General features: G+C 37.9%; 2 protein-coding genes across 7 annotated transcripts; both read right to left on the bottom strand.

The window, feature by feature from the left end:
* Nucleotides 1-37,195: 37,195 nt before the first annotated feature.
* On the bottom strand, nucleotides 37,196-107,856 carry PTGER3 (prostaglandin E receptor 3; the record flags this gene model as incomplete). Its single annotated transcript, XM_084243325.1, has 3 exons — nucleotides 37,196-37,291; nucleotides 71,554-71,733; nucleotides 106,960-107,856. 3 exons carry the CDS (start codon nucleotides 107,854-107,856, stop codon nucleotides 37,196-37,198), a joined length of 1,173 nt encoding a protein of 390 aa, XP_084099451.1.
* A 9,813-nt stretch (nucleotides 107,857-117,669) lies between these two features.
* ZRANB2 (zinc finger RANBP2-type containing 2) lies at nucleotides 117,670-133,233 on the bottom strand (the record flags this gene model as incomplete). Of its 6 annotated transcripts, none has more annotated exons than XM_084242066.1 (10): nucleotides 117,670-117,976; nucleotides 119,648-119,806; nucleotides 121,621-121,707; nucleotides 123,199-123,368; nucleotides 124,132-124,266; nucleotides 124,513-124,589; nucleotides 129,647-129,729; nucleotides 130,631-130,739; nucleotides 130,826-130,908; nucleotides 133,178-133,233. In XM_084242066.1, 10 exons carry the CDS (start codon nucleotides 133,231-133,233, stop codon nucleotides 117,913-117,915), a joined length of 1,023 nt encoding a protein of 340 aa, XP_084098192.1. In that variant the 3' UTR covers nucleotides 117,670-117,912. The 6 variants fall into 6 exon arrangements, with proteins under 6 accessions (XP_084098192.1, XP_084098193.1, XP_084098194.1 ...); XM_084242067.1 differs by having other exon boundaries at nucleotides 130,826-130,878; XM_084242068.1 differs by having other exon boundaries at nucleotides 123,247-123,368; nucleotides 130,826-130,878.
* Between the last annotated feature and the right edge of the window lie 10,946 nt (nucleotides 133,234-144,179).

Raw genomic sequence — 144,179 nt, 5'->3', positions numbered from 1 at the left:
TTTCTCTACTGAAGTATAAAAGACAAATGCAACATCTGGTTATTGTCTGCTGAATGTGCATTTAATGGAAACACTATTTTATGCTGTCAAGTAGAGAAAAGAATAATTAGAAGTCAGAAAAGTTGCACAGGAAATTCCATTTATAACACCCAAGTCTTTTTACTGGGAAAAAAAAAATACAGAGGATTAGAGTAAACACCTAGTTATCACAACCAGAAAGTAATCATTAACTATCTCACCAAGAGTTTTGAGTTCCACTAGCCAAGATGATAAGGTGTATCTTCGCCATGATTATGGGGCCCCAGGACTTACTGACTCACAGTTACCTCCTTGTCCTCTGCAGACCTCGTTGATTGTGGTGATTCCTGGAAAGAGGCCTAATTAATACTGACATTTGTCTCTATTTCTCTGTTATGTGTAAGAACTGCTCAAGTTTTTCAAGAAAACATGAGTGGCACATGATATGAATGTTCAGGAAAACAGACTGAGAGTCTCTGGAGAAATATTGTAAGTTGGGGATCTATTGTCTACTTTAACCTAAGAGACTGATCCATGTCTTTCAGATTTCCATAGAATTTGTGTTTTGATGACAGTTTTTTCTCTCTCTCTTTTTTTAAAGATTTATTCATTTATTTATGCAAGCACTGGGTACAGTCAGAAGCACGGGAGGGTGAGAGAATTCACCAGAGCCAGAGTGAAGAGCAGAACAGGCAGACTGATGAAGTACACTGCTGAGGGGAGCAGCGGGTGGCAGGAGAGGTCTGCGTGCCATGTGGGATCCTCACCCAGTGGCCGGAGATCGAGCCCGTGCTGCAGAGGCTGTGGGCAGCTTCGCAACCCAGCTCAATCACTGTGCCACTGCGGAGGCCCCAGTTTTCTCTTTTTTAATTATTAATTAATTTTTAATGGAGGCAATATCTGGATAGCATCAGGTATTAACATTGTAGGGCACCCACCACCAGTCACCCACAGGTCACCACCTAGTCCATTGTGTTTCCTTTCCTCTTTGTTATTATCCCTACCCCTCACATCTATCTCCCTTTGGAGGCTTCAGTTCTGTAGTCAGCTTTCAAGAGTTAGTTTTTAAGCTTGTCTTTATCTGACTCTTAGTTTAGTTACTCTATATTCCACATATTAGTGACACCATCCAGTATTTTTCTTCTGATTTATTTCACTTAGCATTATTTATTCCAGCTCCTCAATGAGAGCTTTCTCAATGGGCTGGAGAAAATGGAGCAGGGGGGGAGTTCCACCCTTCGTGTGACTCAGCTTTTATGATCCCTCTATGATTAAGCAGGGCTTCAAAATACTTTTGACCAGGGTTTCACTTTCACATTCTTGTTAAAAGAAATCTCAATTTGACCAATGTGTTAATGATTAATTATGGTTTGCTTTGTTCCCCACCCCCACATTAAGCTTGCATGTTTACTTAAAGAATCAATAACCATAGTCCAGAGTATGAGTAATATGGGAATTTGAGATTGATAGCAATGCAAAACCATTGAGATAGTTTTAGTTAAGAAAACCTTTTTCAACAACCCCACTCAACAGGAGAAATCACATATATGAACAAACAATTTTACAGGAACAGAAAAAGAAATCTGCCTATTTCTTGCTAGAACTATGAATTTAGTTTCTTTGTAGATATAAAATAGAGGATTATTCCACCACTTCAGGTAGTTATTTTAAGAATTAAATGAGATAACTTGTGAGAGAATATATAATAGCACATACTAAAAACAAAGCAAATGTTGGTTTCTATTCTCTCTTGAGAAACCAGGATCCCAAATTTGGCATTAGTAGCTCATATTTTATTACTGACCATTAATTGTAGTTAGCTGTAGGAGGAAAGGAAGCACAAAAGGAGAAATCAAGAATCCTGACAACTTTTGTATGTTGTTGACTCTATACATATTTTATTCATGAATAACTCTTTAAATATACTGGTGATGGTTGCTGGTAATTTTTAGCTATACACACTGCTGTTATCATTGAAGTCCTTCATTTGCTTTGTTATCCATGTATTCATTCATTTAAATTATAAATAAACATGCTCATTTTGTTTTTCAAAAATGAGTGGAGAATTTACTAAGAATCTGTTATGTTGTGAAGAATAGTCAAAGCACAAACAGTTAAAGAAATAGAGAAATGTTACCCTTAAGGAGCTTATGATCTAGAGGTAGGGTTAAATGCAGATGTAGGGATAAATGCAGAGAAAGGAATATTTCTGAACATACAGAAGGGGCAGGGGCATGAGTTTGCGTCTATATAAGCACTCAGTAGGTTGCCCAAGCCCAGAGTCTCATTTCTTTGCTACCAGATCTGGGTCATCATTTGTTCCACCTGGTCTCTTGCTGACACTAAATACGTGTGTTAACCTGAGCAATCAGATTTGCCTCGTCTTGAAGTTTAAGTCATTTTCCAAATTTCTAGATTCTCCCTGTCAAGTAAATATTTGAAAAGGGAAAGCTATCCCTGGTGGAAGGTTCTGGGTCTCCAACAAATAGCAAAAAGGCCATTCTAATAAAAAAAAAGGACATTCATCAGTATAGACTCCAGCACACTTCATTTCCAAGTGTGGAAAATGAAGAGAAGCTATGAAGCTAGAAATCTCAGGACAAACTCTTACCCAGCATCCCTGTTGTGCATCTGGAATGCACACTTTCTCACTGAAATAATATTTTTCTACCTTGAACAAGAGCTGCTTTTTCCCAGGGGCATAGTTTGCTTTGGGATAACAGTCAAATGTCTGGAGTTAAAAGTACCTACTGACCCCCCAGGTATGTGAGAAATGCATGACTAATTGCATCCGGTGACTGGTCTCAAACAAGGCTGTAGTTAGTGCTTATTTCAAGACATGTGTATAAAGTCTGCTATATGTTTGGGCCAAGCATGCCACCACTGCCATGTCAATACCTTTGGTGTCCTACGTTAGCTTTGCTGAGAGTAGCAGCTACTATCAGTTGGTAACAATCTACCCTCTCCTTGTGTTGCTTCCCGATGGTGGAACCTTGAGAAAGCTTTGGAGAGGAAAGTTTTAACTTCCTATCTTTACCAGAGTGAAGACCTCAATATATATTTGTAGAACAGGTAAAATATTTAAAAACATAGATGATTCTCACATAGATTGTCTCATTTAATTCTCCGCAAACTCTTGCGGTGAAGCCAGGGAAAAATAGAACAGCACAATTATTTAAAAAAGAAAAAAAGGGCCTCTCTGGTGGTGCATGAGGTTAAAACGCAATCTATGAAGCTGTCTGCAGCCTCTACAGCACGAGTCTGATGTCCGGCCAGCCAGGGAAAAACCCACATGGCGCAGCAGACCTCTCCTGCCTTGCCCGCTGCTCCCCTCAGCAGTGTACTTTGGTGGATCTGCCTGTTCTGTTCCCCACTCTGTCTCTGGTGAATCCTCTCACACCCCATACCTCTGACCTGTACCCCAGGTACAGGTATTTATTTATGCATAAATAAATAAATCTTTAAAAAAAAAAGAAGAAAAAACCAAATTCCAAAGAAGGTGATAAATGCCATGTGACTTGTGTCTAGACCTTGAACAAGTTGATTAACCAGCTGACCTTCAATTTATACTTCTAAAATAGGGATAACATTTATGTCTATTATTGTTTAAAAGTTTTATTTATTTATGCATACAAGAGCTGGAGTATAGGCCAGGGGGGTTGGGGTGAGAGGATTCACCAGAGACAGAGTGGGGAACAGAACAGGCAGATTGACTGAAATACACTGCTGAGGGGAGCAGCAGGTGAGACAGGAGAGGTCTGTTGAGCCATGTGGGTTAGCTCCTTGACAAGGGATCGAACTCAGGCTGGGGTGGTGATAGTGGTAAGACTTAACAGCTAGGCTACCAGGGAAGCCCTATGCCCATTATTAAGTGAGGTAATCCCTGTAAAGTGCATTTCACTGTGCCTGACATGTGTTAATAAGCAATGGTTCTTTTAAATTTGTATATAGATTACGAAAGAAATGGAGTGATTTGTGAAAATTGCATGACTAACCAAAAACCCAAACTTTGGTCTGTCTGATTCCTAGTGGAATTATCTTTCTGTTCTAACATAACCTTATCCTAAAAATATTAATGAAGAGAACATAAGTTAGACACTGAAGAGAATTTCCCATTGCTTTGCTGTGGTGCTAGTACATTGAAGGTGAAGATAAGGGAAAAAAATAGTGAGACATTACTGATTAATTTTAAATTAAACTTGTATTTTTATATTCAGGATATAGAACATCATTGATTAAATACAGTAATACCGAGCACAAAACAGTAATACCTTTATATGATACTTTTTATAAATAAGAATTTATATAATAATTTCCCCCCAGAATATGCAGGATTTTGTTGTGATGTTTTCTTAATATTTCTAGCTATATAAGATGGCATTACTACCATTTTGCATTTGTTCATTCATTCAGTAAATACTTAATTTTTGCTTACTGCACTGGGCTAGGTACTAAAGATATAAAAACAAATGAGATTGCAACTCTGCTCTTGACTATAAAGTTTAGGTGAGGAGATGAACATGAAATAAACAATAATCACTCAACCTGATAAGTACTATCATAATGATAAATGCAGTGGAAACTTGTAACAACAAGAGTTTAAGAGACTTGCTTAGGGAAAATAGAAATGAAAAAGGAAGTTTGGCGCAAAGCCTGTGGGCTATGTTTTAATCTATAAATCCATGGTCTCTAAACTTTTTTCTATTCAGAAAAAAAAATGGTTTTTGTATTCATCCTTAATGTGCCTTTTATACATTTTAAAATAAAACACGTGTCTATGTAACTGCCAGTATATTAATTTGGGACACTTGCCTATTCTGTGACTCAAAAATTCCACTCCTGGGTATATTTCTGAAAGCTTTATAGGTGCAACAAGTGAATCGACAATACACTCTTTATGTTGTCCATAATAGCTAAGCTTTGAAGGACTCCAAATATCCTCCAGGAGAGTAAATAAATAGCTTTTGATATGATTGCATAATGGAATATTACTACTCAGTAAAAATAAAAAAAAAATGAAAACATCATGCAACACCATGGACAAATCTTTAAAACATAATACTATTTTAAAAACTCAAGTACAAAGACCAAATACTGTGATACTACTTTTTAAAAGTTCAAGTACAAACAGATGCTACATTACTTCTTAATAAATGCATATGTGTTAAACCTATGAAAAAGTAAGGAAATTGCAAAAAAAAAAAAAAAAAAAAAAAAACCCAAAATGTATCTTGGGCGAGGTAGGCGGTGGGATTAGGAGTAAGGAAAGGTGAAACAAAGGTGGCTGAGAGAGTCTGGTGAGGTTAAAAGACATGTTAGTGGTGAGTTCATAGATCTTCTTTTATTATTATACTTGACAGCTCCTATGCATGTCACATTCTTTAGTAAATATTAAATATTGCATTAAGTGGGGATAAATGTAAATAGAAATCTCAATATTTTCTTTTTGAGCCTCAGTATCTCCCTTGGGGCACCATAGAGAAAAGTAAGTTAGGCAATCAGAGTCACTGGTATTTATTTTAGTAGGGGAATGAAATGCTCATATGTCTGTTTTAAAGAGAATTTTATCAACATTAAAAAGGAGAGACAATTTGTGTCAGAGGTCTTGAGTTTCTGACCCAACATAGTGGCTTTGGGAACATATGATACAGAGTCAATTCGAGACCTGTTTAATAGACAGAACTACCTGGGATTGGTGATATAAGAGGAGGTGACAATCATTTAAGATGACTGTTAGTTTCCTAAATTGAACAACCAATGTCATTAGCCATGAGAGCAGCTAGTGACAGTAAGAGAAGCATAATGATGGAAAATTGCAATAGAGAGGACAGTGTTATATTAGCTGAGAGCTAAAAGCATCTACATAATATAAAAATGAAGTTGTCTGGCAGCAGTTAGTGTTAGGGGGAAAAGGATGTCCTAAAGCTAATTCCATACAGGCTTTGTGGACTCCACCCCCACCCCAGGCCAAAGCCAAAGACACTGGGAACTCCAAATCCCATCACGACCAAAGGGAAGGTGGATGGGACCTGAGGGTGGGGTTAAGCAGCCAGGTTGGTATAAAGCCAGACATGTGGGCTTTGGAGGGGTCCCCCATTTTGACTCTCCGCCAGCTCGCAGCGTCTGGCCAGCTTGGAGAGTGCTTTTTGGGTTTCCAGGTTGGCGGTTCGGGTAGGACTCATTAAAGACTTTATTTCCCTATTTTCTCCCTGAGTTGTACATTTCCTTATTTCCTTTTCCCATGAAAATAAACCTTTTATTAACCTTTTGTGTATGCCTGTAGTGGAGTATTAATAAGTCCCTTTTAAGCGCGCAGGTGAGGACCCACAGCCAGGCAACCCATTTTATTTTATATCGGGGTTGCCCTATAACAGTAGGAATACTTTAGGAAACTGTTGCCTCTGAAAAAAATGTCACCAACATACTGATAACCAACACCACAGAAATAGATCAGGTTATTCAAACAAACAAACAAACAAACAAACAAACAAACAAACACATGAACACCAACAAGTAATAATGTCAAATAAAAAGGTAATAGATCTACACTGGATTCCTACTAGCCATAACCACAAAAGAGGCTGAGAACTCTCAGGGGTCTAGATGAGAACCAGGAAAACATGGGAAAGTTAAGTGCTCAGGGATGCCAAGTGTCCCCAGATGAGTCCAGTGAAATAGAAAATGTAACTGAGGTACAGAGGAAACTGCATAACTCCAACATGTAAACCACGTGTTTTGGTTCCTTTGTGAGTACACTATCCAGTGAGCTCAAATTGAGTGCCAGGAATGCTCCAACTTGGAATGATAGGAAAGATATTATTGTTGTTCTCTTTATAAATATGGAGCAACTTCTGTCTACCAAGCACTATGTATGGTTCTGCTCTCATTGTTTTAAATACTAGTTTATCATTGCAAAAATTAATTATGAAATATTTTCTGTGTTGTAGGAATGCACTTATGATCATTACGTAGAGAGATAGACATATATGACAATATATACATATGGCACTAGCTTGCAGACTTAGATAATCATAACCAACTCTGCCTCAAGAAACATAGAGCACTAAAACGAAATAGCCCCCAAGAATTCAATATAAATCCAGTTTATGGGATAGAAATGACTTCCCTGGGGAAGTGACATTTAAGCTGAGACCAGCCTTTAAACATGGAAGTTTCATCATTTTCATGAGAGATTTAATATGAAAAAAAAAAAAGTGTTCTGCTATAAAAGAACCAACTTCATTATATAGAAATTCCTAATTATAGTCATACTGGCCGTACTAAAAATATCGAACTTGGATTACTAATGCAGCAGGGTGTGTTGTCAAAAGTGTGGAGGGATTTATGTAAGATATTTGCTGTTTACAGGGAGGAAGGAATTAGAAGCAGGAAAAATTTCATAGTTTTCATCATGCATTTCTGTATTATTTGGTTTGCTATCATTAAAATGCACTAATTTCATTATAATTAAAAAATAGTTACTCCAAGGAAAATTGTAGAAATGCATATTGCTAATCATTGGTCTGTTGTTTCATTGTAGTAATTCATAGATGCAACTTTTTAATTTATTATTTTTTTTAAGTTTTATTTATTTATGTGTACTAGAACTGGGGTACAGGCCAGAGGTATGGGGCATGAGAGGATTCACCAGAGACAGAGTGTGGAGCAGAACAGGTGGATTGACTGAAACTGCTGAGGGAAACAGAGGGCAAGGCAGGAGAGGTCTGCTGGGCCATGTGGGTTAGCTTCCTGGACAGGGATCAAACTCGTACTGCAGTGGCTGGGGATAGCTTCATAGTGCTGAGACTTAACCCCTTGTGCCACCAGGGAGGCCCCAATGATGCAACTTTTTTGACACACACAGTGGCAGCCTAAGAAATAGTGAATCCAATTTGAAGATTTTATTTAAGCAAAGTTGCTGCTAGTATCTTTGAACTAAGTAAGGCCCCGAACCACAGATTTTGCAGAGTTCTATAAACTTCAGGTGACCTATAAACCACAGCTTTGCAATTGTCCCTGTATTTAGTTCTTCACTTAGTTATAGAAAACATATGGCTCCTTTGGTGTTTTTAATAACTAGGCTCCTTTGGTGTTTTTAATAACTAATCCAAAGTTATGAAAAAACATAGCAATAAAGACTAATAGACACAGCTGTGCTTTGATTCATGGCATATGAAATTACGCTTTCAGACATTTTCTCCATTTATATTCCAACCATAAAAGCTGTAGTTCTTGTCTATCATCCTGTATGTTGTCACATCTTGATATAAGTTTACAAGCAGGCAATTTGATAGAAACTTGGTGAGGTTGAAAGAGTTCTTTTTCTAAAAACCTGCTTTGTTTTGTTGTTGTTGCAAGCAACATGCCAGTTACAGGTTTTGATAAAATAAGATTTCATCTTTGGTCTAGCTTTTGCAATTGACCTTACAATTAAAGTAACATTTTTGTAAAACATCAGATATGTAGATGAGAAAAATAGGAAAATAAAGCCATTAAAAGTAAAATGGATAATAACTGAAAAACCTAGTTAAATATTGACCAAATAATTAACTTTGACTTTCACCACCCTGGTTAATCAAAAACTTTGTGACATAGTGTACAAAATGACATGGCTTTCACCCTAATCCTGGGTTCTCTGAGCAATTGTAGATTTAGATCAGATGGTGAACAAGGAAGCAAATAGAAACACAACTCTTTACCAAATTCCCAGAAGCTCACAAGGAAAGACAGACTCTTCTCTTGGCTGTTTCTGAAGTTACTGGTAGGTTGGTGATGAAATAATCAATACTCTCAACATGCAGTTTTATTTTCAATGCATTACTTGATCTTCTAAAAGTCCAGCAGAGAGGAAAGGATAAAAAAAATACTTGCAATAAAACTTCTAGCAGTGGGGAAGTTTAGTGAATTAAATTAGTAAGAGAAACACAAATAGATGTTCTTATAAGTTTAAAATAGGCTTCCATTCATATAGATCTGTTTTTTGTCTCTTGATTTGTGTGACATTTATAGCCAAAGATGAAGCTAGAAGTTCTGAACTAAAATAAAGTGTTATGGTCCCCAGGTATTTCAAATACCAATAGATTTGAGTTTTATGGCTCCTGAAATTGAGGGCATGAAGTTGCAACATAGCCTGCTGGGAGTGGGAAAGGGGGGTGACTGTAGTTGGGGCATACATAAACTAGCCATAACTTATTGACCCAGGTTGACTCATGACAGGCTCGGCCACTGAGCTAACACTGCCATCTCAGTGATTCCCTGGACTTAACACAAAGTCTTTCAGGAGGTGGTCTTTACCTGTGTGTGACCTTCTTTCCAAGTTATAATTCACACTTTCATTCCCACTCTGAGATTTCACTTCCCTTATACCATATTTATACTATATCATATTCTAGACATTCACTTTCTTTTAAGTGTCTTAAGGAATTTTGCTTTCTTCCTTCTTCATTGTCTTTACCTTCTTCACAGGTGTCTCCTGTGCCCCCAATGGCCAGTCTGCTGAAATCATACTCTTCCTCAAGTCTTAGACTAAATGACTCCTCTGGGAAGACTGTCCAGATCCCCCTTCTATAGGTGCATACACATGACCAGACCCACACACCCATGATTGTAAACCAAAGGTAGAAGTAGGGACTCCATCAGCCATATATTAAATTATATTATTTTAATATCATATACAGCCTAGTATATTAATTATATTTTAATATAATAAATCTATATATTATAATTATTGTTTATGTCAGTTTCTTCCATAACAAAACCATGAGTTTGTGAAGGGCAGAACTATATCTTCTGTGTATTTCAGATATTTGCAAAAGTGGCTGATACAAAGAAATGGTTTGATAAGTGCTGATGGATGTATGAATGAACTTAATCTCACCCATCAGACCCTTACAATTTTCCTTGCCTCGGTGAAGCCTTACAGATTCATACTCGATAGGAATAAATTCTGCCTTCTCTGAGTTCTCGTAACACTCTGTTGATTCCTTGCTGGTGGTCTCTATCAGTAACTTCCCATGGTTTTAACTGCATCTTCTATCAGTTTCATTTTTATTTGCCCAAGTCTAGCACACAGCAGCTCTGGCATAAACTGGTGCCGGGGATGGGAAAGGAGAAGGATGCCTACTGGAGACACTGTGATCCTTTCATTTGTTCATCTGTTGTCAATAATCCGGTCCTTAAGCAAACACTGGGAATGAGAAAGGTTACAATGACTCAGTTTCAATAGTTAGACTCACTCTGCACTTTTTCCTCCAGTGCTTAGGTGTCCTTGGAAATAATGATTTTGGAAGGGATAATGGTATTTTTTAATTCAAAAGTTAGGTGCACATTAACTTTTTGATTCTCAGCCATATCCTTCAAAAATGGTAACACTGCAAGCAGTTGGAAATAGATGACGCAGTCATGGTAGCTGACTGAAAAACTGAAATATGCTTTAAGTACTGAAGTCAGCAACCACATGGAAGAACAGGGTTGGTCTGGTTACTGACAATAAATCTTCAGAGATCTCATTTTTCTCACTGTAATAATAATGGCTCAGTTTTCAAAAATGTCTGCTTGCTAGCCTTGTGCTAACTCTCATTTGAGTCTCTTGACAATCCTCTAGATCAAGTATCATTTCTCCCTTGCTGTAGAGGAGAAAACCAAGGCTCAGAAATCTTCATTCATTTTCCCAACATTATGGAGCCCCATATTGCCTTACCACAGGTTGTAATTCAATTCTGACTGAAAATCATGGTGCAAAAAAAAAAAAATCTTTATTGACATTTTTTCAGGATCTGATTGTATCTTGTAAGTGACTCATACTTATCTCTGTGACAAACAGAATTTAGTAATCCAGATCTTCAAAAGGACAGATAAAAATTAATAAAAGTTAATTCTCCATTCCTTGGAAAGGGAGACACATTAGATCACACACTCAACTATTCACAGACAAAATCATCTGAGTCAATTTTAGTTCAAGACTTCCACTTTCCAGAAAATTTGCCTACATCAATGTGAAGATATAAGTAAGTGTGATAGTTATATAAGATGATTTATCACTTGAATTATGAAAAGTATGCTTTCTAAAACATTGTCCAGATGTCCTCTCTGGACAAAAGCAGTCATAACAACACCACCAGTAAAACTTCCACAAGAAACAGTTGTTCAAACTTATTCACAAGTTATAATGTCAGTTGTCAAAATGATTACTTCCTCAAATTGACCTCCTCTAACCTAGCAGCTCTAAACTTTCTCTTCTTGGCTCTTTAGAATACATTTTGATCGCCAGATCTAAACAAAACCATCTTGTACAAATTATCATTGAAGTTCCATGTGGATTATATTTCAAACCAGAGATAAAGGAAAACTATGTCCAAGAGATACAATGAATATCTCTTTATCCTAAAGTCAAGTAAGAAAGGATCTTTGAGGAAAAGAGTCAAATCTTTGGGAGGAAGCATGTTAAAACATGTTAAAACAGAATGATTAAAAAGAGTTCTTGGGAGTTAATTTTAAAAAATTCTTGCTGAATAATATCAGATATGCTTTTTCACATATATTTTATAATATACAAGCAAATCTAAATATTTCTTCATTTTCTTCTCTAATTTCTATCTAGGTTGGGTAATTTAAACTAAGTGGGGCTATTTCTCATTTCTTTTTGTCTGCATTTTTCTATCTTTCTGCTCAGTTCTTATTATAAATAGAACAACAATAAAAATATCATTCTCATATTTAGCATTATTTTAGCTTAAATTAGTAATCAAATCTGGAATTTTGCTTTAAAAAGAGAATCTACTGGGTCTCCCTGGTGGCACAAGGGGTTGTCTCAGCACTATGAAGCTATTGGCAACCACTGCAGCACTGAGTTGGGTCTTCGGCCAGGGAGCTAACCCACATGGTGCAGCAGACCTCTCCTGCCTCCCCCACTGCTCCCCTCAGCAGTGTATTTCATTCACCCTGCCTGTTCTGCTCCCCACTCTGTCTCTGGTGAATCCTCTCATACCCCCACCCCAGCACAAATAAAATATGCATAAATAAATAAAATAAATCTTTTAAAAAAGGAGGGTCTACCTACCTTGATTTAACAGATTTTTTATAAGATTTATTTATTCACATAAGAACTGGGGTAGAGGCCAGAGGTGTGGGAGGGTGAGAGAATTCACCAGAGATGGAGCGGGGAGCAGAACAAGCAGACAACCAAAAATACTGCTGAGCGGAGCAGCGGGCAAGACAGCTGCAGCGCTATGTGAGTATCTGTGTGGAGGGCTGGGAATCAAATCTGCACTGCAGAGGCTGTGGACAGCTTCATAGTGCTGCACTCAACCCAAGGCACCACAGAAGAGACCCTGATTTAACAGATTTTTCACGATTGTAAATGACAATTCAGTATGGAAGTTCTATCAATAGCCCATTCCTTTGGTGTTGTTGGTTTGGTTTGCTTTATGGTTTGTTTTACTTTTATATAAACAGATATTTTATAAAGAATTGGAACTTTTTCAAAAACACTTTTTGGGAACATTGTACCTGGTAGGGATACCTATTTAAATATGACCTGCACCAACTTTTTAGGAGCTCAGAATATACATACACACACAGATACATTCAGTGATACTGATAAGTTCAGTGTTTCCTGGCACCAAAGAGATGGAGTGGGGAGTAGTGACAATGAAGGAATTCAAAGACGATGCTACAGATTCTGAAGAAACAGTAGAATTCGGTTAAAAGGAAGGGAGGTACACTAGGAAAGGAAATAACATGAAACCACAAAAATTCACGGTCTTTTCAGAGAGAAGTGAGAAATACGCCATGTTTGGAATTAGGATGTGAAAACATCGAGTTTTGGGAGAATAAGCCACTGTGTAGGGAGTTCTTAGAAGTATAAAAAAATAACAAAAATCTTAGAAATAATAGGTAGTAGTATAGCTTCAAATCATTGAGAAGACATCATAAAAAAAAATGTAAAAATTAAAGTCTGTTCCAGAAGATACCTGAGCAATAGATTTGTTCTTAAAGTGTGGTCCCCGGGTCAGTATTGTTCACATTTCCTGAGAACTTGTTAGAAAGGCAGAGTCTCTGGCCCTGTCCTAGGAACTCTGGGGTGAAACCAAACAGTCTGTGTTTTGACAAGCCCTCCAAGATATTGTTGTGCACTGATGTAGAGGAAGGAAGCATGCATTCCAGGTGCAAGAAACAGCATAGGCAAAGGTGTAGAGCTGTGGTGAAATAGTGGAGTCTAGAGAACAGACACAATAATGTTTCATTCATTGTGGTTTTATTAATTAACCAACTAATGAATTAATTCATAATAACAGGAATTTTATTCTGTAGTATAATCCCAGAATCAAGACATCTAAAGTCTGCATATGGGGCATATGAGTAGAAGAAAATCTGAGGGTAAAATCAAATTGAGGTTTTGACAGATTCTGACAGATTGAGATTTAAATTGCCATAGCCTGCAAAATGGAAGAGTCTTTGTGGGTTCTTCAGTTGAATAGTAACAGAAATAAAAGAGGATTTTAGAAAGTTGAAGTTGACAACAATGTAACGATAGGTTTTGCTGGTGGAAGCTGAGGTAGCATGGGGAAAAGTGACCAGGCCTAACAAAAAAGACTTTGAGCAAGCCATAGATGAGGGTTGAACTAGTTTAGCTGCAATGGAGAAAGAGACAGATAGATTTGAGGACATTAAAGAGCGAGAATTGGCCCCTGTGTGGACATAATGACAGGAAGGATGGAGTCATGCAAGATAATTCAGGGTTGGTGATCAGAGCACGGGCGCCCTGGGGAAGGAGCAGACTTCGGGAAGCAAGTTATGAGTGGAGTTAAGTTAATGTGATGTCTGCCAGCCATTGGATATAGAGTTAGGAGGTCTGAATAAGAGAGAAACTTGGAGGTCATTAGTATGTGGATGTGAACTGAAGTCACATAATCCACAGAGTATGCTGTGCAAAAGGAGAGCAGTTTAAATATCTGTAGAACATAAAAAAGAATTAGGTGAAAATGATCCTGCAAATGTGAATGGGCCAGACTGCCTTTTAAGTATCTTCCATCCAATTTTAAATTGGACACTCCCCAAAAAAATCCTATTTAGATCGTTCAGTGGCCATCCATATCCATTAAAAAAATCCATCATGCTTCATTGTTATTTTACATAGATAATTAAATATAAAACATGAAAACAAAGTACACTTTGACAGATAAAAGTTAATCATTGCGTATTGTCTTTATGCATTCTTTAAAGCAATTGGCTGGTTTTCCCTTCAAATATATTTTCCTTTTCTCTTATTTTAAGAACAGAAAGTGGTTACCAGATCCAAATTTCACTGATAATAATTCTATTTCATAAATGTAGAACTGAGAGTGAGAAAAGCTAATCTCAGTCTCTTTTCAGTGGTTGCAACTGAGGAGATAGAAACTCCAGTGATGGAACAGTCTGTGTGCTGAGAAACAGACACGAGACTGATGACTGAGACTCACCTGTGCAGAGAAAAGCAAACACTGACATGTGGCTACAAAGGTGAGACAGGGAGAGGAAAGGGGTAGGGGGATTCAGAGGGAGAAAGCAGAAAACAGAGAAGAGATTGCATTTGTAGTGCCAGCTTATTTTCATTTCCTCATTTCAGTTCCTCCTTAGTTCCTATTGTGCTCCCTGCTCTGTGGTCCATGAGATTCTTATAAATAACAAATTCTATTTTGGTTTAAACTAGTTTGAAATGGATTTCTGCTATTTGCAACAAAAGGAATTCTTGCTTGAATCATTTGGATAATACTGTTGACATCTGTAGGGTTTTTTTTTTTAATCACTAAGTTCATTCTTTGTTGATTCTGGTAATAACATTTGAATTATACTTTCTGAAGCCACTCATTTATTCTAGTCCCCGAAAGACATTTGAGCCAAACCCAGGCGGTGGGACTCCTTTCAAGAAAGGACATATGATCCAAACTGCGCTAATATCTCCATCAAAAATACCCACTAGAACTGAGATAGTGAATTATTATTTTTTCCTCAGTAATTAATTTACTAGTAAGAATGACTAACTGGCTGGTCATCCTGCCACCATGGAAAAAAAAAAAAAAAGAAGGAAACTAATTCAGAGGTTGAGGAAAAGACTGAATCACCCAGGTTCTTCATACTTCATTTGCGCACCACCATCCATCTGTTTTGAGAGCTATAGATGGTTCAGCTATTTCATCAATAAATGTTCCTTTAAAAATTCAGTTTGAGTTTTTTTTTTATTTACAGTAAGAAAATCCAGATAAGCATGTACTCATTTTCTATATATCTTTGAGTTGGTGAAAATGTATTGTCTATATCTAAACCAAATGCCTAGTATTGTATCTGAAATATAGCAGATGATCAAGGAATACCTGCTGGTACTAAATGAAGACAAACAAATGCTGCCTAGGAAGTCATTTTTGGATATGCCTTTTAAAAGCTTTACCTCTGCATTAGCATATTCTGCCAAACCATCAGTGGATTTTAATCAGAGGGACTAGATGGAAGTTATATTTTAGTCTCTGTTATTCTTTGCTATTATACTTTATCATTTGCATTTGTCCTCCAATGTCAAATCCTAAACAGTTTTCTTTCTCTATCTCAAATACCTCCTTTTAATTCAGAACATCCCATCTGAACCAGTATGATAGCTTCCTCTGGGCCTGCATGTCTCCAAGTTGTTTCTGTTCCAATCCATTTAATACAATGTAACAAGAGACATTTCTGTACTCAAGGTTGATGGCTGGGTGTTATACGAATTACAGATAATGTATATAAGAGAATCAACACTATGCATGATGTCAATTAATATTAAAATCATTACAACAATGAAGATAACACAAGAATATTAACAGATTTTTTTTTTTTTTAGTGAGAATTCTATATTTGGGGCCTCCCTGGTGGCGCAGGCAGTTGAGCGCAGCACTGTGAAGCTGTCCGCAGCCTCTGCAGTGCTGGTTCGATCCCCACAGGCCTCGGAGCAAACCCACATGGCACGGCAGAACTCTTCTGTCTCACCTGCTGCTCCCCTCAGCAGTGTATTTCATCAGTCTGCCTGTTCTGTTCCCCACTCTGTCTCTGGTGAATCCTCTCACCCTCCTGCACATCTGGCCTGTACCCCGGTTCTTGTACAAATAAAATAAATCTTAAAAAAAAAAAGGAATTCTATATTTGGCGCTTTATTTTATCCTATTTATTCTTTACATTAACTGTTTGATGTACTTTTTGTAGCTGAGGAATCCAAAGCTCAGAGAGCTTTAATAACATGATTAAAGTCACATAGCTAGTTGCTCAGATTCTATTCAAAGCAAGGCAGCCTAACTTCAAAGACTGCCTAATTTCCCTGCTGTTGCCTATTGCATCTTTCTATAATGCAATTTTCATTTTTTTCTGAGTTGAAAAACAGTGAAGCATGCCCCATCTATCTTTTTAGGTATATAATAATCTTTAAAGCTAAGTTGCCTCACCATTGTAAACTGGAGTTTTAATAGAAAACAGCATATAATCAATCTATAGACAAGCCCATTACAGAGAGAAAAGGCAAATTCTATATTGAAAAATAGAGCATGGCCCCTTCAAAACTGGTAACATGACACACAAAAGATGAGCCAAGAAAATGCATCCTCACATCATGCTGCAAGTCTTTCACTTAATGCTGTTTTTACAGCTTGCAATTTTGTGAAAAGCAACACATATGAGACTTTGCTCTCAGAAATGTGGGAGTGGACTTTACTACAAAATGCTGCTCTCAAATTCAGACTGTGTCTCTGCCCGCCAGGTATGTGTCTATGAATTTGTAATCCAGAGAAAGCGACTCTAATAAACTAAACAGGATATTTCCCAAGGACTCAGAGTCATGAGGCAGCAGATCTTATATAACCTAATCTGACTTGATTTGGCGTAACTAAAAATGATTTCTTACAAAAAAAATTTACATTTTCATATATTGGTGATTCTGAGCAGATCTATCTATGTATTGCTATTATTTGTTTCATGCCAAAATAAAAAAACAATTAGTAAAGCAGAGAGTACCCTTTCAGAGAAAAAAAGCTGTCGTTGTTTTTAAAAATACCTGATTTGGGAAAATGCATCAGGAAAACATGTAATAACTCTGAAAATCTCATTTCACTATGTGAATGAGAAGGGATTACTGCTGTGTACAAACTCAAAAGGATTCTTTGTTTTCTGACCTTAAGCTCTGTCCAGATTTCTGTGTTGTGTGGAGAGTGCTAAATATTATCGAATTAAGATGAAAAATGGATTCAGTACAGCAGGGGCCCCTTATCTGTGGTTTCACTCTGTGGTTTCAGTTACTTGTGGCTAGTTAGCCTTGGTCCAAAAGGATTACGTACAATAAGATACTTTGAGAGAGACCATATTCCATTGGCATATCTTTTATTACTGTACATGTTACAATTGTTCTATTTTATTATTGCTGTTAATTTCTTACTGTGCCTAATTCGTAAGTTAAACTTTATCATAAATATATATAGCTAGGTGTCAATGCTATCCTTAGTTTCAGGCACCCAAGGGGGACTTTGAACATACACCTATGGATAAGGGGTGGGGCTGCTGCAATGCAAAGTTAAAGATTTCAAGTATCCAGCTGACACCAAAAGGGGCTGCCCGGTATAAAGGAGATTCTAAAATGACTCAGACATATCACAATTGCTGTCAAGATAGTAGCCAATATAGGATGAGAGAAAAGCTAAAGGATTTTAAGATGGTGTCTATATCAGTTTCCCGCCCCCCCCCCAACAGTTGAATTTCCTGAGCCCTCTCATTTGCCCAAGCAAAGACCCCTATCTGACTGTACCCATCCATAACCCATCTCTCTATGAGTTACAAGGGGAGACGCTGAGTTCACACCACCTGGACCTCAGTCCCAGTTCAACCATGAGTTACCATTATAAATGTGTGCAAGGTACTCAGATTCCTTTATCTACCAAACACTTGCTTAGCAATGACCTAACCAGGCACTTGTTTGAAGCTCTTCATACTCTTAACCAAAAAAAGGTGATCATTATTATTACTCCCATTTTATGAAATGAGAAATTAACTCCCAGACTAAGTAATTTTTCCCAGTGAAAGGGTAATAGGGCCGAGAAGAGCAAGAGTCACCCCCAGCCAGGTTAGTTCTGGGGTCCATGCTCTTTCCCACTACCAAACTGGGCATGCTGTCCTGTGCAACCATCATTCCTTGGGACTTTGCTCAGGCTTCCTTGAGAAAACCCACACAAAACAACTGAGAGTAAAAAATGCATGTTCTCCGTCAGTCTGGGGGTCTGAATGAGTCTGTTGTTGTCAAGTTGAGGTGCCTGGTAGGTCCTGCCTGATCCCAGAGCTTTCCCAAACAGTCTGCAAGACTGGCATGGTCCCCTCACCTGGATTTCTGCTTTAGTTTTCCTGATTGGCATTTCTGTTTCCACTGGACTGTCGCACAGACCTGACCCTCCAGCTCACTTGGCTGGTGTCCTAACTATTTCTGCACCAGGAACCAGGTGTGCTTGGTCACAGGACTTATATTCCAGATCCAGCTACACTTCACTTTCACTGGTTGATTTGCTCCTGGGTGTCCTTGACAGGTCATATTATTCCTGTATCAGTTATAACTACGTGAGAAAGTTTTCAGTGACTTGAACTAGCCTGGTGAATGGGAAAAGGAATAAACCCAAGGGTCCAAGATTTGGGTTTAAATTTTAGCCTCAGCTATATTTTCATGAGACAATCATCTCTCTGCTTTGTGACTTGGTTTCCTCATCAATAAAAATGAGGATAAGAATTTTCACTCCCATGGGCATTGTTAGATTTGAACATGATTTTATATGTGGATATATGTAGCCCTGGGTGTAGCTGAAGTAAAGGCTTGATAAATTTCCTTTTTCTTGCTTCTAAAAGTGAAGGAGCACTCCATATATCTGAAAAACAACTCAAGTTAACCTTTGTACTGGATGATGCACCAACTCAGATTCTCACGCTGCTGTAGACTGGAATTGCTGAGCTTAAGGCCGCATTGCTGGGACTCATTCAAGGATGAGGGGAAAATCAATGCTTGCATCATTCTAGACTACTTGCAATGAAAATAAGTATCATGATGTCTTTTAGAAGTAGTTCCACCCTTGGCACTTCTATATGTTTTGTTTCATTTTTTGTCTATGTATAAATGTTGTAAAAGTTTATAGTTAGGAGACATGCTATGGTTTGTTTTGTTTTGATAGGATGCATGATTGTTTATGCTTGGAAATACTAAGAAACAAAATATAAAATAAAATTGCCCACAGTCAAAATGTAGTTTAGGTGTCAGAGAACATAATCATGGATTCATCAGGGCTGTAGACACAGTGAATGTAGTGAAATAAAAGGATTATCTTGTAATTTCTGAGAAAGACTGGATCAAGCTTCCCAGCTTGGGAGGTCCACTAACTGCATTATACATAACCCACAGGCCCTGAAAAACTGCACCAGAACTTTTGAGTTTTACATGTCATTAATCTGAGAATGGCCACAAGTTATTTTACAGTCATTTTTGTGATGTGCAAAGGAAGTTGAGATGTAATCTAATCAGTGAGGCTGGAGACTCATGTGCATTACTCATTTAACAATTAGGTTAGCACGTGTGTCTGATTATTCTTTTACGTACTTCATTCCTTGTAGGTGCTTTTTAATTATACAGAAACAGATAAGCATGCTTTACTGAAGCAGACCTTGCATGAACCAAGACAGAAAAGTGATCAGTGGCATTTAATGTGAATTGCAAATAATTTTCATCAGTCTACACTATTTATTTCATTAGGATTATGAGTTCTTGGTTCAAGAGCTGGAAAATGAAGGTAAATATTCTGATCTTGGTCAAATTGGGATCCATGGCATGGGATTTGTGAAGTCTTTTCAATATTTACTGCATTTTTCAGGATGATATTGTAACTACAGATATATTATATAATAATCACATAAATTTTTATTTTCTTATAATTTCAAAACATATGCATCAAGTTCAATTCTCAAGCCTTAGTTAAAAAAAAATCAGAAAGGAATCCTTGCACATGTCAAAGTAAAAGCATGTCCTCCAGAGACCTTTATCCTCAGTCACCATACCCCAAACATAGAGACTGGGAAAATCAGAGAAAGATAATGAAAATGCATCATGGGGGAGGTGCCAATTCAAGTCTGAAATCCATTTAAATATATTAGTTCTAATATATCTTAGAACCAAGAAGCATCCAACTCTTTGACCACTTAGCTATGATTCAGCCTTGTCTTTGAATTCTCCGAACCAGATAACAGTGAGGTCTAAATTCAAGGAACGACAGCCAAGGAGAGAACTGCATGGCTCCTAGCAATCCTATTCTTGCTGTGAATGGGTCTCTTTCCCAAAGATACCTCTTTTCCAAAAGACAGGTATCATAAAGGAAAAGGAAGGATAAATTAGATCATGCTTATCAAAGACTCTGGTTAGTATTAAAATACTTAGAGCTACATAGTGACATAGATCAAATATCCATTTGTGCCTTATCCACAGAATGCTTTAGTTTTCATGTGTGGGGTAAAAGGGTAGAAAGAAAAATTTTTAGTGAGGGTGAAGGAGTGACACATACATTCAGACACACATACGCAGTCTGCAGATAAATATACAAATGCGTTACAAAACACTTGAAATAGTTTTTCTCTAGAGTTAAAGTTCTACTTCCTTAAGATGTTGAGGATTTTATAATTGTCTATGTACAAAATTCAGTTCCACATTCCCACTATACTCTAAATTGCTTTCTGATGTTGAATGGTATGAAAAGGAAAGCAACACTAAATCCACCCCATACTTCTAATTATCCAAAGTAACGCCACTTAATGTCCAAAGTTTTACAACATTAATGAATACCCAACACTGAAAGGAAGGGAAATCTATCCAGACGAAAGGAATGGCAAGTTTGAAATTGGAGCCAGGAATTATAAAGTGGTTCAGAAGAGTACAGATCAAGGGGAAGAGAAATGATGAAGTGAAGCAAACACTAATAAATAGTCATGGCAGATTTATAAACCTTGGATAAGAGTTTTGCAAATAATGATATGCATCATTAATTGCATAATCTCTTAACTAAAGAGTGAAAATGTCAAGGACATTGGTACTAAGGTTTAGTTTGCAAAAGAATTGTGTGGATATTGATGTATTCCAATCTGGCTGCTCATGTTTCAGTCAACTTGTCAGCTTTTGAGAGTATTCACCAAATTGGGACGATCTGTATAATCCAGATTCTGCTAGTTACATAGGACTATTGAGAACCTGAAACGAGGTCAGAGCAGTGAGGATGCTTCAGGGCAGGGCAGTGGATAGTGAAGGAAAAATAATTATAGGCTTCTTGGTGATTAAATGCTATGAAATATGGACAGAGCTTCAAAATCTTTCTGTAAATCCAGAGCAATATTGAAGCAACAATATATTATTGAGCAAATGAGTATAATAAAGATTCCAGCAGAACGTCCAGCCCAGGTACAATGAATACTCCAACTCAGTCATAATCAACAAGTTTGCTTACTTTCAGCTCCTTCCCTTTCAAGATTTATGGCCAGGGCCTCAGCACTCTTATCTACAAGGTCGGGCAGCTGGCCACGCTGGTCTGTCTCTCCAAGGCCACCCCCGAATGCCTGCATTTTCCCCCTTTGCCTTGCCCCCCTTGTCTGGGGACTCGGCCACAAATGGTTGTGTCTGCTGAAAAACGATGTTATCAATGTAACAGGTATGGACACAGTTGTGTATAAAAGGAACTCTTGGTCTTTAAACAGGTGCTCAGACCTTACGGGGCTACCAAGGTCTGAGACATGCATGAGTAACAAAGCTTTTCCTGACCTCACCATTCCTGAAGTACTGCTTATTCTTCCTCTGCCTGGGCAAAAAGTAGAATTTATTTCTACAACAATATTAAGAACATAGCCATAATGTGTCAAAGTTCAGAGGCATATTGTAGCGCAATCTGGCAAGAGTTAAGGATCAGGGCAAGCTTGGAGGAAAGTCAGAAAAATTCAACTGAACCTGATTCATTGAAAGGATTATTTTACAAAACACAAGGTGTGGTCCTATGGGTTGACTTTCATTGGTGCTGAAGGAGAAATGGACTGGATTAAATGCCCAATTGCCTATGAAAGTATTAAATAACCAAGAGGGGGGAAAAAGCAGAAGACAGTTTGACAGTCTTTCACTTTGTACATCTAGAATGGTTGTCTGTCCGCTGTAACTATTCCCCACCCCAAAATGGACACCATTTATAAATGAATTTTTTTTTTTGTGGGACACTCACCGGCGAACGGGGAACGAACCAGCGCTGTAGAGGCAGCCTCGCAACCCAGCGCTCAACCACTGCGCCACCAGGGGACGCCCTATAAATGAATTTTAATCCAGAACTATGAGGATTATACATAATGGCCTATTTACCTGCAGACCTAGACTCTAAAATAATTCAAGGAACTGATTAGGAAGACTTGAGGCAGGCCCAGAGGTCTGATTCATTTACCTCACAGTGTTATATGTTCTTTATATAAATTGGGAGGGGAGTCTATCTTACATTGGGAAAAAGGAGCATGCAATATTAGCAATTCATCAATTTCAGGTGAAATCAGATTTAAAACACATTAGAATATCAAATACCAGATACGTATTTCACAGTGAGATTCTGTTCCAATGAGAGCTAAAAATGATATAAATTTCATAATTACGTCTCACCTTTTAGACATCATAGCTGAGAACAAATTCTAGAATTTCAAGCCGTTCCTTATGTTTAGTTTAGTTTGTTTCCTTTTGTAAATAAGGATATTAATCAACTTAGTTTCAATGTATCCATTAAAAATTAAATGTTAACAAGCTACTATGCTTAATTATGTTCACCTTTGCCTTAATTATATGCTTCTTACTCTGACTTTTAATCACTAGTTCATGCATTTTTATATTTTTATTTTCCACTCAATTTTTAAATGGCAAGAGAAATGACAATAATATATTTAAATAAGTTTGCAACCACTTCTTAAGACAATTTAGAGATACCGTAGAACTCATGGAGGGAAAATAGTAAAAACTAAATGTCACTTGATTACTGTAGAGTAAGGAAAAATGTCAGGCTTTTCTGCCCTCCCGCTGTCAGGATAGATGATGGATCCTTGCAGTCCTGAATGCATGCCTGATGGCGGGCACCTTGAGTAGGGTGTGGGCATAGGTAGATGGGATTCACCTGGGCTAAGACTGGGCTTTTAAGGGCGGTGTCACCGGGACGCGAGTAGAAGCCGAAAGAGAAGCCAAGCAGAAGCCGAGAAGCCAAGCAGAAGCCGAGAAGCAGCAGAAGCTCAGAGAGAAGCAGAGAAGGCAGGAGAGCCCAGATAGAGTGAAGAATTGCTGGGGGCTGGGAAGCCTGCCAGCCTCCCAGCCTCCCAGCACCCTTGCCTGCTGAGTACCAGGTAAATCCCAATAAAAGCCTGCAAAAAGCCACTGAGGACTCTGACTCCTTTACCCAGTCTGCATGGGATCAAAAAACCTGTTCAGTGGCCTGTCCTGACTCTACAATTATAAATCTCTAAACTTGGCATAGAAAAGTTCAGTGCAATATTCACAGAAACACCAATACATTAAAGGATACATGTAACAATAGTAGCATCCCCTCTCCCTCACTACATATTTTTGTCTTTAAAATTAGAATTCTAGCATGGTTGTAGGTAATGAGACATTCTAGAGTAACTTCAGCAGGAATAAATATGGGTTAGAAGAAGTGGAGATTGATTTGGGCCACACTGGTAAAGAAAGGGGAAGGAAGAACTTACTGAGCACCACCTGGTTACTTTAAGGTATACTTAATTATCTTACTCTTCACAGCTCCCCTTTTACTCTTCACACAACTATCTCTTTGGCATCCTCAAGGTGCTAAGCACTGTGCTTAGTAGAGACAAGAATAGATAAGATCAATCCAGTTTCTGCCCATGAGAAGGTCAGATCCTAGCACAGAAAACAAAGAATAGGCAAACAAAAACAAACCATAGGTTAGGATAATACCACAAGGACACCAATGAGTGGAGGTAGCAAATAATAAGAGGAACTAACTTCAGATAAGAAGACTTAGAAAGACTGGGATAGCATGTGCAAAGGCCCTGAGATGAGAAAGATCTGTGTCTACGGAGTAATGAATGGGTTGGGGAGCAAGAGTAGAAAAAGGGAAACAGAGCCTACCTGGTGGTGCAAGGGGTTAAGTGCCAGCACTATGAAGCAATCCAGCCACTGCAACAAGAGTTCAATCACCAGCCAGGGAGCAACCCACATGGTGCAGCAGACCTCTCCTGTCTCGCCCGCTGCTCCCCTCAGCAGTTATTTCAGTCAGTCTGTCCATTCTGTTCCCCACTCTGTCTCTGGTGAATCTTCTCACTGCCCCCACTCCTGCACCCCTGGTCTTGTACCCCAGTTCTTATATGCATAAATAAATGTACTTTTTTTTTTTAAAAAAAAATGAATTTGGAAAGTAATTAGGAGGCTATTTCTTCGTGGTGCTCTAGCTGAGAAATGAGTTTCCCCTGAATCAGAATAGGAGTATTAGAGATGAATAGAAGTGAGTAGTTTCAAGATGTATTTTGGAGGCAGGGATACATTTTGTGGTAGTACTTGTCATTTACTTATTAATATCACCACTTAACACATGAGAGATAGCTTAAAAGCTTAGGAGATTAATTAAAGCTCTTACAGGAAATATCTTAAGGGCGGGGTTATGAACCTTGCCTTCATAAAGCCCTTATACTGCATAATACTCCTAGCTTTATTAACTCAAAGTCAACATAGGTGTTATAGAAACATGAAAGTAGAAGCTTTTGCCAGTCTAATGACTTTGAATTAGAATAATCTTTCATAACGTGGACAGCTTATAGGTTTTCACAAATTCGTCACTTCATTTCATCTGAAAGGGGCGTCAAATTCTATAAGCATTCCCAAAATACATTTCTTCTGCACAAAACTTCAAAATATTCTTGTATTTCTTCCAGGACATGCTATGTTAACAACACACATACACAAAACTTTCCATTGACTAATGCAACAATTGCAGCAATTCTGAACCATGTGCTGTTCTTACCGTAAGTCTAAATTGAGTAATTGAGTGACCAACTTGTTATTTCAGCTTTGCTAAAAACATATCCTTATCTCTCATATTTAAAATGGCCTTGGTTGCTGATAATCTCCCACTTTGCCTAGTCAATCAACACATGGACAAGGCTTAATAAAGGCAAAGATGGAGACAAAACTGAGCTGGGAAGAAACTTGCTTTTTAAACTCAATACTTATTTAGTCTTGTATTCGTTTTTCTCTCTCTCTCTTTACTGTTGCGATGTTGGGATAGAGATCATTGCTGCTCAGCAGTACCTTCATTTCTCCTTTTTCACAGGAGATGGTAGGAATGTGCTTCCTCGCCCTCTCCCATTGGCATAGCACCTACTTGCCCAAGAAACGCTTAGGAGTTCCCCCCCTGCAAGGTCCAGCAGTGTGAGAAGCCTCCATTAGCCTTTGTCTCTGATAAAGATGATCCACCAGTAAGTCTTCCACCCAACTCTCAACAGAAGTTTCATGGGGGTAAAAGAACTTTGGTTGCTTTAAGGCACTGCATACTACCAGTACTGAAATTTTTGGTTTTGTTTTTGCTGCTGTTGAGTAACACACAGATTCTTTCACAGGCTTAACTTGAAGGAAACTAGTAATTTCTGAATTAGGGAGCTAAGGCAGACAGTATAGCTGGCAGAAGTGAGGAGGTTTAGATTCAGATGGATCTGGTTTTACCTCAGTCTTGCACCTGATTTGACTTCGGAGCCATCTTTCTCAGTTTGTAAGGGAAGAGAACAGCTGATGGTTTTATGTGCCCAGTGCTTATGTGTTTTCAAACCATGGTGTTCAATGAAAATAGCCATTTTTGTGAGGGATAATGGTGAATAGACAAGAAGATCTAGGTAGATATGGTCTGCAGGCAGGCTTGAGTCTGGAGAGACTGCAGAAGTGAAAAGCTGTTGCATGTCTCGTCTTCCCCTTTCTTTCCCTGCAAGCTTCTCCCTAGTCACAAGCATGCCTGTCCTCTCCTGAGGCTTTCCCTGCCTTCTCCCACTCCTCTTTCACAGACTGTTCCCAGAAAAGTATGCATGGCTCACTAAATCACTCATTAAAATAGCTGCGTTTTAACAGGCGTTACTTTGAGCTAACAGACTAAAGCTCCAATGTAGTATTTTAGGACATGGGTGGAAAAGGACGATAGGGCCCTTTCACACCTGAATCCAGGATGGCAAAGAGATTTTTTTTCCAACATGTTAGGACCTTTAAGCTCTGTCCATCTCCTGGAGAAAACTTTAATAAACTTCTTTATGAGGCTATCCAGAGGCTATTGGGAAAAAATACTGTGTTAGCTTGGCAGGATCTTCTGTGGGCTCAGGAGAAGGGACTGGCAGTACCAGTGCTATGTGTTTGCCTGACTTTTGAAAATTTATAGTGTCTTTATATACTTACCATCTTCACATCAAGCCTTAAGATCTCTGTTGTGGTTGATGGAACTGAAGCTTACAGCTTATAAATCATTCACCAAATTCACTAGATGGAATTAAATTAGTATATATCAAAAATAAGGGCCTCTAGCCTTCAAAGATGACCAAGATCTGAGGCATCCAGGAGGGGTGGGGAGGGGGAAGTTGTCAAAGCAGAGGAGAGAAAAGCACATGGGACTATGGTGATGAATTTTGGGTGTTTTGGTGGTGGGAGAACTACAGTGACCACACCTGAGGGGAGAAATCCTATACTGCCCAAAATTAACAACAGAGTAAGAAAAAAGTACTTAATTTAAAAATAAATTAATTTAAATTTAAAAAAAGAAGTGCTTCTGATTTCCAGTCTAATACCATTTGTCTATTCGTTATCATAGTTTTGTTCCCTGCCTCTGGAAAACCAAATTCAATACTGTCTCTTGACTTTAACAGCATATTACATTACAGAATTCAGACATTTCTTTTCATTCAAATATTTGCAAATGTGATATTGTTTGTATATTTATAAAATAAATAATAGAGAGAAAGCATATGACATACGAGGGTTCAAAAACTACAAATATGCTCTTTAAAATGAAATTAAAGTAAGGTGTTGTATGGAACCATGTGCTGACTAAGAATAATAACCAGAGTATCAGAGAAGTTTTATCTCTTTTCTGAGATGACGCTCTTGCTTCCTTCCTGAAGGAAAAGAGAAGGAATGGGGAAGGATGCTGAAATTTCACAATCCAACAATTAATAGAAACTGTAATTGTTTTTGTTTACCTAAATATAATTCCTAACAGCCTATCAATTCTCATTTTAAACATTCGGACCATCTTAAATGTACAACCCAAAAAACTTGCAGCCAGGCAGAGCTAGGTTTGAATACTACTTATACTATCCAAAGTTATAGACCTTGGGAAGGTAAGTTGATTATGCTCTAATTTATTTATTTTTTTAGATTTATTTATGCATACAAGAACAGGGATACAGGCCAAAGGTCTGGGGAGTGAGAGGATTCACCAGAGACAGAGTGAGGAACAGAACAGGCGGATCCATTGAAATACACTGCTGAGGGGAGCAGTGGGCAAGTCAGGAGAGGTCTGTTGTGACATGTAGGTTGCTTCCTGGCTTGCCAGGGATCGAACTCCTGCTGCAGAGGCTGCGGATTGCTTCATAGTGTGGTGCTTAACACCTTGGGCCACAAGGGAGGCCCATGCCCTAATTTAGAAACAAACCTCAAGTTCTCATTTCTAAAATGGAAGTAGCAATCCCACAGAATGGTGTTGAATAGTATATGAGATAGTGAATACAAAACACTATATGTTGTACATTTTTAAAATGTTGCTTCCTTTTTCCCTTTACTTCATATAAAATCTCATTGTTCTCTGATTTCTATTCCCCAGAATCATACAAATAAATGGATTTTATTCAGTTAATAAGCATTGGAAGGAAGGAAGAGAGGAAGGAAGGAAGAAGAGAGGGAAGGAGGGAAACAAAGCAATTTTAAAATCTGGTAGAGAAGACCTCCCCTGGAGGCACAGTGGTTGAGCGCTGGCCTGTGAAGCTGCCCGCAGCCTTTACAGTGCTGGTTCGATCCTGGCCGCTGGCAAGGGTCCCACATGGCGCGCAAACCTCTCCTGCCGTGCCCGCTGCTCCCCTCAGTAGTGTATTTCGTCGGTCTGCCTGTTCTGTTCCCCACTCTGGCCCTGGTGAATTCTCTCACCCTCCCACGCTTCTGACTATACCCAGTGCTTGTAATAAATAAATTTTTAAAAAATCATTAAAATCTGGTAGAGATATATCTCTGAGTGAGCTAAATTTATTCTATCTGTAAAGATTGGAAACACGTGAAGATATCCTACCTTTGTCTTCTTTCTAGAGAAGAGATATAGGAAAAGTAATTGCTTGCTGGAGCTCTTCCAATAACCACCAGAAATTGGTAATTTTTTCCCAAAACAGAACCTCCTACTGTGTTTGATTATGTCATTTATTCTTGGGTGAAACTGTTACAAATGCACATTTTAGGGTCATTAATCTCCTTTCTATGCACATTTATACAATTTTTTTTTTAGACAACTCACTGTATATCTAATCTAAGAGACAAAGGATTTCCCAGTACCCTGTTTAGGACTGATCTTAACCAAACTGTATACACCACGTGAAGCAGCTCCTTCTATACTCACCAGAGAGAATCTTTATAAGTTTGTGCCACTATATCCACCATCAGGAAGGTTTTAGTTCCTTATAGAGTCTCAGCATCTGAACTATGAAATTATCAATCACATGGTGAGTGTTGTTAAATGGACTATCAGCGCTGTCCCTATATTCCCTACAATTATTTGTATAGAGAGTGACACCCTAGGGAATTATGGGCATTTATAATTAGATATTACTGGGGAACCATTTCAAGAAAATGATTTGTTCAGCTGTGTGGCAGATTAGTAACTGCCTGGTGTTGGCAAAATCTCTCACCGTAACTGTGAATAGAAACAAATGTTGATACAAAAAGAACTTTAGAATTATGGTGAATGTTCCACTATTCTTTCCAAAAAACATTTGCATCACTTCCTAGAAACATAAGTACATAAGTAAACACTATTTTTCCTTTTAAGAGGTGTGGAGGGAGAACGTAAATATGGCAATAAAATTAAAAAAATAAAGCTAATGGGATTTTACTGGAACAACTTCCAGTCAGGGTCAGATGAACAACGTGTGCATTGGGAGTAGACACTGCACAGTGTTCTGTGTGACCGCGACTGACCTTTTATAGCCTCCAAACCCCACCATGATGTCAAAAGTTGACTTTGATATCGACAAATCAGGAGAGACAGTTGACCCTAAACCCAAGATGAGACTTTTTATTAGCAGACCAGATACAGCTGTTTGTGATGCTCATTGGAAGGTTTGTTTGCAAATAAAAATCCCCAAATCAGCAAGTCTGACTGGAGAAGGCAACAGCTAGACAATCATTATGCTTTTTGGTCAGTAATAACATCATGTGCTGGATTTGTTTTAATATGCCTTTGTTCAAATGACTTGGCAAATCTTTAATTATCTTCTTTTAAATGAGTAGCATCAGACTTCTCTTCAAATGTTAATCTCAAGGTGACTATCTTGCTCCAATTTAGAAACTACCAGGAAAGAAATATGATAATTTAAAGCAGTAAAATAAACCTGAGTTGATAACATAAGTGCAAAAATTCCGACACCCTCCCACTGTCCCCAACATAAATTGTGCGATTAGACTTTGTCTAATACGATCTCTTAAAATCAGACGCAAACAACACAACATAATCCCACCACTTGCTTTATGGTGTTTACAATTTATTTATTGTAAAAACTTCCAGATGTTTCAGTGTCAGAAATATAACCATTTTTGAATTGTCTTTCTTAATTGAAGCCAAGGTTAGAATGCTTCATTGAGATTTTATTCAATCCTTAAGCCTTTTAAATCCCAGAAGCAATTTCATATTAGGCCTTATAGTTTTGCAGTTTTGATGTGTCGTCCTCTATAAATCAACCAACCTGTTTGTTATGGGTTGAATTGTGTCCCATTCCCTCCAAGTAAATTCATGTGCTGAAGTCCTAACCCCTGGTACATCAAAATGTGATCTTGTTTGAAAATCGCATCATTGCAGAAGCAATTATATGAGATGAGGTCATACTGGAGTAAAGCAGATCTCTAACCCAATATGACTTATGTTCTTACAAAAAAAAAAAGGGGGGAAATCTGGACACAGAGATAAAAACATTTCCTGCCTTAGCTAGTAGAGATGATGGGCAAATAAACCAACAAATTACAACAAAGATGGATGTTTAATCAGAAAAGAAGTGTTCTTGAAAGAAGTGGTACTTGAACTGAAACACAGAAGATAAGTTAGGGTCAGTCACATAGGAAAGAGGAGAAGGGACTACCCACTATAGAAGGAAACATGAAGTGACAGTTTGGCATAGCTGGAAGCAAGATGGGTAGAGAAAAAGAGACCAAGCGTTCAGCAGAGACTAGATCATAGACAGTTCCAAGGACTAAGTTAATGATTTATTTTATCCTAAAGGCCATAGAAAAATATTAAAGATGTTAGGAAGGAAAATAACATAAACAGGTTTTCATTTTATTAGCATTTCACATCAGAAATAAAATTTAACAGTTCATTAACATTTAACATCATCTTGGCAGCAGAAGTGGAAGGTGATTAGAGGGCCTAGAACTAGAAGCAGGATTCCAGTTACCAGGGTAACTCAGGTGGGAAATGCTGGAGGCCTAGAATATTTTAAAATTAATTAATTTATTTTCTTACATTGTTGTTCATTTTTTTTTTAAATTGCTCTCTTTTTTTTTATAGAGGCATATTTTATTTATTTATTTGTTTGTTTGTTTGTTTGTTTTGTTTATACATGCACTGGGTACAGTCAGAAACGCGGGAGGGTGAGAGAATTCACCAGAGCCAGAGCAGGGAGCAGAGCAGGCAGAAGGACCGAAGTACACTGCTGAGGGGAGCAGCGGGCGGCAGGAGAGGTCTGCGCGCCATGTGGGACCCTCCTCCGGTGGACGGGGAGCAGCCGGGGATCGAACCGGTGCTGCAGAGGCTGTGGGCAGCTTCGCAACCCAGCGCTCAACCGCTGTGCCACCGGGGAGGCCCACATTGTTGTTCATTTTGGTATAGTGGGGCCTTCCCTGGTGGCGCAAGGGTTTAACATGCCGCACTATGAAGCTATCGGCAGCCATTGAAGCATGAATTCGATCTCCAGTGGGAGACCCACATGGTGACCCACATGGCCAGCAGACCTCTCCTGACTCACCCGCCGCTCCTCTCAGAAGTGTATTTCAGTAGATCTGCCTGTTCTGGTCCCGACCCTGTCTCTGGTGAACCCTCTCACCCCCACCCTCCCCGGACCTCTGGCCTCACCCCAGTTATTGTATGCATAAATAAATCTTTTTTAAAATTGTATAGTATTTAATTTCCCCCCTCAGATGTAGTCCACATGTCTCCCACCACCACAGCACTCGTGATCCACACCTTGTACTTGTTCCCTCCCTTGTTTTGACTCCTCTCTGTCTCCCTCTCCCGCTTATGTGGAGGCCTAGATTTAGTCCAGCCAGTGAAGATGGAGGGGTAGAATTGAGAAAAATATGCAGAACTGGTAGAATTTAAAGTTTGGCTAGATATATGGGAAAGAGATTAACTCATACTTTATTGTTATCTTTTATTTTCAAAGTCTTTAAAAGAATATATTACTACAGTTTCCCACTGCCTCTACATTCTTAGTATGATATTTACTTAACTTTGCTTGAATATCTGTTTCTAACTTTTTTAAAAAAAGATTTATTTAGTTATGCATACAAGAACTGGGGTGTAAGTCAGAGGTACGGGATGTGAGAGGATTCGCCAGACACAAAGTGGGAAGCAGAATAGGCAGATGTACTGAAATACACTGCTGAGAGGAGCAGTGGGTGAGACAGGAGAAGTCTGCTGTGCCATGTGTGTTGCTCCCTGGCAGGCTAGGGATCGCTGTAGTGGCTGACAGTAGCTTCATAGCGCTGTCTTTAACCCCTGCACCACCAGGGAGGCCCCTCTATTTCGAACTCTTTGCCAGCAGCACCAGCATCCCCCACCACATAACCACAATGATAAACAGTATTTATGGAGCCCATACTACTAAATTATAATTTGTAACAACGTCAGTTGTTATTTTTCCTTCCTTTCTATGTTATTCCTGTATTTTTATTAATAGTCTCTGTTTGGTTTTGTCCTGTTTTTTAATGGTGTTGTGGGTTTTTTTTTTTTAATAAGTAATTTCTTCTGTCTTTCCTGTGCCATAGTATTTCAGTGTTTATTATTTGCCTTTTTATGTTTTGTATGCATGCCTGCAGTTTTAGCTCCCATTATTTTCTTAAAGTAATGCTGCACAAATATTTCTTGTCCATTTCCAAGGCATTTAAGTGGATTTAACATTCAGTTATAAGTCAAACAAACTGATTAAAAGCAATAATTAGTAATCACTAACTTTTATTTTATTCTTTTAAAGATTCATTCATTCATTCATTCATTTATACATACATACATACATACATACAAGCACTGGGGACAGTCAGAAGCGCGGGAGGGTGAGAGAATTCACCAGAGACAGAGCGGGGAACCGAACAGGCAGACTGACAAAATACACTGCTGAGGGGAGCAGTGGGCGTGGCAGGAGAGGTCTGTTGCGCCATGTGGTACCCTCGCCGGTGGCTGGGAATAGAACCGGTGCTGCAAAGGCTGCGGGCAGCTTCGCAGCCCAGAGCTCAACCGCTGCGCCACCAGGGGAGGCCCATCACTAACTTTTATTAAGAAATCAACTATAGACTGTTTTTCATTTACAAAGCTCTTGTATATTTATCTTTGAAGAGAGAGCAAATACTATGCTCAAAGAAGTCATAAAATGAGAATATTTTTACTGTCCTCATTTGTTCAAATTATGTTGATCTATATCTTTAGCAATACCTTCATTTGCCTGTAGATGTAGAGTTAAAATTCAGCTTCTATGACAAGGTAAGAAATGACAATCACAGGGCCTCCCCGGTAGCGCAGCAGTTGAGCTCTGGGTTGCAAAGCTGCCCGCAGCCTCTGCATCACTGGTTCGATCCCCAGCCGCTGGGCAAGGGTCCCACATAGCGCGCAGACCTCTCCTGCCACCCGTTGCTCACCTCAGCAGTGTATGTCATGCAGTCTGCCTGTTCTGATCCCCTCTCTGGCTCTGGTGAATTCTCTCACCCTCCTGTGATTCTGACTGTACCCAGTGCTTGTATAAAAAAAATCTTAAAAAAAAAAAAAAAAGACAGCCGCAATGAGATATCTCACATCTGTAAGAATGCCTTATATCCCAAAGACAGGAAGCATTAAGTATTGGTGAAGATACAGAGAAAAAGGAGCTTTCATGTACTGTTGCTGGGAATGTAAGTGGGACGTAAATTGGTGGTCACTATAGAAACAGTATGGAGCTTCCTCAAAAATTTTACAATGAAACTAACATACAATATGATCTAGCAATTCTACTCTTGAGTATTTACCTGAAGAGTATGAAGATACTCATTTAAAAAGATATATACACCCCTATGTTCATTGCAGCATATTCACAATAGCCAGGTTATGAAAACAAAGTACCCATTAGTGGATGAACTGATAAAGAATACGCAGTATATATACATGATGGAATAGTACTCTGCTATCAAAAAGATGAAACCTTGCCATTTGCAACAACATGGATGGACTCTAAGGGGATTAAATTCATAAAATAAGTCAGAAAAAGAAAGACAAAGTCCATATGATTTCACTCATATATAGAAAATAAATAAACAAAGCAAGTAGAATAAAGAACAAAAACCCTTAGATTCTGACAACAGAGTGGTGGTTACCACAGGGGAAAGGAAGTGAGGACAATGGGGGGAGGGGTTCAAATGGATAGTGATGAATGGTAACTAAAACTTTGGTGGTGAGTGTGATGTGATATATTCATTAAATGAGGTGTGAACTCTACTGTTGAAACATATAGTATTATAAACCAGTATTACCACAATTTAAAAAAAGTCATACTCACTAAATGATCAGTTATTTTACATGCAGACTTTAATTTTTCTCATTTATTTTTTAATGGCAATCACCCACATTCAATGAATAATTAAAGTTGTTTTCTTCAAGAAGCCTAAAGAAGACTCTCCTAGATGCCTGAATTTAAAGACTGACCAAAGCGGTAAAAGATCAAAGTAGAAATGTGAATAGAGAATCAACTGTCAACTACATGCCACCCTTCCTCATGGTGCTGCATAATTAGTTGTTTTAGGCATTATCACATAGATTGCAGTGTGGTCACTTCATTGTTCCATCAAGTTTTTATTGAGGAATTTCTATGTGCTTATTAGCATTGTACTAAGCTCTATAGATACAAGAGATAAAGCAGTCATACTGCCCACAAGGAGCTAACAATAGAGTTTAGTAATTTTTTAAAAAAAGAATTACAAAGGCTCTTAAAATATATAGTATACAAATTATTCTTATATAAAAAAGCATTTCACATAATGAAAGCCAAGTAAAGGTTTAGAACATGAAGAAAACAGAAAAACATTTTTATCCATGGGATGAGACTAGAGATATTTTTGAATTAACAAAATATTCAGTAAAAGTCTGGATTCATGAAAAATATGAGCACAAATATTTTAAGACAAAAATTAAACAGTTAAGTATTCCTAGTAATTATAGTATATCAAATAAGGTGTACTTACAGATATCCTTATGCTACCTGAATAATTAAAGTTATCCTTACTACTGAGAATGCTGGGAAAAAAATTTGTTCTCTTAGATAGTTTAGGCGGTTACCTTGTAACCTGAATTTCACTATTTATTTGATTTTTTAAAGTCATTCCTATTGACAGTGAAAATGCAAATCAAGTCAACTCTGAATTTTCATTTATTTTGTGGACCAAAATCCACTAAAACTCTAAGGCACATGTACACATGTACATATAAAAGATAATTAATTTTTTCCTGCCCTTCTTAGGAGAACTTGACTATCTACAGCTTCGGCTAGAAGGCCAGTCTTCTAGTTCTACTTATGCCCTGCTCCCTTCTTTTACCCTGGCTCTAGGATGTCAGCAAGGTTGGGTGTGCTAATTCCCAGCACCAACCCCTCTTGGGAGCTGCGCTGCTGGGTTTTACTGAGTGGCAATCATTCTGAAAGCACTGGTTCTGCAATGGGATGGCTGTGGAATTAGGCAGGAGTTCATTTCTTCTGTCGAGATTCAGAAAAGGGCTTGACCGGAGGAAAAAACTCCTGGAAGATTGTATTCTGTTTTTCTCACTCTTTCCCACAATCGTCAACTGTGAAATCCTGCCCACCTTCTTAAACATATGCTCAAAATTCAGTCCAAGAAGTCACTGTAACACTCAGAGACGTGGATTATATAACAAACCTGGTCTCCATGGGCATTACTAATAAAAAAAAATTAAAAGAAAAAAGGGAAAAAATGAGGAAACAATCCAAATCAAAATATAAAGTTCTCCTCAGATGGGAAGAAATACACAATCAGGGAAGCAGGAATGGCAAAAAAAGAAAAAAAAACCAAAAAAGTCCAAGTCCGTTCTTTCATGATCTGTTAGAATAGAGAGAGATGTAGTAAGGATTGATAGGGAATCGTGTTTATTTTATGATGTGAAGAGTAAGTATCACAAAATTTACTTAATTTTTAAAAAAATCACATTAGAGTGTTCCTTCCAATAAAGATGTGCTAACTAAGTATCTCTCTTCTTCTCCACCTCATTTGCTTTCCCAGGGAGTCCGTGTTCACAGCAAAGCCCAATCTAGAAGATGTGCTCTATATGCACACATTTAGGAGAATTATGTAGGACTATAAGGGTGAGTGGAGTGGATATTTTATTGGTCTCTTGATTTTTAAACTATTGGCAAGAATCACCTAGCAAAGTGCTATACTTCAGGCATAGTTGCACATTAAGTCTCTAGTGAAAAACACTTCAGTCTTTCCCTGAGCTACAGAAGTGATTTTTTTTCAGCTACTTCAACCATGAGAGAAGGAATGGCCAAAGGTATTGAGTGGCTCTAATGTTCACATCCTTGATAAAAACCTACACTGAAAAGAGGGGTTAATGTACCCGGCATTAGCCAGGAACGACAGGAAAAGAGCTTACTGACTTTAGAAAGTTCAGCCTACCTGGAAAGTCAAGTGTTTTTTATCTTTGAAAAAAATTTACACATTTCTCATTTTTTAAAAAAAAGGTGGGCACAGTGTGGTAATAACATTTAAAAGAGGGGTTCCTGGGCCTCCCTGGTGACCAAGAGGTTGGGACACAACCTATGAAGCTGTCTGCAGCCACTGCAGCATGAGTTCGATCCCTTGGCTGGCCAGGGAGCTACCCACATGACACAGCAGACCTCCTGACTCTCCTGCTGCTCCCCTCAGCAGTATATTTCAGCCAGTCTGCCTGTTCTGTTCCCCACTCTGTCTCTGGTGAATCCTCTCGCTTCCCCAAGCCTCTGGCCTGTACCCCAGCTCTTGTATGCATAAATAAATAAATAAAAGAGGGGGTCTTATACTTCCAAAATACAAGCAACCACACAGACCAAAATTTCCTTAATTAAAAAAATTTTTTTTTAAATCACACAATGCAGTAACACCCAGGAAGCTATTTATTCAACTAATCCCACAGTCAATTACAGAAATAATGAAAGTAGGTGTTTGAGAGAGGTGTATCACATTTGGCATTATGTTCTGCTTTATAGAGTCTTCATTCATTGAAATACATGTTATATACAAAGATCTAATCAGAAAGACAGCAAGAATGTGCTAACCACATGGTGAACATGATGAATTTTGATGCCTAATTAAAATAAGAGTAGCTTAGCCTTGACAAGATCCTGGAAACTGTACTTACTATGAAAACTCAGTGACATGCAGGCACTTTCATGGCCTGAGAGTTGATCAGTCATAAAATCAGACTGAAGTTAGTCTCAAAGAACTCCTGGAGGAAATTTGAGTGAAGTCATAAAAACAAGAATAACTCCTCTGGTAAGAAAGCCTTAGTCAGATTTAAGTGCTTCTGTGGCATTTGAATTGCTAGAGCTATTCTGAGCTTGAACTCAAGAGGAACAGAGAGATGGGGGAGAACTATACTCTTATTTAGGCAGTTTCTAACTCTCACCTTTCCAAATGGTCACTCCACATCAAGGTTGAGGAGCACTGGTGTGGTAAGGAGGTGGAACTGGATGCATAGTTGTTTGTGTGCTGCCTGATCTGTGAACAGACAGAGGGTTTCAGTGGACAGGGTTATTGATTGCTACTCCTTTTGTCAGATGACACTGCTGGAACATTTTCAAAAAAAATGCAAAACCAAAGTCCATACATCAACTCACATTATCTATGATCAAGTAAATATTTTTTCAATGACTAGTTATTAATATTTTATTATTTTTTAATTTTTTTTTAATTGAGGTAACACTGATTTGCAGCACTATGCATGATTCAGAGGTATAGGATCACACTTCTTTAGATGTTTGGAGCACACTACACCCACAACCAAAACACCCATAATGTTCCAAAACAGTCCCTAGCGCCTCCTCTCACTTTTGCTCCTCACCTTCATGCTCCGCCAAGTAGCCTCAACTCGACAGTCAGATTTCTAGGGTTTGGTTATTTTTTTTTCTTTGTTTTGGTTCTCTGTATTTCACATATGAATGAAGTCAACAAAATTTGTTTTTCTCCTTCACACTTATTTCACTTAGCATAAAAATTTATTCCAGTTCCATTAATGTTGTTGCAAATGGCAAGATTTCACCTTATAGCTCAGCAGTATTTCCTTGTGTATGTAAACCATGTCTTATTAATCGACTATCTGTCGGTGGGCCCTTAGCTTTGTTCTATAACTTGGCTATTGTAAATAGTGCTGCAGTAAATATAGGAGTACATATATGCCTTCAAATAAGTTTTTTGAATGCTACCTGAAGAATGATAAAGATGTTCTAGATATTACCTTCCTGAGACTATATTAATCCTGCCTCCATGCTTTGCTCTCCACTCTTATTTCACCCTAAATATTACCTAAATGTCTAATATAACTTCACCCTAAATATTACCTAAATGTCTAATATAACTTCTAACTCCCTAGATTACTTATCACATCCCTTGTACAATGCTGAATAAAAACTACTTGACTGCAAATGATGGGTGTAGATAAATCTAATTTGCCCAATACCCAGCTTTCAGTGACTTCTTGGTGCTCTTAAGATAAAAGACCAGGTCCTCCCTGGTGGCACAAGGGGTTAAGTGTTAGCACAATGAAGCTATCCCCAAGTACTGCAGCAGGAGTTCAATTCCCGCCTGCCAGGGACGTGAACCACAAAGAGCACAGACCTCTCCTGACTCGCGTGCTGCTCCCCTCAGCAGTGTATTTCAGTCAATCTGCCTGTTCTGCTCCCCACTCTGTCTCTGGTAAATCCTCTCACCACCACCACTCCCCACACACACCTCTGGCCTGTACCCCAGTTCTTGTATGCATAAATAAATAAATCTTCAAAAAAAGAAATCTGCCAAGTAACAACAGGAACATGAAGGATTCCTGGAATCAAAGGAAGATTGAACAGGGATTTCATCTGCTGAGGTCACCCAGAATGTGCTTGAATTTTACAATAAAGGTAAAGAACTCCATAGAGCTAGAACTGGGGAGAGTTGAATACAGCCAGAGTCACTTATTGAATATCAATACCACCTGATTGTAAGTTCCATGGAAGCAGGGTTTATATCTCTCTTGTTTTCTTTCTATTCCTCATATCACAGTGCCTGGTGCACTGTGATAAACTTTGGATAAACTTTGAAATGGATAAACTTTGAAATATTTTCCGGATGAATATATGAATGATCTTTTCAACAAAACTCAATTCTTTCAAATCAGGGACTGTGTTGTAAATATTCTGTAACTCCAAAGGGCCCAGCAAAATATCTGGCACAGAGTGGCATTAGTTAGCTCTTGCTGGCTGATTTACATTGCACTCTCTACGTAGAAAGGAGATTTTTTTCCCTTTAACTTAGGTGATAAACAAGCACACCTGCTCTAATTCACATCCTGCTTGATCTTTTTTTTTTTTTTTTTTTTTTTTTTTTGCACTCCCAGCTCTGCTAGCGCTGTAAAGGTAAACCAAGTAAAAGGAAGGACAATTAATTGGTATCAATAATACAGGACACAAGAAACTAACTTTTTCTTGCACCACTTTTGCTGATCAGTCTCATTGATTAGTCTCTTTGGTTTGGCAATTCCCCCTGGAGTTTCATGGCTCTCAGAATCAGGATGCAGCTCTATTCCAGCAAACAGAACCTGAATTTCATCCTAAAAGATCCTGCCCTGCTGAGACTTACTGTCATGGAGAACATAAGTTGCCTAGAGGTCTGTTAGTACACATAGTTGTTGGGTTGATAACCGAAAGATTGTTGTTACTAAATAGATATACAGTATGTATGGCTTCGCTATTGTACTGTGGCCATCTTTAATGTTTCTAATTGATTTAAATAATATTATTTAAATAGATTAAAACAGCAGAATTATTTTCACTATTCAAAATTCCTCTGAAAATAAAAGAATAAAGGCAGCCTAGGAACTCACAACCTGTTTAAAGGAAAAATACTTATAAAAATGAATTTTTTCAAAACTCGGCAAGAATGAGTCATTACAGTTCAGAAAAGCAGGGAAACAAACTATTTTGGTAAAATGGTAAAATTCTTTACATTTTTAAATACCACCCAATGATTGTCCTGTATCATTGACACTATTGTCTCCAGTCCAGTCCCCACACTAATGCAATCCTCCTGTCCTTACAGCCCCAGGGAAAGGGGAGGGAGAAAGCAGGGAGGGGACTTTACAGATGAAAGCTCTTCAAATGCTAAGAGGAGGAGACAATGTAGGAAGAGAAAGGTTGATAACATGCTTCCTTCATCCTCTGCCCCCACTACCGCAGCCTCAGAAGTTGGTGGGTAATGCAAGAATAGAAACTTCAAATGTTAGGGGGAAAGGATGTCCTGAGCTAATTTCATACAGGCTTTGTGGACTCCACCCCCACTCCAGACCAAAGCCATCAAGACATTGGGAAAGACACAGTTAGACAAGCCGTTTTATATCGGGGCTGCCCTGTAACACAAACAGAAAGGAGGAATGGCTGCAAGCCTCCGAGCCATTGAGGACACAGCCCCAGTGGTGGCCTGGCTCATGTGTGGACACTTGGAAAAAGGGCATAATGGCAGAGAGAGGGGCATAATGATTCTGCAAGTGTCCCCCAACCTCCATGTGGTAAAAAGACCACCTGGAATCATGGAAGAGAGAAGAAAGCAGCCGTGGAGCAGTTATGTTTAGGGCCAGGACAATGTCCTGGCAGAGACAGAAGTTCCTGTGTGTAACAGGGTGGTCCCCAGGAAAAGGGGAGGTTCCAGGTTCCCTGCCCCACCCAAAAGGAGGGTAGAGTTGCACAGGGAGAGAAGAAGCTGCAGAGGAGACTGAGGAAGGAAGGAAGCAGGACGCAGAGCCAGAAGGAGCCCTGGAGGAGGCACATGGAGCCTAGAGACACGTGAAGAAACTGCGCTTGCCTTTTGGTCATGGACTGGGTGACACAGATGTGGGTGAGAGACCCGTGGGGAAGTGAAAATGGCAGCTTTTATCTTGATTTTGCTCTTTTCCTCCCAGACTAGTTGTCTGGTTGTTTCTGACCCTTTTCTGTGGGTCCCCACTGGAAGATGCTTTAGACTTGTGGCAGGCTTTGGGGCCTTGCTCTGGGCCAATCCTGCTTGGCTGGACTTTTACCTATGAGGGGACGGGTAACTTTGGTGCTTGATTCAGAAACTATATTCTTTGCCTTTCCTGTGTTGTTTCCTAATTGTATTAAAGTTCCTTTTCATTAAAGTCTCCTATGTTTTGTGTTGATGCAGCGGATGGCAGAACCTATTTAGAGCAGGCAGGTTTGCGGGGCCTGGGGTGCCCCTCTCCCTGCCCTGTAACAGATGGACAGCATAGGCAGTGCCTAGAGGAGGAAATAGCAGTGCCTTGAGGGTCTATTCTGCCAGCAAGACAAAAGTGGGACCAGATCAGCAAACTAAAACCACAGAGTTCCAAACATGCTAAGGAAACTATTCACAGGTTTCAAAAGCCCTGAATTATGGAAGATGTTGGCAGTTATCTGGCAAACAGGCCAATGTCAACTCTAGGGAGGGTGAGGAGGACCCAACAGGGAAGACCAGGACCTACAGACAGACAAGGGGCCTCTCCTAATCTGCTCCCATTATCATGCAGGGGGATTATATGGTTTCTTCTTCACAAAGATGCCCTCTCTGCTAAGGGAAGGGGAGCAGAGAAAAATAACAAAGAAGCACCATTTTCTTCCAAAAGAGTGAGGTGATGCTAAGAAAAAAACAGAAGGGCAACACCTTTCACTGTAAGTTTAAGGACACATCCCCTACTGCTCCACTTCTTGGCCCTGCCCCAGTCAGACGAGAGAACAGGATTTGTGAGGACGTTTTGTTCTGTATAGAAAATTTAAAAAGAGACATTTTCAAAATGCCTAAGTTGTAGACTGTACAATTTTCACCCTAGCCACTAGCAAAAAGAGGGACTTGAAGAGCCAAAAAAGGCTGATAATAAATTGGTGAGCCATTCATAAATCTGTGAATATGAACCTTTTGTTTTCCAGTTTAATGCATTATAAAGGAGAAAATCGAAAGAGTGCCCAAGATGATGAATAAAAGACCTCCTAATTCCAAATATCTAAGAAAAATTTAATAGTATATGTAAGTTCTCACATAACTTGTAATTGGAGAATCAATGGGTGGTCTCATTGCAATATTATGTCCAGTTTTTAAAATGCAAATCACAGAACATATAGCTGAGATAAAAGAAAATAATCAAGTGCAATCTTAGTATATATTCAATATTACCAAGTGAGAGTTGAAAAATATTATGTAAGATTAAAGTCTGTTTTAATGTGGTAATTGCACTGTGTAATGAATTTTGTGGTAAATCAGTCCTTATTCTCCAGGTGAGAACTGATTTGATTGATCTCCATGCACTTCTGCGTTCTGGAGGATTTCTTATTCCTGAAAATGCAAGTGAGGTTTTGAGGCAAAACACTTTTATAGGGAGGAAGTGACCTGGCTTGCTGTGGTCTCATCTATACATAGCAATAACCCACAGCCATCTAATACAATAAATTGAATCTGAGTCAGTGTAACAATGTCATGAGACTCATGATTGGATACTTGCAAACGCTATCAAAGGACTTCTATCTATCAGGCAAATAAATTCAATTGAGTACTGAAGGTCAATTCAATTAGTATTCATTGATTACATCACTTTTATGTATTAGACACTGTGCTGGGTATTAAAAGAAATTGACTCTTCATCAACAAAAATATTAATAGCTATTTATAATTAGCTATTTAATAGTTATGATAAATCTAAATTCCCAATGTATTCCCATTTCTCTAATGGCTGAGAGCAAAAAAGGGTGACCAAAGTCTCATGTCACAATTTGACCATTCGAAATATGACTTTTATATAAGAGTACTTTAAAGGTCATTGATTAAGTTAAATACAAAATGATGTTGCAAATTATTTATTATTCAGCTTCTCCTGTGCTTAGTTCAACAATAACTGCTCCTCAGCCAGAAACTTGATAGATTCTCTGACAAAATATAACCAAAAAGAGATTAAAAGTCACGCACATGTATCTGAAGAGCTGTGACGCCATACCTCTGAATCATACCCAGTGTTGTAAGGCAACGTTACCTCAATAAAACGTTTAAAAATAAAATAAATAAAAAGAAAGAGTCATACAATGCAGGTAGATAAAATAAGAAACCATTCTTTAGTTATGACAGAGACTGCCAGTTGTCCTAGTATCTACTTTCTCCTTCTTTATAAAAGAACCCTGATTATAAACTGAGAACCAGTTAAAACATTGCATTTTTGACTCCCAAATTTCTGTAGCCACAAGACTGAATTCCTACTGATTATATCAAAGGAGAAGTGATGGAACTTCTGATGAGTCTCCTTAAAGGCAGGAGGCACACTCTATTTACTCCTTCCTTCTTGCTGATCAGACAGTGTTCAAACAGCCAAATTGGCCCATAAGACAGACACTAAAAATGACAACTAGAAATAGATGATCATGAAGTGGCTAGACCAGACATGGACTGGCTACATGAGGAATTTATATAAGTAGGAGAATATCTTTCTATGATTTTTTTTGCCTTTGTTATTTTCAATATTTTTTGCAACAGACCAAAACCTAGCACACTGATAAAGCCATCAGATTAGCTTACATATATTCTAAGTTGCTGTCAAAGTTTCAGAGAAAACCAGAATTATGCTGAGAGAAGCCATACTAATAAAAGGAGACAAATAGTATTTTCGTCATGTCCAACCTAAAATGAATCAGTTCCCTAAAATGTGCCATTCTTAAGTCTTCGGCAGTTGACATGAGGAGACTGTTTGATGCTCCTAATAATAGGTCATGCCTTGAAGTTCAGTGATGACTTCAAATTGCATGCATACAATTTTCCCAGAATTTGTCATTTTTTTCCTATATTTTCAAGGGGAGATGTAGCACAACATACTACTGCATAATATAAATATGCTCCCTCCCTAGCTTGGGTTTACAACACAAATAAATAGTGGCATTGGAAAGAGCTCCGAAACTGAAATCATAAAAGTTGGGCTTAAACCCTCACTCACTCTAAACCTGAATAAGCTCATTTAAATTTCAAATCTCATTTCATTATCTATGACATGGAAATAATGATAACATTGGCTTCATTTTCCTCATAGGGAAGTTGAGATAATCAAATGAAATAAATATATGTCAAGCTGTTAACCGTATTAGAGTAGTTTGTTGGGTTTTTTTTAAAGATTTATTTATTTATTTATACCAGCACTGGGTACAGTCAGAAGCGCGGGAGGGTGAGAGAATTCACCAGAGCCAGAGCGGGGAGCAGAGCAGGCAGAAGGACCGAAGTACACTGCTGAGGGGAGCAGCGGGCGGCAGGAGAGGTCTGTGCGCCATGTGGGACCCTCCTCCGGTGGCCGGGGAGCAGCCGGGAATGGAATCAACGCTGCAGAGGCTGCAGGTAGCTTCCTTCACAGCCCAGCGCTCAACCGCTGCGCCACCAGGGAGGCCCTGTATTAGAGTAGTTTTGGTATTCACTTCTGTTTCATTGGGAATGCCATTTTGTTTTCAAACTTCTGGGATAATTTTCTCTAAAAAGGCTTTCTCCCTACATCAACCTCCCTTCTATAGCCATCTCACTTACGTTATTCGGTAGAATTTTGATCTTATGAAGTCTAAGTTTTTATAAACTATATGTATGCAAGTATTGAGGCTAAAAGAATATTAATGTGATCAGGTGTTGGGCTAACAACTATTTCTTTTGAAATCCTCACATAAGAATTTGAACAGAAACTAATTAAATAAATAAAATAAATACAATAAAAATAAATGTCTACAATAATTATAGAAGGGTTTTCAGTTAGAATATGTCACTTGCTGATTAAAATCTAAATGCTACAGGGCCTCCCCTGGTGGCACAGCGGTTGAGCTCTTGGTTGCAAAGCTGCCCACAGTCTCTGCAGTGCCAGTTCCATCCCCAGCTGTCGGAGAGGGTCCCACAGGGCACGCAGACCTCTCCTGCCGTGCCTGCTGCTCCCCTCAGCAGTGTATTTCGTCAGTCTGCCTGTTCTGTTCCCCGCTCTGGCTCTGGTGGATTCTCTCACCCTCCAGTGCTTCTGACTGTACCCAGTGCTTGTATAAATAAATAAATCTTTAAAAAAAATTACTTAAAAAAATAAAATCTGAATGCTACATATGGCAATTTCCTCTTAATCTGGAATTAAACATCAAATATTTTATATAGCAGAATTTCTTTTTATAGCATTAAGACAATTGTCAATGGACATAAAAATGACTCTGGACCTACCAAATGTTGAAGTACCTTCTCAACTATCAAAGAAATATCCATAGTCAATCAAACCAAGGTATTTAACTAACGAAATACACTATAACACAATCTTATTTAAGACAGGAAGGTTGGTAGCAATAATAATTAAAAAAAAAAACAGCTAGAGATTCTGAGAAATGTCTGCTTGGAAGAGGAAGACAAAGGTTATAATTCTATCTCACAGGTAATGAAAGTGAAATTCAATTTCTTGTGAACAGAAAGCTGGTCATTTGAATTTTATTACCAAGAAATGCTTTCTGGAGTAGTTTAATTTCATAGCCTTCTTTCCAATTTGCAAGTAGATAATCTGCCATCTGATAAGCGGGGACAGTCACCTTCAGCACTGGTCCACCTCTCTTTTTTTTTTTTTTTAAGATTTGTTCATTTATACAAACACTGGGCACAGTCAGAAGCACGGGAGGTTGAGAGAATTCACCAGAGCCAGAGTGGGGAACAGAACAGGCAGAGTGGCGAAATACACTGCTAAGGGGACCAGTGGGCGTGGCAGGAGAGGTCATTACGCCATGTGGGACCTTTGCTGGTGGCCGGGGATGGAACCAGCGCTGCAGAGGTTGTGGGCAGCTTCACAGCCCAGTGCACAACCGCTGCGCCACCAGGGAGGCCCAGGTCCACATCTCTTTAGCTATTTCTCAATCTTTCTTGTTCTCTAGTGCTTTCTCTATCTCTTACACACACAAACACACACAGTGGAAGGAGGAGAAGAGAGAGAGAGAGAGAGAGAGAGAGAGAGAGAGCACAGTTCCTGCAGACACTTGAAACTAACTGAAATAATTCACTCCATTTACTTTTTCAATATTATGGTCCTACCTTTGTTATGTATCAGCACCCAAAGCAGAACATATCACAGATAATACACTTGTTAAAAGGAAAATTCCTAGGAACATCAAAAAAGACCCCTGGGTCTTTGGTGGTGTGCGCATGAAATACTGGTGAATACACCCCTGTGACAGGGGACATGTGATAGCTAAAGAGGTAGAGGACTTCTAATGTATACTCAGTCTCTTAGAACTTCACTATGTATGGAAAGATGACTAGATTTTAAGCAGAAATCTACATTTTGGAACACTTAGTAAAAAACATCTGACACATGTTAGACTCTCCTTTTGCTGCATTGTGCTGCTATAACTAAAATGTGATTTGGAGCCTTAGTGGAAGATTTGTAGTGTCTGAAAACTCAGAGGAGGTACTTCCAGGTCTGACTTAGGGATGCTGCTCAAGTGTGCCTCAGTCTTTGGGATGTGTTAGTGCAGGCTTTGTTCCTCAAATGCAATTTTTTTAAAAGATTTATTTATTTATGCATACAAGAACTGGGGCACAGGTCAGAAGTGTGGAGGGTAAGAGGATTCATCAGAGTGGGGAGCAGAACAGGCTGATCGAATGAAACACACTGCTGAGGGGAGCAGCGGGCAAGGCAGAAGAGGTCTGCTGCGCCATGTAGATTTCTCCCTGGTGGGGGATGGAACTCGTGCTGCAGTGGCTGTTGATTGCTTGATAGAGCTGTCTTTAACCCCTGTGCCACAAGGGAGGCCCCCTCAAATGCAGTTTGTATCCCTGTGTAACCCAGTACAGTCTTAGACAGATGGCCGAAGCTGAGTAAAATATGAACTGAGTGAGTGAAGGAAAGACTAAGTAATAAGTAGAATTGATGGGGAAACAGTGGTTTAGTGACAGAAGGCAGAAAAGTGTTTCTAAATGTTAACCTATCAAAGCCTTAGAGTATGCTGATAGTTCTCAGTTGAGCTTCCTTTCAAAAGGAGGTGGTCATAACTTGTTTCTCTTGAAACAACAATGAGTTCTTGGAAGGGAAGTGCTTTTTCACTCTTTATCAGTCTTTGGCTACAAAGTTGTGTTGCTGAAAGGACAAGGAGCAAGTATGCAGGATACAAAGCTCAAGCTATTTATACCACAGCCAAGGAAGCTCTGTGCCCCACACCATCCTGTAAAACATTGCTGCCCTTCTCTTTGCTAGCCTGAAGGACACTACACCTCTCAGCCCACCCTCACTAAGGTCATTCCACGCACATGATGAATCAACATACTTCACACACTTTATAAGTTGTGTACAAAGTGTCATATTCACTGACACTAATAGTCCATTCAATATTCTAATGGTGGCTAAAGGGAACTTAACTGAGGAGGAAGAAGAGGCATTCTGAGTGACATGTATGCCATAAATTTGGATGACATCATCCCTAATTTCAGTTCCTAATTGTGGCTAACAACTATATGTTGAAACATGTACTACATATCTAGCCCCGTCGGAAGTTCTGTAACCCTTAAATTTTTTCAGGTAAAAATTCTTTTTTAGCCACATCACATTTTTATTTGTAATACATATATCATTAAAATCAATTTAAATGGGATTTCTATATCTGTATTCCATGTGTCTGCACTTCAAAATCTTCACTGACTTGGAGATTGGGGACCTGGGGAGAAGAGGAAATGGGAAAATCTGGGACACTAAGATTAACAAAAGATGTGGTCTCATTCAAGGAGTTGAGAGGGGAACTAGACACGTGTGACTGATTGTGTGAATGACTATAACATAAGTCAAGCAGTGAGGGGTAATCACACATGCATAAATAAGGTATTACCGATGCACAAAAGAGGGAGTTATTAATGCCAAAGCAGCATTAGGAAAGAATTCTTAGAGAGGTGTCACTTGAGCTGGATCTTAATGAATAAGTAGAATTTTCTCAATTAAGGAGAATAGTCAAGTGAAGAAAACAGAACAGAATTATGAAAGCACATAATGTGTTGGGGAAAAGGACTCCCTAAAGACTAGAAACAGTGCTGCTTAGATAAACCTGAAAAGTTGGTGGGGATCAGCTTCCTGAAAACAAAGTGGAAGCATTTGGGCTTTGTACAGTGAGTCCTGGGGAAACAGCAAAGATTTTGAGGACAGTGCAACCATCTTTACTCTCCAAACATGAAAACTCAGGCTTTGAAGGGATAAGAAATTCTCTCAAAGGCAAGTGTGGAGGTGGTAGTTGAATTGAAGTTTAACTCCGAAGTCCAAATGCTACAACTGGTCTTTTTTTTTTTTTCTTCTTTGTCTCCTTTTTTTTTTTTTTTGAGGTATCAGTGATAAATAATACTATTTTAGTTTCAGAGGTATAACATTAAGTGATTTGATATTTTTGCACATTATGAAATTATTCCCATAAGTCTAGTTAATACCACCACATGAAGCTCCTTTTTCTTGTGATGAGAGCATTTAAGATTCACTCTTATAGCAATTTTCAAGTATACACTAGAGTCACTAACTATAATCATCATACAGTACATTATATTCCTATTATTTTATAACTGGAAGTTTGTACCCACTTTAACTTAATCTTAAGGGGGGTTTTTGGCTATAAAATGAGAATAATAACAATACTTTTCTTACCCACCCTAGTGGTTTGATCAAATAAAACTAGAGATAATAAAATGCCTTGAAAATTATAAAAATCTTCATTTGTGTTGATTTTTAATATTAGTATTATTTCACTGTTATCACAATTAGCAATTAGTATCCCCCTGAAGATAGCAGAAAGGTCTTTTTACAAAGGGAGGTAGTGCACTTTGATGTTGATATTGGCTATAAATGACTGAGTTCTTACCTTGTTTTGTACATGTATTATTTTCTTTCACCATTGTGAGACAAGTATCATTATCTCCAATTTATAGGTGAGTCTAAGATATGTAAGTCAAGAACCAGGTTGCAATTCCATGTCTTTAAATCCCCAAACTCTTTCCATAAGGCTATCCTGCCTTCTTATTGATGATATTATTAATATCTAGTGGTACATTGAACTAGTGGAATTAATGGAAGAAATTTCAACACTTTCAACAAAGATGTCAGTGTCTGATTTTGTGCTTTAAAGGAGCTGTAACTACATACATTTCTCAGGATATAACTTTTAATCCTGTTATGGACCATATTGAATTATTAAATAGTATGATTCCTTCATGCTTGATTTATATGGACAACATGATCTTTGAAAAGAAATAATGTTTTCCTTTGAGAATAATTCCACTGATAATTAAAAAAAAACTCCTAGTTATGTAATGGTATTGGTTCCCTACAGTTATTTAAATTTTTAGAAGCTTCCCTAAACATCAACTGAATCATTATTTCTATATTTTAAAGCATAGTTCTCTTTTCTTTTCATCGTGCTTAAAAAAACTTTAGTTGAGAATGTACAAAAACTTGACGAATATCATTCATAAAATATGTTTTATGCTTAATAGAAAATGATTGGAGCAGATAACAAAGTTAAATTTGACCAATTTCATATTCTTGGCAACCTGTCACATTTAATGACAATCAGATACTCCAGCTAATAGTCATTGACGCTAATAGCCAGGAGATGTTCTGATTTTTCTATTGGAAAATAATTGCTGTAACTGCTTTTTAAATAATATTTTCCCAGCGGCGTGCTTGGCGCGCTTGAAAAGCAAGTGCAGACCAGGATCGTGGCTGCCCAAGTCCCCGCGCCTGCGACCTAGGCTTGGGAGACGACCTAGGCTTGCGGGGAGACGCGCGGAGGTCCCCACTGAGGTGAAGGTCCCTCCCTGAGTAAGCAGGAACCAGGCGCCCAGGCACGGGAGCGGTGCAAAAGGCGCCATTCCCGCGCCAATGAACTGGGCTACAGCCCGCGTCCTGGAACTGAGGGCTTTGGAACTGAGACCCGGGGCACGAAATTAGGGGCGTGGGTTCCCCACGACGGTGGGGCACAAGGCAGACACAGCACCCCAAAGCCGTTGAGGTGTACCCTACCATCCCCGCTCTGCTCCCTGTCCCACGGGGTGGAAAATCAGCTCCCCAAGGGCTCTAGGAGAGATCTCTGGCGCCACCTAGCGACTTGAAGCCAGCACAGGCTCCTGAAGGAGCTAGTGGCCAGCTGGGGAGTTAGCCCACACCCGGCCCCTTCCGAACAAGTAGTCTGAGCCCACAGGGAGAGCGAGCACCCACAGCCAGGGCAGACCAGGCACGCAGAAGAGTGTGCCTGACACCAGACGCGCAGGGAGTGTGTCCCACATCACCATTTTAGAACAGGGACATTTCTTCAGTAAAGACTACCTGCAGAAGGCTTCCTCAGGAGCCAGAGGTGAGCGGGGGAAGTTCGCCCACGCCAGACCCCCTCTGGCCTGCAGTCCAAGCCCAGAGGGGGAGCAGGAACCCACCGCCGGGGCAGACCAGGCGCACAGGGGAGTGTGTCCCCACATCGACATTTTAGGACAGGGACCTTTCTCCAATAAAGACTGCTTGAAACTGACAGATGACTCCTGGAGGAACCAGAGGGGAGAAGAGAAGCCCACCCAAGATGCCGGCCAGTCCCAACAACACAGTGTCCCAACGCATACAGCAAATTAGAAAACAGACAGTAGGGAGGAGGAGAACCACACGCAACCTAGCAACTCTCCAGAGAAAAAGCACACCACAAAAAGAAAACCAGCCCCCAGATTGCAACGACAGTAACTTGGAAGAACTTCTGAGCCTTCCAGAAAGAGAATTTAAAATTGCCGTGATTAAAAAACTGACAGAAGTCATAAAGGAAAACAATGATAAGGGAAAAATAATCAACGATCAGAAGAATGAAATTGAGTCCCTAAAGAGGGAAGTAAAAGAAATGCAGGAGATCAAAGAATTAGTGGAAGAACTAAAGAATTCTGGGAAAAGCAATGAAAGCAGAATTGATGAAATGGAAGAACGAATAAGTGCTCTTGAAGACACAGAAATAAAAAGAACCAAAACAGAAAAGGAAAGAGAAGTACGAAGGAAAAAGAATGAAGAAAGACTTCGGGAACTATCTGACTCCATGAGGAAAGGAAATATAAGAGTTATAGGAATACCAGAAGGAGAGGAGAGAGAAGTAGGAACAGAGAAAATATTCAAAGAGATAATTGAAGAGAACTTCCCAAATGTGAAGAAGGAGCTGAAAATTGATATACAAGAAGCAAGAAGAACACCAAACTTCCACGACGAAAGAAAAAATACAGCAAGACACATAATAGTAAAGCTCCCAAGAATCCAGGACAAGGAAAAAATAATGAAGCTGGCAAGAGGGAAGAAACAGATAACATTCAAAGGAAAGCCAATCAGGCTGACATCAGACTTCTCCGAAGAAACACTACGGGCAAGGAGAGAGTGGAGGGACATAGTCAACAGACTCCAAGAAAACAGATGCCAACCAAGAATACTCTATCCCGCAAAGCTCTCCTTCCTCTTTGAAGAAAGAATATGGACCTTCCCAGACAAACAGAAACTCCGGAATTTCATTGCAACTAAACCCCCACTCCAAAAAATACTACAAGGAGTCCTAAAGCCAGAACCTCAGAGGGACGAATAATAATGAAAGAAGGCCAAAAAAAAATGTTATTAAAAGAATAAATAAATAAAATCAAAGGAAAGACAAGCACAATGGCAAATACAGATGTTAACATATCAATATTAACTCTAAATGTAAATGGACTAAACTCTTCAATAAAAAGACACAGAGTTGCAGCCTGGATTAAGAAACAAAACCCAACCTTTTGCTGTCTCCAGGAAACACATTTAGCTACAAAAGAAAAAATAGGCTCAAAGTTAAAGGATGGAAAACAATCCTACAAGCAAATGGACCAAAAAAGAAAGCAGGAACAGCTATACTTATATCAGATAAAACAGATTTCAAACTCAAAAAGATAAAAAGAGACCCCAATGGTCACTACATTATGATCAAGGGGACAATACTTCAAGAAGAAATAACACTCATTAACATATACTCACCAAACGAAGGAGCACCAAAATACATCAGACAACTGTTGTCCTCTCTGAAAACAGACATCAGAGAAAACACATACATAGTGGGAGACTTCAACACACCACTATCAACAATGGATAGATCAACAAGACAAAAAATAAGTAAAGAAACCAAAGCTCTAAATAAGGACCTAGAGCAATTGGGCTTAACAGACTTCTATAGAACACTAAACCCCCAAAAAACACGGAGTACACATTTTTCTCAAGCGCACACGGATCATTCTCCAGGATCGATCACATACTGGGGCACAAGACAAACATCAACAGATACACCAAGATTGAAATCATATCAACCATCTTTTCTGACCATGAAGGCATCAAACTAGAAATAAACTATAAAAAGAAGGCAAGGAACTTTCCTACCTCATGGAGATTAAAAACCACACTACTGGAAGACCACTGGACTAATGAGGAGATCAAAGAGGAAATTAAAAAATTTTTTGAATTGAACGACAAGGAGGACACCAATATCCTAAATGTATGGGATGCAGCAAAAGCAGTAATAAGAGGAAAATATATAGCAATAGAAGCTCACATCAAGAAACAAGAAAGAACTCAAAGAAACAACCTAATCTCGAAGCTCAAAGATCTAGAAAAAGAACAACAAAAAAACCCCAAAACCAGTAGAAGAAAAGAAATAATAAAAACCAAAGCAGAAATAAATGAAATTGAAACTAAAAAAAAATCCAAAAGATCAATGAAACCAAGAGCTGGTTCTTTGAAAAAATCAATAAAATAGACAAACCCCTAGCCAGGCTCACAAAGGAAAAAAGGGAGAAAGCACAAATAAACAGGATCATCAATGAAAGAGGAGAAATAACAATGGACACAGCAGAAATCAAAAGAATAATCAGTAACTACTATGAACAGTTATATGGAAACAAGTTTAACAATCTAGAGGAGATGGACAAATTCCTACAACTCTACAATCACCCAAAGCTAGATAAAGAAGAAATAGAACACCTAAACAGACCAATTACAATTAGCGAAATTGAAATGGTAATCAAAAACCTCCCCAAAAACAAAAGCCCAGGACCTGATGGATTTACAAATGAATTCTACCAAACATTCAGAGACAAATTAGTGCCTATCCTTCACAAACTCTTCCAAAAAATTGAGAAGGAAGGGACAATACCAAACACGTTCTATGAAGCCAACATTACACTAATACCAAAACCGAACAAGGACAACACAAAAAAGGAAAACTACAGGCCAATCTCCCTAATGAACACTGATGCAAAAATCCTCAATAAAATTTTAGCCATCAGAATCCAACAATGTATCCATAAGATAATTCACCACGACCAAGTAGGATTCATTCCAGGGGCACAAGGATGGTTTAACATCCGAAAATCAATCAACGTTATCCAACACATCAACAAAAAGAAATATAAAAACCATATGATAATATGAATAGATGCTGAGAAAGCTTTCGACAAAGTGCACACCCATTCATGATAAAAGCCCTTGAAATTCTTGGGATACAAGGAACATACCTCAACATCATAAAGGCCAGCTATGACAAGCCAACAGCCAGTATCATTCTCAATGGTGAAAAGCTGAAAGCAATTCCATTAAGATCTGGAACAAGACAAGGATGTCCACTCTCACCACTGCTTTTCAATATAATACTGGAAGTCCTAGCCAGGGCAATAAGACAAGAGAAAGACATCCAAGGAATCCAAATAGGAAAAGAAGAAGTCAAACTATCACTATTTGCAGACGATATGATATTATACATAGAGAACCCCAAAAACTCCACAGAAAAGCTAATTCAACTCATCAATCAGTTCAGTAAAGTGGCAGGATACAAAATCAACATGCAAAAGTCAGTAGCCTTCCTATACACAAACAGTAAATCTGAAGAAGAAGAAATCAAAAAGACCATCCCTTTTGTTATTGAAACAAAAAAAATCAAATATTTGGGAATAAATCTAACAAAAGAGGTAAAGGACCTATACAAAGAAAACTATAAAACACTGTTAAAAGAAATAGAAGAAGACACAAAGAAATGGAGAGACATCCCCTGCTCGTGGATTGGAAGAATAAACATTATTAAAATGACCATCCTTCCAAAAGCAATATACAGATTCAATGCTATTCCAATCAAAATTTCAATGTCATTCTTCAAAGAAATAGAACAATTATTGATGAAATTCATATGGAATCACAAAAAACCCCGAATAGCCAAAGCTCTCCTGAAAAAAAAAAGAAGGGAATGGAGGCATTACACTCCCAGACTTCAAACTATACTACAAAGCCATAATCATCAAAACTGCATGGTATTGGAACAAGAACAGACATACAGACCAATGGAATCGAATAGAAAATCCAGAAATAAACCCACAGATTTATGGTCAACTAATCTTTGACAAAGGAGCAAAGACTATGCATTGGAGCAAAGAAAGTTTGTTCAATAAATGGTGCTGGGAAAACTGGGTCGCTACATGCAAAAGAATGAAGCTTGACCACTACCTCACCCCATACACAAAAATCAACTCAAAATGGATTAAAGAACTAGACATAAGACCTGAAACCATAAAATATATAGAAGGAAATATAGGCGAAATACTACGTGATCTGCACATCAAAGACATCTTTACAGACACATCACCCAAAGCAGTGATAGTGAAGGCAAAGATAAACAGCTGGGACTACATCAAATTAAAGAGCTTCTGCACAGCAAAAGAGACAATAACAAAAACAAAGAGAAACCCCACCAACTGGGAGAACATTTTTGCACCCAACACTAATGATAAAGGACTGATCACAAAAATCTGCAAAGAGCTGATGAGACTCAACAAAAACAAAGAAAATAATCCAGTCAAAAAATGGGCAGAAGAGCTAAAAAGAAACTTCTCTGAAGAGGAAATGCAAATGGCCAACAGGCATATGAAAAAATGTTCAACATCACTTGCCATCAGGGAAATGCAAATCAAAACTACCATGATTTACCATCTTACACCAGTGAGAATGGCACATATTAAAAAAACTAGCAACAACAAATGCTGGCGAGGGTGTGGAGAAAAAGGAACTCTTCTGCACTGTTGGTGGGAGTGCAAACTGGTCCAACCACTGTGGAAAGCTGTGTGGAGATTTCTGGACCTACTAAACATAGAGCTTCCATATGATCCAGCAATTCCACTCCTAGGTATTTACCCAAAGGACACAGAAACATCAATTCCAAAGAACACCTGCACCCCTATGTTTATAGCAGCACTGTTTACAATAGCTAAGCTTTGGAAACAACCCAAATGCCCAAAAATAGATGACTGGATCAAGAAGATGTGGTACATATATACCATGGAATATTACTCAGCATTCAAAAAAGATAAACACATGCAATTTGCAGCAACATGGATGGCGCTGGAAAGGATCATGCTCAGCGAAATAAGCCAAAAAGAAAAAGAAAAATACCGGATGGTCTCACTCATAGCAGGAATCTAGAAAACTTAAATAAGGGACCAGGAAAATGAATAACTATAAGAAAGTGAAAATCAAAATCAACAAAAAACTATGAACCAGAGACACTTTTAGGGGGGCGGGGGCAGGAGGGGAGGGATTGGGGTCAGAATGAGGGGGCTGCAATTGTATGGGGAATATAACAATAAAATTTATAAAAAAAATAAATAATATTTTCCCTGTTTTTATGAATAGAGCTTTCAAAAAATGTTGTAAATTGATAAAATGAATTTAAGACTTGATAGACTAGCTTGAGTTCCAACAATTCAGTTAATGTCACACAAGACAGAATTAAAGCCACATATGAGGGGTTTGAAGCAGAACACTGAGTTCAACTGCTGAATTCAGACAAATCTCTTTGTTTAACACCTTTTCCAATATTGTCATTCTATGCCTGATGAAAAAAATCATGGACACCTGAGTGAGAAAAAGGGCTGAAGAAGATATGTGTATTCTCTCCTCTACAGCAAACTGCTTAGTTGTTTCCTAGTTTTTACTTGAAGATTTGCAGCAATAGGAAAATTCATGACTCTCTACTTTCTAAGGTAGATCTTTTTGACCTTAGGCAACATTGATTTGGCTACTCTTTATTTTTTGTTTGTTTGTTTTTTGGCTACTCTTTAAATTAGGGCAAAATCTTTTATCTTTTTTAAAAAAAAGATTTATTTATTTATGCATACAAGAGGTGGAGTATAGGCCAGAGTTGGGGTAGAGGGTGGGGGGTGGGGGGTTGACAGAATTCACCACAGACAGAGTGGGGAGCAGAACAGACAGATCTACTGAAATACATTGCCAAGGAGAGCAGCAGGTGAGGTCTGCTATGTCATGAGGGTTACCTCCTGCACAACCAGGAGGCCCCAAAATCTTCATATCCTTAACTTCCTTCCATAAATTTTTGTCCAACATCTAGGACATATTAGATAAATCTCTATTTCATATCAACCCCTCACCCCCCACCCCCTGACTCTGGCCTACACTCCACCTCTTGTATGCATAAATAAATAAATCTTTTTAAAGAAAGGATAAAATATTTGAAAGAATCTTGTCATGCTTCTTTGATGCAGTCGGATTTGAAGAGAAACTTGCAAAGAGAAATATTTGAGAAACTATTAAAACACTTATACAGTTAACTTTGAGTGGTGGATTTTTCTTTGTGGTGTCCTACATTGCTTGAATTCTAAACATGAATATCTATTCTGATTATAATGAAAAGAACAGGTAAAGTTATTTACACTTTGGGAAATATATATATATAAGTCCTAAATAAAATAAACAAGAATTAATATTTTTTACTTTGAAGAATCAGAGAATCTTAAATCGGCAATGTATGAGTAATAAACCTCAGTTTTCTTAAAACCTAGACCCAGATAGGAGGGTCTCATTAAAGAAGGAGGGTCTCAACTAAGTCAGTCAATCATTCATGTAATTAGTGATAGAAATCTATCAAAGTCCAACAAAAATAGTCTGATTCTCATTTCTTTCTTGGCAATATAGTTGTCACCAGAGAAATAATGACTTCACTAAGAACCAAGATGTTTTTGCCATGAATTCAAGTACTAAGAGGGCAGATAACTTCTATCCTAATTTAAACTGATGTGTTTTTCCCAAATGCATCAGAATCCACCAAAAATTCTCTGGTAGTTCTATTTTACAGTTGGAGAAAAATAAGTGAACTTAGTGTACCCAGAAATAAATAAGGTTTGGATTAGATGTTGGTAAATCTATGAAAATTTTGCATGTGAAATGATAATTCTAATGATGAAAATTATGATAATAGTGGAATCTGGCATGTATGCTAAGTGGCTTACATATATTGTGTTTTCAAGTATTTACAACCACCTTAGAAACTAGAAATTATTACCCCAATAGTCTTTTACAAATTAGGAAACTGAGGCAGCAGACACATGTTACATACAGTGAAAAATATTGGCCAATTTAACCAGATCCTATTTATTGCTTTTTGGACAAGAACTGTCACCCTCAGATTAATTCACCTCTTTGCCTACATGCCTTATTTTTTTTTCCTGAATTCCACTTAAGGAAGTTGTTATAGGGACTTTTCAAAATACCTCTTCTGGTTTCTCAAAAAATTAAAAACAGAACAACCATATGATCCAACAATTCCTCTTCTTAAACACTGTATCATAAAAATATGTGTACCTCTAAGTTCATTTCAGCATTATTTACAATAACCAATACATAAAACAATGTAAGTGCCTATCAGTGCTTGAATGACAAAGAAAATATGGTATATACATATAAGGGACTATTACTCAACCATAAAAAGAATGTATTCCTGTTGTTTCAGACAATACAATGGACAATGAGAGAAGTATGCTAAGTGAAGTGTTAGATGAGAAAGACAAATAATGATCTCATTTGTATGTGGAATCTTGAAAAAAAAATTATTCCATGGTGGGCCTCCCTGGTGGCGCAGCGGTTGAGCGCTGGGTTGCGAAGCTGCCCGCGGCCTCTGCAGCGCCGGTTCGTTCCCCGGCTGCTCCCCGGCCACCAGAGGAGGGTCCCACATGGCGCGCAGACCTCTCCTGCCGCCCGCTGCTCCCCTCAGCAGTGTACTTTGGTCCTTCTGCCTGCTCTGCTCCCCGCTCTGCTCTGGTGAATTCTCTCACCCTCCCGAGCTTCTGACTGTACCCAGTGCATGTATAAACAAAACAAACAAATAAATAAATAAAATAAATAAATAAATAATGCAAAAAAAAAAAAATTATTCCATGGAAACAGAATAGACTGATGGTTATTAGAGGCAGGGGTTAGTAGGAGTAGAGGAAATGAGTAAAGGTGGTTCAAAGTTGTAAATAATGGTTATACGTAAGTTCTGAGGGAAAATATGCATATCATGATGACCATAGTTACCATCACTGCATTGTATATTTGAAATTTGCTAAAAGAGTAGCAAGAAAAATATGTGTAATTATGTATGGTGATGAGTATTAACACATGGTGTAATAATTTCACAAGGTGGGCCTCTGTGGTAGCCTAGGATTAAGGCTCAGTGCTATCACTGCTGCAGCCTGAGTTTGATCCCTAGCCAGGGTGCTAACCCACATGGCACAGCAACCCTGTCTTGTGTTGCCCACTGCACCCCTTAGCAGTGTATTTCAGTGAATCTGTCTGTTCTGCTCCCCATTCTGTCTCTTGTGAATCTTGTCACCCCCTGCACCTCTGGCCTATACCCAGTTCTTCTATGCATAAATAAATAAAAATAAATGTTTAAAAATAATAATAAGTTCACAAGGTATATATGTATCACGTCATTACTGTTGTACACCTTAAACCAATACATTGTTATATGTCAAACTGGAAAATGTATACATAAATAAATAAATAAAACAGACTAACTCTTCTTGGTTATGGGAACCATTACCTTACCTCACAAAGAAATTCACTTAGGTGAGAAAGAAAATGTAGTTAAGTTTCTTTATTGTTCTGTTTCTTATGAGTTCCTCTACTTCTTATGGAGTTGATCCACATCCTGTTTTCTTAATGTAACTCTTAAGAAAGTTGGAATAAATTTCCTTTCGTGAGAAGGCATTCATTAAGAAACTTCAAGCAATGTAATCACGAATTGCTAGTTAAATTTCTTCTCTGAACACATTCTTTTATTACAACTTACTCTCCTGTTGCAGAGGGGCCTCAATGGACTCTGGTGGAGACTGTGGATGTCTTGGTGGTGGGTGTGGTGTGGTACCAGACATCTGAGAAGTGTGATTTTATATCTCTGAATCATTTACAGTCTTGTAAACCAAAGTTGCCTCAATTAAAAAAATAACCGAAACAAAACAATACAAAACAATCTCTTAATGAATAAAAATACTGATGCAGAAAAACAAAACAAAACTTGCTTTTCCTGATATAAGAGGTCCTTAACTTACATTATTTAAAAAATGTTTCCTCATTAATAACAACCACTATTAAGATCTCTAGGTTACATTTCTTGTGGATATTACATAGAAATTGGCAGACAAAAAGGAATTTATCCTTCAAACATGTGCCCTAAGCAGTCATTCTTTCAATTTGGCTCAATTAACTCCAGCTTAGTGTAAAAATAAAATTAAATAAAGATTTACATGTTATTTGATTTGAGCTTTTTCTGAATAAACAATAATTGACCCTGGGGTGCCTAAGAATTGCTCACAATTATTGCAATTGTATTCAAATAGAGATAACATGCAAATTTAGACCAATGATGAATCAATTTCTCACATTATGTGGAGATTTTATTCCCTTGGGCAAATGTTCTACATTGTTCTAATGAATCTGACTGGTCCTGCAGAAATCAGGACAGTTGGTTGAAAAAAAACTGATAGTTGGTTGAAAAAAAACGATAGTTAGTTGAAAAAAAAATGGTGGTTGAATAAAATGTCAGATACACCAAATAGATTTTGTCTGCTAGCAATAAAGGAAATCTCAAAAATAGGAGACAGAAGTTTTTCTCAAAGACAAAGTCTGCCTCACTCTAAAACTGCACTGCATTTTCAGGAAAAAGTAGACGCCGATTTCAAGATTAAGCAGAGGAGACCATAAGCAGAATGGTTTCACTGCTTACGAAAGGCCTGCTCTCGCCATGACTTCTGATCTCAATTTTACAGATTCTACTAGGAGTCTCTCAGTAATTAGAAAGCAAAAGTACCTTTTACTTTTCAGCTTCTCAAAAAGTTTTCTCCAGTGTTTTCTTACAAGCAAGAAAAGATGTGTAAGGGATTGGGGGAAGAAATAAAAGACAAAAGGGTTGATAGAGATATATACTCTGTAACCACCAATGTCACAAACTCAGATTTTAGCAAAGCCCACAGCCCTGTGTGGTAAAAGAGGTTGCAGCCTTTCTGGACAACTGTCTGCTGCCAGGCAGGGATATTCTTTCCTCTGCAGAAGAAGTCCTGCATCTGACAAGGAAGGTTCTGGATAGTTGCAGTAGTGTATATAAGCCCGATTGGCTATACAAACTTCCAGATTTTGCTGAGAATCTTGTTTGTTGAATCTTATCACTACTATTTGAAAAGCTGCCTCCCAACTGTGGCCAAAGTTGTTTCTGACTGTTTGAAAATGCCTAGGCATCGAAATAAAGTCAAAATTTTTCTTTTATGCGGTTTTACAGATGACTTAAAGGTAAATTTGAGCCTTCAGAAAATAATAACAGTAGTAGTTCTTTGCCCAGGAACTATATTCTAACCTGAAATCAGGTACGAATCCCAACTCCGCTACACACTAACTCTAAACTTAGCCAGTGATTTACTCTCCCTGAGCCTCGAACTTCTCATATGGGAAGTGGTGATAATAACATCTACCTTGTCATGGTGGAGTGAGAATTTGATAATATATGTAAGGAGGCTTCCCTGGTGGCAAAGGGGTTAAGATGCAACCTATGAAGCTATCTGCAGCCACTGCAGCATGAGTTGGATCCCTGGCCAGGGAGCTATCCACATGGCGCAGCAGACCTCTCCTTACTGGCCTGCTGCTCCCTTCAGCAGTGTATTTCAATCAGTCTGCCTGTTCTGTTCCCCACTCTGTCTCTGGTGAATCCTGTCACCCCCCACATGCCTGGCCTGTACCCCAGTTCTTGTATGCATAAATAAATAAATCTTTTAAAAAATCATATGTAAAGTACAGGAGCTCATAAAATACCTCCCACTATTGTTATTATCACTATTATTGTTAGTGTTCATGTTTCTTTAAAACCGTTCTTTCCTTTTCTAGTTTGGTCCTTACATTCTTTTCTATTAAAAAACTTACTTTAAAGCAGGTGAAGTCAAATTGAATGAATAATTCAAGAAAGAGAAGACATGGGATCTAGGAAACAGATTATATAATAAAAGAGCAACAGAAAGAACAGCAGAGAAACCCAGGAAAATGTTGGGCTCTATAAAGAGGTAAAAATGATCAGTGAGGTGTGAGCATTTGACAAACTATTAAGAGTTACTCATTGGTGCAAAGAAAGCTAAGCAAACTTAACCTGATACTTTCTTAACTCTAGAAAAAAAGAAAAATGCATCCAAGAAAGGAATCATGATCACAGCAGTACTCTTTCAACGCTAAAAGATATCTACATTGTCATTAAAACGAACCATTGAATACTGATATTCGTGTTATAACCATAACGGGAGGAGAGGTGAGGAGAGAACTAATTGCAGAAAAATAGAAAATCAACGTACAATGTCTATATAAGGTCTAATGTTGAAGCAAGATACAATTAGAAATATGATGGTATATATGAAGAAATGTTGAAAAAATAACAGTGATGACCTCTAGAGCACATGGTAGAGGAGGTCACATTAGACTGAGGACTGCGGTTTCATAATAAGTTTTTAGCACTATTTGGCTTTTTAAGGGGATACACATACTATTGACTGAAAATAATGAAGTATTCAAGGATATACACATCTATCAGATACATCACACACACACACATTACATAAGTCCAACTGTATAAAAATCCACATGATCTAATCTTAGCAATATTTCTTGAGCCAAAGGCAACAATAAATAAATAAGAATCATGAGCAAACCACTAAAATTATAGAATTGGGTAGTTCAGATGAGGAACAAAGGGAAAGGAGGCAGATAATTTTCACAAATGAAGGGCACAGTCCCCGTATTCAAGGATTTTACAATTTGGTTGAAAAAAGAATAATCTCACAGGAGAGGGTGAAAAGAATTTTCTCTAAATATTCTTTTTAAAGAAAAAAGGAACAGAAACTTTTTATGGGCCTTGATATCTGTGTCTCCTAGAAATTTCTTATGAGCAGATATTCAACACTCAGAAGAAAATTAATTGTCTTATTTATGTTTAGCTGACAAGATGAACTTCATGGCACACCAGAGAGGAAGGAGAATCTTGGTCTATCAGTTAGAAGATACCACAAACTTGATTTTACAGATGGGGCATCTAAGCCTAAAAGAGGTCAAATGTCTTTGCCACAGCTCTGGTGGATGCCCAGTACTAAGTGAGCAAGACTATACAGTGGTTGTTTGAGATAGAAAATCTAACTAATGTTTAGTGTTCCATTAATGAAACGAGGATAATAAGGTTAACCATTAATTACTTGCATAGTGCTTTCAAAAGTGTCCCTATTTTCACTGTTTTATTTAATCATAGTTACCCTGAGCTGATTAGGAAATTCAAATTCAGAGAGATTTACTAAATGGTTAAGGACAAATAACCAGCAAATAACAAATCACTTAATTGGACACAGGTGTTCTGATTTATAGCCAATGTTGGAAGACTTTCTCTTTCATTTTAATATAGGAATTTTAGAGAGACTTGTGAAATGACTTTGCTTTAAAATATTTTAAACTGGGGCCTCCCTGGTGGTGCAAGGGGTTAAGACACAACCTATGAAGCTATCTGCAGCCACTGCAGCACGAGTTCCATCTCCGGCCAGGAAGCAACCCACATGGAGCAGCAGACCTCTCCTGACTCACCCACTGTTCCTCTCAGCAGTGTATTTCAATCAATCTGCCTGTTCTGTTCCCCACTCTGTCTCTGGTGAATTCTCTCACCTCCCACACCTCTCGCCTGTACCCTAGTTCTTGTATGTATAAATAAATAAATCTTTAAAAAAATAAAATATTTTTAATTGAATATACAATCCCTTATTTGTGATCAAAATTATTATTTAAATGATAATTCTGCTGAAGGGACAGCAAGAATATTCAAAGTGGCCATGGTGGGAGAAACTTGGAATAATTAGCCTTCCATAGCAAATCAGTCATGCATATCAACAGTTAATGAAGTGGTTCCCTTTCAGACTTTGGCACTATAGCAAAACTATTCTCCAGTTTTCAAGTAAAAAATAATTTCATCTCCATAATTTTTAAACTAAATATGCTGGGCAAACCCCCTCCCCCCCCCAGTTATCAAATAATGGTGAAAGGAAATACAAAGTACAATTGCTTTTCCTCTAAAAATGGCTTTTGGTAGATCTTCTAAAGAGAAGACGCCAAACCACTGACTTAATTTCAGAAACTTGTAATTTCATGTACACTTTGTACAAATGTCCAATTCATGCAGATCTATCCAGATAAAGAGTGCTTTTATATCAAGGAGTTGTTTGCAAAGGCAAATACATCAGTGCTCTAAAATCTTATTTTCATCTTCCTCAGTGAGGCAAGAAATGTGTAAAGGAGATATCATTAATTGCTTCAGACTGTTTCCTCTAGAGAAGTGTTATAACCACCAATACAGCATTCTACTAATAGGTTTAACTGTTGGCTTAAAGCATCGATAATTTAACATTTGTAAAAAGGTCTGTAAGTACATGCTTTTGCATTTTTGCTGAAAAGTTCTATCAGTAAGGTCATACTTGCTGCTTTCATTCTAAATAGCAACACAAAGATGTAGTGGGGTGCAGATTTATAAATATATGTGGAGCTCTATGTTCATATAACAAAGTTACATAACAGAAACTTACATTCTAACCATTTTGCTGCTTTGTGTTGTAGAAATTGCATTTTTTAGGTGGTGTAATATTTTTTATTGACTTTTGAATAGCTTCTTTTTAAAGCTCTCTTTCTGGGTTAGCACAAGGCAAAACTAGAACAAGCCCTTGTTGTAAGGCAAATGCGTCATTTGTTAATATAATTAAAAAAAAACACAAATTGGTCATTTCTCTTTTCAACTTGTTTTTCCTGAGGAAAAACACTTTACTCACCCCTATATTGTTCTTCTTTTGGTTGGAATTGTGTAGTTTCGTTTTCCCTACATTATGGTAATTAAAAATATGATTACAGTTTGTTTTAATAATTCTACTTCCAATTATTTTGATTTACTATTATGGGAGATAGTGAGATATCAAGAAATGCTGGCATTGACAGGGATGTAGTCAAGCTGACTTAACTCCAATTTTTAGATTTTAGCTTTCTAACCAAACATGGAAACTTGTAAGATTCCTCAAATCATGAAGCCTCTCTGACTGTGAGACTTCTTAGCCAGTGTATATAAATTTCCAAGTTGTCTATAGACAAACTTCAGGAAAACAGTGCAATTTCTCTAACACCATATAAAAATTCTGTGAGCTTTCTGTGGAATTGTGATTCATATCTTTCATCAGATTACCAGAGGGGTCTCTCACTTCAGTTTGACTAAAAAGAACCAGTGTTTTTATACAGTATATTCTAGTTAAATCTAATTATAAAAGGTAGTAATGGTTTCAGAATTATTTCTTTCCAGTGTTCTTTTCAAAATCAGATTCAAGCAGTGTCATGATTCAGAGTCTTTTAAAAATTGCATAAGAATACTAAGCATAACCACTGACTATAGCCCTTCCTGTGTGGTCTCAGAAATGTCCAGTAGACAGACAATGGTGCCCTTGTTCTAATTTTAGTTTTTAGTCAGATTTGGGTTTAAGTTTTTTAAGTAAACCCAGCTTCCCATTTTATAAAAGCCAGAGGTTTAAGTATCAGCTATAGAGATCATGACCTGAATTCTATTATCAAAATGAGTTCAGAAAGCACAAGCTAATAAAGGGATATCTGCCCCAAGTTTGACTACTCTTTGACAAATTCTCTCAGATTAAATCAAGCTGCTACTACTCTGTTACATAGAGCAAATAAACAAAAATTATATTAAAATCAAGTTTGTTAATTCTTCCCTACTGAGACAACTGTCTAGTAATGTGAACTTAATTAAAAGAAATTAGAACAGATTTTTTAAAGGTCCTGGGAGAAATGAACTTGTTCTCTTCAGATATCCCTTTGAGAGACATATAACCCTAGGGCCTCTTATCAAGAACAAAATAGGGATTGGAGGCAGCAATAGAAAGATGATACTTTCTGAGAAATTGTACCTCCTCATCTATGAATAGGTTTATGTGATTATGCAAGTGGATCAGGGCCATGGTGATCCAGGCATTGTTGTAGTGGTAGTGCCACATTTTTGTGCAGTCACACACAAACTGGCATTTTACTGCCTGTTGCCTCGGAAAGTGTCAGAATGGTGCCTGTCAGGACCAAAATCTTGCTGATGGTCATGTCTTGAAAACCCTCAGTCACATGACACTCCCTTAAAGGCCATGGATCTTACCCTAAGGCAGAGGCACTTGGCTGGGAGCAATGGTGTCAGCCATGGTAAAATGGGCAAATCTAGGGACATTTTTAATAGTCCCAGCTAGGGAGGTCTTACTGGCATCCAGTGGGGACATGTCAGAAGTGCTGCTAAGTAGGACAGTTCCCCACAACAAAGAATGATGTAGTCCTATGTGTCAACAGTACCAAGGTAGTGAAATCCCACCCTAAGGCCATGCCACTTGCATCTACTCTGAGAGCTTATATGATCAAATCAGACCTACACTCACAGCCACCGGAAGCTAGCCCATTTGAATGTCTTAGATGTTGCACCTCATTGGGCAGAGTGAAGTGAAAAGAATATCTTAAACTGCCCTCTTCTTCCCAGTTAATACCTAGTCCTTTCTCTAAAATGCAGATAAATATTCCTCCTACAGGAAATGATTTCCTATCTCAGTGTAGCCTCCCCCATATGCTTTCATAGAACCATATGCTTTTCTACTCACAGCTGTAATCAAATTATTTTCTATTCCTCTATTAGATTATACATTCATGAAAGCCAGATTTTTTTTTTAATCTTTGTGTCTTAACATCTACTAGAAAGCTTGGGGCAAAATAGCATACGATACATGTTGAAGGAAAATACAAGCCTGGAGGACGGACTAGGATTCTAAGCACCCATCCTCCAAATTCAATTTGCTCATGACTATTATTAGATGAACAAAATAACCTCCAAGGATATTTAAAGATGTTAGACCTCATGTTCTCCAAGGACGTGTAACCAGGTAATGTCACATTTCATGGCACATAGATTCACCTGCATTGTGGTAGAAACTCCTGACCTATCAGAAAGGTAGCTAGAGTGACATTAATCTGAAATTATACAGAATATGACTACTGTCTGGTGAGGGGCCTAGGATACATGGGAGGAGGCAGGGACAGAGATCCCCCTAAATGCCTTTTCTTAGGAGGGAAGGAAGATAAACTCCAAGTGCTTTTAATGAGCTTGACTTTGTAGTCTACGTTCTACATATCTTCTTCCCTCACTGAAGAAGGAAGAGGCAGAGTGACCTGAATGAGCCCATGGAACAAGGTCGTGGGGCAGCTGACATTTGCACCAATAATCAAGTCACACCAATGCCTAGGTGCAAGTCTGTTAAAGAACCTGACCATAAGCAATGACAGTTCCTCTTTTCGCTGCCTGTAGGTTAAACTAGGACACACAGGAAAGAGGAAGAACTAAATTTCGAAGATTTTATAAATGTGATTTTGTATTAAAAACAAAAAATCTGGGGCCTCCCTGGTGGCTCAAGGGGTTAAAACACAACCTATGAAGCAATCTGCAGCCTCTGCAACACAAGTTCGATCCCCCGGCTGGCCAGGAAGCAACCCACATGGTGCAGCAGACCTCTCCTGATTTGCCCGCTGCTCCCCTCATTAGTTTACTTCAGCCAATCTGCCTGTTCTGTGCCCCACTCTGTCTCTGGTGAATCCTCTCACCTCTCACATCTCTGGCCTGTACCCCAGCTTTTGTATGCACAAATAAATAAATCTTTAAAAAAATAAAAACAAAAAATCTGCAACTAAAACATGAGAAAGCATCACGCTGAAAATGGGAACAGAGTACCATTCAGATTTTTAGTAAATCAATGATAATTTGTACTGTCCATGATTACAGAATGTAATACAACATGATTTAATTGTTGTAGGTAGCATGATGCGTTGATTACATTGTGCTGTTATTTTGACAAAACACGTCAAATAGAATTTCAGCAAATATTTAACACAATTATAAGTAAAATATCCCTGACATAAACTGGCATCAGGAAAAAAAGACAGGGACATTTCAGAACATTCACCTTTATTTTCCATTCACAAACACAACATAAATAACATACATTTATTAAATATACATACTAACTATGACTTGAATGCCATCAAAATTCTGATGTACTTTTCATAGTCATTTTTATTCTTTGTCTCCACAATATTGAAGACCTGCCTTTAAAACATACTGGAAGATATGTTTTAATATACTTAAACTAACTCCCAAAATAATTTCATAGAGGTGACAAAACCATGCCTTCTCATCTAATCAAGTGTGTTGGGATAGGATGCTGAGTAGAAGAGGTGGAGAAACATGTTTTCTATACTGAGCTTTACATTTCTAATTATAGTGTCAATGATTTCAGTTCTTACTTAGACATACCATGCAAATTATTCACATTCATTTGTTGTAAACAAATCAAGTTAATCATTGCCAAATTTAAATCTGTTTAAAGAAGTGTCCAATTTTATCCTGTTTGAACTAAAAACATCTGGTAAAAAAGAGGAGGAAGGTTTTATATGTATAGATATATATGTATATATACACACACACATATATCATATGTATAAAGGGGATTGAAAGGAGAAGGAGTTTAGCAGTTAGTGATGACTTAAGTGACCTTTAATATCTGCTTTTACAGAAAAAGATGCCTCTCATCACTTTGTCCCACTGATGTTCAAGTATGTAAAGATAAAGGCAATCCCTTCCTCGTTTTGCTTCTGATGGACCTAAAAGGATAAAGAATTTTACCAAGTTGGAAATGCCAGATCTTCCCCTAGGTATTTTTCTACATCCTCTGTCTCATCCTCCATGCCTGCTCAACATTAGTATCCTATCAAAAACTGAAGGAACACTGAAGTGTATCAGTCAGTCATGTTTACTTTTCTCTGCTTAACTTTATAGCTTTGATTTCTATAGAAACAAACTATGGAAAGAAAGTATTTCAAATATTAAGTTCTATTAAATTCTGGTGACAAGCTAGCTTTTGGCTAGATATCTGATTGATTCACTTCAACTAAAAGGTTAAATTTTCTAATTCTAGAGCAATTGACAAAAGAATTTGAGAACTGCACTTTTCAAAATAACTTTAGAGGTGGAATCATCTCCAAAATACTCAAAAAGCATGAAGAGGCTGATTTGTTCCTGATGGTGCTAGCTTTCCTTTCTGTCTTTACTCCCATGATAAAACTGTTTCATCAAAGCAGATGTTAGGAAAACAGGGCATTGGCATGCTAGAAATTTAAAGCTGTTCTCACCGCTTAAAAACAGTCCCAGATTCACCAATAGTAAATATTTCTGTTACTTTTCTCTGTGAGAAAATGTACAGATTTTCTGTTTTCTGCCTTTGACTTAATATGAAAGAACTATTAAATGATTGTTAACATGGGGAAGATTAAAAGTTGATCACTAATTTGGGATCAAAACCAATGAAAACAAGCATTAAATAAATGAAAGACCTAATGCTCTCAAAAAATCTAATATGAGAACAATGCCACAGATTGATAACCTTATTAAAATAACTGTTTTTTCAGAGTTTTTAATTTGTATGGTCATAGGATCTTTAACTTTTACCTGAGCTTTTGCAATTTTCTTCTGGATCCTGGTAGAGAGATCTTTTATGTATTAAAGAAGTGTTAAGTAGAAATAGATGCACATGTTTTAATTCATACTCATATCTATCATGATTAAACATGTATGTTTACTTAAAATATCTTAGTGTACAGCATTAAATAAATTTAGCAAGTCTTGAGACCACATTTTCTTTCCTCAATTTAAAATATTTTTAAGATATCATATTTTGTTTGAAAAGTGTAAACTTCTTATTATAATTTATGCACGCATATTTTCCTCTTCAGATATATATGTGAATAAATTAAGTATGTAAGAGTGAACTTAAAGGGCAATGAACTTAAACTTGGAAACAAGCATACTCTTCTTCAGTGACTTTTGATTTCCATTATCCATATCTAAGGCCTCTGAACAACAAATATGAAGTCTAACCTCAACTACCATCCAAAGGTTGATATCATCTGAGCTTTATATTTCCTACCAGTCAATTTGTGTTAACAAATGTCTGCTTAGAAAATGAAATTCACATGCCATAATTTTTCTTTTACCAACTCCTTTTCACACTTGTTCAAACTGCACGTGGTCCACTCCTACCATGTATCCCTGGGCAGGAGCTTATTTTGCAGTTAAGTATAAGTTTTAGGATGATTTGTCTTTTTATATTCTGTGTTTTGATGAAAGGTGATATTCCTTTGAGAGTAATTTCTATTATTATCTGGAAATATCAGCACCTTAAATTATTAATACAAATAAATCTCTGTTGTATAGCAATTATGACACTACACATTTGAAGATAAATTTACACTTCTATAATTAAATAAGAGTTTGCTTACTTTATCAGCTTGATGGATTACAATAGTATGAAGCACTTCAATTATATGGGGGGAGGTCACTGATGGTTCTAGAAGGAATAATCCAGTCGTCCTCACACCACTCTAACCCACACTGCGTGTGTTTAATCTGATGTCAAAGGACTGTTTAAGAGATAAAACTTTCTTTTCAGGTGGTCATTAAGATCTACTTAAGTAGATAGCTTTGTCTCATACTCATTTGGTAAACTGTGGGATAAACCAAGCCTGTGGCATAGTGGGATTTTAATAATGAAGCTTACGTATAGGTTATTTTATTATCCTTTTTAGTAAAACCTAGAGTAGAAGAACCATTACAAATGACACTACAAGTCTCAGCAGATTTTATCTCTCACTCAATTTGACATGGTCATTTAAATTATTTCTGATCGATCTATACTTGTATACATGTTGAATATATATGTATATATACACATATATATCTCACATGTATACATATATACACACCTATATATACTGTATCAGCTAATATTAATTCTACCACAAATGTCTATTAAACACAAATAAAAATGTAGTAACTATAAAGAAGTATAAATAAACCTCAAGTTCTTTTTTTTAAAACTAGCAAAGCAAAAAAGAAGCTGCAAATTAAAATCTTCACAAGAAAATGTTAATAAGTTGAAAAAATGCTCTAAAGAACTCAATGGAGTTCTTTGTGGAGTATTTTGTGTAGGTCGAACTTAAAATATTGTTGTGTTTGTTGGGGATTTTTTTTAAAGTGAACTTAAAATAGGTTTTGTTTGTTTGTGATTTTTTTTTGAAGTTCAGTTCTCAGAACTCAACATAGCTATCCACTTGTGCCACAGATAGCCAAGCTTAGCTGTTAGTGTGTATACATGTAGAAAGAAAAATATTTTAATAATAAATATTTAGATAGATCTATTTTGAGGGGAGGGCAGAAAAAGGACTGTAGAGGGTTTAATATTAATTTTCTTATTCTATAAATAGGTCTAATTATGGAAAAATCTTTATAGAACCTATAAAATATTTATTGGTCTTATAATTGTGGTTAGTATTTAAATATCCAAAAGACTGGAATACTTGGGTGGAAAAACCAGAGTAGATGACTATCCAGACTACCTATATTTAGTATTCAAGTAAGTCTTTAAATAACATTCTGAAAAATCACTTCACTGACTCCCAAGGTCAGTTTCATGAACCTTCTTCAGGTTGTAGGAATTCAACATATATTGAAATGGAATAACAGTTAGCAACAAGGAAAGCCACAAATCCTGCCATATTTGAAATAAATGGAATTGGTTCTGCTTTGGACAATTAGTCAACCTAATTACCAACCTAACCAAAAGTTTAACTTTGTGAGGTTAGCAGCTAATTTACATATTGAGCAATAACATCAGTACCAATGATTATTGTGGATACACTACATTTTTTTATCTTAATTCAACTTGTTTTTTTTAATGTAAAAGGAAAACAGTGACAGAAAGGGAAAGAGAGTGAAAGAAAGTGAAAGAGAACACAGAAAATCAAAGTCCCTAAATGATGACAAAAGACCTGCTATCTTATCTTTTTGATGATGTAAGCACTAAATCCTCATGCGCTCTGTATACCAGAATATTAGCAATCCCCACTCCACCCCAACCACTGCCAAGATGGTTTATAAAAAAATTCCTTTGTCTCATAAATAATCGCATATTCAGCTACAAATGACATAACACTAGACTGCCATTAATGTAGTATCCTTTGTTTATGTATCAATGCTTTTGGCACACCAGGGATTATCTATGCTTCTAAGACCACTTAGCCTTACATCAAAAATCCCACTTCAATGCATAAACAGTGGCATGCCAGAGATGCCTAAATTCACAGTAAGGTTTAGGATTGCCAAAAGCTGTGGACATGCAAGTTGATTAAGTATTCTCTTTCATGCTCCTGTCTGTATTATTTCATGGGATAATGACATAGGCTGTCCTTTCTGTCCATCACTGGAGCAGCTGGAGACAGCATTTGCTACCTGGCAAAACTTTCGAAGAAGGATCTTTCTTAGCAGCAGATAAACCCAGGGATCCAAGATCTGGTTCAGTGAAGCCAGGCGAACAGCTATTAAGAAGAAGTTGCATTCTTTCTGCTTTTCCGTGTGTGTCTTGCAGTGCTCAACTGATGTCTGATTGAAGATCATTTTTAACATCATTATCTAAGAAAAAGGGACAAATAAAATTGTTCCAAAGATTAATAGGGTCATATGCATGTCCTTTACACAGGGTTTTGCAAGATTAATAGGGTCATATGCATGTCCTTTACACAGGGTTTTGCAAGATTAATAGGGTCATATGCATGTCCTTTACACAGGGTTTTGCATGTAGTCAGCTTACAGTAAATTGTTCATTGAATTGGAATAATAAATTTAGCTAGCATTTACAGTCACAGAACACAGGCCTGAATTACACAATACATTCCCTCATTTTTGACTATTTGATGTAACATAGTTTTCAAATAATGTATGTCCTCAGGGTCTTGATGCTTGGGATTTAAGAAGCTTAAAAATAGCACATCTCAAAAGTAGCCACAATTATCCATGTTTTTGCAGAAAACACCAGTAATGTGACATTCAAATGAGAGCCAACTTCAACAAGACCAAAACATACATAATCTTAACTTTCAGCAGTCCTGAAAATTTTTATTGAAGAAAAGAATACAAGAAAAAAAGGATAAAATGGCAACATCATTGTTATTACTGCCATTAGTATTTTCTGAATTCTTGTAATTTGCCAGTGCTGTGTCAAGTACTTCATATGCACATAAAGAGCAATATAAGGTAGGGCCTCCCTGGTAGCACATGGGGTTAAGCACCACACGATGAAGCTATCTGCAGCCACTGCAGCATGAGTTCGATCCCTAGCCAGGGAGCTACCCGCATGGCAAGGCAGACTTCTCCTGTCTTGCCCGCTGCTCCCCTCAGCAATGTATTTCAGTCACTCCATCTGTTCTGTTTCCCACTCTGTCTCTGGTGAATCCTCTCACCCCCACACATCTGGCCTGTGCCCCAGTTCTTGTATGCATAAATAAATCTTTAAGAAAAAAAAAACACTATAAGGCAGATACCATTACCATCTGCTTTTTATAGTTGCAGAAACTGAGTTTTAATGATGTAAAATGACTGAGCCAGATTTAAACTCTGTCACTAACACCACAGGACATAAAGTATTTTACTTTTTCAGTCTCCCACTCTCCCCCCACCCACACACAAGCACAGAAATTGGTAATTTTTTTCTTCATTAGTATATACACAGTGCCTAGACTAGTATCTAGCAGATAGTAATAGATATTTTCAAATGAATATACTCAATGGTATTTATATAAATAAAACATAGCATGACATGTAAGATATAAAAATGTTTATATATTTATTATTATTATTACTTTTAAATTTTATATATTTTTTACATCATTTTTCATTTTTGCGCATTTTCATCTTGGTTATAGTGCCCATACAATTCCTACCCCCCCACGCCCCGTTTTGACACTACTCCCTCCTTCCACTGCCTGTAGTGTGTCTCTGGTTTATAATTTATAGTTGCTTGTTGATTTTGATTTTTACTTTATTATAGTTAGTCTTTTTTCCTAGTCCCTTATTTAGGTTTTCTAAATTCCTGCTATGAGTGAGCTAAGCTATGGAAACAACCCAAATGCCCAAAAACAGATGACTGGATCAAGAAGATGTGGTACATATGCACAATGGAATATTACTCAGCAATCAAAAATATAAACTCGTGCAATTTGCAGTAAGATGGATGGAGCTGGAAGGGATCATGCTCAGCGAAATAAGCCAGAAAATGTTTATATTTTAATGAATGTGATTTTCACAGAAGAGGAAAAATGAAGGTTTTTAGGCATCTGAAAATAGAATGAAGCCCATTAATCATCAGAAAAATGCAAATTATGAAAAAATAAGAAACCATTTTATATCCACTCATTTAACAGAAGTGAAGACATGTCACTACTTTTTTTTTTCTGTTTTTTTATTTTTAAAGATTTTTTATTTATTTATACCAGAGCTGGGGCATAGGCCAGAGGCATGGGAGGGTGAAAGAATTCACCAGAGACAGAGCGGGGAGCAGAACAGGCAGATCTACTGAAATGAGGGGAGCAGCAGGCAAGACAGGAGAGTTCTGCCGTGCCATGTGGGTATCTTCCTGGATGGCTGGGGATAGAACCCGTGCTGCAGAGGCTGTGGACAGCTTCCCAGCAATGCGCTCAACCCGTTGAGCCACAGGGGAGGCCCTATATGACACTACTTCTAATGTTAGTGAGAATGTGAGGTGCTGACTGACCTACTAGTGGGGTGTAAGCTGATCCACCTTGGAAAGCAACTGGGCACTATTTCATGTTACTCCCAGCAACCTTACTCTAGGAAGATATTACTCCAAATTCCTTCACCAGAAGTGTTGTAGATAGATTTTGTACATACTAGCAAAAAGAGAACAGGATCAACCCAAACATGGGGTTCACATTTGCAAACAAAGAAAGGTGCTGACTTTATACCCAGCTCCTACATTGGTCTACCTAGAGAACCATTACTTTTTTTTTAAAGATTTATTTTATTTATACAAGAAGTGGGGTACAGGCCAGATGATTCATTTAGGAGGCTGAGAGGATTCACCAGAGACAGAGCAGGGAGCAGAACAGGCAGACTGATGAAATACACTGCTGAGGGGCACAGCGGGCAAGATATGTGGGTTGCTCAGAGGCCGGCGGGGATTGAACCGGCACTGCAGAGGCTGCAGACAGCTTCATAGCACTGCGCTCAACCACCTGCACCACCTGCGCCACCAGGGAGAGCCCCAAGAACCATGACTCTTAAGGACTTGAAATGTGGCTGGAGCAAATCAAGATGTTGGAAAATGTAAGGGCCATATAATGGAATGACACCATTTTTACATATTGTGCTAAATGACGTATGTTACTAAAATCACTTATTTCCTTTTACTTCTTGTTAAAATGTGGCCACTAGAAAATTTAAAATTATAAATGTGGCTTTCATTTGTTCCTCACAGCATGTTACTATGGATCCAATTCCTCTCCCAAAGCCCACACTTATTTGGATGTTCTGTCCTTGGGTCACAATCCCACAATCGCAAATGAAAGTCAACCTCCCTCAGCAACCAAAACACCCTGAACCACAAACCTGCATTCCTAACAATGACACTTTCATTCTAACACATTCACCCTGGCCCCACACATCAGGCATCTTTAAATCATTCTTTTGTCTCATCCTCTGCAATATCTTTTGCTCTTGTTCCAGTCTCACCCAAATTCAGTATCTCCCCCCTCCTCTCATCTACAGACACTCAGATGGTTTGTAGATGTCAATATATCACAGACTCAGCATCTTATATCCCAGCTCAAATCCTCATCATCTATAAAACTCCAACTTGGTTCATATTGGACAGAGTTGAATGGCAGGTGATTCTTAAACCAATCACTGTCAAAGGAGACGGAATTTTCCAGGTTTGGCTAAGAGCACACATTTATCTTCTGGGGTTTACCCCATGGTATTTCACACAAAATCATCACCTAATATTTGAATAAGATTTTGGTTCTGTGAACAAATAAGAAGAAGGGAATGGGAATGAGTAGACAAACATGATATAGTCATATATACTGACTCTGTAATTCCTTTCAAAGGAATTTTTTTCCCAAGGATTTTATTCAATAAAAGTAAAAACAGCTATGTAAATAAGTGACTGTTCATCAATGTGTTATTTATACTAGTAAGTATACTAGTAAGAAATTATGAACACATAAATCTCTAACATTAGGAATAAAGTTTAATAAAACCAGCCTGAGTGTCCTCCCTGGTGGCGCAGGGGTTAAGATGTAACCTATGGAGCTGTCCGCAGCCAATGCAGCATGAGTTACATTCCCTGGCTGGCCAGGGAGGTGACCCACATGGCGCAGCAGACCTCTCCTGACTCGCCCGCTGCTCCCTTTAGCAGTGTATTTCAGTCAGTCTGCCTGTTCTGTTGCCCACTCTGTCTCTGGTGAATCCTCTCATTCCCCACATCTCTGGCCTGTACCCCAGTTCTTGTATGCATAAATAAATAAGTCTTTAAAAAACCCCAGCCTTTTTGCATAATAATATATACATAAGAATTAAGAGAAAAGAACAGAATATAAGATAGTATTATGCATATAATGATATATAGTAATTACAATAAAACTGTATAAAATACATGGACTTGTCTAAGGTAATAGTTCTCTATTAAACAATAATTTACTACTAAGTAATTATTATTTTGAAGATTTTATGTAAAAACATTTTAAACGATTTACAGAAGTCTCACTTAAAGGAGGTTGGTAATTATTTTCTGCACTAATAAATATTTATTTAAAATAAATATATTTAACAATTAAATTTAATATTTTATTTTTAAAAATTATAATAAATTATAAATATGTGTTTATTTAAATTTATTTAAAATAAATATATGCATGTTAGTAAGTTTCTGATGTTGACACATAGTTCTATAAACTACATACAACCTCCCACTGTAATAGGGTAACTTTATCCTAACTCCTGTCTAAATTTTCTCAGTTTTAAATTTGCAACATGTAAAAATGAATTTCTGTTTTTCTAGTAACATTAGTTAGACTCAGTAGAGGGAACCAGTCAATATGTTATCATACACAGCAAAAAGGTCTTTGTAGATGTGATTAATGTTAAGGGTCTTGAGACGGAGAGATTTCCTGGATTATCTGGGTGATGCAAGGTAATCAGGTAATCACATGGGTCCTTCAAATATGAATCCCTTTCCTAGCTGTGGTCTCCTTTATAAGGAGATGTGACTAGAGAAGATTGGTTAGAGACATGCCATGTTGCTGGTTGTAAAGATGGAGGAAGAGAGTCAGGAATTAAGGAAAGCAGAAGGCCTCTATACCAGGAAATAAGGTAAATGAGTATCTGATGCTTCTCCAGAGATTCCAGTGGGGAATGCAGGCTTACAGACACCTTGATATTAGCCCAGCGAGACTATGTCAGATTTCAGATTTCAAACTGACAGAACTGTAGAAGAAATGTGTGTGGTTTTTGCCAACAAGTTTGTTGTAATTTGTAGAGTGCAGTACTAAATGAACCTACCCAAAGTGCAAGCTCTCCTAATGTTGAGGAGAGGGGAAGAATGAGCTTGTAAATGATTTCTTCTCTCCCATAGATAAAACATCCTAGCAAGTTGTTTACTTTGTTCACTTTCTTAGGAAACTTTTTTTTAAGCATAAATAAAGTAAAAGTAAACTTTATCTTAACTGCTGCCTAAATTCTCAATTTCTAAATTTGCAGTATGGAAAAATGAATTCCTGTTTTTCTAGTGACATTAGTTAGAATCTGTGTATTTAACTAAATGGATAAAATTACATTTTAATTGGTGTTTAAGGAAAGGTGTTTAAGGAAAACATATGGCTTTTAATTCTTTTTGTAAAAGTTTCACTTCGTTCTTTCAACACCTCACCTCATCCCCAAATTAAATTGATTTGGCCACTTGTCATCTTCCAGTAAGTGTTCTGGACCTGGTCTAGAAGAATCTAAAATCTCACGTAAGTTACACTCTCATTTTCTTTTTTAAAATAAAGGATTGAATTTTTTCAGCTTTTTATAATCAAGAAAATTCTCAAAATTACTTATTAAAATGGGATTTCTGTCATTTTGCACAGTCCTCCTTGATTTAAAAATTAGTTTCAAGAGGCTAATAATTTTAAATTATTTTTATTAGGTTAATATGTTTCATTTGCCTTATATTGTTTAGTCTACAGTAATTTTCCACAATTTACTATTGACAATGCAATGATTATGAAATTATGAAACCAAGCTCTGTAAGCAATAGCTGGCACATGGGGAGAGACACTCTAGCTTTTCCCAGAAATCATGAGATGTGCAATATGAAGATAATAGGAATTAGAGTCAGTGAGCATGATACTGCCATTTCCAAATGGCAGCATGAATGGAAATAGGTCTCCAAATTTCTCATCTAATTCCAAACATAAATGCAACTTAACATCCATCTGCATTTAAGAAACTAAATAGTGATTACGATTTTTGCAAATATTTATTAGACATTCAAACTTTGGAGAAAACCTTTGTCATCATGATATAGATTTATGGTAGAATTAATTATCCCTATTAATCCAATTCTACTCCTTATACAAAAAAACTGGACACTCAGCCAGGCCAGCAACAGAAGCAATTTTCTTTAGCAAATGCATGTATATATGTTCTGCACAATTGCCCCTTCTGAGTAGCTTCATATAACAATTTGGTCAAGTTGGTGGTGAGACCAATTCGGGCTGAACAGAGCCACAGCTCTTCTGCCAGCATCTTTCCACAGGCTCCATGTGACTCACAGGCCCCTCACCTCAACCCTTGTTATCAGTGGGAACAGACAGCACTTTTCATACCCGAACCCATGATAAATAGAAACATAACTCTATTGGTGACCTTTAATTTCTCCATCCCTGCCTACTGTCAAGGGCAATTATTCCATCCTAAAAAAAATGTGATCTGTCCCTTCTACAGTAACAACAGATTTTTAAATGTGCAAAGCCCGAACTAGGGAGACATTTTAATGTTCTGCATTTATTTGGATTTTATTTTATTACAGCAGGATTTATAACTACATATTTTAAAGTCTTCAGTATTTTACTTCTATGCTCAAAATTACCTTGGTTATAGGCCACAAATATCAATTGAAGATGGTAAATGGGTAAACCTTGAAAAGTTAAATTTGTGTGAAAGGGAATAAAATTGGTTACTAGCCCTTGAGTTCCAGAATGTATCCTGTGTGTGTTTCCAGGTAATTACTAATGTATGTCAGAAAACTTGCTTCACAGCTAGCTTTTATCTGTGATGTTTTGCTTTCCATACTCCTCTCTTGTCAGGCTAAGGAGAGCAACCTGTTGTACTGGAAATTCCCCCTATAGATTAACAAATGGCACCACATTACAATATACTGAAACGAGTCCAGGCCCTTCAAACCTCTTAATTACATAATTTGAAGGAATTTCATGGGAAGAAGCTTCACTGAAGATTAAAAAAATAATAATTACAGTCTTTCCGGTTTGGTTACAGCTCTGTTCTCAGGTTGCCCAATGACGTCCACATTCTAGATTCTACTGTTTCGGATGCCTCTCTTGCCTTATCTAATTTGAAAATTTTGGAAGCAAACAGTTCATACACATTAAAAAAAAAAAAAAAAGCTACTAGGAACTGTGTCATTTCATTTTTACTGTTATGAAATTTTATACAATTTTGCAACAGCAATGAACTAAGAATCAGAAGCAAATTCTCTGACTGGCCAGCCCATGTGACTTTGGGCAAGTCATTTCCTCTCTGTGCTTTATTAATCCCACTCATAAACAATGGACTGGAGGGCCTTTTACATATGCTATTATGGTTTAGTTTTATTCTGAATTCAGGGGCAAGGGTGCAAAATTAATAAAGATTTGATTTAATAAAGTAAATGAACCAAAAGATAAAAGATGAGGAACAAAATGGAATATCCTCTTTAGGAAAACCCCAAATGTGTCTTCTGGTAAATGGAGGAGAAAGGAAAATTACAAAGTGAAAATGTGGGCAGTGTAAGAGAACAAAGAACAAGATTCATGAAGTTTTAGTGGAAGATTTTTTTAGAAGTAGCAGACTTAGGCAAACACTGGCTGAGAGTTAAAGGCCTACCATAAATCTGACTCTACTGGTCTCTAGTTTGGGGGCAGTTACCTAAATTTGGATCTTAATTTCTTGCTTCTCTAAAACATGATTAATAAATGCTTACTGAATATCTTCTCTATCTAGTAGTAGAGTTGCAAAAATTAAAATGAGATAAAAACAATTAACACCTCAATTTACACAGCATACCTCTTCCCAAGCTCCAGGCAATTGCACTATTTCATTTGTTTCCAGAAGGAAAACTTTTGATTAGAGACAACAGTGCTGCCTGGAAATGAATATTTACATGTCTGCTTTCTTTAAATTTCTATCCAGTAGAATGCTTAAAAGAAAACCTCTCAAATTCATACTCTAAAAATGTTTGGTAAAACAGAATCATTATCTAATCCTGACATAAGGGAATTCAAAATTGTTAAGTGCCTATAGCCTACTACCACATGAGTTAGTACATAAGAATTACTCTCCACTCTTAATTATATGAATTGTGAGTTATGTGTGATATGGCTCTGTATAGCTCTGTATAGGTATATATGCTAGGTTTAGATGAATATTTATCTTTCTATTAGAACAGTCAAAAATGTTAGTGACCAAGTATTTTGCAACCATTCCAGGCTGGGTAGGTTCATAGTTGATTCTAGTGACTTTGAAGAGAATTTTGGAGTCCTTGGCATCATTTTCACAGGTTTTAATGGTAAGCAGGGAAAACAAGCCAGCAGGGAGACAGCAACTTGAGTCCCCTCCCCAGGGTGAGGCCTTCTTCCTAGGCATAGGTGTGCACACTTGCACCTGGGCACACACCCATGTTCAGATGTCCATAATCAGGCACACCTGCCCCACTCCCACACATCTTCTGTGTTAACAAGATCAAGGCCAAGGTGATAGCCAATGGCATAAAAAGCCTGATCAACTTCATTTACCCTTCACCAAGTAAGTATTCAAATTCTGGTTGAAAGGGGGAAGCAAAATCTGTTCTATAAAAAATATTCCTTCCTTGGATTATAGATGATGTTATACACATGCCAGAGGAGGTATCTTTATTTCAAAATTATATCTCAGGTGTCAAGAGAAAATCTAAACAACAGTCTATCAGTGTTTTTAGAACATTTATCCTTGAAAAGTGCTTAGATTTAAGGTGCCTTTTTTTCCTTCCAAAATGTAGTTTCATTTAAACTGCAAAAGCTCAATGCTGTTATTATCTACTCAGAGGATGACTTTATTAATGACAATTAAAAGGAGCTAAATAGTTAAGGAATCAGAAATGTGAACTGAAATTTGTATGCATGGGAATTTACCTCAATGTAAAAAAAAAAATTAGAAAAACTAAAATGACCAGCAGTAGGGCACTGTTTAAATTATGGAATATTCATTAGTAAGCATAATATATGCCAATGCATAATATATATAGATTCAATGCTACTATTTAAGTTCTTGTTTTGGGGAAAAAAATAAATATTTATGATGTGCAAAAAGAAAAAAAATATTATATAGCATAATTCGATTTAAAAAACAATTGATAAATATAGAGAAATACTAGAAGCAGTTATCTCTGTTTGGGAATTAGAATGGTTTCCATTTTCTTCTCTCCATTTTTCTTTGTTATCTAATTTTTCCTTGATAAACAATGTTATTTCACACTCAGAAAAGAAGAACTAAGCTTAGAGTAGCTGGAAATTTAGGTATATACATAATAACCTATTGAATAATCTGGTAAAATATTAGGGTACAGTCCTTCCTACAACCATCATGTGGTCATATTAGTTTGAATTGTTAGGGAGTCAGTGTGGGTATAATTTAAGAACTGAAAGGTAAACAGCCTGGTACCCTAGAAGTGATCAAAACATTTAACCTAATCAACAAATTCATTATGACTTTTATTAAGGGAATGTGATATTTAGTGGTAAATTAACATCCTCTGTGAGTCATGGAGCATCAGTAATAACATACCAAAGAATCCAATCCTGTATCACAGTAAGTGATAACAATTGTGGTTCTAACTGGATATGATTTTTTATTTAAATTTGACTCATCTCAAAATCCCACTCTTTTGTATCTATGCTGTGGGAGGACTTGGTCTCATAGAGGAATCCAAATCAATAAATCTAGTACTTGGGATGGATGCTGGGTGGATATGGGCAGATTGCAAACTCTGAATTCATGGTTTCAGAACTTATTTCACTCCCTAATATTCTCTGTCCTCCTGTTCCTTGTCTCCTTCCCCTTCTCCCCATAGCAATTACCACATGCATTCTCTACTGTATTAATTCACCTTACAGAGGGGACAAGGTGTTAGTCTCTTAGCCTCTTACACAAAGTTCAGCATCTGCATGTTTCTGCTCCTCCCTCCCTCTTGTTCAAACAGAAGAGGTGTCCCATCTCCTATGTAAGACTCATCCTCTATCTGTGCCCTTGGATTCTATCTATAATGAATTTCAGAGGCCTTATTTTCTCAATTATCCCCCTCCTCTTTCAACTGCTCTCTTCCTTTAACTCTGTCTCCTTTGGCTTTTTCCCATTAACATATCTAATTTTTTCCTACACTGAGAAAATAAAACCTCTGTAGAATGTCACCCTTTTACACAGGCTTTTCTAAAAGTTAGTTGACTTTCTCAATAGATTTGTCCATTCTATTTATCTTCAATTTTTTTCCTAAACTTGCTACAAGCAGGTCTTAGTGTCCACAAATCCTCAGGAAAGGTTGTTTTCAAGACCAACAACATGGTATGAAAATCTGCTGGGCATTTAGCAGTCTTACATGACTTCTTTTTAACATCAGACCTAACTGACTGTATCTGAAACATTCCCTTCACAAAGATTCAGGTTGCTATTTTCCAAATATTTCAAATGTTCAAGTTGTCAATTGTCTTAATTTTCTTTTTCTTTTTCTTTTTTTTTTTTTACTAATTTTCCTGCTCTCTCTCCTGGTGCTCTTCTGCAGTTCCTTTTATGTCTCCTCCTTCTTTATCCATCTTGAAAATGTTAGTACTTTTGTGTTTTTTTTTTAAAGATTTATTTATTTATGCATACAAGAGCTAGGGTACAAGCCAGAAGTGTGGGGGGGTGGTGAGAGGATTCACCAGAGACAGAGTGGGGAACAGAACAGGCAGATTGACCTAAGAACACTGTTGAGGGGAGCAGCAAGTGAGTCAGGAGAGGTCTGCTGCACCATGTGGGTTGCTCCCTGGCTGCCCAGGGGATTGAACTTGTGCTGCAGAGGCTGCAGACAGCGTCATAGGTTGCATCTTAACCCCTTGCACCACCAGGGAAACCCCGAAAATGTTAGTACTTTTGAATCCTATCTCAAATAAGGAGAGCTGCCCTCCCCTTGCTGTGCATAAACTCTTTGTGTGGTCTCTTCTCACTCAGGGTCTTCAAAACCCACCCAGCCTGATAGATTTAGCCTTATAGCATAAACTTGCTTAGATATCTGACATCAAATCCAACATAAAACTGAAATCATTATCTTTTTCCTCCACCCTGCTTCTCCACTAAACTTCCTATTGCAGTGAAACCAGTTCCTTAAAATAGAAACCTGTTATCCTTGATTCTACTTGATTCCTTTCTGTGTCTGTATCGTCTCTCTGTCTCTCCCCACACCACCAATTTAGACATATTCCTTACAGTCAATCCATCATAATGTCTCTAATGGACTTCCTAATACTTTCTTAGTCTATCACTTCCCTCATCACCCCTCTCACTGACCCTAAACTCAGACCAGGATTATCCCCTGTCTGAGATCCTACAACAGTCCATCATATGATATGTTGGCTGCCATTTGAGAACCCCACCATGATGCTTATAAAGAATGTTTCTAAAATGAAAATTTAGCTATGTTGTTCCAATTGGAAAGTTCTGCAATAGCTTCTCTGGCAATCAGAGTAAAGTCTAAAGCCTTTAGATGGGCAAGGTTCTTGGCTCCTGTTGAGCTCTCTAGCCTAAACTATTTATTTATTTATTTATTTATTTATTTATTTATTTATTTATTTATTTATTTATTTTTAAAGATTTATTTACTTATTCATACAAGAGCTGAGGTGTAGGCCAGAGGTGTGTGGGGGGTGAGAGGATTCACCAGAGACAGAGTCAGGAGCAGAGCAGGCTGATCTACTGAAATACACTGCTGATGGGAGCAGTGGGCGAGACAGGAGAGGTCTGCTGTGCCATAAGGGCCAGCTCCATGGCCAGGAATCAAACTCGTGCCACAATGGCTGCAGATAGCTTCACAGTGCTAAGACTCAACCCCCTGCACCACCAGGGAGACCCTCACCATTTCTTACCCTCACACCAATATTCAGAAAAAGTGCCAATTCTTTTTACTTCTTTACTTCTTCCTATTTTACAAAAATGAAATCTCCAGGTCTTTCAATTCTCACTCCCCTTTTTTTGACTAATTCTAACTTATTTCTGTGTGCATTTGACATCAATTTATATGGTATTCCTTTGCCAAAAGTCTAGTACATAAGTCTTAAAATTAAGTCTCCATATTCTCGACTTCCTTTATCACCCATAAATGTTTTATGTTGTTGCTTGTTTTGAATTGGTTCCCTCCCATTAGCTGAGGACTTTTACAAGAGTAGGGAACATTTTTTTAATTGTTTTTTGTTTTTGTTTGTTTTTGAATTAGTGTTTTTACTTTCTTCAGATAAATATACAGAAATAGATTTGCTGGACCATATAGTAGTTCTGTTTGTTTGTTTTTCTTTTATTTATTTTTTAAAAGGTTAACAAAAGGTTTATTTACAAGGGACCAAACCTGCCTGGCCAAGAACAGGAGCCAAGTGTGTCTGACCCCACTAACATGGCTAGCTAGTTTTTATTTACAAACAAAGAAATTAGCTGCTTAACTCCTCTCTTCGGTCCTTGCAACTTCCCTTTGGGGATCCTAGGATTTGGAGTTGGAAGAGGGAACATTTCTATCCTTTTAGGTTTACCAGAGGAAGAGCTTAGCTCAGAATATGATACATTATATGTTGGTAAATATTTTTTGAATTAACAAGTGAATAAATGGTGAGAAGGGTAGCCTACCCATTTGGGGATAACAGATTTCAGAGTTTTCACCTAATGAATAAATCTGCCAATATTCATCTCTTGCCTTTTTTACATCCTTTTTGTTATCACTGGTCAGAATGACAGCTTCAACTAAGTACTAATGGACTTTAAGCACATCTTCTTATCTCACATGATTTTAAGTGTGGAGTTTCCTCAAACTACTGAAAATGAAGCTTCCATATGATCCAGCAATTTTACTCATATTAATTTAAACAAAGAACACAAAAACATTAGTTCAAAAGGATACCTGCACCCTTATGTTTATTGCAGCACTATTTATAATAGGTAAAATATGGAAATAACCCAAATGCCTGAAAATAGATGACTGGATCAAGAAGATGTGGTATATATATATATATATATATATATATATATATATATATGCAATGGAATATTACTCAGCAATCAAAAATATAAACTCATGCTATCTCCAGTAACATGGATGGAGCTGCAAGGGATTATGCTCAGTGAAATAAGTCAGAAGGAAAAAAAAATCAGATGATATCACTTATAGGAGGAATATAGAGGAACCAAATAAGGGATCAAGGAAAAAATAGTAAAAAACCAAAATTAACAGGCAACTATAAATCAGAGATGTTCTGCAGGGGAAGGAAAGGGAGAGGGATCAAAACAGGGGAAGGGGAAACTGCAAGGTACTATGGTGACGGTACACAGATGAGTTGGTGGTGGGAATTTTATGGAGACTACACCAAAGGGGAGAAAGCAAATACTGCACAAAAATGAACAATGATGTAAAAAATATATATAAATAAATAAATTTTTAAAATATTTAAAGTACCCCCCAGTCTAATACAATTTAAATTATTTGCAAAGTTCCTTGCCAGTGTTAGACTTCGTCAGTATTAGGATGGGAATTTTCTCACCTATATTAGTTCATTTCGTTTTCCAAACATGAAACACTACCTCATAAAATTTACCAGCTTTCTTTATAGTTAACTTCCTTCCTGTTGACTGTAAATAGAAGCTAAGTAATTGTGCTATGCCAGACCCACAAGTTGAGGGCCCTAGGGTCCCAAAATGGCATCTCTTTTGACATTAAGAACATTCTGTGATTTCCTAATCATGACAGGAAGGTGAGCTTGCAGCATCTCAACCTTTCTAGAGAGAACCATGCTAACTGAAGTTTGGCTTTTGTAAAAGGGGGAAAGCTGCAACCAGATATTTATGGTGACCCTCTTGCCTGTTGTAAACCAAGTAACAGGTCTGTAAACACTGATTCTTGCAACCCATTCACAGGTTTGCAGTATTAACAAATGGGAAAGCACACTGTAAACTCTAAAATGCTCAGAGTCCCTGATTTTTACCATGTAAGTACTATTTGTATTCTTTGCTAGCAGCAGTAGCAGTAGCACTAGTGTTGGTATCCAGATGTTAAACACACCATCTAGACATAGGATTTCCAATTATGAAGTGTTCTGCAACCATCCCAAGGTAGGTTCATCATTGGTTCAGGCATCTTGAAAGAGAACCTTGGGGCCCTTGGCATCATCCCCACAGGTATTTTAATAGTTCCAGGGGAAACAAGCCAGCAGGGAGATAGCAACTTGGGCCCCCCCTGTGAATCTCTATACCCTCTTTCCTCTCATAGCCCTTCTCCAGTGCTCTCCACCACTCTCTACTGCATGGTCCTTTGCTGCCCTTATAACTGCAGACTCTTGGCTCAGGTGTGCCCACTTATGCATGCCCACACCATACTCCAGGTATCTGCCATCAGACATGCGTACCCCAAATCCAAGCTCCCAAGCTCCTCCTGCATTCGAGGCCACCGATGATAGCCACAGAGGCAAAAGCCTGAGCAATCTTCGTTTACCCTACAGGAAGAATGTGGCTATGACATACCATAGAATGGAAACTTGCAATGGCTAATCTGCCCCATCATCCATGAGGGTTTATGCAGAAACCTTGTGATACATCTTCATAACCACCTTTCCTTTCATGTAATACATACATGGCAGGCGAAAACCATCAAGTGCCGTGTGATATTTACTTTACGAAAGATATGTTTTAGTTTTCAAAACACTCTTCTGAAAATATCCTGCTTTTCATTTTGAGAAAATCATACTTTGCAAAAATCTCTTAACTCATGGTTAGCACTTAAAACTTTGTACCAGGTTTGAGGGAAGTTTGAAGATTATATTCACATTATATGTGATCAGGAAAATAAAAACTTGTAACCTATTCATCCTTTATGTTTTATCTCATTAGTTGATTTATTTGGATTCATACCATTTGGTCTGACACTTAAGAAAACAATAGGAACTATAGATCTAAGGAAGCAAATGTAAGAAATCTAGTTTTCCTATGTCTCAAATGCTTAACTGCTATAAGGATTATAGGCGCCTATGAGAAGATAAACAGATCCCAAACTCATTAGTGCTCTCTTTCCTTAACATGTAAGTTCTACGAAAGCATTGTTTACATGCTATGTGACTTTCTAGGAAAGGTCTTAAGCAAGTACTTACAAAATTATCCCTATAACTATCTTAGAGAGAATGCTCTTGTTGATTTCAGTTTAACATCATTATTTGATTAAGTATTTTCAAGAACCGATTTGCAGGAATTAGTAAACAGATGTTATTGGAACCTAGCAATATCCAGCCCCCCCACTCTCCATTGAACCAAAACAGTTGCTTTTATATGTTCTCTACAAAACTTCATTAAAATAGTTTTCCCAGCTAAAAACAATGGGAAAAGCATTCATTTAATGTAGCCTTGTCCAAAATAAACATAATTCAAGCCACAAATATAAGCCACATGTATCCTTTTAAGTTTTATAGTAACCACACTTTAAAAAAGTAAAAGGAAATAAGTAGAATTGAGTAATAGATTTTAATTACCAAATATATCTGAAATATTTCAACAAGTATCCAACATAAAAATTATTAATGATTTATTTTATAATGTGTTTGTATTTTATAATGTCTATTTTATAATATATTTTATAACGTGTTTATAATCATCAAAATCTGATGTGTATTTTACCACATCTCTCAGATGGAGTAATCACATTTCAGGCATCCAATAATCACAAGTAGTTTGTGGCTATCACATTGCTCACTACAGATCAAGTTATGTTTCAGGGCAGGGAGAGGGGCGCTCCAGAGCCCCCAAACCTGTCTGTTTTAAATAGGTTCTGCCATCTGCCACATCAACACAAAAACATGAGACTTTAATGAAAAGGAACTTTAAAACAATTAGTAACCAATACTGTAAAGGCAAAGAATATAGTTTCTAAATCAAGCACCCAAAGTTACCCGTCCCGTCATGGGTAAAAGTCACCCCAAACAGGACTGGCCCAGAGCCAGGCCTGAAAGCCTGCCACAAGTCTTCCAGTGGACCCACAGAAAATGATCCGGAAAAAAAAAGTCTGGGAGGAAAAGAGCAAAATCAAGATAAAAGCTGCCATTGTCACCTCCCCACGGGTCTCTCATCCACATCTGTTTCACCCAGTTCACGACCAAAAGGCAAACTCAGTTTCTTCACATGTCTCTCTGCTCCATGTGCCTCCTCCAGGTCTCATTCTGGCTCTCCATCCTGTTTCCTTCCTTCCTCAGTCTCCTCTGCAGCTTCTTCTTTTCCCTGCTCAGCTCCACCCTCCCTTGGGTGGGGCAGGAAACCTGGAACCTCCCCTTTTCCTGGGGACCACCCTGTTACAGCAATAGTGTAGAGCTATCCTTTTTGAGGGGCTTCTGCATACATTCTCTCAATTAAATTGCAAAGTTATCATCACTGAGCTGTCCACTATTGGTTATTTCCCCAGCATTCATTCCACTATTTCCTCTTCTCATCAGCACCTCTATTTTCATTGGAGCCTAAATGCTTCAGGGCTGATCCCATTCCTAGTTACCAGAATGTTTTTCATCAGGGAGAAGGATGAGATCCCATACAATGAAATCTAAGAGAAGTTCCCTAAGGACATGTGGAGGAAAATTTCTTCATTTCTTTTCCCTTTGTTGAGATAACATTGGCACACAACACTGTGATTTAAGGGAACAGGTTCACATCTCTTCAGATGTTTGTCACCACCCCACGCTCATCATGGCAGTAACCATAGTCCTTTATCATAGACTATTGAGCCCCCCTCCCTCTTGTGTTCCCACCCCTACCCTCCTTCCTCCTCCAAAAGCATTAATTCTGAACTCATAAGATTCAGCAATTCCATTCCTAGGCATCTATCTAAAGAATACAATATCACCAAATGAAAGGGATATATGCACTCCTATGTTCATTGCAACACTGCTTAAAATAGCCAAGTTATGGAAACTATCATTGAGTGGTAGATTAAGAAGATTTGGTTTATGTACGTAATGAAATGCTACTCATCTTAAAAAAAAATCATCTATTAAAAAAAGATGGACTCTTGCCAATTGTGATATTATGGATAGAGCTGGAGGGGATTATGCTAAGTAAAAGAAATCAGAAGGAGGGCCTCCGTGATGACGCAAGGGGTTAAGATACAACCTTTGAAGCTCTCTGCAGCCACTGCAGCACAAGTGCAATCCACCGCCAGGGAGCTACCCACATGAGGCAGCAGACCTCTCCTGACTCATCCACTGCTCCCCTCAGCAGTGTGTTTCAGTCAATCTGCCTGTTCTGTTCCCCACTCTGGTGGATCCTCTCACCCACCATGCCTCTGGCCTGCACCCCAGTTCTTGTATGCATAAATAAATAAATCTTAAAAAAAAAAAAAGAAATCAGAAGGACTCTGAAGCTATCTGCAGTTATTATAGCCAGAGTTTGATCCCTGGCCAGGGAGCTACCCATGTGGTGCAGCAGACCTCTCCTGTCTTGCCCACTGCTCCTCTCAGCAGTGTATTTTACTTAATCTGTCTCTTCTGCTCCCTACTTTGTCTCTGGTGAATCCTCTCACCCCCCACAAACCCCAGCTCTTGTATGCATAAATAAATAAAATAAATCTTAAAAAAAGACAAATACTGGATGGTTTTACTGATTACCCTAACTCTGGATTTGCAATTATGTTTTTTAGTTCAAAGCCACTATGTCATATCATCTCTAATAAATACTGAGGTCAGCCTAAGTATACTTAAACTTTGAGCGCCTTTTGAAACCTTCTTTTAGTTTCTTTCTCATTTTCACTCTGTTTTCCTATTGTTGTTAAAATTCCTCATTGTCTCATTGTCACCCCAAGGGCACCTTCCCAAACATCTTTTTGTTTGTTTTCTTCTTTGGACACCACCCACTAGAGCAGCTGTTTTCTTGTGCTTCCATCCACTGCTTCTAATTAACTTCACTCTTCTATTATAAAACAAAACGAGTCTCCCATCCTTGTTTATCCTAAAGGTTTTTTAAAATCTATCATTTTTTTTATAATGGATAATAACATGGAAACAAAAGTAACAAAGAGAAAGGTAAAATGTTTTTTAAAATGTTCCCAAGTTTAATTGTATAATTAGTACCATTATTCTTGAGATACAAATTAGATTGGTGACTTTGGAATGCAAAACACATGAGTTTGATTTGCTCAATAACCTTTATCTGTTGTGGGTCTTAAAGCAAGTTGCTTTACCCAGCAACTGAAAAAACAAGATGAAATGAAATAAAGATATAAATATTATCTGCTTTAACAGATTTACATGAATATTAAAAACCATACAATATAAGCACTCTTAAAGCCAGGATTTATATCTCAATTTTCTGATTGTAAATCTAGTTTCTTTTTGACTTCATTAGAAGTTTAGTTCTTCATTCATTTACAATCATTTATTGAGTGGCTACTGGGAAAATTAATATACAAATAAGGCAAGGTCTTGACTCTTAAGCAGTAAACCAGACAAATAAATGGATATTAACAAGAGGGAGTCCATACAGTTTAGTGGTTCATCACATAGGCTATAAAATCAGACAAATCTGGATTTGAAAGACATCTCTTGTTTCTTGTTAGCTTTGGGACCTTGGGAAAGTTACATAGCATCTGAAAAAACAGTTCCCTCATCTGAAAAAGGAGATAACAATATACTCTCAGTACTGTTGACAAAAGAAATGAGATATTTTTGTGAAAGGCTTAGCACAGTGCCTATTGTAAAGTAAGCATGTGTCTAGTGCGGGTATTCATCCTCATTGTCATAAAATAACTATTTTGACCACTGTAAATATAACTGCATGATTAAGTGAAAAAGCTCTGTGCAGGCACTACAGAATACAGAGAAGGGACATTTAATTCTCTCTCCCAGATCAGGGAAGCACTACCCCCTAAAACAGCAGATATTTCTATAAAGGGAAAGACAAAGAGTTCACATGTCTAAGTGTGAAGCTGTGTGAATCATTTTAGAAAATGAAAGTTGATTTTTTAAATAGATTTATCTATTTATACAAGAACTGGGGTATAGGCCAGGGCGCGGGAGGGTGAGAGAATTTACCAGAGAGAGCGGGGAGCAAAACAGGCCGACAGACGAAAGACACTGCTGAGAGGAGCAGTGGGCAAGGCAGGAGAGGTCTGTCATGCCATGTGGGAATCTCCCTGGCCAGCTGGGAATTGAACCGGTGCTGCAGAGGCTGCGGACAGCTTCACAGCACTGCGCTCAACCCGCTGCGCCACCAGGGAGGCCCTGCAAATTGATTTTTATGACTGAAGGATGATGGGGGAGGAACAGAAAATGAGTGGTTAAGTTTAGGCAAATTCAAGATTTTAAGGGTGCTAGAGAGTAAAATGTCTGAATTCCATGTTAGAGGGTCACTGTGAATGCGGTGAGTTTCACTAAGGCGCCATCTCTTCTCCATAGTTATAAGGAAAAAAGATGAAAGCAGGTTTGCAAGAATCCCAATGGCACTGTATCATACTAGAAGTTTTAAAACTGTCAAAACAAATTTTCTAATTTTGACTGTAGTCAAACACTTTCCCACTAAGCAAAGAGAACTCAATAAACAGTTTTATTTGTTTTATAAATAGTTGAGTGAAAAGAATAATATTTGTGAATCATACTAGCAGAAAAATGTTTGCCTAATAAAACCTTACCACTGTATGTGAACATTCTAAGTCTGCAGAACTAGATGAATTCATGATGCACCTTTATAGAAGATATCTCCTAGATTGCAGGTACAGATGTTTGTGAATAGACTCCTTTAACAGATTATTGTAAAACAAGCAAAAATTCTTGTCATAGCCAGCCTTCTGTGATTTTTGACTATTTTCAATCAACTTGGTTTTTTTTTTTTTTTTTTTTTTTTTTGGTAGGACCCTCGCCGGTGGCCAGGGAACGAACCGGAGCTGCAGAGGCTGCGGGCAGCCTCGCAGCCCAGCGCTCAACCACTGCGCCACCAGGGGAGGCCCCAAACCTGTTGTTTTTTGTACAACATTTTCAATGAAGTAATCTGAAAATGTTTTATTACACTCAAAAATAAGAGACATCCAATATGAAATAGCGTTTTATAGCATAAAGAGTTCTGGGGTCTGCCACAAATTTCTAGGGCTATGACTCGGGAAAGTTGTGTGTGCAACTGACAGATGGGGATGAAAAATGCCAAACTGAAAAATGGTTGTTAAGATTAAATTAGAGGGCCTCCCCGGTGGCGCAGTGGTTGAGCGCTGGGTTGCGAAGCTGCCCGCGGCCTCTGCGCCGCCGGTTCGATCCCCGGCTGCTCCCGGCCACCGGAGGAGGGTCCCACATGGTGCGCAGACCTCTCCTGCCACCCGCTGCTCCCCTCAGCAGTGTACTTCGGTCCTTCTGCCTGCTCTGCTCCCCGCTCTGGCTCTGGTGAATTCTCTCACCCTCCCCTGCTTCTGACTGTACCCAGTGCATGTATAAACAAAACAAACAAAACAAACAAACAAACAAACAAAAAAAAGATTAAATTAGATAATACACAGAAAGAGTTCAACACAGTAATTCTTATGTAGTCATTGTATTCTTTTGTTTTGTGGGTTTCTTCAGCTCTCACTTCACCAGCCTTCTGCCACTTCAACTCATCAATGAACACACACACACACACACATACACACAAACACATACACACAGAGAAAAGTGCAAAATTACTACCATAATGTTTCTAAGGATGAATTAGATGTTAATAATGAACACCCATCTCTTATTATTAATACCCTAATTTTGAAGATCTTTTGCTCTGTATCCTAGATGGGAGAAAAATCCCAGCCCTTACCTCCCACTATCACCTCCTACTTCAAAACCCTGATCCTTCTAGTGATCCCTTGATATAACCAAGGGGTAAATAACCCAAAGCTAAAAAATGTCAGGCTTGCCTTCAGGACTTTGAATCTTGACTGAGTGATACCAAGAACAAAGGGGCTCTCAGATGTAGGATGCATCCCAGTAGCAGGCAGCAAAATTTGCAGCAGGACACTGGCAGTGAGGCCTAGGGATCAGCATTCAGAACAGCCTGGCCTTTCCTGTCTTCCCAAGCTGGCTTATCAACTTTGTACCAACCCTGTGGATGCCCCAGGTCCTTTGACATAGGCGCTGTGTGCTTGGGAATAAAATTCTGTTGTTTGAAAACAAGAACCAAATTTAGAGCTCTGTAGTAAAAACGTAATTCTATGCCTCTTGAAAATGATCTAAGGCAAAATTTAATTGGAAGTAGATACTAGAGAAAAAAATTCTGTCTCAAATATCATTTAGGGAGTAAAGGCTTATTTTAAGAAATTTACTTCTGGATCCAGGCAAAACCCTAGTCTTTTCTTGGAGGAAATTACTATCACTAAATAAATTTAAAAATCTGCCATCCAGTGCGTTGGCTGGGAGCAGATCTACTGATTTATAAAGAGAAAGTTGGCAGATGAAGCTCAAGCCCAAACTACAACTCACTCTTTATGGAAAACTCAAAAAAGAACTTATTTTTTTCTTCTCTGATCACTTCACTATGGTGCTAATAGAGTATTTAAGAGCTTTCAGAGACTTATACAACTACCTCATTTCCACTGTTAACCTCACTTTACACTCAATTCACTTCTGAGCAATTTTCTGAGCCTAAATCTTTGAAGATGAAGTAGGGTCCTGAGATTTTGTTATCCATAACTACTTCTTATAGTTACAAAATAAAATTAAAAAACAAAGAAATAAAGATATCTGTATTGAAAGATTGTTGTATAATGATACTCATTGAAACAATATAGTATTATAAAAGCAGATTAACTATTAAAAAAGCAAATTAGATATAAAGCTATTGATCACAGATTGTAAAACAAATCTACTAACCAAAGGTTTTAAAAAAGAACACAGGACCTGACCAACAGTGGAAAATGGCACCTTAGGTTTGTTCCATAGGAGAAGAGTGTGAATTGAAGATTCTGACATGTGGCAGCAAGTCAAAGTGGGAGATGCAGAGTCTAGTTTTCCAGGGGGCCCCTTCACTCTCATCATCTCTACAGTTCATGTGAATCAAGCAAGTCTTTTTCATTTCTCTCTCTCTCTCTCTCTCTCTCTCCTTCAATTAAACTAACTCTACCTTGATGTGGATCTTCTGGGGATCTTATATGATATCCTACTATTTTGTAAGCAACTTTTGCTTACTTCTCTTTCTCTTCGTGATTATTCTGACTCACATCTCACAAAAACCCAAAATAAAACAACAACAACAAAACTATCACCCCTTAGATAGAATTTAATCTTCATTGACTCTGCCCATTATTTCTTTCATAAACTTGGAAGCTACTTCCTCATTAAGGAATGGAATGGAAAGGAAAGCCTCTTCTGGACATTTTTAGTCACCCCACGACCAGAGTTCCAGAGGAAGACAGGACTCTGTTTCTCTTTAGAGTCACAGGATAGGAACTACAGAAATTTCAGAACTCCCTGTAAACTTTATCTCCAAAACACTTTATGTGACTACTTCCACCTCTTCACTGCAATCCCAGCTACCACTATCTTACCTAGAAAACTCCAGTAGCTCCTCCCACAATTCCCTGCTCCCACTCTTGCTTTTACTACAGCCCTGTCTTAATGTAGCTTCCAGGATCTTTTAAAAACATAAATGCAGTAATGTCACTTTCCTGCTTCAAACCTTCCAGTGGTCTCTTAAAATAATATTAAAACTCCTTATACAGTCTGACCCTGAACACTGCCTCTGATCTCAATTTATAGCATACCACTCCCTACCCTATCACTCACTTCAGTCACTCTGGCCTTCTTTCTACCCTTCCAGCAATTCAGGCTAGAACCTTTGCTGTTCTCTCTGTCCAGCCTCTTCCAGCAGAGCATCCATATCTGACTCTTTCCTTTCATTCAGGTCTCAACTTAAATGTTACCTTCTGAGGAATTCTTATCTGACAATGCAATCTACCAAAGCTCCCAGGCTCCCTCTAACACAGCAGGCTGCTTTATTTCCTTAACAACCCGACTCCTTGTTTATTTGATGGACTTTGTCCTTCTACCAAAATGCAGACTCCCCCAAAGCAGAAAATTAGCCTATTTCATGATTTTTTTCAGTATATAGAACTAGGCCTGACACTTAGTACGTGCTCAGTAAGCAATCATTGAATGCATGAATGAATGAATTCTAAATGGCCCTCAGTTTTGTTCCTATATTCAAAATTAACAATGAAAAATAACATTTTTTTTTAGTCATAACTTCAGTTATTTTCAGGGAAATCATTCAGTAAAAATACTTGTTTTGAGGACTAGGACCTAGCTGCTGTTCTGGCAGGTTCTCACATGGTACCTTACACACAATTGGTATTCAACAAAGTGTCAATTAAATCCACACCTGAGGAAAAAATTAACAAGGATGTAAAATAGTGGTACTTCATGGCATGTATATGTGTGTGTTAGTGTTTTAGTAAAATGAATTAATACATCATGGTTTGTACCGCTGAAAATAGCAAAATAATTTCATGTTATTTTGTTATTCATAATTTTTTTAAGATTAATTTATTTATGCATACAAGAGTTGGGGTACAGGCCAGAGATGCAGGGGGTGAGAGATTTCACCAGAGACAGAGTGGGGAGCAGAACAGGCAGACTGACTGAAACGCACTGCTGAGGGGAGCAGCGGGTGAGACAGGAGAGGTCTGCTGCACCATGTGGGTTGCTCCCAGGCCAGCCGGGGATTGAACTTGTGCTGCAGTGGCTGTGGATTGCTTCCTTGTGCAGTGCTTAACCCCTTGCACCACCAGGGAGGCCCGAGTTATTCATAAACTTAATGAAACTCCTTGATATCTAATATAGACATAAACCATATAATTTAAAAAATTAAATGTATCTTTAATTTCATATTCTTCCAAAGACTAGTTATCATCAAAGGGTGGAAACAAGAGAGACTTCAACTTAATAAGGGAAATGAAAATTCTCTAATACAAAGAACAAGTTAGGGTCCTCCTTGGCAGTGTAGGGGTTAAAGACAACTCTTTCAAGTATAGCCAGCCACTGCAGCACAAGTTTGATCCCTGGCCAGCCAGGGAGCAACCCACATAGCATAGCAGTCCTCTCTTGCTCTCCTGTCTCAACTGCTGCTCCCCTCAGCAGTGTATTTCAGTCAGTCTGCCTGTTCTGTTCCCCACTCTGTCTCTGGTGAATCCTCTTACCCCGCCATACCTCTGGCCTATATCCCAGTTCTTGTATGCATAATAAATCTTTAAAAATAAATAAATAAATCTTTAAAAAAAAAATAAGAACAACTTGAGATGAATTGAGCTACTCAGAGGTACCATGGCTTCAAGAAAAAAACTTGGCCCTCAAGTCCCAGCTTTATTACTTACTAGCCCTATTACCTTACCAATCACTCAACCTCTTCCAGCTTTTGCTTCTTAATTATCTGTAAGTTGAAGTTAATAATGCTTACCCACAGGGTTGTTTTAAGAAATGAAGAAAAAACTTTTGGACTGCATGCACAGCACAATGTTTGACTTTAAGAAAATTTCTCTCTGTCCCTTGGGCAGTAACATACTTATTTATTAAAAAAAATTTTTTTTAAGATTTATTTATTTATTTATGCAAGAACCAGGGCACAGGCCAGATGCACAGGAGAGTGAGAGGATTCACCAGAGCGGGGTACAGAACAGGCAGACTAGGACAGCTTCACAGCACTGCACTCAACCACCTGCGCCACCAGGGGAGGCCCTAAATTTTTTTTAGAGATCTATTTATGCATACAAGAAGTGGGGTTCAGGCCAGAGGTGTGTATGTGGGGGGTGAGAGGATTCACCAGAGACAGAGTGGGGAACAGAACAGGCAGATTGACTGAAATACACTGCTGAGGGGAGCAGTGGGTGAGAGAGGAGAGGCCTGCTGCACCATGTGTGTAGCTCCCTGTCTGGGGATTGAACTCATGCTGCAGTGGCTGCGGATAGCTTCATAGGTTATGTCTTAATCCCTTGCACCACCAGGGAGGCTCCCAAAGTACCTTTTTGCTGCCTTTATAACACACGCATTGTTTTATAGATGTTTTTTGGAAGGGTGCCAGAGATTGTCCCACCCCTCCCTCCCCCGCCCCCACCGACTTGTCTGTTTAAATGGGCAGAACAAATAGCATTAGAGCAGATGTTACAAAGTAAGAATTGTTTATTTGGGTAAATGTAGAATAAATAGGTTTATATAGTGGAAATGTATGTGGTAAAACAGAGGAAAATCCACACAATACTCCTGGTATATACTGCTGGTTACTCCAGAAGAAGAAGTTTAGGGATTCCCAGGGCATTCGGGGGAAAAAAAAATAAAAGAGACCAGGAAACCTATCTTTTCCCAAGATCTGTAGCCAAGAAGTTTGGAGCAGGGTGGCTTTGCTACATTCACTAGCAAGAGAAGACTGGGAATGTCTTAAAGAAAATTCAACGGAAGGAAAGGCAAACTTATCATTAGGTGATCTGGGTACAACCCAGAATCTAAGGACCCAGGAGGAAGATTGATTCTCAAATGGAATGTGGCCTGTGTCCAGCTGCCCTTTTGGTCCATTCAATCTACATGGTGGTTGTGCCTCGGGGAATACTGCTGAACTCTGGCTGAAGTCATGGGTGTGAATTAACGTCCTCTTGAGTGATGGTGCACAAGCCTGGCCCCTGTACATCCTGGGCAGCCACAGCCCACCAGCTCCTCGCAGCCCCAGGCCACCAAGTGGCCTTTCAGCCCAGACACAGTCTGTCTGCAGCAGTGGCACGTGTGGGAGAGAGAACGACCATCAGACAGGCTGCACTTGTTTATTGGAATGATTATTTATTTAGTGTCTCCGTTACTAGACTGAAAGTTTAATGAAAGAACATAGCATGTCTGTCTGGCTTCCTCTCAGGGCTACCAAGTGTAGCACAGATTGCACACTGCTCAGCCAGGAGAAGTACTCACAGAATCTAATGTGAATGGAGTGTTTAGAGTTATTAACTGTTTAACACACGTAATCGTAAGAGTCAGGCCTGGTCACCACTGTATCATCAGGGCGAGCAGAGTGGCGGACACAGCAAATGACAAATAGAGAGTGAACTGGGTGAACAGATAAGGGACCTGCTTTGTCCATTTGTATGCATTTCTATGTTTCTTCTAAAGAGTTTCTGAGCACTTCTGCCCTCTCCCACCCCACTCCATCTAATTCAGTAGGTATAGCAGGGACTATTTTGTCTTTAGAGCCTTAGGAAGTCAGAATTGGAAGGAAGGTTAGACTTGATAACTGTTTTATCTTATAAATGAGGAGAGGGAAGACAAGAAAGATAAAATGACTTCTACGATAAGGTGGAAAAGCCAAGACCAGAACCAGGGTCTCTTGCCCTCAGTGTCTTATTCTCTTTTTCTGGAAACCTCAATCACTTTTTCAACCACTGTCTTGTCCTCATGAGCCAGGGAGAAGTGCTCACAATTCAGGGGTCCCACAATACCACTCATATCTTAAGACTGTTTAGGTACCTGTCCCATCTATTTGGGGAAAATGGATGTTGGTGATCAACCTGACTCAAACACCGTAGTTGGTATCAGGATGTTATCAGACCACAATGAAAGTTCCACTTCACTGTTTGGAAGAATCTTCCTTTTAAATTTAATTTTTTAATTTATGTTTCAAGTGCATCTTGTCTTTTACAATCTCATTATTAACAACATGCTTCTTCAAATTTTCACAAATAAGACCAACAGCAGCAAATTTGCAACCACAGAATATGACACTTATTAAGTGGGAGGGACATGAGATTAAATCTACTATCAGAAACTATGAAAGGACTAGTGAGAAAGTATTTTTAAAATTACATTTGATATTTGGGGGAATCAATAATTGCTTTAAAATAAGTAGACTTCCATTGCAACCTGACCTTTTGTTTCTGTGTTACCAAGATTTTTAAAAGAGGAATGCTATTTGGTATAGGATTTCTCTTTTATTTATGTTATATGACTTTTATGTAGATTAGTAACAAATTTTCTTTTTCTAATATAATTAGGTGTGAAAAATCAAGATGTAAGGTCCTTCAAATAGTTACCATAGAAAATCAGTACTGGTAAAATAATACATAGATTTTGAATAAATGCCAAGATTAGACACTGAACTATCCTCCTTGTGAATGTTTCACAAGAGAATGTCTGGGCCTGACACTGAATGGGAAAATAACATTTTGTGCTATTTGTGGATTACAAATAATATTAATGCCTTGTCAGGGACTGGTCACATTCTGTGATCCTCATGCTTTGGTCTGGTCCGAGATGCTGTCCAGTAAATGCAATTCTGGGCTCTATCATTGTGGAGATTCTGCTCAGCCCCAGCATTTCTTATCTCTTGTGACTAAATGAGGACAACCAACACTCACAGGCTCTGCCTTCAAGAAGTTTGCAGAATGATCTGACCCAGGGCAATCACTAGATGCACAAGTAATTCTTCTCAAACATTTAATGTGGACAAGTCGCAATGAATAAAAGAAGTCCGGGGGGGGGGGGGGGAGGCATTCTAGATCAGAGCACTTAGTAACGGTTACTTCCTAGGCCTAGGGGAAAGTAGAAACAGATTTCAGTGAGTTTTAGACTTAGAGAGTTAAGCTTTGAGAAGGAAAGGATTCCAGAGCAGAAAGAATGCAGGGGGAAGGGAGGAGGCATGAATTACAACACCTTGTAAAAATTTATGCACAAGCGGTTTATCATTTTTTCTTATTTTTTTTTTCTAAAAAGTTACATTCTCCGCCACATTTTCCTCCAGTAAAGCTGCAAACTATCATTTGTCTTCTCTAGTTGCTTGGAGGAAATTATCATCCAGTAAAATATCAAAGTAATATTTCTAATAAGGAAGGATATTCCCAATTTTTTCACCAAGTACGTATCTTGGTTTTCATTCTAATCCTATGGAATGGGATAGGGAGGTGTTTTTATTTCTATTTACAGGAGAAAAGGAAATAGTTCACAAAGATATTAAATGAATTGTTTAAGGCCACATGATTAATTGCTTATGTAACTGGAACCAGACCTTGTCTTCTGATTTGGGTGCTTAGACATCAGTCAATAGGCATGAAGGGGGCCTCCCTGGTGGCGCAGCGGGTTGAGCACAGCACTGTGAAGCTGTCCGCAGCCTCTGCAGCACCAGTTCGATTCCCGGCCAGACAGGGAGATACCCACATGGTACAGCAGACCTCTCCTGTCTCGCCTGCTGCTCCCCTCAGCAGTGTGTTTCAGTCAGTCTGCTTGTTCTGCTCCCCGCTCCGTCTCTGGTGAATCCTCTCACCCTCCCGTGCCTCTGGCCTATACCCCAGTTCTTGTATAAATAAATGAATCTTAAAAAAAAATAAGCATGAAGGGGCATACCTTATATGGCAGGCAATTATGATGGTTCCTAGGAAAAGAACAATGCACAAGATAGACACCCGCACTCAGGAGTTCTAAGAGAACCAAAGTCCATTAACTGATATGTCCAATGAAGTGTGACTCAGGCCATGACAGGGAGATGCACAGTAGGTGCTGTGGGCCCAAAGCATGGGAACACCTAACCATACCTACAGAAGATCAAGGAAGTTGTCTGGAGCAAAGTGACTTTTAATTTGGGATCTTACCCAATCCATGGAGGGTGTCCATGGGGCACCTATTGTTGAATAACTGAGAGGCAAAATGGAGAGTTGAAAAATGGAGAGAGGTATTCTGAGTGCAGAGTCATAGAATTTCTGCTCCTTAGTGCTACTTCTGTGTGTGTGTGTATGGGTGTGTGTGTGTGTGTTTGTGTATCTCAGTAAGTCACATGCCATCCAAATGTCTTTTCTATACAAGAATGAGTTATTATACTTGCTGTAAAATGCTGACATACACTTAAGGGATGTGATATAAAGGGATTCCAAGAAAAATTAAACTCCTTCTTTGGTGACTCTCTTTAATCTACGAATGTTGAGATTTTTCTAGGGAAAAGAAGGACTTTATCTATCTAATAATTTTCAGGAAGCCTGGTGACAGCTAAAATACAAATTCATTAATTACCTCTATGATTTAATAAAGAATTGAGGAAAATTGGGGTGCCATAATTTGACATTAATAGAGTTGTAAATCTCATAGATACATGACACTGAAGGAGAAAGTTAGGAAATGGTTATAGGCAGTCAGTTAGGAACAGGGTGCTCCAAGTCCCCAAGTTCATTTATCAGCCTGATTGAGAAACAAAGGGTGCCCCTGTCTCCCAAGCCCAAGTGCCTTAGGTCTATTTATGTCTGATTGGACAACAACTGTAGACCATTAGGATGCCCCTCATAACCCAGTAAAGAGTGGACTGTCCGGAACACCAACATAATAACACAATGTTAAAGCAATGGGACAAAGCTAGTTTTGGAAAGGTAGGTCAGGTAATGCTGGGCAAACTCACTGGGTGTTGGTAGCCTAGGAGACCCCCATGGGCCCAGCCAATCAACAAGAGACAACATGGAGTCATCCAACAGCCACACCCCCACTACTTGCCCACTATACCCATATAAACATCTGCTTCTTGCCCCCTCAGCAGCTAACCTATTGAGGACCTCTCTGTTCAGAGAGCTTTCCTATCCTTCCCCTTGCCTATCGATAAATCTCTTGCTTTTCTGTAACTTTGGTCTCAATGTTGAATTTTTTCCTCACTGAGAAAGAGCCCGCCTGGAGTTCTTGCACTCTGAGCCTGCTCCTCCAACCCTGATTCATCATGACTGAAATAAATGCAGAATATAAAAATACTACACAAATATAAGGAGTTTTAGGTAGGACTTCCCTCCCTGCTTCCCTGCAAGGGAAGCAAGGCCTGGACAGAAAACTCCACCATGAACTGAGTGTCTCTCACCACCACCCCCAGAAGAATCATAATCTGTTATAAAGACTTGTGGTACATATTTCTGAATGTTATTCCCAGAAATCTGAACCTATGGAAACTTTCACAATTGAGTATTTGACCTTTACAGCTTTTTAAAAGAGAAAGGCCAATGAGTCACAATTATGTTACCAACCCTAGGCCATCTGAATTTCTTCAAATATGATGACTTACGAAGTGTTTAATTCTTGGCTCTTTCTGATAAACTAAAAAAAAAATCTGCATTTTTTGTAAAGCTCTGATTTATCTCATTAATCTTCAAGTTATATTGGTCTCTGGATATAGCATTTAGATGACCCAACATCAGCATATGTGTGTTGTCCAAAAACCTGAGTCATTCAGGAGCTCCCTTCTTATAAAAATCAACTTACCAAACAGTCCCCTTTCAAATTTCCTTTTTTTTTTTAAGATTTAAAAAATTATTTTTAATTATTTTATGTAGAAGAATTGGCGTGTAGGCCAGAGATGTGGTGGGTTAGAAGATTTACCAGAGACAGAGTGGGGAGCAGAACAGGCAGATCAACTGAAATACACTGCTGAGGGGAGCAGCGGGCAAGACAGGAGAGGTCTGCTGAGCCATGTGTGGTACCTCTCTGGCAGGGGATCAAATTCAGGCTCTCAAGGTGGAAGTGCTAAGACTTGGCCCCCAGGCCACCAGGGAGGCCCCCTTTTTGGTTTATTGAAGTTTGATTCTTCCACATAAGAGAAACTGAGAATAACATAAATGGAATGACCTTGGGTATCTACTAGTTTTATCTCTGCACTTTACAGATAACATACACAGAGAGGCTATTAGAACAAGAATTCCTGGCCTCCATAAAAGCGAATCAAGCAAATAAACAACAAAAAATACTGAAAGTAAACCCAGACTTATATATCTTGGATAAGAAATCTGGTTCCAACATTCTTTATACTTGAATTCTCTGTATAAAGTTGAAGAATGTAGGTCATGATGGCAGTTTTACATGATGCAATTAAATGAGGTAACATGTGAAAATATTTACCTCAGTGAATAGGGAAAAGTATATGTGTAAGAAATGCTTTTTGAATCAATCACTTCTTAAATCAGCCTTTCTATTAGCATTAGTTCTTGCTTACCTTCCCTCCTCTGATTCATCTCTTTCCACTGTCTCTATCCTGCAATGGGAAGGGTGCCCTTCCCTACCCTCACTGTCTCTAAAGGACCTGCAATGGGAAGACACAGGTGATCTCATTTTCCCACTTTCCATCCCCCAAATATTTACACATGAGTCATGCCAATCTTTTTGAAACTCTCTCCCTACTAAAAAACCCCAAATAGAGATTCTACTACTTCTTGGCAAAAGAACGCAGTCCACATGCTGCATTCATTCTACATCCCCAGTCTGGCCCCATGAGCCTTTTCAAACCATTCTTCCCAGCTCATTTCAATGCACACACTCTGTTCTCATGGGCTGGCTCCTGGGCACACTCACTGTCAGTCTTGAGGTTAAGGAATGCCATCCACCGCTTATAGGAAGGAAGACTACTCTGGAAAATTCAGGTGGAATTTCTTCCTATCACCAGAAGCATTAATTGCATCCTCTCTTGTATCGTTCTCTAATTGTTTCACTCATAAATGTGGGCATTATGCTTCTCTGAAGAGGGTATAATTTGTTGGCCAAATTTTAATAAATTTGCATAAATCCCTTCCATAGTGCCATTGAATAAAATGTAGTAAAGAATAGGTAGAGATTAGCCATCGACTAATACTCTTTTCCACTGAATAATAATCTATGTTTTAAAACAGAATTATTGTATGTCTATAAAACAATTATCACATACATTTATTACATGTAATATACTTTTAAAAATTTTTTTTAAAGAGGTATGTATTATTTATTTGTTTGTTTGTTTGTTTATACATGTACTGGGTACAGTCAGAAGCACGGGAGGGTGAGAGAATTCACCAGAGCCAGAGCGGGGAGCAGAGCAGGCAGAAGGACTGAAGTACACTGCTGAGGGGAGCAGCGGGTGGCAGGAGAGGTCTGCGCACCATGTGGGACCCTCCTCCGGTGGCTGGGGAGCAGCCAGGGATCGAACCGGCGCCGCAGAGGCCGCGGGCAGCTTCACAACCCAGTGCTCAACCGCTGCGCCACCGGGGAGGCCCTACATGTAATATAATTAAGGCAAAATTGACTTGTAAAATGTATCAGCAGCTCTGTAAATTAAAATGAATCACACCTATACTGTGAAATATCTTGAGCTAAAAAGCCTCCCAGTTTGCATTTATGGAGATTAAGCAGGAACTCACTGGTTGGGAGTAAAAGCAAAAGTATCTTAGGCTGGTTTTATCAAGCTCCAAAATTGTAGATGAAAAAATCTGTTCCTCATACTTCGCTTTTCAATTATTATATTTACTATTTTTAAGATTGCTACAATACTATCTGTTTGGGGAATGCCAAGTTTACAAAAGTACAAAATGAACTCATAGCTTCCTCTCAACAACACCCTAAGGTTATTCTCACTGAACACTTACTTGAATGTTATGTCAAATAACTGAACATTTTGGTGAGGGTAGCTCATAAATAACGATAAAAAAGTCAAACATTGCATTGCTAGGTCAACTGGCTGATTCCAACAGAATTTAATGCCTCACATCAACAGTGACTAAGACCTGTAGATTGTCTGTGACATTGTTTTCCATTGTGTTGTCATTTAATTTCACATCGTGTGTTGTATTTTTGTAAAGTTTCTGGTAAATAAAAAGTAAAGTTTTGTTTGCACCGTAGACAAACCTCTATTTAAATATCTTTGTAGTGGGAACCTGTAGCAGTTGGGATGCTTCTTTCTTGTGCTAGCTCTTCTCAGTAGTAACCATTTAATATTATTATGATTGCGATGGTTTTGGAGGATAAAATGTTCTCAGGGTCCTTTTAAGTAAGGTATTTGGCCAATTAGATTAGTCTCCTAGGCCCAAGTCAACAAAAGCTAATAGGCAATCTATATTTTACCCAAAAATTTATAAAATGTAAAAACCATCTCTAACTTTGAACATTAGTACACTGAAAGTTCGATTCACTATGTTCTAGTGTTTGCATTCTTTTAAGTCTCTAACTTAAGAAAGCAGTTTTGCCAGTTTCTTTCCTTTGAAATAATCCCAACTTTGTACTGTAGATCCTTCTGAAGATATTTGGAGATTTAATTTCAGTGGTATACAAAACATGACAGAACCATTTCCTTTAGTTTAAAAATTACCTATTTTAGAAATCATGAATTTCTATTTGATCACACGTTGAATTTATGTTCAATGTGTTCCATGTGAACTGAATAAAGTGTCTGAAGAAGTGCTGCAAACCAATAAATATTTGAATACAAATATTTGAATACAGATAAAATTGAAATTTAAAAGGGAGTGAGTTTGGTCAGTTTACATTACAATGTACATTCCATTTACATTTTACATTACATTTTCAGACATGATCTAAATTCTTCCTAAGACTCATGGGATTACAATCAAAACTTTGAAATATCAACACACTACATAGTTTCTCTCCTACTTAAAACCGTAAATCTGCCTGACTGTATGGGTAAGCATTTTATGCATGTAACTTAATTGTATTTTTTCTAAGATGTAAAATACATGCTAGAGTAAACTCAAACATGTAGAATTCAAATGACCGTCATGAAAAATGATATTATTTGCCATTAATGTTCTGTGAATGACCACGTTTAGTAGTGCTTATTAATTAGAACGATTGCCCCTTGTTGTCTGATCACCTACACACCCCAGGGCTCAACAAGAGAATAAGTATGTCTAAAGTTGGTGCGGGTTTTGATCAGCCATGTGATGACATCAGCCGGAGTTCTAAGTCCTAGAATGCAGAACTGTGAGCAAACAGTGACATCCCAATATAACCGGGCTGGATCCCAATATAACTCTCCTGGTCACCAAATATCACTGACTGGGAGCCAAGATTTGTTTTACAAATACACCACCCTAGTGAAATACAGGTATTTTGGCATATCTGCCTTGTCAAATGTAGGGGAGGAAGCGAGGTACAGAACTACAGTTCTATTTTAAAGTAAAAGGAGTTTAAAGCTATCCCTGGAGCACAACAATGACAATGTACTTAAAACCATTGAATGGTACACTTAAAAATAGCTAACATGACAAATTTTATGTTATGTATATTTTCCTACAATTAAAAATAACACTATATTTGGATGGGTCCTGAAAACAGTATCTGTGGGTTTCAGAAGTTTTTCCTAACCATCTCATCAATCTCATACTTGACTACACAATGGGTTATGTTTAGGACAGGGAGCAGGTCACACTTTCTGCAACAATGCTATTTTGTTGCAGAAAGGAGAAAATAAAACTATTTTTTTTTGTTTGTTTGTTTATACATGCACTGGGTACAGTCAGAAGCACGGGAGGGTGAGAGAATTCACCAGAGCCATAGCGGGGAGCAGAGCAGGCAGAAGGACCGAAGCACACTGCTGAGGGGAGCAGCGGGCGGCAGGAGAGGTCTGCGTGCCATGTGGGACCCTCCTCCGGTGGCCGGGGAGCAGCCGGGGGATCGAACCGGCTCCGCAGACGCTGCGGGAAGCTTCGCAACCCAGCGCTCAACCGCTGCGCCACCGGGGAGGCCCAAAACTATTTTTGTTGCAGCAATTTGTTTAGGTTACTTGAGAATTAAATAAGCACCCCTTCATCAAGAGTTAATAGGCCGCACTAACTCACAGAAATCTCTAGCAGGAACGTGAGCATCTCCTGCTCCCTGGCTGATAATGCTGTGCGGATCTGGGAAAAGCAATCCTCCTATCCCAGACCTGTGTGATTGCCACAAGGGCAAGCAAAGGTTGCTCACAGGTAGTTACCAACTGGTGGTAGCACTGACTGACTCTTGGTACAACAGCTTTGTAGAGCACACTGCACTATTTCCAAGGACTGAGGCTGGCTGCAGCGGCAAGGTGTGTCTTCACTCTCCCACCTCCCATACAGTGAACCTGCAAGGAAGGTGAGCACCAGGTGGGCTGGGAGAGTGTGCAGTGGCTCAGAAGCTTCAAAAAGGTTATGTCTGTTGGAGTACTTCTGCAGACTGAAAATGACCCTGACATGGAAGAAGTATTTGCAATAAAGAGAACCCCCGCTACATCAGGCTACAGTTGTCCTCACCATTCTGTGTCCAATACATCCAGGAGAAACCTCTATCTCTGCACACACACTGAAATGATACCTGGGCATCCGTCTAATCTTTGCAATTAGAATGCGATCACCTGTGTGCATAGGCAGAGCCTGATGCAATGTCTGGCACCTGCAAAGTGCTCAGCAGGCAAGTGAGGAACTCAGTTCTTACAGGGCAACTAAGGTAGAGCGAACAGATGGGCCTCCTTAATGCTCTGTGTTTGCAAACACACTCCTACAGGTGCTGCCTCTGTGAGTCTTCGTTGCTGGTCAGCCACACCCCCATCCAGACCTCCGCAGCCCCTGTAACTACCTACCAGCAACGGCGACCAGCAGACCGACAGCACGCACATGATCCCCATGAGTTGGATGGCCGTCTCCGTCGTGATCCGGCCCCACTGGGCGCTGGACTGTGATGCCGTGGTCTTGGCTCGGCAACGGGAAACCAGGGCCTTAATAGTGGCCAGGTTGCAAGCAATCGTGACCGCCAGCGCTGAAAGCCCCAGGAAGGCAAAGGTGGAGGCGAAGAAAAGGTTGCCCCAGTTCTGGGGAGAGCTGGTTTCGTTGCCCCCGCCCCCGGTGCTAATGAAGCACCACGTCCCGGGCCACTGGATGGTGTACTGACCCACGCCCAGAACCGGTAACAGGGCGAAGGCGAGCACCGCCAGCCACACGCCGAGCAGCACCGCGCGGGTGGCGCGCGTCTTCATGTGGCTCGCGTACCAGTGCGGCGCCCGGATGGCCAGCGCCCTCTCGACGGCCATGGCGCTGGCGATGAAGAGCGAGGACAGCCCGAAGACAGTCATAGTCAGGCCGAAGAAGGTGCACAGTCGCCCCGACGGGTCGAGCTGCTCCCAGCGCTGCTTGGACAGGTACACGACGATGACCACCGGGCTGGTGAGCAGCTGCCCCACCATGTCGGTGAGCGCGAGCCATCCGATGCACAGCAGGAACGACTTCTTGCGCTTGCTCTCCCGGCGCCGGTAGCTCCGCGACACCAGCAGCATGGCCAGCGCGTTGCCCACGAAACCGGTGATGAGCATGGTGATCGGGAAGACCACGGACACCGAGCCGCAGTCCTCGCCTGGCCCCGCCGGGCGCGTGAGGTTGCCCCGCGCCTCCGCGGACCGGTCGGTTCCCCACATGCCAGGGTAGGAGTGGTTGAGGCGGGTGCAGAAAGGGGCGCTCCCGCCGTCGCCCCGGGTCTCCTTCATGTTGGCTTCGAGGTGAGCCGGGGACGGCGCCCAGAGAGCAGCAGCGGGAGCCGGCGGACGGGGAGCGGACAGCGGCTGGGGTCGGCGGCAACCCGGGTGCGGGCTGGGGCTGGGGCTGGGGCCAGGGCTGGGCTGCCCTCCATGTTGCGGGGCACAGCCACCGCCTCACCTGGCCGCTCGGGCCGCGGCGCCTGGGCTTTCAGACCACGCAGGCAGCCGCGCCGTCCGCTCGGGGAAGCTTCCAGCTCCGCGGACGCCGAGCTGCCCGGGCCTTTCTATTAGACGAGAGGGGCGGGGCGCTGGCGGGTGTGGGCGTGAGTGCGGTGGGAGGAGGCTGCAGCCGCAGCTGAGCGCCTCTTCGCTGCAGCGTGACTGCTGCCCTGGCTGAGCAAACCTGCAGGATTCCAGGATTCCGCTCGAAATAACCCAGCCCCTGGAGCAACAATTTGCCCAGGAGGGCGTGCTGCACGCCTGCCCCTTCTTGTCCTCTGCCGTGGGGGTGAAAAGGGGCTAAAATATCTCACTGGCCCTCCTCACCCCAGTTCAGCTGCCAAGACAAGCTGAGAGGCCACCCTTCTCCTTTGCCGTCCACACTTGCACAGGAACCTCCTCCTGAAGCTCTTTTTAACTGTCTAGGCAAAACACACTTCTTGCATAGCTCAGCATAAACTTTTGTCCCTTCTGCTTCAAGACTCTAGAATGATCATGAGCAGGCCAAAGCTGCTCCGTGCCGAAATATACTGAAACTGTAAACCGAATAGTGTCTCAGGCATAGGGAAACAGGCACAAGGAAACAAAATAAAAAGATGGTCGAATTTAAAGATGAAGAAATCCCACTACCACCCCTTACCTAAATTCTACCCTCTCCCTTAGGAAACAGGTAGGGCAGGTGGCAGCCACTTACTTGCACAACTGTATCAGGGAAACTGTTGTTAGCCTATGGGAGCTGGAGTGTGAGGGCAGAAGAGAGACAAACTCTTACAAAGCGCCCAACCCTCCTCTACCCCTTACCCTGTTCTCATACAATTAGTACTGAGACCTCTATTTAGATGTTAGGAAGGGCTTAAACCATGTGGAAATTCTGCCTGGAAATAATAAAAATTTAATAAAGACAGGCATAATTGCCTAGTACATTTTTTAAATAAGCCAATGTTTTGAGTTTTTACGAGCATTTCCCCATTCTATCAGCGATTCTTCATGGTGGTGTTGCTATTAGTACTCTCCTTTTATGGTGAGGTAACTGATGCTCCATGAAGTGAAGGAAATGCTCAAGGTCTTGCAGCATTTCTCTGCTAGTTGGAACTACAGTGTACTTTACATAGATACCATAACCACTTTCAGCAGGTGAAAATCTAGGGCAAGAACAGCTATTCCCAAACCTACAGAGTGCCTGTTTTTTCTGCCTCTTCACATTGTATAGAAAGTAAAATTTGATAAATTACTTACAGACCCGTGTTTTCTCATATTTAGGAAATTAGACCTAATCTTATAGCATTAGAAGACCATTCCAGACTTCAGATTGACTTTAAGAGCAAGCCTACTTAATTTCCTTGCCTTTCTTAGCTTAGCTTATATCTTTTTTGAATGTAAATGAGTGGTAGTAGATAAGAATGCAGTATGTCTCCACTCTCCTGGGATTTCTTCTTTGCTGTTGTTTTGGTACTTTTTGAGTGCCTGAAAAAAATATTATATGGTTAAATAGTGTTTATTTTTTTTTCCTGTTTTTTTTTTTTAATATTTATTTATTTATTTATACAAGCACTGGGTACAGACAGAAGCACAGGAGGGTGAGAGAATTCACCAGAGCCAGAGCGGGGAGCAGAGCAGGCAGAAGGACTGAAGTACACTGCTGAGGGGAGCAGCGGGCAGCAGGAGAGGTTTGAGCGCCATGTGGGACCCTTGCCCGGTGGCCGGGGAGCAGCCGGGGATGGAACCGGCGCTGCAGAGGCTGCGGGCAGCTTTGCAACCCAGCACTCAACCGCCATGCCACCAGGGAGGCCCCCTGGCTAAATAGTTTTTAAAGCAGGAAATGCAAAAATGCAATTTAAACTCCATTTCAGGGCCTCCCCTGGTGGCGCAGGTGGTTGAGTGCAGCGCTGTGAAGCTGTCCACAGCCTCTGCAGAGCTGGTTTGATCCCGGCCGGGCCAGCGAGGGTCCCACATAGCGCAGCAGACCTCTCCTGTTGACCCGCTGCTCCCCTCAGCAGTGTATTTCGTCAGTCTGCCTGTTCTGTTCCCTGCTCTGACTCTGGTAAATGCTCTCACCCTCCCGCGAATCTGGCCTGTATCCCGGTTCTTGTATAAATAATCTTTTTTTAAAAACCCTACATTTTAGCAACATGCATTAACCATCACTAATTTTATAGTGTTCTTGTGTAAAAATTTTTGCACTTTTGAAGTTTTATTTAAAATGTGGTTTCTAATGAGAACAGTAAGGTATTGTGATTTAACTTTTTAAATATTCCCCAAACACATTTTATGTTTGAATTAAACCATAAATGGGAAAATGTTTGCCTACAATGTCATTTGAAACGTTATCTAAGCTTTATTCAAAGCATTTGTATGAAAATACATATCATTTAATTTTTCAGCAAAATTTATCCTATTGTATCTTAAAATGACACCATTTCCTAATTCATAGAGCAAAGAAAGCAGTTCATTACATCCAAAAATTCTCATTTATGAATATTGGAATTCTTTGAAACTTTTCTCTCATTGCAGTGTATGCTATAGCCAATTGAACTATGGAAGAGTAACACATATCAGGATGTGTAGAATGTCCTGATGATGTGAAAAATGCTAGCTTCTTTTACATAATCTCCATACCAGTGCACTAAATGAATTGGATTTCAGGTCTTTTGAAAAACACCCTTCTCTTTTCACCATTTTGTTTCATCCTCTTTTAAGCTGTCTGCTTTGTAGTTAGTTATTCACTTTCTAAACAAGTGATATGTGGGATCCTAGGACTCATACAAAGATGCTGGCATCTAAGTCGTGGTTGGCATTTTGGTGTTAAAGTAGAAACACACTGAATTGTGTTGTTTGAAACACCAGCTCCCTCTAGTGACCAAAACTGTGCACTATATTAGAGGTATTCTAAAGCCTTGAGCAGTTTTAGAAAACTTAGCTTTAAAACGACTTAAAACCTTTTACCTAATTACTTATCTTACAGGTTTACTCATTAATACATAACTAGAGTCATCTTGTTTCTTACAGCACAAACTGGCATGTCTGGTTAATCAACAAAATGGTGGAGTATTAAGGACTGAGTGCAGATAATTGAAAGATCACACATTTCAAATGGTTTTTATGGTATATATTTACCCACTATATAATTTCAACTGAAATGCTGCCCTAGGAATTTTAACCTATAAATTCAATTTTATCCCTCCTTCATCTTACATTTTAAATTTTGCAACATAGATCAAAGTTGATTTTACTATTTACTTATATTTAGAAATTTTTAAAGATATGGATACAAACAGTATTGTTTCACCTAATCAGGTCCTTACATCCCTTATTTTTGACGGAAAATATCTGCAACTCTTACTCTATGGAGCCAATTACTAATTTCAGCATATTTTCAAGTCATTTATTCACATATTTATTGAGCACCTACTCTGTCTGACACAGCACTAATTGCTATGGGTGTGAAAGGACCACACCAAATTTTACATTTATGTAGATATTTCAGTGCAGAACTTTCGGGCTTTTTTAAAATCAAAATAACAGAAGAAAACTAATCCCAGTGGTTTTTGTGATTTGCCATGGAGGTAGGGTCTTGTATTAAGTACAAATTTAAAAATTATGTAAGTTTTCACCAAAAAGAAAAAAACCAAACATGCATAAACATTCATATTGAATTAATTTCCAGCAAGTGTTTAGGTAAAAGTCTTTTTCTACAAATGGTGCTGGGAAAACTGGATACCTGTGGCAAATAAAAATGAACTTAAACCTATCATGCTACAAGCAAAATCGATCATAGATTATATGTAATTACATTTAATCTTAAAATTATAGATATCCTAGATTAAAACAGGAGAAAAATCTTTGTGACTTTACTCTCCCATCATTATTGGAAGTATTCCTGCAATATTTCTAGATGAGCACTATATTGAGGAAGTGAAATGCAAATATCTCAACTGTGAAGGACTGATTAAAACTGTTACTGTCATCCAGTTTCATAAACTTCTAGCAACCTGGTTTCTAGTGACCAAACTTGATCAATAATACGGACTCACACAATAAGTACCTGCGCCTTGGGTATAGTCTACCTCCGTAAATGTTCCATCTGTATTTGAAAGGTGTATTCTGGTTGATAGGTAATGTTTAATAAATGTATTAATTACATGAAGTTAGTGAATGTTTATCTTCTCGATCTTTGAATCATTTTCATACTTTTTATATTGAGGTGAAGAAACTTCTCTGAAATTCCCCGTTTTTGCTCCCTATCTTTTGAACCCTAGTAGGTACACATTTAAAATTTTATGCTTTCATGACTGACTCCACTATGAAACCACCTTCTTTACCCTTCGTATTTTCTCCAATCTTTCATGAAATAGAACCATTTCTTTTCTGATTAGCATTATCTTGGGTTTTTTTGGGCCATTTCAGGTCTTAAGTGTTTGGTATAGCGCAGTCTTCATTTATCCAGTGACAACCACCACCTTATAACTGGGGATGTTCATTTAATTAAATCATCAGTATGGTGGGGTTTAGACCTACAACTCTATTTGTTTTCTACTGTTGTTTCCTTTTTCTGCCTCCTTCTGGATTTATAATTCTTTTATTTTCCTTCTCTAACCTTATGTATCTCTCTCCCATTCAGCGATTACTTGGGGCTTTATTGTATCTTATACTGCCTTTAAAACACAGAACACTTTATGTTTAACCTTGTAATAGCACCTTACATTTCTCCATTCTTAACCTATGTGCTATACATGTTACTTATATATATGGGTCTCACAATATATCAGTGACTTTAAACAATTACCTTTTAGAGACCTTGAGAAAACCTTTACACACATTGCTAACATTTTTTTGTGCCCAATTTCCACCTGAGTATTATCAGCCAAAAGAACCTTTAATATGAGAAAACCCTTTTACATTAGTGGTGTTCTTTCAGAGTTGAGTAACCAAAAGTTTGCATCTCATCTATATTCTTAAGAGTATACAGAATATAGAAAACCAGGCTTGTGTTTTTTTAGATACTTCTAAAGTTACTGTACCACCCTCTGGTTTTGCACAGCTTCTGACAAGTTGGCCATCATTCTTACCACTATTTCAATATGAACATTATCCTCTAGTCACTAATTAGATTACAAAGAGTCAGTCTTATCTGTACCATAGGTTTTTGGTGCTTCTGCCCTTAGTGATATTTTTTTCTTGAGACTTAAGTTTGGTAACTGCTCTATCTTGTGAAACTGACATTTAAGGGGAGATATACAATAGGTAGAGATATGGATACTGCTATTATAGGGAGTAGGCAGCAATAAGCTTTAAGCATCAGTATATATGAAATACATGACGATATGGGAAGGGAGAATAAAAACAAGTCAGTATTAGCTGTATAATTAATGCCAGACACAAAAAACATGCTCAGGGTCAAAGCGCTGACATGAAGTAAAAAAAAATCAAATCAGTTATTTTGACTCCAGGGGAATATAGAAATCAAGTACCATTGCTAATCTACTACGGGGTCACATCTATTAAAACCAACTTCACAGTACTTTCCCGTTAGAGGTACTCAGGCTGCATAACCTAATAGGCCACAGACGTTTCACTTTGGGAGTAGACACAAAACTGTTGAATCCAACACAAAAGTCTTAATTCATTTTCAGTCAGTGTTCAACATGGTTCAATTTAATATGGACAGCATTATTATGAGGTCACTTTATTTTACAGGTTTTTCCACAACCACAGTATTTTTAGTCTCCTAAAAACCTGGTTGAACCTCTAGTCTTTGCAAATTAGTTCACCTTATTCATCTATAAATGTATCCTTTGAGACAATTCAACTCTAAGTTTTGGCCTTCTCATTCAGGGAAGACGGATTCTTACCATTTTATGACTATTGCTCCATAAAAAAAATTTATGTTTCCCCTATTACCTTGAGTTTATTGGAAAGGGGTTGCCTCATATGTTTAGCTTCAAATCCAGGTCTTTATACTTCCTTGAATGTTACCTATTAGGTATATTTTAGTCATCCATTAAAGTATTTGGGAGTTTATCTGATCATTCTATTTTTCTTATTCTAGAACCTTTAAGACATTTAGGACATTTAGACGTACCTAAATATAGACATTAGGAACTATTACTATATGGTTAGTGTTTATATCTGTGTAACGGATATTAATTGCTCCAACTCTCTATCCTCAAGTAATCATGTATTTCAAGTGCCTGGCCAAAAAATTACTAGTATTTTTGGTAACTCTTAGTAACTACAACCTTGATTCTAATACTACACTGATGGATCCCTCCTGATAGTAATGCTCCTATCTACCAAAGTCCCCTGTGTCCCCCAGGAGTCTAGATCTCTTTCCCTTACCCACTGACAGTTCCTCTCCAATCACTTACTTTCCTTACTATTTGAGAATGGAAACATTCAGGGGACGCAGAGTAGGTTAAGGGAAAGATACTAGCTACAGTGATGAAATTGAGCAAACCCTACCATAACCAAATGATGAAGGCTAAATCCTATGACGGCATATAGATACGTACTAACTTGAGTCAAGAGATTACTGTGGGAATCTATAAGTACTGTAATTTTGAACTAAAACTGTGGTAATGAAGGAAGAAATAAATATATATTGTGAGGTGTTTTAAAAAGTATCATATGGACAATAAAATATGGTGAGAAAAGCACTTTTCCTCTGTTATGTTTTCAAACACCCATAACCCCAGTCAAATTTAAAGAGGAAAACCAAACCCAAATGGGGGCATTCTACATGAAACCTATCCAGCCAGAACTCCTAAATATAGCCAGTCATCAAAAGCAAAGAAAGAAAAATTATCTGACCACAGTTGAGACATGAAAACTAAGTATAATGTTTTAAATGAGATTAGCTCTGGTACAGAGTAATGGAAAAATGGTGAAATTCAAACAAAATTTGGATTGTAATTAATAGTGACATACTGTGTTAGTTTCTTAGTTTTGACAAAATGTTAAAAATGGTGGACACTGTTGGGGGTATATTGGAACGCTATACAATACTTGCAACTTTTCTGTAAAATTAATATTATTCCAAACCATTATGTCTGTCTCCCTATCTATCTATATAAATGATTGAATACCTTTTTATCAAATAACAGGGTGAAAAAAAATTTGGTTATTTTGGCCTAACATTTGTCTTTTGAAACAGGCCATTTGGTTGATCTTAAAAGGTAACAATAAACATACTACCAATCTTGAGATAAATGCCCATTTAGACATTCCTACAGCTCCTTAAGGCAAGTTTTTAATTTCCTTAAGCTGAACTATCCTCTTCCTAAAATAGATATACAACAGTATGCAAGCAAAGACAATAGGAACAATTAGATAATGCCTACAAACCACTTATTATATATCTTAAACTATCTTTTAAATTTAAACTATCACCATATTTTCCAGAAACAGAAAGGAAATAATATTTACAGGTCAGATAAACTAAAAGGTAATTTCTATTAATTTTTTTTTTTTAACTATTAGGTTAAAAACAGGAAGCAGAGTGGAAAAATTCCCTACTTATGTACTAACATTTATGACACTGGCTATGGATATGAAAGAGATGCTATGGAGAACAGACTTGTTTTACCTTCATAATTGTGCCAAGAGGTGGGTCTTTTGTGGAGAGCTTCCCCTGAATTTGGGCATTTACTACAAGTTATCATTCAATATTATTTAGACAAAGGATTCCAAATGGAAATTTAAGAAAACCTAGCAGTTAAAATGACAGCTATTGAATGCTATGAGATTTAATTCAGGAAGCATATATGATGTACTATTTTACCACATGAAAAAATGTATGTAATGTTGTGGTAAGAAATAGTGATGTAATATGGGTACTTTCCATTAAAAAAAGATCAAAACATTTTGAGTACCCAAGGTTATGATAGTGGTTTTAGAGTATTTTAAAGAAAGCACTTATATATACAAATATGATATATAAAGAATAGTGAATATAAAGAGTTTAAAAGTAAAATCAAAGGTAAACGAGACTGAATTATAAAAATAAACATTAAACCAGAGTTTAAAAATTCTAATTTATTTCTAACAAACACCACTTGATGCTTGACTCACAGGCTTTATTTACATTTGTCTACAGCATCATTTCCTTATGAAATGAACTATTACAACTTAGTCAAACCAAATGAAATCATAATCATTTGAATTGCCTGTAAACTACTATTAGCTAAATTTATAACTTTGCATTTGTTTAGTACAGTCAAAATTTTAAATACAGAAAGCACAAGAATAAACCAATGGTAACATGTAGACTCTAGAAGATCATCTGGGCAATTTAGAAGGTGGACTTTCAAAAAGTCTGAGGCACAATTACAAGAGAGTATAAGTTCTTGTGCAACCCATGGTAAACGGAGCAAAGAAAATTAAGACGTAAAAAAACAAGGGGAAGTTCATTGTAAAAATATCAAAATATTTCTACATACTTTGCTTTCATCTCTAGTTCAGTTGAAGAGAAAAATCGCTCATTTTAAAAGAAACAAAAATAATTTGTTTGTTCCGTCTACTACGTATTTTAAAATGCTTTATCTTTAATTGAAGTAGACATTAATTAAAGTTAAGGGAAAAACAAAAACAAAAACAAAAAACAAGGAAAGGTGGGCACTGATCCCCATGACAAAAAGTCCCCAAGCACAACTGTTGATTTCCCTTCATATACTTACCTTGCTTTGTCACTGTAGACACTGTTAAGAGAAATCTTTTTGTTTTTAAACCAGACACAAAATGGAGCTGGAGTGACCAGATTTTAAGAAATAAAACAAATTCTTCAAGTATTTTAAGCCATAAATAATTTCAAGTGAACAAGAACAAGAATTATTTCTGCTTATGTCAGAACATAGGTTCTGCTCACAAGAGAAATAAGCATTCATTACTCAGAAGAAAATTTTATGCATTGTTTAAACACCTCAAGGTAAATGTTCACTTAAATTCATAATGTCCCTATTGGTCTTTAATACAAAGAGAGATATACTTCAGAAGCTTTCACCAATTTGTTCCCCATTAAGTATGACACAGCTTTTGTTTACCCTATACTATGTGATAACTAGATTTTAAAGGCTATCACATACAAGTGTCTTAAAACATTAGGACAAACAATCTGAAATAGGATGTTTTTCTCATCAGACAACTTAACAGTAGAGAAAAAAATGAACTGTTAGACTTTCTTGCTTAAAATCATGGATCAGAAAGGGAGAAGTAAGTAACATCTTTTTCTGCAATTCACAAGATTTTTCTGCACTATAAGTGGTGGTGCATGAAGTAAAACTGGGTAAGAGAATGATTCTAAGGCACCCTTAGCATAAAAAAAGTCAAATTAAAGAATTTTCCAGGTGACTATTAAAATAGTTCAACCGATTTTCTGCTAAGAATAACTTTGGACATAGGTTTACATAAAAAAGTTGACTCCTTTTCCCAGATAAACATCAACAAATTATTCTGAACAACTTTACCAGTCTTGTCCATGCCTAAAGTTCAGGCAAGCCTAGGCAATCCTGTCTTAAGTAAACAGACAGCTCATATTTGGAAATGAGAAAAACAAGAGTTTAAATTAGTAAACAAATTACTTTGCTATATAGTGAGATGGTATTAAACGAAACAAACGGTTGTAAAGATGGATGATAAATAGAGCATCTATTCTGGAACATTATGGCTTAAAATACCATTTACTTTTAATTTCACAAATAAACACAGTTGTATTGTTCTGAAAAGCAATGAAAGGCATGCACCTCTACTAGCAGATTTAGCACTTCTGACCAAGTAAGACACCAACTTCTTAAAAAATATGCTTCATGCACTGTACTGGTTTTTTTTTTTTTTAAAGATGTATATTTTAATACATTATTTCTTTTTCGAACTTGAACGGGAACCAGAATGGGATGATCCAGAAGATGACCTGTGGTGCCTGTAAGACATAATGAAGAAAGCAGGTAATTTGGTAAACTTAACTTAGCTATCAGGAGTCATTCTGTAAGACTTGTGAGAATATAAGAAATTAAACATCATTATGGCGCAAAAGGAGTAACTAAAATCAAAGATAAACATACATATAAAAATAGTATATAGGCTTTGGATGTGAGCCCAGTTCTAACTGTGATTCAAAATTTTCTATAATTAAAAATATTTCCTCATTTCAAGATATAGCCACCTCTCAATTATTTAAGGTAATAAAGGAAGCCTTGCAAAAATGTGTAAATTTACAGATAAAATACAACAAAGTCATATAAATGTGGTAATGGAAATGTAACTACATCCATTTCTGATACACTACAGTGTATAAGTCTATATGTAAAACAATATACAGCAAGGCTTCTGTGTATGAGAATACATATTCATAAATAATTATGGCCTGGAAATTTAAGTCATACAAAATGATTGTACAATTATTATAGGGCTATATTCATGCAGCTAATATGAATAAGTCAATATATCAACCTGGGTAAAGTAGTGGTGTTCCGAGGGGTTGGCCCTGGGCTCAGGGTTGTTTAGTGTTTTCACCAATCACCTGGCTTATGGAATAGAGAACATGTTCATTAAGTTTAGATGACAACAAACTAGGGGGATTATATGTGGCTAAGGTAAAAATTTGCAGAAGTGGTAAAAAAGTGACAGAAATAATTTGACTCAATTATTGAATAATTTTCTTACAAAGGAACAAATACACAGATACAAGACTAGTTGTGTGAAACCTTAATACCTAAACTACAAAATGTGAAGTAGATAACAACAAATTATTTTGTACAAGTAGGAATCATGAGGTAACCCTACCAATGAACCCAGCAACAGTCAGATTTTACCTAATTTTTACTTTCATAAACTGAAAGGACATGGAAAATTTGCAAGGATTACAAAAGAAGTCATTAAAATGACTATTTAGACATTGAGAACCAAGAGAAAATTAATGAAAATGAGTTATCAATTAGCCTTTTGTTGAAAAGGATGACATGACACTTGCACTCTCCAAATTTAAAAAATGTAAATACAGATTCAATAATCTAATAGATGTCTTTCTCTAAAAAAATGGATTCAGATTGCAAGATTAAAAATGTATTAGCTACAAGAACAATTTCTTTATAAAGGGCATGAAACAATTATTTGCTGTGGAAATGCATTTACATATATTTAAATGAGGACAATTTCTAATGATCTGAAATAGTCAATTATTAAAGTTAGATGCCCTAGAATCCCATGACTTCTAATATTTAATGTAAAATCAATCACATAAATTAATACATATAAAATCAACCTCTAAATCACATCAACAGTTTCTGAACTAAAATTCTCAAAGACAGAAATAACCGAGAGTTGGCTATAATTATTTATGAAAATAAAAATTTAAACAATAAAATGATCAGAGTGGAAGAGTGGTTTGATCTATAACTTTTCTAAACAACCTGACCAAAGCACATAGAATAAACAAAGTAATCGATCTGTTTTTTGTAGCTCAAAGTTGAAAAGTACAATTTAAAGTTCAAACAAAGGAGATAACGAAAATCTGATCCTTGACTAGTTAAGTTTAGTGAGTCTATTAAACACACGTAAGAACACCCATTCTTATTTCTACAGAAACCCAAACCTTTCGGGTGACCGTGATCTTGTTCGTCTTTTTTTTCGATCACCAGATGAAGAAGATCTAGAACGACTTCTCTTTCTGTTCCTCTCAGGAGAAGATGATGAGCTTGAGTAAGATCTTTTTCTTGGGGAAGAAGAACCCCTGTGGGACCTGGAGCTGGATCTTCATTGATTGAGAAACAAATCAAACATTTCATTAAAAGAAGAAACAAGGCAAATTATTTAGTTAACAGCTCCAAAATAAACAGGATTTATAACTATGAAAATTTTGTAAGAAGGAGTACTTACTGCTTACTCAAGAGAAGACTTCTGGTTCAAAATGAAAACTATTTAAATACAATTTAACTTCAGCTCTTTTAAATTTTAAGTGCTCATCACTAATAACTGAAAACCATCTTAACATATTAGTCAAATTTTAAATTATTTTTTTGAAAAAACTTTCAAAAGTTTCATTATATTACATGAAAATAGCAAACCAACATGTCTTTATGATTAGAAAATGTATCCCTCCTTTAGGGGGAAAATTTGTCTCTTAAATCCCACTTCCTGAGGATAAACATCAATTTCTTGTGGAATTATGCAACTTACTCGTTAAATTGCTATCAAAAGAGCAAGGATGACAGGAATGAGAGAACAGTAACTATAAAATTGCTAAATATTCAAAGAAAAATAAAATGAGTAACTTTAAAACTTGCTTTATATTAACAGTACTTTTTAATGAAGAATCACTAGTCATGAAATATGAAGTGTTGACATTCACATGCTTCAGGTAGAAGTAACTGTGCAAATGCCTAAGCGCAATTTTTTTTCTTCATTTACATATTTTGGCTGAAGGAATTTAGCTCAAACTTCCCAAAAAATTCACCTTTGGGCTTGAAATAAAATCAAGAAAGCCCAAAAGGAGAATTCTTTGGAAAGTTACAAGCAAGAAAAAAAAAAAAAATTGGGAAGTTATGAAGGGCTGTTCTGTAAACCTTAATTATAGTGCTTCTCAAAGGGAACTAGGACTTAAGTCTCTTTATCTAAGAAGTAAATAAAAGAACTAAGACATTGATAATACATAATAACAATAAACTCATTTACTCAATTTGGTATTAGCTTAAGTGTGCAATATCATTCTTTTTTCTGAATGGCAAATTGCAATTGTCCTCAAATGCCACAGACTGGCTCTAATATACTGTTGTGTAATTAAGTTTACGAGGAGGAGAGCTATTATAAACCCTAAAGTGTGAAATTCCATGCAAGAGGAATTTTAATAATTTTCTTATTCATGTTAGGTGCCTAAAATAGACTATTAAATGAACTTAAACTATATAGTTTTTGCTTCTTTCCATTATGCGTCCCTCTACAGATCTAACTGAAATTAACTATGAAGTTTACTCTTAAGACCACATTCCACCTAGACTAACTAACAATATGTCTTGATTTAGTATCTAAGAATAGTATGTTTTACATATACTGTTCATAGTATTCTGGGTAATGTTACAGACAAAATAGAAATATGTACAAAACCTTGCAGAAACTATCTGAAATAATGGCATATTGTTTGTTAGTAATGAAACAACTACCTTGCAAAATAGTCTGCTTGGAGGCAGATTTTTCTCCTTTTAAAAATGCAGTAAACCTTTACTTTTTTATTTGTGCGTTTCTAATTTTATTTAAACTACCACTGCACACATAACTAATTTACTAGAGATTGATGAGACTTGGCTCCATATTTTAGCACAGAAGTAACAAACCTCGCGTAATTCAAAGCAACCACCTTAATTCAATCATGGGAATGTCTTGGCACACTGCTGGCAATGGAAACATCATCTCACAGTGAGAAAATTAAGCTGATGGCAAGTGCATTAGTTTTCTAATGCTAAAATAAAATTGACAAGTAGAAGCAAAATAAGAGGGAAAAAAAGCAGCAACACCTTCTGCAGCCTTTATTTTTTTTCTCTCTGCTTTACAGAGAGATGCTACCTCATTCACCTTGATTTCGACCCACGAGATCTCGAACGTTCTCTGGAACTGGAACGAGATCTTGACTGCGAACTGGAAGAACTTCTTGAACGGGACCTGGAACAACATGGAAGGAATTTTTTTTCCAGGACAACTTAACTGAACTTTGAGATATGAACACTGAAAGAAAGATGTGCATTAGTTTATTTCCATATTAAAAATAATAACTACTTTGAGATATACATTTTCAAAACAGTATTTTAAGGTTAACAAAATATATTTTATTCTAATATTTATGCCAAAATTGAAGATAATAATTTAAAAAAAATAAACTATTATTTTACAAGTTTGTCTAAGTAACTCTGAAAGTCGCTCAAAATTGTACAAATAAAATCACTCAACATTATCACTTTTTCAACAGTGAATGTTCACACTCAGTTAAAAGTCACCCAGAATTTAGACATGCAGGAATATTTAACATTGCAGTTTATGTTTAACTTCTTTGAAATGTCTTTATTCTCTTATAAAAATCTCTATATCTTGTGTCTCTGGCTTAGTAGGAAGCTTTAAATGTTGAAAAGCATTTGTTTAGTCTCTATTTTTCCTGCCACTCAAAGCTTAGACAAATAAAGGAAAAATACATTTACAATCCTTCACTGATTTACATAATTATATTACTAAAAAAATATGAAAAGGAGATATAGTAGTTTTAACTCTAAAAATTACCAATGAAATATAAAATTCATCTATTAATTTCATTTACACCTTTAATTTGTCCTTAAGTAACCTGTAGAAAAGGATCATCACATTTCATTTAAAATTACTATTTTTATACTCTTTTAAGCTTTTGTCAGATTTTATAATACTCAATAAATAGTGATCTAATTTTAGATTCAAGTACCTAATATTTTATTCCATTATATATTAATATAAAAATATTTTATACCACTAGAATTCATTGCCCATTTCACTTAACTACAAATAGGAATTCTTCAAGGGACTATTGTTTGAATAAAATTTTATTTTTATTGTTGGCTAAAAATCAGAATATCTAAAAATTTTACATTGCTATCAAAATAATGTTCAAATACAACATCAATTAAAACCTCTTATTCCTGAACATCTCAAACTTATAAGCACCAAGCCAAAAGAATATGGCTGATTTTGCTCCAGAATTACCACCAAAGTTAATAATCAAAATACTGTAACAATGATTTAATGTCTAATAAATTTCTGTATCTGCCTTTAATATTATCAGTGAAAACAAAAATTTTCATTTCATTCACTTAAAAGCTTCTAAATGTAAACTACTTAGGTAATTAAATATCATTCTTTGTATGTAATGATTAATTTAACTTTTAACAACTATTTTAATAAAAGGCTTGGTGCAAAAATAGACTTTGGGTTACATTTAAATTATGTATTTTTGAAAATAGTGGACAACTTTATATCACTAAGGTAGAAAAAGTATCTTTTAAAAGACAACTCAAATGAAACCTTTAAAATAAAAAGGAAAGCTTAGATAAGTCAAGAAAAACAAAATTTATAAATAAAGAAGTTAGATACTGACATTTTGACTGGTGTTACCCTTGACCTGTACCCGTTTACCTGGACCTAGACCTTGAACTTGAGGGGGAGGATAAGCTTGATGAAGATCGTGAATGTGAAGATCGAGATTTTGAGCGACTTCGTCTATTAGATTTCTTTTTATTACTATCTTCTTCTTCACTGGCATCAAGATTATATTTTGAAAGATCAGCATCATCTTCATCCTCATCCTAACAAAAATTCAGTCAATGACATTTAGACATTAGGATATCAATGTTATCTACTAGGAAAGATAAATAGTTCTGTGTACTGGTATCGCCACAGGAATATATGATATCACTTACAGCTCCGCAAATTGATTCTCAGTCTTGATATCTAAGTACTACTACTTCATCTCAGCTAAAGAAACCTGATAACCCAGACATTTCAAGACATAAACCTTGAAATCGTATTCATTTCAGCAAGTAAGCTATGAAGAATTCTCAAATTCACTCCCTTTAAAGTTCTTGAATCCATTTCTCTCCGACTTAGTTAAAAGCTTTATGCTTTTCTTTGCTATATTAAACTTTTAGGTAGTCTCCCCAACTCTGGAAATCCATTCTGTCTCCCATTACCTCAATAAATTGACCACTAATAAACTGACCACTATCACTCTGAAACACAGGCCAGACAAATATACCTCATTTGTTTCTCAAAACCTTCATTTACCTAATGATCTGTTATTACATAATGTGTCTTCATAAACACTATTTCTCTCTGAAGACAAATTCTTCATTTGTCTTTCCCCTCTAGAATTTAAGTTCTACTAAGACAAGGGTTGTTCTGACTCAGTCATTACTGTTTCTCCAGAGGCAGGACTGTGCTTAGAAAAGCTTAATGAGAACGAATATATAATAACTTATCAATCCTAAGGGCCTTATTTTGTCAAAAACATTTACAGTATGTGGTACATAAAATAAGACAAAGGGGAAATTGGACAAGGGAATTACTTACCTCATCTAACTTATATTTGGAAAGATCTTCATCCTCATCCTCTTCTTCTCCCTCAGATTCTTTATCTTCAACTTCCTTTAAAATAGATGCAGGACCAACTGCCTTCCCTCTGTACTTTTTCTTTTTACGTCCAAACTAGGGAAAGAGTTTCATTATAGATGTCAGATGAAAATGTATAAAATGAATCCTTTTTTCCAAGGAATTCCTTTTATATATTTAAATCGATACATATTTTAAGTCAGTTACATCAATTATATTTGTCAATTATAATTTCCTACAAAATGGAAGCTGCTGAAAGACTCAAATTGTGCTTACAGAAATAAATTAAAAAATTTTCCTTTGCTTTTAATAACTCAACTTGCACACTAATGCACAGCTTACCTCATCATATTCACCATCAGATTCTTCTCTTTCTATATATTCAACATTTTCTCTTTCATTAAAACCACCACCATATCCTAAAAAAGGGAGGCATAACTGTTATCCTAATCCAATAATTACAAAGACAAAAATGTCCAAATCACCTCCAGACAATGGAGGAAAAGAAAATTTTATCAATGACAGTTGCTTATCCATCTAGTAAAATTGTTAGTTTTTCAAAAAGCATATTAAAATAAAAAATCACTAGAGAACAACAGTCTCACAATCAGACACCTTAACTGGTAAAATTCCTATGGCTACACTTCAGATTTTCTGAATTTCACTCTGTCCTGGCACAGGCCGTATATGGAATATGGTTGGACAATAATATCTTCTCAAACCTACGTAAAACCAAGTTTTAAAAGAACTTAAAATGAGTTAATTTTAGAGAAAGTGAGACAAGACATTCTGAATAAAGCTCCAATTGAAAAAATAATAAGAGATGTAAGAAACAGAGCAAAGCTATCTTAATTGCTTCATACATGCCAGAGCAATACTGGCACCTACGGTCAGTGTTTTCTAAGATTTAAGAATTTCTTGAACTAGCAAAAGTTGACTAAAATTCTAAATAAAAAAGCATTTTAAAAAATGTAAGATTTATGACTTTAAATTTCTCAATCACAGGCAATAAAAAAATGACTTACACTATCATCATTTCATTATAGAGCCACAAAAAAAGTAGAAATGTAATAAACGTAACAATGTAATAAACAAAGTTCTTAAGGAAAAAAAATCAAATCACTGTATCTTTTCTTATTTTCATTAATAGTTTACCGTGAAAACTGCAATATATCAGTTTTTATCCTTGGCATATTTGCACATCACCCCTTCCTCCTCCTCCTCCTACCTTGTTTCAGAGACAATATGTACTCCAATTGTAATACAGTCCCTCCCTTGTTTCTGTGCATGTGATACATAAATGTAATGTATTTAAATACCAAAACAACCTTTCCTTATTAAAACCTTGGCTCTAGTTTTTCAGAATATTAAATATAAAAATACAGAAACAAGTACAGTTGGGTCTATGTTCCGCTCAAGAAAACAGTTCATATTCAATGTTAATTTGAGATTAAACACTGGAAAGGAGTGATTCAATAATTTTTTTTGCCTCTAGATATATTCAATCTTATTAGTATATCCTGAGATTAAGATATGAAAAATGATAACAAATTTTAAGAGGTAACTGAGAGTAAAGATCTAAACTTCAAAATACTTAAAATTAGGCGAAAAAATTTTTTAAATCTTAAAAAAAAACAAAAACAAAAAAAACAAAAAAAAAACAACACACCTCCATAGGCTGCAGATGGAAAATTCACACAGGAAAAAATAAAATTCAAGTCAAATACAGTAGTAGCATGACAGCAGTAGCACAGAAAAATGACTGATAAATTGCACTGTTTATATGTAGAACATATAAACAGTATTTTTGCAGCATTATTTAGAATAGCCCCAACATGGAGTCCTATGTGTCCAACAATGGATTTATGGACAAAGGAACTATAGCACACAAAAGCAATGGAATATTATTCAGCCACAAAGAATGGAAACCTGCTATTTGCAGTAACATGGATGGACCCTGAGGACATTATGTTAAGTGAAACAAGTCAGATAAAGTCAAATACTATATGATCTCTTACATATGTTAAAAAAAAGGACAAGTTAATACATACAGAAAATGGACTGAAGGCTATTATATTAGAGACAGGATCGGACTGGGCAGTAATGGACAGCAAAAATGGGTAGAAGCAGGTCAAATGTACAAAATTCAACTATAAGCCATGCATATATTATTATGGAGATGGAAGTTAATAATATACTGTACTGCGTATTGAAAGTAGCTCGTAAAGAAATCTTAACAATTCTCATCCCAAGGAAAGACAAATTTTGCAATTATGTATGGTAATGGATGTTAGCTACTTATTGTGGTAATTATTTTGCAATATACATAAACACTGAATCATTATGCTATACACCTGAAACTATTATATGTCAATTATACCTGAAGAAAAAAATTTTTTTAAAGATTTATTTATTTATGCATACTAGAGCTGGGGTACAGGCCAGACGTGTGGGGGGTGAGAGGATTCACCAGAGACAGCGTGGGGAACACAACAGGCAGACTGACTGAAATACACTGCTGAGGGGAGCAGGGGGCGAGACAGGAGAGGACTGCTGCACCATATGGGTTGTTCCCTGGCCGGCCGGGGGATCAAACTTGTGCTGCAGAGGCTGCAGACAGCCTCATAGGTTGCGTCTTACCCCCTTGCACCACCAGGGAGGCTCAAGAAAAATTTTTGAAATAGAAAAAAGGCATGGCACATATGAAGAGCTAAAGAATAAATAACAGTAAATTTTTTTAGAAAAAAATTGTAGTTTATAATTAAACTGTAGCTTGTAATTTTCTGTAAGTAAAGTAAAATTATTTTGAGTATCACTGCAAATACAAAGCTTTTTATATGTCTCATACATGCCACAGAAAAAGACTAAAACTACTGACAACTGCATAAGCTATATTGTGTGAATTCATAACAACAAATTTACCTGATAAACTTTATCTCTGTACATAGGAAATACAGTAGTCATGAAAAATTGAGAACTTATTTTCCTTAAAAGGTGAGTAAGAGGAATCAATGGCATGGCCTGTGTGTCTATCCTTCATTCTATTGGTTTAAATTTTTTCAGGTGGGCCTCCCCTAGTGGCGCAGTGGTTGAGCGCTGGGCTGCGAGGCTGTCCGCGGTCTCTGCAGCGCTGGTTCGATCCCCGGCCGCCGGTGAGGGTCCCATGTGGCGTGACAGACCTCTCCTGCCGCGCCCACTGCTCCCCTCAGCAGTGTATTTTGTCAGTCTGCCTGTTCTGTTCCCTGCTCTGGCTCTGGTGAATTCTCTCACCCCCCTGCACTTCTGACTGTACCCAGTGCTTGTATAAATAAATAAGTAAATCTTTAGAAAATAAATAAATAAATAAAATTCTTCAGGTAATATTGTAAAAATTGGTGCTCTAGTTTCCATGCTTGCTACCCCCCTCAGTCTTTTTCAAAAACTAGTAATGTTTAAAGACAATTACATGTCACTCTCTTGTTAAAAATCCTTCATATACTTCCCATTATATTTATAATGAATTATAATCTCCTTACCATGATTTACAAGTCTTTGCCTAATTCTGATGTGATTTCCAGAGCTAAGTAGTTCACTGAATCTGCTAAATTCTTCCAAGTCTCAGGGCCTTCACACAAGCTATTTTCCCTTGCAACTTGTTACATGGGTGACTCATACTTCACTTTTTACATTCAGTATCGCTTTCTCAAAGGACTTTATTAATCTTAAACTCAATTTAGATGAAACAAGCAACCATGAACCCCTGAAGGTTTTTAGAAAATGTTACAATGACTATAGTCTCAAGTTTATCTCACAGTAAAATGTAAAAAGGTAAGAGCCAGGAGGATATCAAATACAGGTTTCAAACAAGTCTAAATTAGGATTCAAGAATGGAATTGGAGAAAGGGGGTTGAATGTAACATATACTTCAAAGCAAGAACTAAGATACTAATTTGAAAATTCCATGACTCTGGATTTTGAACAATTAATCCAATTTCTGGTATTTTATTCCCAAAACATAATTCATCATCCTTAAAGGTTAAAAAACAAAAAAACAATAGAAACAGCACCCAAACCCTGAAATAGGAGACTGGCTAAGTAAATTATTTTACATTCATTTGATGGGGTTATGCAGAAGTAAGCAATCTTTCAGAGAATGTACAAGTTTCTTTTATCCTGTTTGTCCCATGCTTAATAGCTCCACTGAACCTTAAAACTGCCTTATTACCAAGAGGAGAAACTAGAGAACAGTAGTATTTAGTTCACACCTTCAACTTCAACAACCAGCAACTATTTATAGTGAGGAAAGTGGAATAAGGTCAATATACCAGGAAGAGGGAAAAAGGTAATGAATAAAGAAGGTATCAAACATAAACTTAGATGACTTCAGTTCTTGTGAGTGAAATTTTAGTTAAAGTCATAAAACAGGACAAAGAAAATGTAGGATAATTATTAAAAAAAAAACTTTGTATAACCAAGATGAAAACGCATACATTGTGCAAAAATGAAAAATGATATAAAAAATATGGAAAAAAACCAACTTTGACTTCATCCTAAAATCAATCAAAATGCTTTTCAACAACCTGAAATGTGAGGAAAAATAAGCCAAAAAGACCTTTGGTTGCAAATGGGCACAAGGGGAATATGTATAGACTCTAACTAGATGGCTATTTTTTTTTTTATATAAAGATTTATGCATATAAGAGCTGGGGTATAAGCCAGAGGTACGGGGTGGGGGGGTGGGGGGTGTGTGTGTGAGAGGATTCACCAGAGACAGAGGTGGGAACAGAACAGGCAGATCTACTGAAATACACTGCCGAGGGGAGCAGCGGGTGAGACAGGAGAGGTCTGCTGTGCCACGTGGGTTAGCCCCTGGCCTGGGTTAGAACTCATGCAGCAGAGGCTGCGGATAGCTTGGTGGTGCTGAGACTTAACCCCTTGTGCCAGGGAGGTCAGGGAGGCCACCACTAGGTGGCTATTTTTCCAAGACAAGATATAACAACTTTGCTGTGATAGAGACAGAAAAGATGTTTCTGGGGGTAGAGGAGAGATGCAGCAGCAGTTACTGGAAAAAAAAAAAAAAAGAAAAAACAAACAAACAAAAAAAAACACAAAACTCAGGTTTCAGTAACAAGCCTGTGGTTGTTGGTACTAACCATGAAGAAATATTTAACAAGAAGGCAGCCAGATCTCAGAGCAAAATCAAGATTTCAATTTGGATATAACAAGTTTGACATTTACATTATGACTGCATAGGCAACTGGACATATGGGTTAAAGCAGCAGCTTCAGCTTCCGATCTAAGTTTGGGCATCACAATGTGTCAATGGGTTACACTTAACCTTAGGGCTTAGACAAAATAAAAAGCCTAGAAAATACAGGTGACAGAAAAAAGAGCTTAGGGATTGGGTCTCGAGAAACTCAAGAAGAAGGTGTTATGATTAGCAATTAAATTTTCAGTTCTTTTAAAATCATATAGTTAGAATGTGATTGTACCTTACCTGTTCTTTCTTCTAACTTAGCATACTTAGGAGTATTACACATGTTACACTCTGATCTTCTGGCCCAATTCACATTACTGCAACTTTAGAAGTGAAAAATATCAAATTAGTAAACGATAATCCAAAAAACAAAACAAAAAATCCAGCAAATATTAGATACTATAATTTGGACATGAAAACTAGAAAGAAATTATATAAAGAAATGTTTGCTAAAGAATACATATACTGATATGAAAAGAAAGTGGTTTCAACAGACTGGACTATTTAAGCAGAAAAACAAGAGCTATACAGTATGAAGAGTCTCTTCATTATTTTATGAAAACATGACATTATCTACAGAGATTTTGATCTCTTAGGGAAAAACACACTGTAAAATAAAGATTCTACTAATTTCTAAGACTCCAACTTCATCTCAAAGGAGAGTAACCCTATATCCTCCAAATGTTAACTCTTACGGAATCATTTTGGGCATTGAATTCTATAGCATATAAAACACAGTGATTTAAAATCTGTTACTAGGAAAATTCTACATTAACCAAGTCAGTATCTATGGTACTAGAAATTTACATAAGACTCTTCTGTATAGTTGATTCATTTATAGAACAGAAAAGATGGGGAGGTAGAAAAGACAGGCAAAAATAATTTTGTGGTACATTTCACATAAACGATAGGTCAAAAGTTTTTGAGTTTTTTTCAATAAGAGTATATAATACGCCAGTGCTTTTAAATAACCCACATTCCTCTTTCAGGGGATGTTAGTTCACCATAAGCATTTGCTTATGGGTATACATAAACCATCACAGTAACAACTACTATTACCATTATTAAAAAGAATTTAAGAGTTATTTATTGTTATATATCAGATTTGATTTAAAGGATTACCTCTGTTTATCAATGTAACTAATTGAAAAATTGGTAATATTAACAAGTAGTGGCTACATATATACTATTATGGAAGAATGGACAATTACTTGAAACACATACGTTTTACACTGCCAGTCATTGGCACTAAATAGGCCTCGACTCTTTTCTGCAAGTGTCTTTCCTATTTCGGTGCCCCCAGCTTTCATCATTTTAGCCTCAGTTGTTTTCTCTGTAAGTAGAAAAATGCAATATGAGACTGGAGAAATAAAAAATCAACCATACACAATCTTAACCAAAGTTTCCTTAAATGCTTACCCCGACCACATCTATTACAGCTGGTTCTTCGGGCGAAGTTTACATTTCCACATCTGAAAATAAAGCAAGATACATTTTTTAAGCTATCTTTTAAATCTGTACCTTTTTAAATATGTCCATATATCTGGATACAGAAGTTTCAAAATCACCTGTCATGTTATCCAAATTATCCTTATAATTTGGATGGAAAATATAAGATCTGAGGTGACAATTCCAGGAGGAGAAACTCCAATCTTTCACTTACTAGCTATATGGCTGTGGTAAGTAACTTAGATCTCTTTCCCCCAGTTGCCTCAAACTAACTTGTATCAATAATAATTTCCCCTTGCAGTTTAAGTCAGATTTCACTCCATATCAATAATTACTGGTGAAGTACCAGAGTTCAAGAAAATTTCAAAAGTAAACTTGCAGTACAGAAATGAAGATATACACCAAAAATATGTTAAATATCAGAAGAGATACAAAACCCAAAGGGTGTACCAATGGGGGGGGGATGAAAAAAATCAGAGTGGGCTTCATGGATCTTGATCAAAAACCCTTAAAGAGGAAAGATGGAAAGGAAAGAAGGAATAATCACCAGCTGTACTGACTATATTGGCTTTTAAAAACACATTAAGTGTTATAATGCCATGTTAAGCTTATATTTTATGAAAGTTGATTACATTCTAGGTGGTATACCTTAATGAAATTAAGATGTGAAGTATGAAATGGACAGTAAACTTAACTGAAGCACTCCAAATCATTTTTAGGCTGGTTCCCACCCCCTCACCCCCAAAGAATATTCTTTGTGACACCAATAAGCACTGAAAGTATTTTTTGAAAACATTTTCTGGAGAAATGATTCTCACGGTAGAAATAATGTTCTATTTATGTTTGTAACTGAGTTGAAATGCATAGAGAACCATCTCAAATATTTGGGTATGACGTCATCACTGTCAAAAGCACATTCTGCAAGTGACCAAACACTGCAAAAGCCAGACGTTAAGTTTTTCTATACCCTTTAAATGTTTTCAACAGTCTTAGCATCCCAAGTAATGTTATTTACAGCACTAACTTTTGTTCTATTTAATATTGTCAGACAGCTTTGAGATCCTTCAGGTCATCATAATTTTTAAGCAACTAAGAGCCATCAATTTATCATGTTAAAAAACATAACATTTTATTTAAACTGCTTAAAATGTGGATAGAAGACAAATGCTAGGGGGAAGAGGGATTTAATCTTTCAATGACATTAGATTTTAATTCTTAAACTATCACTAGGTATCAAATGAATTTTTGTTACATTTAAATGCTGTATACCACACTGTGTGTTCACTGTAAGGGAAGTGTTCTATCCCAGTTTTTAAGCAAAGTTAAATAACCTACTTACAGTTAGGAACAGAAGCAACAGGACTAGAATTCAACCCGAATTTGTTTGCTCCAAAGTTTACCTCTTTCCTACCATTAACTCTAGATAGATCTGCGGCTAGTTCAGGGAAAAGAAGTCAAAGGTTATTTTCTTAGAGCATGAGTTATGCCTTCAATTTTTTTTTTGACATTTACTTTCCATAATTTCCATTTTTTCCCCAAATAGGTGCATGTATATAAAAACAGCCTTCAATAAAACCTTATTAGCAATTTTACAGAACACATTGGCTTCAACAATATCAAAAAGCAAAGTCACTAAAACACGTGCTTCTCTGCTGAAGGCACCTCCAAGGCTGAGCAGGCCGAAAAAAGGGGGGGGGGTAAAGAAATAAAACCAACAAAAACAGGCCTCTTGTTTTTCCGCTCTAAAAGAGAAAGGTTCAATTCTTGTGGTCAATAAATGAAGGGGTGGGGGGGGGGTCAGAATTTCCCAAACCAAAGAAAGGTAGTGTGTGGCAGGGGTAAGGGGCAAATAAATAATATGTAGAAAAGTTCGCTTAAAATAAAATGATCAAAAGACCCAAAAAAGGGACAAGTTCGAGAAAGCAACGCCTTCCGCGAACAAGAGTAAAGTTGAGTAGGGAGGAGTCACGTGGGGGAGATCCAATACCTAGTGGCCTCGACTAGGGGAGATTTCCTTATCGCTGAAACCTAGGGAGACGGAGGAGAGTGGTGGCGCCAAGGGTAGGTCATTTCACACTCAAAAAGAGTGTCTGTCCTAAAGAGGGGATGTCAAAATGCTGGAATACAGTCAAAACAAAGGGTCCCAAAAGACCTCCTCTTGAGGAGACCCAGACCCGGAGCCTCCTTCCCGCCCCGAAGCCGGCTGCTCAGTGTGTCAACCGGCTTCAGGCACCAGAGATCGCAAAAATGGAAAACGCCGAACACACCTGAGAAAGCCCCCAACAATAAATGCTTCCCACGCCGGGACCCTCACGAACTCACTTTTTGTCAGGGCAAATCCAGTCACCGTCACTGACTCGGAAATTCTTGGTCGACATCTTGGACGCCGCCACCACAGCCACCCGCAGCTACGTCTTCACAGGAGGAAGCGGGCTGGGGGCTTTCAGCAATCCGGGCTGTCCTCGCGCCGCCTGATTCTAGCCTCCGCTACAGCAGGGCTTGAGAATGAGGGCACTCAGCAGGGGTTGAGTTTGAACGTTATTGTCCGGAGTGAGAAACCCGTACGGTTTCTTGGCTGGCCGAAAGAGTTAAAATGCGAATGTGTTCTCTGGCTCTAAACTGACAGGCGCGGCAGGGACAGCCCAGGCAGAGACCTTCGTGGCACTGGAAGCCTCGGAGAGCCCCCTATAGGTAGGAGGACCCAAGAGGAAAATACTTCCGCTCAGAGGGGCGGGGCTAGGAAGGCGGAGGCGGAAGTGACTGTGAACGGATAAGGGTTTGGAAAGGCGGGTTGCTCTAGCCGAGGTTAGGTCGTGAGCCGAGTAGGGCGCTTAAAATTAATGTTTAAGTTATTTTAATAAAGGATTAAGAACAATGTTCTTGGGCCTCCCCGGTGGCGCAGCGGTTGAGCGCTGGGTTGCGAGGCTGCCCGCGGCCTCTGCGGTGCCGGTTCGATCCCCGGCTGCTCCCCGGCCACCGGAGGAGGGTCCCACATGGCGCGCAGACCTCTCCTGCCGCCCGCTGCTCCCCTCAGCAGTGTGCTTCGGTCCTTCTGCCTGCTCTGCTCCCCGCTCTGGCTCTGGTGGATTCTCTCGCCCTCCCGCGCTTCTGACTGTACCCAGTGCATGTATAAACAAAACAAACAAACCAGCAAACAAATAAATAAAGCATGCCTCTATTAAAAAAAAAAAAAAAAAAAGAACAGTGTTCTTACATTATGCCCACAGGATGTCCGTTTAGAAGCTGTTTTTTGTATCCACAAAAATGTTGTATCAAACATTTATAAATAAGCTGTGTATACATGGGAATGACTTTCTTAATTTTAGAACAATGATTGATCCAGTATTATTAAAATTACCCTAGTCTGTTACAATTCCATCCCCTTGCCTATTTCCAGGAGTAAGACTCCTGAATTTTGCGTATATTGCTTTGCTTTTTAAATTTTTATTGATACATGCTTACTTCGATAAGAGTTCAACTTTGTAAAAATAGTTGGCTGCTATGTAATCTGCAACTTTTTCCAGTCAATATGCTTCTAAATTCATACTGGACTGTTTCATGTATTTCCTTATAGCTCGAGTTCCTTAATTTTACTGCCATATCGTGGTAATTCCTTTTTTGTAACTGTTTATCCCTACTGTTTCCCTGGTTTTGTCATTAATATAACGTTGGTGGGAACATTTCCTATGCATGGATTCGGATACAAAAATGCAAGAATTTTTCTAGAGTAAGCATATACCTAGAGAGAACATTTTCAGCTACTTTCTAGTTATTTCAAGTCTTTGTTTTCAAATTTTTGTCTAATAATTGTAACCTTTTGGTTATCTAGGGTTTGGCAGCTTTCCTTAAAAGCTGGTCAGGTTTTTCCAGTTTTTTGTATATTGAGTTACTGTGTTTCTTATTCTTATTCTGGACATTTTGACTATTACATTTCATAGACTGAGTCTTTCTAAAATGCTTTGGAGGAGTGTTAATTTTTATTTTAAGAAGTAAGCAATCCAGTTTGGTTGAGGTCACAAATTGAGTCTCTTCTGTGCTTCTTAGTTCCATGTCAGTTCTGTTTTCAAAGAATTTGTAACATCACTTTAACTCTACACGGATAACATTCAGGGATTTTTTTTAGGAGCTTGGAGAATAGTTTTTTTTTTTTTTTTAAGATTTATTTATTTATACAAGCACTGGGGTACAGGCCAGAGGTGCGGGAGGGTGAGAGAATTCACCAGAGACAGAGCAGGGAGCACAACTGGGAGAAGGACCGAAGTACACTATGAGGGAAGCAGCGGGTGAGACAGGTGAGGTCTGCCTCGCCATGTGGGACTGTCCCTGACCGGCCAGGAATGGAACCAGCGCTGTGCTCAACCCCCTGGGGGAGGCACAGCTTGGAGAATAGTTTAAATAGTATTTCAGTTCACCTGTCTTTCGCTTTGCAGCTTTGTGTGGTCTGTTTTGCAGATGCTCAGTTCAGGTGTGAGCACAGAACATCTGTGGGTTCATATATAGAACTAGATCGCTTTTCTCTACTTCTCCCATTTTCTCTCATACTCTGTTTTGCATGGCCCCTTTTTCCTGGCCCTCTTGTCAAAAATAAGAGGTTTATCTTGGAGTTTTAGCTGCCTGCCATAGATGTAACAGCTGATTAGGACACACACTCAGAAGTGAAAAAAAAAAAAAAAGAGCAAGAAATGTGGATTCTTTCTATATTCAGACCACAGAGGTCACCTCTCGCAGTTTTTTTTTTTTTTTTGTCTGAAAAAACAGGGTTTTCCTTGTCTAGAAAGAGGTGTTGTAGCTTTCCAAACCTGGTCCCTAACTCTTAGGTAAAAGCCCAGAGGGTAGAAAAAAACCCAGATATGTTTCCAAAACTGGTGCAGACAAGCCCCTTTCCAAACCATTCTCTCTACTTTTGTTGGGTGTGCTGCTGCCAGTTTCACTTGGTGCCAGGCCTCAGGTCGAAGTTTGAGAGGAAATACAAAAAACAAACAAACAAACAAAAAACCCAAAAAACAAACCCACACAGGGCATTTCTCCAAATTTTCAGTCTCTTCTCCAATCTGGCTGTTTCTGTTACTTTTTTCAGAGTCCTCAGGCAGTTGCTTTTTGTATTTTGTCCTGAGTTTTTCATTATAATCAGTAAGGAAGATAGGCTATAATAGTCTTACTCCATCTTGGTTGTCATGGAAATGCAAGTCATGGAAATGCAAACTAAAACCATAATGTGATACCATTATGAATGCATCATTGATTAAAATAAAAATACAGATAATACCTCCTATTGGAGAGGGTGTAGAACAACTAGAATTCTTATTCTGCTAGTAGAAGTATCAGTAAATGTACTTTGGAAGATATTAACCAAAATCTATTAAATATGAACATACATATTTGTTATGATTCTCAAATTCCACTCCTAATATATTCCCAAAGAAATGTTCGTGCTTACCAATAGTTTATGTCTGCACTATTCATAATAGCCCCAAGCTACAAGTTTCCCAATTGCTTATGGATGGTAACTTCCATAAATAGTCATACATTCACACAGTGAGATACAGTAGACAATACTGGGAACAAATTACAGTCACTTGAATAGTATGTATGTCACAAACACAAATTAAATTGAAAAGTCAAATACAATGATAGAAATTAAAAAACGCAGGCATGTTAAAAGTTTCCATTTATAGGAAGTTCAAAAGCTCAGGCAAAACTAAGATGTAGAATAATGGTTACCCTAGGGAATGGGGAGCAAGTTGTGACAGGAAGGGGAACAGAGGCCATTTTGGTGTCTGGTAATATACTTTGTCATGATCTGGGTTGTATACTTACCTTCATTTTGTAGAAATGCATTGCATTACACACTTACATGCATTTCTTAAACTTTAGTAACTTTTTTTTAAAAATTTATCCATCTTACTGCATCCCACCTACCTGCTCATTCCATAGATGCTTGCTGATATTATACCAAACTCAGGACGAAAGGGAGTGATTATAGGCCCCCTTGTGACCTTCTGAATATCGTTGTTATGTATAATTTTTGGTTATTGAGATTTCTTACTGTTGGGATGTTGAATCTCCCATAATTCATTTTAAGCCATACTACAAGGCTATTAAGAGAAGATAAATTTTCAGTTCTCTAAGAAACTGAGGGTTTAAGGTGGCAATGATCCAAACTCAGAGGTTTACATTTCCAAACTCAAGGGCAATTTTGCAGGGAAAAGATTTGCTAAGGAAAGAAAAGTAATTTTTTATAGAGTTCCAAATCTTAAATTTACTTCATGAGATACACTAAAATAACTTTTCAAAATTGACTAATTTTTTTTTTTTAGTTTTATGGTACATAAATCATTGTGATATAAAATATATAATTGTAGGTTATAGCTTAACAAGAAGACATTAAACATTAAGTTCTTGAAATAAGTAGGTCTTATTCAAACAAAAGAATAAAGAATTTTAAAATATAAATGAAATACTTATAACTAACCAACCCCTTAAGTTTCATCTGGGAATTTTTAGGTCATTAGGCAGCAGTAACCCATGGCAAAGTTATAGAGTATGTGACGTTTTATTGCAATATATGCAGTCAGTGTGGGATGGAGGGGGAGGTGGCTATAGCCTACAAAATGTCACTCAGAATTTGGAAATTCTGTAATAAAATATCTAAAACTGAGGTTAGGATTAGCATGCAACTTATTAGATCAGTCATCTGAAATAAAATTAATTCTTTAATACCTAGTTTGTGATATTAATTCTTTAATATCTAGTTGTGATATCTTAAATTTAATCTGTAATCCCAAGGGTATTTTTTAAGTAATGGCTATCACGTGTTAATCACTTATTTATGTTTGTTAGTGTTTTAAAAGCTTTATATCCATTATTACAGTTAGATTCCCGACAATCTTTAGGAAAGATTGCATTAGCTTTGTTTACAGATCAGGAAATCAAGGTTTAGAAAGTTTCATTATCTTGGGAAAGATTGTACAGTGTAATATGGTGACTGTACCCAAATTGCTTGGTTTCAAATCCTGCCTCTAGTGCTTGTTAACATTGTGACCTTAGGCAAATTACTCGTACTGTCTGTATTTTGTTTCTTCATCTAAGAAATAGAGATTATGATAACAGTACCTGTGTTTTATAATGGCTGATAAAATTGAGTGAGATAACACACTTAAGGTGACTGACAAAGAGAATGATAAGTAATGTTTATTATTATTCATTTAAAGGTTCACAGGTAATAGATACTAAAACTGATGATTAACATGCAGTTAATGTCACAAAAGTTAAACAATCATAATTAGTAAATTTTTTTAGGAGAATTATATCAACAGAGTGATGATTTACAGTAAGTATAGAGTAACAGTGAACAAAACATAAGAATATATCTGGCAATGATGAGAATAGAATGCTATTTAAGTTCAAGGACAACAGCTGATTTTTCAAAGAGAAATATTCCTAGAGTAGGGAAGGAATTTCAACTATTATTCTCACTTGATAGAAAATGCCTTCAAAACTACCTATTCACTTTCTTGTAATGATATACTCACCAAATAACCCACTGATTAATAATTTATTCTCCTGAGTACATTTAACCTACCAACATACAATACCCAGAATGAATTCTTCATACAAATTATTCTTTATATATTTAACTCTCTTTATAGATTGATAAATTGGCATTCTGTGGTGCATGCCAGTTTTCTATCGGTCTTGTTAATATATTGACTTCCCAAGAGGTTAATTAGCTTTAATGGAAATAATAAAGTTGAGCTTCTGAGCTTATCTAGCTAAGAATATAACTTTTGATATTGTAGTAGAGCATTCTATGCTTGCAAAATTAAAATGAAATTACTTGAATGACAGAAAGGGGAGGGAGTTAATATTATAAAAAGAAGGTGTTTGATGGGATAGGAGGGCAAGAGGGCAGCACAGATTCAGGAGACTAAAGGAAGACACCCTGCATCCAAGCAGCTCACAGTCTCAGTCTCTTGTTACTGCCTCTCTGCTTACACATCATTCTTTTATTTCTGTAGTGTTTTCCTTGCTACTTAGCTTATAGGACAGATAAAAACAGTTTCACTCTTAGAATTGAACACATAGGACTAAATCTAAAGATTTATTTATTTATTTATTTATTTATACAAGTACTGGGTACAGTCAGAAGCGCGGGAGAGTGAGAGAATTCAGAGACAGAGGGGAGAGCAGAACAGGCAGACTGATGAAATACACTGCTGAGGGGAGCAGCGGGTGGCAGGAGAGGTCTGTGCGCCTTGTGGGACCCTCGCCTGGTGGCCAGGGATTGAACTGGCGCTGCAGAGGCTGCGGGCAGCTTCACAACCCAGTGCTCAACTGCTGTGCCACTGGGGAGGCCCAAGAACACATAGGACTATTAACCTAACTCTGCACCTCAGAGGACCCCGTGCCTTGGATGATGTTACTCAAATTGTTCTAAGTCCCCTCCATTGCCTGGATCACACAGCAACACCTGGAGCTTAAACTAGTCCTGTGTGGCTCCTGAAAATGGAAGTCCTGACATTTTCTCTTATCCATTGGTGATGGGACCTGGCCAGGTCAGGATCCTTCTGGGTGGGATACTGTATGCTCAATGAGGACCTTATTGGCCTCTGCCTGTTTCTACATTTTTCAGAGCTCTCTTGGCATTACCATGACCACCACCAACACCCCTTGTGTGTGGGTTTCACCGGGTGCCCATGTAATTCTGAAACTTGCACCTGTGGGTGACCTCAGATTGCCTGATTGTGCTGGTTCTGAGCAAGCTGAAGCCACTGAGAACCAGGGCACTGCTTCTTTCATGGGATTGCACAAGTTTGGGCTGCTAGAATGGTGGCAATTTATTGATTTCATATGATTTTCACTAACATCTCATACAGGGCAAGTTTTGGGCTCTAACTAACCACTCTCCTCCTTGGGCTAGAGCCATCTGTGCAGGCTGATGCATGGGTTTTCCCTGTCAGTGTTTAGCTTCAGGAAACGCCTCTGGTGGAGGGTAATTAATGAAGGAAGGGGTGGGTAGCAGTAGGTGTCTTTATCCTGGGGTTCCCATGCCTGCGCCACCACTGGTAGCCCAGAGCAGTCACACCACCCTTTTGCAGGCTGTGAGCTGCATGTCAGACAGTCCTGGTTATTCTGGTGCTCACCTCCTCCCAGTGCTTCTCATATTGTAACGCAGCCAAGTCAGTGTCCTTTCCTACCATGTCTTTTCTTGCCTTTAGCTCAGTGACATGCTGCTCTCATGGGTTCATTTTAATCCCTTTGGGACATGATAGATTGGCTTGCTTGAATGCGATTGTTCTTCCTGCTCTTCCCAGAGTCTCTTGCCTATCCTCACTACTGTTAACTGGTATGTAGATAGCAGCATTGAGGTCAACATTAAACACCTCACATTCTAGCAATGCAGTGATTAAAACCTGAATAGTTTAAAGGCAGACATAGTTGGACAATGTGTTATATCATGTTAATACTATAAATTCCATCAGCAATGCTGTAAAATACTAAATGATAAATTTAATATGACTGTAAGGCAGAGTAATTGTTCATATTTTCCTGTATATTCTGGGTAATACTTGCATTTTGGGGACCATCATCAACAAAGCTTATTGACGCTAACTGAGGATCATTGGAAGCAGTATTCATGCACAGCACAAAGGCTGTCACTTTGAGATGAGTAATGATATAATCAGCATTAAGTAAATGGCGTTAGAGTATTGCAGAGGTAAGAGCTCTACTCTTTCCATTTGAAAAGGCTCCAAAGAGCATAAAGAATAACAGTGTTACTATCTTTTTCTTTTAGAGGGAGATATGAAATTAGTGAAGAAAGATATCTTTGATAGTAAGAATATAAAGAGTTGGTTCCTGGAAACTAGATAAGCTTTTCATGTGTGCTGATTGAACAGTAAACATCTGTGTTAGCTTTTTCTTCTTGCCCTAAGTCTTTACTAATAAAATCACTACACCTCACATGAACCCATGAAGTATATTTACTTTGTGTGATTATTTTTAGAATCAAATTTTTCCCATAAATACTATCTATTCTGCCTACCCCCAGGGCCTTGTAGACCCTTAGAGCAGCCCTGAACAGAGGATAATGTTAATAAAATGCCCATGCTTTACTTTCTTTCTTTCTTTCTTTTTTTTTTAAAGATTTATTTATTTATTTATACAAGCACTGGGTAGAGTCAGAAGCACGGGAGGGTGAGAGAATTCACCAGGGACAGAGCAGGGAACAGAACAGGCAGACTGACGAAGTACACTGCTGAGGGGAGCAGTGGGCAGCAGGAGAGGTCTGCGTGCCATGTGGGACCCTCACCTGGTGGCTGGGGATTGAACTGGCACTGCAGAGACTGCAGGCAGCTTTGCAACCCAGCGCTCAACCACTGCACCACCGGAGAGGCCCGCCCATGCTTTACTTTCATCTCACTCAAGAGTGCCAACAGAAATCTCCTAGCTCCAGCTTCAGATTTCTAAGCAAAAGTTCTAATTTCTCTAGCCTGAGTTAGATCCAGTCAGTCATGTCAGGCCTTCAGGGCATGCTATCATGTACAAACCTGACTGTTAGGAGGCACTCTTGTGGGAAAAGGGTAGCACTCAGAAAAAAAGAAAAAGTAGTTGGTTCTTGTATTCATTTTCTAGTGCTAATTACCACACAGTAACAAATTACCATAAACTTAGTGGCTTGAAGCAACACATATTTACCATCAGTTTCTATGATTCAGAAGTCTGAGTGTGATATAGTCTCTGTCTCATCAGACAGCAATCAAGGAATTGACTGCAAATGCAGTTTATCTCAGGTTCAGGATTATCTTCTTTGCTCACTCATGTTGTTGATGGAATTCTGTTCCTTGCAGCCAGAAGACTGACATCCCTGTTTTCTTACTGGACGTCAGCCAGGACGTTCAGTGACTAGCAACTGCTATGAGGTCCTAGTTACATGACCCTCTCACAACATGGAGTTTACTTCTCCATAGCCAGCTGGAGAATTTCTCCATATTGTGTTTCTGCTGTTGCCACTGCTGCTGCTACTTTCATTACTGTTACTACCAGCACCACTATAGTCTAATATAGCAAATCGTGGGAGAAATGATTCTAACACTTTGCTATATAATATCACCTAATCAAAGAGAATAGCCTATTATACTCACAGATCTTACCCACACTCAAATGGAAGGTATAACATAGGGTATGTATGCCAGGAGGGAAGAAAACTTGAAATTCTGCAGACTAAAGCTCATATATAAGCAGATATCCAAAACGTTGTCACTATAGTGTTGCTTTCTCAAGGCAATGAGAAATCCTAAAACTGATCACCTGCCTTTTTATCTTAGACATTCTTTCATGAATGACAGTTTACTACTATAGTGCTTGGGATGTTTGTGAATATATTCATAGACATTCAAGCCTCATGTACTCCAAACATACAGTTTTGAGAATATTTTGTCATACAGATTTCTGTCTATGATTCAAAATAAATGTGCTAAAAGAAATGACAAGAAAATATTAAACATTTTTACCTGGATACTTTACTATTTGGCATTCTTAGAAAGTCAGTGGATTAGAAGGTGTGAGTATACATACATATACACTTCACATTTCTCCTACATCTTAAATGTTCTTTTTATTCTGTGCAAACCATTAATAGGGAAATTGCCAGTTTGTGTTTCAGAGTCCTTTATAAATTAATTTTAGTGTTTACTAGCCATGTGGGAGTGGAGAAGTTTAATTAGGTCAAGGAGACTGGCCCTACTGGAGACTGAAAGGCAAAGCCTATATAAGGTGTCCGTTGCAAATTGAATGCTGGGCTTTCTTGAGCACATATGTTAAAATAAAAAGGTAGAGAATATTAAGATTATATGCAAGTTTTTCAGGAAAATCATATCATAATTCAAATAAAAAATATTGAAATTTGGGCCTTGCCCGTGGCACAGCGGTTGAGCGCTGGGCTGCGAAGCTGTCAGCAGCTTCTGCAGTGCCAGTTCGATCCTCGGCCAGGCCGGTGAGGGTCCCACATGCTGCGCAGGCCTCTCCTGCTGTGCCCACTGCTCCCCTCAGCAGTGTATTTCATCAGTCTTCCTGTTCTGCTCCCCGCTCTGGCTCTGGTGGATTCTCTCACCCTCCCCTGCTTCTGACTGTATCCAGTGCTTGTATAAAATAAATAAATAAATCTTTTAAAAAAACACAGAAATTTGCCATCAACCTGTGGCAAAGTTAAATATGTTTTTCTGACAAAGGACTTCATACGTGTTGGCATAGGATGAATGGGATTCCTGATACTAACAGCACACTCACTCCTTCATTCAACCACTTACTAAACAGGGCTGGACTAGGTATTGTAGCTATAGATAGGATAATAAAACTAACAACTTTCTTTAAAAGAGGACCTCTCAGAGTGTTAGTGAATATGGGTGTGTAAAGAGACTGAAAGCTGCATCCTATATGTAGTATAGGCATAATATGAGGATATCATGGGTGTTTCCAGGAGGAACAACTCTCCCAATTAATGGGCTGGAAAGGGAAATGCATTAAGGCTATTTCACGATGTGTAACAGAAAACAAATCTGGTTATACTTTATCCCCCAGGACTGTGACAAGAGTAATGCAAGGAAGTTACCAGGAGTGTAAGCTTTAAGAGGCTTTCTCAGGTGCTGATCCAGGAGTTGTCGCCTGAGAGCAAGTGCCTCCTTAAATTTTGTGCCCTAGGCATCTGACTCACCTGGTTCTGATCCTATTTGTTCTTTTGTTCTTACCCCGATTCAACAGCAATATCTCCTCCTCCTCCTCCTTCCTTTCTTTCCAATAAAAACAGTTGAGAAACTCATTCATACTGCTGTAAGTAACTCAAAACAATTTAAAGTATGCATTCTTATAAAGGAATTTTCATATTAGCAGAAATCAAGTCCTGAAACTATTTCTCAAAAATTCAGATGTTTACAGTGTCGAGCCAGTAGCAAATGAATGAAACAAGCCAGTGTGAGATAATAGACAATAAGGAAAATTGTGACAAACTATTCAAAGATGTTAAATTCAACCTGAAAATAGTGCTTTAGCCAAACAAAAAATGCCTGTTGGAGCATTTGGTGGATAGATAAGTCATTTGTATGCTTACAGAAAAAGAAATTTGGTTGCTATGTTATAATGTCTGTAGCAAGGAAGTATATAAAGAGAATTAGATAGAAAACCCCTACTATGGATATTTCCACCCACTATAAGTTTCCATGTGAGACCTTGGTAAGCATTATTTTTACTTTTTTATAGGCCCCCAGATTTGGCCCAGTTATTTCCACTTTTTGCTTTTATATGTCTTCTTTGTATTTCATGAGCTACT

The sequence above is a fragment of the Talpa europaea genome, assembly GCF_964194135.1.
Source record: "Talpa europaea genome assembly, chromosome: 9".
Lineage (NCBI taxonomy): Eukaryota > Metazoa > Chordata > Mammalia > Eulipotyphla > Talpidae > Talpa > Talpa europaea.
This window is presented reverse-complemented; position numbering and strand designations above follow the sequence as displayed.